This window comes from Telmatherina bonti, assembly GCF_933228915.1.
Source record: "Telmatherina bonti genome assembly, chromosome: 13".
NCBI lineage: Eukaryota > Metazoa > Chordata > Actinopteri > Atheriniformes > Telmatherinidae > Telmatherina > Telmatherina bonti.
Window position 1 is genome coordinate 24127970 of NC_136611.1, and position 113715 is coordinate 24241684.

General features: G+C 38.5%; 8 protein-coding genes across 13 annotated transcripts in view; 2 read left to right on the forward strand and 6 right to left on the reverse strand.

Moving 5' to 3' along the window:
* bmp1a (bone morphogenetic protein 1a) overlaps positions 1 to 13361 on the reverse strand; it is a 29583-nt gene extending 16222 nt beyond the window's left edge. The window contains exons 1-4 of the mRNA XM_079251764.1: positions 13202 to 13361; positions 5723 to 5836; positions 2776 to 2901; positions 1094 to 1211 (exon numbers count right to left, since the gene is read on the reverse strand). Coding sequence (XP_079107890.1) covers positions 1094 to 1211; positions 2776 to 2901; positions 5723 to 5836; positions 13202 to 13346 — 503 coding nt within the window. The 5' untranslated portion in view covers positions 13347 to 13361. The remainder of the gene's footprint in view (positions 1 to 1093; positions 1212 to 2775; positions 2902 to 5722; positions 5837 to 13201) is intronic.
* A 4292-nt stretch (positions 13362 to 17653) lies between these two features.
* On the reverse strand, positions 17654 to 32021 carry kansl3 (KAT8 regulatory NSL complex subunit 3). Of its 4 annotated transcripts, none has more exons than XM_079252153.1 (20): positions 31869 to 32021; positions 30834 to 31103; positions 30524 to 30694; positions 30345 to 30435; positions 29348 to 29533; positions 29109 to 29237; positions 28860 to 28976; positions 28676 to 28774; positions 28400 to 28471; positions 28210 to 28284; positions 27920 to 28077; positions 27777 to 27840; positions 27496 to 27684; positions 26811 to 26967; positions 26372 to 26449; positions 25870 to 26043; positions 20173 to 20260; positions 19822 to 19949; positions 19302 to 19408; positions 17654 to 18476 (listed from the first exon to the last, which is right to left on the reverse strand). In XM_079252153.1, exons 2-20 carry the CDS (start codon positions 31049 to 31051, stop codon positions 18240 to 18242), a joined length of 2538 nt encoding a protein of 845 aa, XP_079108279.1. In that variant the 5' UTR covers positions 31052 to 31103; positions 31869 to 32021; the 3' UTR covers positions 17654 to 18239. The 4 variants fall into 4 exon arrangements, with proteins under 4 accessions (XP_079108279.1, XP_079108280.1, XP_079108281.1 ...); XM_079252155.1 differs by having other exon boundaries at positions 18342 to 18476; positions 19822 to 19908; XM_079252154.1 differs by lacking the exon at positions 26372 to 26449.
* Positions 32022 to 37469: 5448 nt separating this feature from the next.
* Positions 37470 to 59515, forward strand: antxr1a (ANTXR cell adhesion molecule 1a). Its single transcript, XM_079251471.1, has 18 exons — positions 37470 to 37948; positions 41478 to 41549; positions 41637 to 41708; positions 42194 to 42275; positions 42459 to 42492; positions 43955 to 44034; positions 44615 to 44683; positions 45047 to 45127; positions 45627 to 45687; positions 46013 to 46111; positions 49828 to 49897; positions 50025 to 50103; positions 50446 to 50541; positions 52284 to 52325; positions 53255 to 53350; positions 53458 to 53625; positions 54421 to 54501; positions 57213 to 59515. The coding sequence occupies exons 1-18, from the start codon at positions 37791 to 37793 to the stop codon at positions 57627 to 57629; spliced, it is 1857 nt and encodes a 618-aa protein (XP_079107597.1). The 5' UTR covers positions 37470 to 37790; the 3' UTR covers positions 57630 to 59515.
* A 2199-nt stretch (positions 59516 to 61714) lies between these two features.
* On the reverse strand, positions 61715 to 73710 carry LOC306764674 (glutamine--fructose-6-phosphate aminotransferase [isomerizing] 1). Its single transcript, XM_079251874.1, has 19 exons — positions 73662 to 73710; positions 71913 to 72020; positions 71409 to 71516; positions 71142 to 71267; positions 70987 to 71045; positions 70770 to 70904; positions 70619 to 70680; positions 70354 to 70433; positions 70152 to 70260; positions 69862 to 70025; positions 68374 to 68469; positions 67962 to 68059; positions 67670 to 67790; positions 67395 to 67552; positions 65358 to 65472; positions 64978 to 65105; positions 64530 to 64697; positions 63972 to 64133; positions 61715 to 63407 (listed from the first exon to the last, which is right to left on the reverse strand). Exons 1-19 carry the CDS (start codon positions 73666 to 73668, stop codon positions 63363 to 63365), a joined length of 2049 nt encoding a protein of 682 aa, XP_079108000.1. The 5' UTR covers positions 73669 to 73710; the 3' UTR covers positions 61715 to 63362.
* A 456-nt stretch (positions 73711 to 74166) lies between these two features.
* Positions 74167 to 78186, reverse strand: nfu1 (NFU1 iron-sulfur cluster scaffold homolog). Its single transcript, XM_079252018.1, has 8 exons — positions 78088 to 78186; positions 76689 to 76777; positions 75992 to 76127; positions 75599 to 75665; positions 75390 to 75507; positions 75240 to 75303; positions 74694 to 74868; positions 74167 to 74517 (listed from the first exon to the last, which is right to left on the reverse strand). The coding sequence occupies exons 1-8, from the start codon at positions 78144 to 78146 to the stop codon at positions 74479 to 74481; spliced, it is 747 nt and encodes a 248-aa protein (XP_079108144.1). The 5' UTR covers positions 78147 to 78186; the 3' UTR covers positions 74167 to 74478.
* Positions 78187 to 78250: 64 nt separating this feature from the next.
* Positions 78251 to 81949, forward strand: cUnh9orf78 (chromosome Un C9orf78 homolog). The gene is made up of 9 exons (XM_079252075.1): positions 78251 to 78396; positions 78509 to 78568; positions 78662 to 78713; positions 78797 to 78867; positions 78976 to 79053; positions 80111 to 80308; positions 80431 to 80567; positions 80665 to 80769; positions 80985 to 81949. Exons 1-9 carry the CDS (start codon positions 78317 to 78319, stop codon positions 81080 to 81082), a joined length of 879 nt encoding a protein of 292 aa, XP_079108201.1. The 5' UTR covers positions 78251 to 78316; the 3' UTR covers positions 81083 to 81949.
* An 84-nt stretch (positions 81950 to 82033) lies between these two features.
* Positions 82034 to 85050, reverse strand: med22 (mediator complex subunit 22). Of its 2 annotated transcripts, XM_079252076.1 has the most exons (5): positions 84943 to 85050; positions 84590 to 84752; positions 84344 to 84424; positions 83978 to 84186; positions 82034 to 82514 (listed from the first exon to the last, which is right to left on the reverse strand). In XM_079252076.1, exons 2-5 carry the CDS (start codon positions 84710 to 84712, stop codon positions 82322 to 82324), a joined length of 606 nt encoding a protein of 201 aa, XP_079108202.1. In that variant the 5' UTR covers positions 84713 to 84752; positions 84943 to 85050; the 3' UTR covers positions 82034 to 82321. The 2 variants fall into 2 exon arrangements, with proteins under 2 accessions (XP_079108202.1, XP_079108203.1); XM_079252077.1 differs by lacking the exon at positions 82034 to 82514 and having other exon boundaries at positions 82881 to 84186.
* Positions 85051 to 86229: 1179 nt separating this feature from the next.
* aak1a (AP2 associated kinase 1a) lies at positions 86230 to 105131 on the reverse strand. 2 transcript variants are annotated; one of them, XM_079251109.1, is made up of 18 exons: positions 104373 to 105131; positions 101085 to 101203; positions 100620 to 100728; positions 100193 to 100335; positions 99947 to 100068; positions 99796 to 99877; positions 99547 to 99679; positions 99319 to 99422; positions 98930 to 99009; positions 98690 to 98847; positions 98206 to 98360; positions 96844 to 97031; positions 96334 to 96527; positions 96179 to 96247; positions 93328 to 93429; positions 92667 to 92837; positions 92254 to 92343; positions 86230 to 88533 (listed from the first exon to the last, which is right to left on the reverse strand). In XM_079251109.1, exons 1-18 carry the CDS (start codon positions 104530 to 104532, stop codon positions 87701 to 87703), a joined length of 3012 nt encoding a protein of 1003 aa, XP_079107235.1. In that variant the 5' UTR covers positions 104533 to 105131; the 3' UTR covers positions 86230 to 87700. The 2 variants fall into 2 exon arrangements, with proteins under 2 accessions (XP_079107235.1, XP_079107234.1); XM_079251108.1 differs by lacking the exons at positions 92254 to 92343; positions 92667 to 92837; positions 93328 to 93429.
* Between the last annotated feature and the right edge of the window lie 8584 nt (positions 105132 to 113715).

The following is a 113715-nucleotide window of genomic DNA, read 5'->3' on the forward strand; positions in this document are numbered from 1 at the left end:
TCTCTGCTCTGTTAAGCAAGGCAGCCAATCATCCACACAGGAGTGGCATTCATTCACATGTGTACCAATGAAAATTGTGTGATGCTAGGAGCTGGCTGCAGCAATCCACCTCAGTGTGACATGAAAGGTTTAGTGTGGGAGTCTGCAGGATGGGCACACACATAATGGCCCAGTGGGCCAGACAGCCTCTCTCTAATTACAGCGAGCCAAGCCAGGCTCTCTTGAGACACGCCTTGAACTTTGCACAGGACAGATGGGGGCCTACTGAATATGCAGCAGAGTCAAGCTTTCCCACTGCTAACCGCTGTTGCCTGTGGATAATGTCATCCTTGTTGCCCTAGAGGCCAGTCACCAGGCTAAAAATGGCTACTAACAGTCAACTGGTAAAACTTTAGTCTCAAAAGTTGCGTTCACTTTTTTGTTGGGCTGTTTGCAGTTAATGACACAACTCAGTCAAAAAGCGTAATGACACAATGACGTCTGGGTTGTGTGGTAAATTTGTCTGAAATTTGTGTGTTCAAGCAACAGTCTGGCCTATTTTTCTAAAAATCTCAAAGTAATGGGTTGCATTGGTTTGGTTTCCTGAGAGCACCAAATGTTTTAATTAAACAATGTTTCATATTAAATTTAAAAAAAAAAAAGCCTCACATCCACAAACTGATTGTCAATAGTCGCTTAGCAACAACATGCGCCTTAACCAGCACTTCCCCTGAGAATCTGTTTAAAAAGAGATGCTGAGTGGACATTTCAGCAAGAGTGCAGTAAACAGGGTTGTGGCGAGGCAAGGGAAATATCTCCCTTGTGTGTTGTCCTGTGCACCGTGTACGACACAGGAACTCAGTGACTGATGCAGTGTGACGATGAGAGACAGGAAATCACTGCTGCTTCCAGAACTAGTAGGGGGCTAAATAACACCTCACTGACTGCAGGGAGACTGCAAACAGAATGCATGAACAATAGTGAAGGGCTGCTGAGCAGGGGACAAGGAAGAGTACTCATACATAAAATAATCAACTCTGGGTAATGAGAGTCCAGCACAGTCTAACTATTGTTTAATCCTTAAATGTGGGAGCCAGAAACCCCACTGACTCACCCACATGGTCGGTAAGTGAAGACAATATAGCTCTCTTCCTGGGTCCTCTCTATAAAGGTCACACAGGTGTGCTTCTCCCAGTGCCGCATTGCTTGGCGGAATATAGCCCGCTGGCTGCCTGAATGGGATGTCAGAAAGGGCAGGAAAACACACTCAGACACAGAATTTATACAAAGGAGATGAGCAGGGAAGTTGACAAAAGCTCAATAATTTCCTTTTATAATAGGAGTTGTTGGAATTCAGATGTTTAAGAAAAACTTTTAAAAAAAATCAAGTGCACATTAACAGGTTTAAAGCTGGTAAACTAGGCTGCATTATCCTTAGTGTGAAAGCTGGTTGCTAACAGCTCTTATTCGGTAGAATTTGTGTTTATCCTCATCTGAAATCAGGGATGCACTGTGCAAAGAAAACGGGTGGTGTGCAACATTATTAAATACTGCAATGATGATAGGACTTGTGAAAAATAAACAAATACTTCTGCATGTCGTGTTCAGCTCAGGTGCGTTACAAAGGACCTGTGCAACCTGGTTAGCTGTACAACGTCTGCAAAGGCAAAACTTTCTTTAAGAAGAATGCAGCTTTCATTCTTCTATTTATTACCACTACTTTTACATTTTTACATGTTCATAATTTTATGTTTATATTTATTTTACCTCTGTTTTTTATACCTTGATACTTTTGATATTTTATACTTTTGTTGCACCTTATGACGGTTTGCACATTTTCAATTTTGTTGTAATCATGCAATAACAATAAAGACATTCAAGTTCAGCTCTCGATAAACCTTTGTTTGTCCTATCATTCCAGTGACTGTCGACAGAAAGGTCTATAACAGGGGGTAAGACTTCCGACCTTAAGGGCTGCTGTCCTGTGTGTTCTAGATGTTTTCCAGGTTCAACATGCTGGATACAAATGAACGAACCACTATCAAACTTGGGCAGACTTGTTCTGTGCAAGTTTGGACTGGAGTTTGGCGTCCCGTGTCTGTAGTTTCCGTTTACTGCAGTAAAGCACTTTTTGGGAATACTGATATTTGTCATGTTACTGTAATGATGAGCGTTACATTTTTATTTTTTTGTGCAGCCAAACATAATGCAAACCTCAGGGAGGAAGAATAACTGCAGTTAACATGCAAAAAAGAAACATGGAGGGGAGCTACTCTTCAGGAATGAGTTTCATATGTGTTCAAATGTGGGATATTATATCACATCTGGGAAGAAGCAGGTCAGTCACATTCATTGTTTGCCAGCTTAGACAGGAAACAGCTGGTGAGCTGCACCATTGCAACCATTACCAGGTCACAAAATACCTATCCCACTGCTGTTCATCAAGTCCTCTTCAAAAGACACAAAACCCAGCTCAAACACAATTAATACACAATTTATACTTTATTATACTGATTGGTGGAAGGTTACTAGTTCCTACTATCTCAACTATATCTTCTGGATGTGAATTTAAAACATGGCATCAGGAACAAATTAACTGGAGCCATTTATTTCAAACAAAAAAAAAAAAAAAAGTCTTTTCATTTTAATGACTGTGACTCTCAGAAATGGGACATCATCAGGACACCATGGTCCTAATTTCTAAGTTTACTGGTAGGAATTTGTGACTTTTTATTTGATTAAGCATGCTATGTTATATTGAATACAGTAGATTGGGAGTAAATTTGTGTTACCTACCACTGAAGTTACCGCTGATGACATAGGGGATTACACCTTCAGGCCAAACACGCTCAGGTCTGGAGGTGGCAGCCCTTTTCCTGCGCTGTGAACCTTGCCTACTTTGACTTCTGCCATTGGCAGTAGCTGAGGAATTGAACAAAAAACAGACAACAAAGATGATTCAGCTTATTTTGTAAAAACAACAGAACTGTTTCTCCTACATTTGCTACAGGAGAAAATATCTGTCAGTTAGAATTTAGTAGAAAATATCTGTAGCTACCTAAGTGACAAATGAACACTTAGTTTAAAACCAGCTGACTGTCTTTAAAGTTTGACACCTTTCAAACATCATCATTATTATTTCTCATTAAATAAATGGCATTTGCTCTTTCAGAGAGACATTTCTTCAAAAGCTATTTTCATTCCAATTATGCATTGAAGGGATTTTGTAGAAGATGAAACCTTTCTTCTTTCAAATTAATTTCAGCATTTCATTGTCACTGAACCATGCATAAATGTTGCCATGGAGACTAAGCCCCCCACCTAAACCTGGTGATAAAAATAACATCCATAAGTGAGCCACACAATGCACGATCACCTGACTGCACTTAATTATTCTGCAGAACAGTAGATACCATAGGTGCATATGAAATGTCAGCGTTCCAATAATTTTAAATAGAAAAATGTGTCACTGCTTTTCTGATATTTTAGTTAATTTAATAAACTTTTCATCCGTGACAGGGGTGACAGGGGTGTAGTGCTCTGATTTTCTGAACACTACCCTGCAGGTTTTCAGTATGTCCCTGTTTCGACACACACAAGCTAATAAGTCATTGAACTTCAGAGAGTGTTGGATCCATTTATATTTTGAGTCAGGTGTGTTGGAGCAGTGACACATTGAAAATCTGCAGGACAGTGGTCAGAGGACCAGAGCTGGACATCCCTGACGTAGATCTAGGTGAAAAACAAGCATACCAAATATAGTTATGAACATAGCTGTGTACAATATTTCTGTAGTGCAGAGGAACTGTGGAATTAAAGTAGTACAGTATATCGTCTTTGATGTCTCTGGATAAAAAACAGACATTTTTGAGACAGCAGAAGTAAATTACTTCTTTATCATGAGCATCAGTAAGTCTTTGTAGGTGGAAAGAAACTTCCACAGTCTGGTGAATAAGACTAAGAAACTGTGGAGAAAGACTGACACCTCTGCTGTGTGTGAATCCAGTGGTGGGAAGAAGTTTTATAAATTTTGTCTGTAGAGATTTTTCTCCATTCAGCCCAATAATATAATACAGTGATTGTTTGTTTTATGGTATTATAGAGGGCTTCGACATGACCACTGACTTTATTCTGTTTTTAATATCTGAAGATGTGCAAGGAAGGCTGTCAGTCTTTCACTCTCTTTAATTAAAACCTGTATAATCACCATAATATACTGATGCACATCCAGTTTCAGGACTTCCTCCCACAACATTACTTTATTACCAATGATTATGTTTGCTGTAGGAACAGTAAAGTGGGGATTTCTGGCACCACTTCAACTAGGTGTCAAGCATGAACTAAACTAAAAAACCAAAAAAGAAAAGACTTGAAGCAATGACTGCAAGTTTTTTAGATTCTTTTTAATTACATTTCATTAACATGCAGTTTGCAGAGAGGGGCTGAATTTTGCTGTGTGAAGTGTTCTGTTGAAGATCAGTCTGCAGGAGTAAATGTTAGCAGCCTGGTGAGAACAATTTGCATGTGCATTTGTGGATGTGTTGTGAAAAAAATGCGGATAACCGTCAAATCTGCCGAGTCAACCGATAAAAAGTGCCGGAGAGACAAATCTCAAAGAATATGTGTTAATTACAAGACTACGATTAAATCTACCATATTCACTCATAGACAGAGAATTTTCTTTTTTAAGTAAAAAGATTTTAAATCACTCGTCACTATTTACTCTGGTTGCAGTACATTTTAACCAACCAAACGTCCCTACCTTTTCCTGTCTGTGAGGTTATGGAGAGCATATGAACCTTACCTGCAACTGCAGCGATTAGCTTTGTGGTAAGTGTGCAAGTTTAACTCTCACAAAGACGATGCGACATGCTGAAGTTGAGCTGAAATGTTTGGATCAGATCTTTAACCAAATTTCTTCCTACACTGTGAAATAGTTTTACAAATAAAGACCCTCTGAGGCACAAAGCATTACTGGGAATTAATTCTGCCCTCAGGCTGAATGTGTTTTACAAAGCAGTCTTGTGCAATATCACTGTTAACAGGGATACTTGTTTTTTATGCTAAGAGTAGCGTTCCCACAACATAATTAAATGTGCTGTGACTAACTTGTTCAAGTGGATGAACAGACATTCAAAGGTGTGTGTCTCTGTTGCAATCACATACCTAAGAGATCCCATTTAGTCTGAAAAATGCACATTTTAAGCAGCTCCAATGTTTTTTTAATCCTCCGCAAAGTGTCTTTTATGCTATGCGCTTATTAACTAAATCAAAAAGAGCTGCTAACTGGCACTGTTCACAGACAGCTACAAGCACATACTTGTTGGTTACTGCTCACCTATAGTTTCCAGGATTGTGAGGCCATTTGTCCCTGCTGACTCACAGCTGCTGGTTAAACAGGGCTTTTCAATTTCAGAGCAACATTAAGCCTGATAAAGCCCAGCAATTATTCTGAAACACGGCATTACAGGTGTAGCAAAGTGTACTGATAACAGTCATAGAAATGCATTTAAAGAGGGGCCATGAAAATCACAAAGCTGTCATTTAATTCCCAGGTGGAGAGGAAGTGAGTAGTTTCACATTTGTAGAGTATATAATGTCCTTGTATTTACCAGCCAAAAAAACAGTTATATGCAAATCATTAGATGTCATTTTATCTTATACAACAACCTAAACACTTTGGGTTTGGTAAATAGTTACCTCAACTCGGTACTTTTGGAGTGTTGGTTGCTGTTGCTGTTACCTGTATCAGTGTGATTAATGATCTGGACGGTTCTTTGAGCCAAATCTATTATTCTGTCCACTTTAAACGCTCGAAGGTCCTCCTCATCCAGAGCAATGTCTCCCAGAAAGGCAGCTGAGAGAGACAGAAACAGAAAGAGCACATCAGACGGCATGTATAGCAGTTTCACAGTTTGAAGCATCAGTTTGGTCCAAACTAGCCTCAAGCTTTTCCTGGTGCTCAGACAGAGTGAGCCGCCCAGGGGCCCGTTAAAGCACTTGAGGTAGGTCTTAAGTGTGGAACACATATACGAAAGTGTATACTTTCCTTTATTTGGCTCTGCTCTGTTTATCCTTTCTGTGCAGTCAAATAAAAATAGAGCTGCGGAGCACAAGTATGTCGGCTGGGTTTTACATGCCAGCCATGTCTTAATTCAGTTACATGATAGAAAAGACAGAAACACATTACATCTGGCCTCTGAAGGTCCGGGCAATGCTGATACTGGATCAACTTAACAAACTGTTGCCATAATCAATTAATGCTTAACAGACATTAAACAAAATAGAAAAGTATCAACAATAAAACACAGGTGATGTGTTTTAACACATAAATGAGAACTATCAGATATGATGCAGTAAGATGCTGACACAGACTCCGAGGAGTAATATGGGGCACCTTGAACAAGTAATAGCCCTTTAATGAGGCCAAGGAGATGGAAAATAACCAAACAGTCCCACTTTATGAGGAATGTGCTTTATTAGATTTCTGACTAAATGCCCCTTTGCTCGAAGTCTCCTCTACAGAGACAGGGAGCTCAGTTTTACAGGCTTTTAACACTAACATGTTTCCAGAATTTATTGCCCAGCTTGCATGCAGGAGTTTGAGGGGGTGGGGGTGATTATGAAGAGGCAAAGGGGTGATACGGCAATGTATCCATGAACAGTAGATTACAACAAGAAAGGAAGGACACATAACCCTTCTGCACACACTGCAGTTCAGAAAAGGGAAGGCAGATGTGCAGCAGAGAAAACGACAGCAAACTCTCCACGTGTGTTTTTGTAGGTTGCTGTGGTGGACATGGGGCAGGCCAAGAAGCCAGGGGAGCTATTAAAGTGTGAGATAATGAGCTGCTTTACAGAAGCTGCGTTCATCATTTTCAGTGTGTCACCCTGCCTGAAGCTGTCTTTACCGCAAATCATGCACAGAACTGATTTTGTTTAATTAATTTTGAAAGCATCTCATATACTAAGCTTCCTTTTAAGCTGCAACAAAAACACCCACAGCAACGTTCCTTTATCTTCTGCAATGGCATAAAAGTTTCACAGAGGTCTATGATGGAAATGAAAGGGATTAGAACAATAGAAACAAAGGAAAAAAAATTGGCTCAGGCTCCTGTTCTCCAGAGAAGTATGATTAAAACATTCTGGAGCTGGCTTTGGTAAATGCAGGCTAGTTTTCCACCCAGCAAGCCGAAGAGGATCCACAGCAGAGTGGCCAGATTAGAGGCTAATGACAGCAATAAGGAAAGGTAGAGATCAGTGCTGGCAGGACAGGGCATGCACTGAGGACAGGTTTAAATTCCAGAGGTCATACAGATCCTCTAATTTGTGCTTGCATAAATGCTGACTGACCAAACCTGAGACACAAAACAGATTTCTTGCAGCCAGAACACATACTGACAGCAATTGGCAAAAACATTACTGACAGGGAGAAGCTACCAGATGTTGTTCTGTATGGGATGGACAGACTCACTACGGAATGACATTCTTTGCTTTTATCTTCTCATTTTTATTTGATTCCTAGAAGTGCTAAAAAAACAAAAAAAACAAAACAGACAGCATTTGAACCGTGTGTGCCAAGGAAAAATCCTAAATACAAAACACTTCTTTGAAAACTTCCCTGCATGTTAACTGATGAAAATTAAACAACTGGAGGCTCTCATCCCCATGAGGTCCACCAAGGGCTGTGCTTTCCACACCACTGTTCTGGAGAAAGGCTGCTTAATCCAGTGTCATTGTTCTCAGCACAACAGTGGAGGCTGAAGCGAGCAAATGCACAGCCCCTATAGCATTCGGGCCCATTTCCCCCAGGCGCAGCAGTCGTCCCGGAGACGCTGTTTGCAGGTTTATGGAAAGAAAAAAAAAAACTCAGGGATTTTGAATTAATCCCCTTGTCTCCTGGCTTTAATTATCCACAGACACAGTTTTAAGCATCTTTTGTATACAACACAGGGCTGGGATTGAGGCCAGGCTACGGAGAGCAGTGATAAACTACACACAGAGTGCTGTAATAAGGTGAAGTGCATACATAGTGACACTGGTGTGTTACACAGTAGATTATAGCCTGGTAAATGTGGCAGATGGCAAGCGATCACCACAGAGTGCACTGCTGTATCTCTTCCCAAACACTATTCATCACCTAGATGACAACAGCTGCAGCTATAATAATAATGTCTGTGAAGAATATTTAGGCAACAGCACAAAGGTTTAAGTTCAAGTTTGTTTGTCTCTTTTTAGATATAAAAATGATCTAAATGTAGGCATTAACCCCACTCTATTAAAAAAATTCCAATGACTGTGACTTCTGTTAAAAATGTTGGATTGAACACATTTCACACTTGGTTCCTGATTTTATATACATATAAATGCATTTTTTTTCCAAATTTAACCTAAGGCATCATAATCCTTTTCATCTCAATCTGACCCCTGTCAACCATATCCAGTCAGATTAAATATGAGACCTCAATGATATTAATCCCATTGATTTGTGTAATGCCCTAGTCTCAACCTCTGCGGTCTCAAATACCCCTGGACCATTCCCATAAATCTCCTTTTGTGATTCCTAGGCTGTGACATCTGCCACTGAAACCTGCACCAACATCAATACTAAGCCCATGAAGACACTAACATCAGGCTATATTTAGACCCACCAGCTCTGCAGGGAGGCCACAGTTTACTCCTCACTGTGCTTACAGATTAAACAGCCTTTCCTTCTATGTGACCTAATGATGAGGGACGACAGCACCTGGCTGCTAAGGAAGCCTTGTATGCATCACAATAGAGGCATCTTTGGCACCGCCTTTCACATCCTATGTTTGGTAACAAATGCTGCAATTTGAATTCCTATAGAGGCCAATATTGTATTGCATTAATGTGATTACCATTTGATGATAGCGAGAGCATCACTTTTTATGTTTTCATGGGGTACCAGTGATTTCTGCCAAATTAAAGCATCTCTTTTATATACAGTGCATAGCTCTACTGAGCTGATTTGCAGTTCCAATACAAACTATCCAAGAAGCAAAACCATCATAATTCTAACTTGGGAATGATGGATTGCATTTTACATGGACACTGTGGTGTTAATATGCTACCTTGCTCCTTTGTAAAAAAAAAAAAACAACACCAGCTGTTATTTATTCAACAAACGCTTACCTTGACATTTCATAGTACTGCGACTTGTGCCTAAGGCTCGAGAGAGAGAGGGGGGGGGAGTCTGCATATCGGATCATTTTAAAAAGGTAAGAATGGTATAATAAGAAGGAAAGTTCTGGCGAAGTCACAAACAACAGCTGGGGAGTGAAGCAATTATTCTCCAATAAAAGCCTGACATCTCATCACCCAAAGCTGTTTTTGTCACTACAGCACAGCTTCCATTTTTATTGACAAAATGAGAGTGACTTTAGCTGCAAAGGGCACACAGCAAGAGACTGCATCACCTTTAACATTTCACACTCCATCAAGCTCAATAGCTGATTGGATTTCCTAGCTCATCCGTGGCACTGATTACTGATATATCCCCACTGCCAGTCAAACTAACTCTAATGATTCATCAGCTCACCAACCATTTATCTTTTCTTTTAAATAAAATAAAGATAAAGAAAAATCTGCACAGAAGATTTTCACATTTTCAAACTTATTGGGACCATTTCTTGTTGAGAAAGTAGGCTCACACAAATTTTGGCAGTCTGATGTAAGTGAAGGGCAAGTTTTCTTCAAGCAGATGTCCAGTGTAAAATATAAATCTGCAAGTAATCTTCAACTCTAGAAACCATTCCACAAATAGTTGAAAAAAAACTTTTAATATCAACTACAGGTGGAGAAAAGAAAAACTAATCTTCAACATAAGCAGCAGCACAGCATGGATGATGCAGTTTAAAAAAAACTGTTGTTAATCAGATCATTTTTGTAATTCAGCATCCTTCGACCCATTTCAACCAGCGCTCGCAAAGTATTTTGTTATCCCTTCGTCCCCATGCCCACGCTTGTATTTATATAATGCAAGATCAGGTATTACTTAGCTCTGACAACAAACATATTGTCCCCACTAATGCACCAAGATCATGCCAATACATCAGCTCCCTAATCAGCTGAACCCTGCAGAGAGAGCAGTGGCAGGGGTCCTGTAATGTAAAAAAAACACTCAGTGTGGGCTCGGCTACACAGTCTGCATTCCATGATAAAAGAAAAGCATCTGCTTAAGTGCTGCTTAAAGGTCCAATCCTGAATACACAGCCCAATCAGACTGCCAGAGCGGGATTGAAGGATGGAGCTGGATAATGAGCGGCAATTGTTTTGAACTACAGATATCTAAACCTACGATCTGGAAGCAGGAGCTCAGCTTAATCCACAGATCTGAAGGTTATACTTGAGTCAAGCTGGGAAAAACTTTGAGTCCTCGGTTTTATTTTCCATCTTAATATTAGATGTCCCAATGAAACAATATCCTAAATAAATACTTGTGCAGCTCCGGAATCAGGCTAGTAATTATAACATCATAGACTAGCTATTTAACAATATAAAGATAGTTTTAGAATGACATAGGTCCCTGTTGACAGTGAAGCTGTCCAATCCGTGGCTTAACCTACCACTCTCCCTCATGAATGGCCAGCACTCACCTCACCTGAGCTGGCATGAGAGTATGGGTGACTGGCCTGGCCCAGATCCTCCAGTCGTGCATTCCCTTGGCACAAGGTGAATGACTGAGTCTGTGTGAAATGTTTGAACTTCATACAGAAGCCGGTTGCATAAGAGAGGATCATAGAAGAGACGGGTCCACAGACTGACCTGTCTGCTGAGGCCACAGAAGCTCAAGCATATATTCAAAGCTTCAAAGTGCACAATAGACGGCGCAGTCAGGCAGCATCGTCTTAAGTAGATTATGATGTCTGCGCTTTGAAAGGAGGCACAAGTCAAACTGGTGACAACTTTTGTGATTATCATTTGAGCAGAGAAGACAGCGAGCATGTCTGATTCTCATTCATTTTTCATTGTGAAAATGAGTGGGTTTAATCTTCGAGGCTTGTCCGATTCCTAACGAACATTTCTGGGATGCTGCCAAGCTTGGAGTTGTGCAAGCAGAGGAATTTTCCACCAGTTAACTCCCAAATAAGATTCAATCAGTTCAGTCTTGTTGCACCACTTGCTGCAAACCTCGATCACATCTGGCATAGCGAACAATTATTTATTTCAATCTTTTTAAATACAAATATTCATTTCTTCTGGTTTTAACAGTGGGGACTGACCCATGTGTGGAATTTACCAAGTGAAAGTAAAACATATGAGAAAATTAAGAGCATTTACTGAAGCTAGGTGATATAGCTTTTGCTATCAACTAAATGGGAGCCATTATGCTCACTTTTCAGAGGACAACAGCTATACAATTTCACCCACAGAATCAATAAGTATGATTTCAGTACAATAAGCAGAATTCCAGATACCGGAGAAGTGTGTTAAATCAGGGCACACCCACAGAGGACAACCATAAAATGCTCTCCTTACAGGACATCAGTGGATTTGCCTCCACTAGGCTGTAATCATTTTTCCTGAGGGGAAGCGGTGCGATATAAAAGTGCTGACCTCCAGGCACAGAAAGCGATCAAATACACTCAGTGCAGTGATACACTTGACAAATGAGGAAAAAAGGAGCGAAAAATCAATAATTCAAGAATCATCTATCCCACAGCAGCTCCTGCAGAGACTGGTCTGAAGGTGACTACATTAAAAAAAAGTGTCTCATTATGAAGGGACAGCTGGGACATACTGGACATTGCATAACAGGAAGGACAAAAACAGGTGAGTATTAGAAAAGATGGATGTTGGAAGTTCATGCTTAGTGTCCATCTTCCAGCACCACGTCTGCACACTCCCTCAGAGGAAGCCATAAACAAAATTGCACTCTGCTGAAATGACCGTTTGAAAAAACTTGCCTACTAATAATGATAACATTCTGGCCAAGATAAACACTGCTTATGCCTTGTGATCATAAAGCGGGAATGTCCCTGTTGAGATGTAACTGTTGAATATCAACAATTTCTTGAAAACCACGTCAGAAAAACCACTTGGTGTCATCATTTATTAGTCAGCCCTGGTGTAATGGTAGTTGTCCAATATAAAAGATGTGCGGTGACCATTTAAATGACTCAACATACACAGTCAAGAATAAACAGGAAGGAACATCTGAGGGCCTTGCATGGAGCAAGTTGCTCATTGGCTGCTTGACCTCTGTCATGTTTACACATAGTCACAACATTCTGAAAGCTTTTTGTTTTCAGGAATCACTGAGGAAAAAGAGGCAGTGGGGTAAAAGAGCTGGTGGACTGAAACATGATCTGGAACAGCCTGACGCATCAGAAAATGTCAAACTGGGAAGCACTTCCAGGACTTTAGAGGTCATTCTGACTAAAGCCAGCTCCCTGTATCTGTAACCTGAATACTTTTACCAGATGGAAAACGCAATCTGTTCAAATTCCCCCAAAGGGATTTGGCAAGACAGTGAGTTCAGATTAAAGCTTACAATGACAACTCAGTCTTTGGCCAAATAACTGGAAACAATGCAGCAAAACACGAAAAAATACACACTTTGACCCATATCAGCCAACACAATTATGTGTGCATAATTTTAAAGCTCCACTGTACTCTTTTCTCTCCCCTCCTCCACTTTGTTTTAGTGGCTGTGTGAGCAGCCGGTGAAGAAAAAAATGTGCAGTGACTTAATAAAAAAAATAAATAAAAAGGAGAAATCTTAATGCAAACCTACAGAAACCCCAAACTTTCCCCAAAGAGGTTTTAATAATAAACAGTAAAAACCCCGCAGGATCTACAAATCTTTAAAAATTTGTATTACAAAAACAAACAAACAAAAAAGAAAGCAAACAGGAACTTCTCAACTAGCACCGAAGTCCAAACTTTTCATGTCAGGGGAATTGTATTCTGAATCCTCTTCATCCCATTTACATCCTTGCAGCCTGATCCCAGTGCTAGGTTGTCCAAAGCGACTGTGTGTTTCAGATGTTTCAAACTGCAGAAACTATGTCACTTACAAAACAATTGCACATAATGTTCTCTAAAGCCTTTTAAAAACTACATCCAGCGCTGTCATCCCTCTAAAAGCGCCTCTGTGCTCTCTGCGAGGGCTGCACGGATTCGTGGCATGTTCCTACCTCCACAGAAATGAAGTAAATCACGCAGCGTACTACAAAAACAAGCGGAAAAATCTCACCAGCTTTACAGGGATCCTTGTAGTCGATCGCCTCTGATGTGGCACTGGGCTCTACATAGTAGCCTGGATCAGTTGCATCCAAATATATCGCCAATATCACGCCAAGACATGATAGAAGAAACAAACACCTCGCCGAGAAATCCATGTTTGTGGTGGGGGGAGACGGCGAAAGGCGAGGGATAAAGGTAAAGGAAGAGAGAGGGACGAGAGAGGGACAGAGGGAAAGACAGAGAGAGAGAGAAGAGTGAGTGAGAAAGAGAAACAGTGAGAGAGAAAATGGGAGGTTTTTTTTTTCTTTCTTCCTTTTTCTTTCTTTTTAGTGGGGGAACGAGATCCCGCCGGAGGGCGGGTTTTAAATCCAGCCTCTCTCCGGTGTCTTCTTGGCTCTGGGGGCAGTGGTTTCTCTCCTCCAGCTGAAGCTCGAGGCTTGTGCAGAGTAGCTTACTGCCTGACAAACTTTGATGATACGGCAGCTCCAGTGGGGCGGTGAAAATGCCTTTTCAGCCGCGGATGCCAGCGTGCATTTCTATATTGCTCCCATGTTGGACCATCAGTTATCCTTGTGGGGCGCATAGGAGACTGGGATTCGGGTGACTGGATTTCATAACTTGGCAAAGAATTAATATTAAAATAGCATCTCTCTGCTGTCTGCGGAGAGCTTCAGTTGTAGACACAGGCCTTGATTCAATATAAATCAGCCCAAATAAAGCTGGAATCATATTTAGCAACCGGGAAGGAGCGCCGTGACTCCAGTTTTGGTTCCTAATGTCTGTAAAAGTCCGTAAAATCCACAAGTCCTGCTGCTCTCAGACGACACTTTCATTTCCGTCTCTTTTCTGCACCTGGACTGAAGTTGGGAGGGAATTTTACGCTTTGCTTTCTTTGTTTACTTCTGCGCACGAGCTCACAACACGGCTTAGAAAAGACGCGCACGCCTCGCGCACACGTACAATTATTCCCACGTGCGCACTGGTCTCCGGCAGCCCCTTTGGCTTGCCATAGCCCACTGTCACGCACGCGCGCAGACTGCCCGAAACACATCTTTACGTTGAAATCTTTTTAGTGAAGAATCACGAGCACACTGACGCGATTTGCGCGACACCTGTTGGTGTTTGGTGGAACATACCGCTTTCTTTCAAATGAAGCCAATTTATTTCTGAATTCTGGTTCAGGTGATCATGTTTTAAACGTTTATTGCATAGTTAGGTGTTTTTTTTGTTGTTTTTTGTTTTTTTAAAAATATTTAACTTATTGAGCATCCATGCAAATAGTAAAGGCCTTGTATTATTAAAAAAGAAATTAAATTAAATATAAAGATATTACATCTGAGACAACAGGCCTTATGATGACACTGACGTCACATTTTCAAAAGAAAAGTTTTTTGTTTTTTTTTATTTAAAGCTCCTAAATTATATATTTAATTAATTCTAGGGGTAGTTTTGTTGAAAATACATTTGTTATAATGTATCTAATGAATATTTTCAACTTAATCTAGAAACAAATCTAGTGAAATGTGACTGCTTCAAAGTTACCCGTTGTAGTTCAGAATATCATATGGAAGAAAATAAACCGATTTGCAATTGTTATTTTATATCTACAGTGGTTAATAATGCAAATGTGTGTGCGTGCAGGTGCCTGACCAGGATTGGTACATAGTGTTGCTGCTTTTCAGGGACAAAGGAGTAGTTCATCTCTCTATCCTCCTAACTAACCACAGTTTAAGTTTTCAGTGGTTCACTTGTTTGGTTTCGAGGACTTTGTAGGGATGGGCTGCCATTTTCTTGTCATTCCTGTTTTGTCATGTGTTGTTAGTTTAGGGATATATATATATATATATATATATATATATATATATATATATATATATATATATATATATGTGTGTGTGTGTGTATATACATACACCAGGGCTGTGGCGATATGCTTTTGTCCTGATTCGATTCAGATTCTTTGGGTGCTGATTCGATTGCAATTCTTACAATTCTTCAATATTGCAAATTTTTGTAGATTAAAATAAATTTTAAAAAAAGTATAAAACTTTTTTTTTGCTCGTTTTTTTAAAAATTTTTTTATTTAAATTAGCAAAAAACATTTTGATTTCAAAATTGTGAAGCAAAAAGTTGCAATATTCAATTTTTCAATCCGATTTCCCCACCCCTAATATTTACAGATAAAGATGTACATACAGACAGACATTTGATATGCCATCAGTCTTGGGAACCAATTAATAGTAACTCCTTTATTGCAAATTATTAAAAGAAAAGCTAACATCAGTGACAGAACATAAATGGTCAATGTCTTAGAACATCTCATGTATTTGGTGTATTTATGGTCATGTTGTTCAAAATATGAATATGATGGAAATGACTGTTTAAACACATCTGACATTGAACCAGCACATAGATTTATCAATTCATGGTTCGGATTCTTGGGGTTTTTGTTTGTATTTTTTGCAGTCTATCACCTTGTTATGCAATAAGTAGTTAAACATTAAACATGTCACATGAAGTTAATCTGTACAGGTTATAGTGCTTTCAGGTACATTCTGATGTCATACAAAAAGCCAAATATTTCTATAAGTATGTAACATTAAAAAAATGGAAAAAGTAGCTGAAAGTCAAACTAAATTTAGAACTTTATTACAGGATCTCTGAGGATGATATAATTTCTCTCTGGATTTTTTTTGAGGACAACAAAAGCTGAGGTGTTGAAGAGATTAGGTGGAGATGTCTCAAAGTGGTTGATTAGTTGATGCACATGATGGAAATAAATGCTGGCAGTTATTCTACCATTGTTTATTACATTACTTGGCTTATATAATAAGGATATGCTTTTATCTTTTCTGACTGCTGCTGCTGTGTGGAATTTCAGACAGGAAGTCTGCTGCATTGAGTGGGCTGTTTTCATACTACTGCTGTAAACATTGCAATGCAACAATCCCGCGAGAGGAAGCCAGCTCTTAAGGTTTCCAAGAAGTAGTTTTTCAGCTTGCTTCCAGTGTTGGACAAACAAAAACAACTGTTTAGATCAGCGAAGCAGCTCGCTACTGGCAGATCAGTGAACTCAAATAAAAACCTGTATAAAACATATACAATGGCAGAGGACAGAATAGTTTGTTCTCATCTCCTATCTTGGAGTTTTATGACATAGCAATGCACGCTATTCAATCTGAGCATTATACAAGTGCATCTTTTGTAATAAATTACAGCTTCAGCTGTCACAAGATTATAATCAATGAAATAACTTTAAAAAAAAAACACATTTAGGAAAAGACAAAATTGCAACACAAACTGACAACTTTGAAGACTTACACTCAGGCTGAAATTTAGCTATAAGACATCTGAAAATGGTTCCACATAGAAGCTGATATTCTCATTTATTCATATGTAGCCTCATTAAAATGTGATATGACACATAACATGCATATGTTAATATAAACTCAAAGTTTTTTTTTTTAGATTCAGAACAGCTGTAAATGGTGCGCAGGCTTTTCCAGAGCCATTTTCAGTTCAGTCCAGGAAGTCTGTGGTCTCATCATCACATGGTAAAATTCTCCATCGCTGCAGCTCAGTCCTAGCTATCAACAACTACCTGGATTTGCCATCACGTCAACAAGGGAGCCCTCGGGAGGACACGTGCCTGCTTTTCTGTAAGCTTTGTAGTTGCGTCTATTGCTGCAGGGAGGGGACCGTCTCATCAGCAGGCTGTTGCTGCAAGCTTCTTCACACAGCATCATGTCACAATAGGTGTATTCTCCACATGGGAGGTGAGCCAAGACTTTCACTGCTGCAAAAAGGTACAGTGAAATTAGACCACAAACCTATTGATATTACCTCTTTAAGAGCAATAAACATTTGACATTTTTCTAGGTTGACTATACGAGTTTTCGAGAGTGCATGTTGGAATATTTTAGGACTACTTTAATCAGTGGTAACCATGACAACATAGTCTGTGCCACCTCAGCGATTTCTAATTGTTAATAACAATAAACAAAACAAGAGTCGATACAAGAGCCAGGTAGAAGTTATAATGTTCCATCAGGTTGGATATAACAGGAAATTAAAAGTTTCTAGTAAAACATGACTGTAGGTGCTGACGCGACACACCTTTGGCTCAAGCATACGAGTATCCGCCGGAATTTCACCAGCTTGGCTGACAGCTCCTGCTCTATTCGGCTGTGCTCCTCGAAGGGTCACCGTTATAGAAGTTGGGGCTTTTTGCCCTCCTGCCAAAAAAATATAAAATGCAAAAAAATAAGCTAATCATGCAAAATACTCAAATGGACCATTCTTTTCCAAACTTGTGATAAAAAGTGTTCTGTTTCTTTTGCTAAGTCTGACATTAAATAAAAGCAGGGTGTAAAATGGTAAATGAGTATCTGAAAGTTCAAGGAGGCAAAAAAGAAACAAACAACAAAACAGGAACAATGAAAACATGAGTTTGATTCCAGTCTTTATTGTAACAACAGAAACGGAGCTGGAGCAATGCCATGAGTCAATCATCACTTTCCAACTCTTTCAGCATTCATATTCATGGATATTAGAAGCAGGCAAATTAATGGAAGTGTTTACAACATGTTAAAAATGAAAAGGCAAAACTAAATAAACACGTAATGACTGTTATTGAAACAAACAACACAAAAAACAGGCTGGATCAAACATCTGAATCTTATTAAATTTGGTCATTGCTATCAAAATCCATTGAAACGTCACAATTGTGTAGGAGTAATTCCGTTTCTGCTCTGATGTGTCCCGCTAAAAACAGCTCAAGTAGAAACTCGACATGAACGTACATTTTCTCTATGGCTCTTTATGAACATGAACGCAAACATGCAAAAACCACCGATCTGGCTTCAAATGGAACACAGCTGCTCATTTGACTATAAATCTTGCACACCAATCACATTTTCCAACCAAACCATCTTCACAAACGTCCTCAGAGCTGTCCACTATGCTTCCTCTAACATGGCAATCTTCCATGGCTTACAGACGTCCTGAACTACTAACGCCAAAACAAAGGATGAATGAACCCTGGGTGTTCAACGTGGTCGTCGTGTTTTGGCAGTTCGACACATACCAGTGGTCTGATTTGTGATGTGTGCCAAACCAGGCAAGCTGCTAGCCAGTTTAGCAAGCCCACCATTGGTAAGCAGCTGATGGATGGCAGTGGTTTTAGCAACCCCTCCTGTGGTTACCACTGGGACTGCCCGGAGCAGAGTACTGCCGCTGCTACCAACAGAGCTCAGGACTGTACCCTGGGACTTGCTGCAAAGTACCTAGGGGGGAAGGAACACAGACACACAAATAGATTTCTTAATAAAGCTCTACAACAGTACAGAACATACAGAATGAATATATATACAGGACTTGTCTTTTTATACCAGTAAATATGTTCACATTAGACATTCGTGTTTTTGTAAAACCAATTTTTACTTTTAGCAAATCCAAGCACTGACACAGATACAACCAATTTGTGCAAAATTAAGCTTTGAAAAATCTTTGGAGCATATGAAGCAGTGGGTGATGCCTCCTCAGGCAGTTGAGACAACCTATGAGAGGAGAACAGGCTTCACCAGACCAGAAAGACAAGCCCCCACTTCTGTCTTTACAGGAAACACGTACCGGTTACTTGCTGAAGCTAGGAGTACTCTATGAGCTGTTTCACAGGAATCTTTCCAACTCTGGAATCCCCATTAAATCTGTCTACTGTCACAATGTGTTTATATAACTAGACACATCGCTTACAGGTTCGTACTGGTGACTTTCCATGGTCTAGATCAGGGGTGCCCAAAGTCAGTCCTAGAAGGCTGCTGTCCTGCAGGTTTTCGATGTATCCCTATTCCAACACACCTGGCTTCCATTAAATGGATCCAACAACCCATGAAGTGCTGTACAATGACCGATTAGTTTGAGTCATGTGTGTTGGAACTGGGATACATGGAAAACCTGCAGGATTGTGACGCTTGAGGACTGGAGCTGGGTACCCCTGGTCTAGATAAGCAATTACAAATATGAGAATATGAATTATTAAACACTGAGGAATTATCTGTTAGTGTCAAAAACATGAGCTGTCAAACTAGGAAAAACCTAATCCTGGGTACCTGTGTGCTGCCTGTGTTTGCTGCTGTAGAGGGCAGGTTAGGAGCTTTGGTGACGATCTCCTGTAGACTGAAACTTAGGCCTTGTAGAAGACTGCTGGCGGAAGGCGCTGCACAGAAGCAAAAAAGATGAGGATTCAGTGAATCTAAAACCTGGGGGAAATCAATATCAGACAAATATTAGCACAAACTTGGACTTTTACAAACTGTCCCTTCATCCAAGGCCCCTACAGGTCTCTACTAGATGGACACACACACCAACACACAAACACATTACGACACTAATGTCCAAAGGGTAAAGTTTGGCTCAGTGGCAAGCAGCGATGGCGCAAGAGGTGATCAATGATGATGTTTGCAAATAAATGTTTTTCTCACACACTGTTCCCAGCATCCAGTGTTCAGAACTTGAAAACCATTCAAATCAGGCTGACAGGACTGCTTTGTGTGTTGAGCTTACAGTACTGAGATTATTTGCACAGCTGAGTGCAAAAAAAGCGTGCGAAGCAGGACAAGACAGTGATACCTTGGGCAGCAGCTGGAGCTTGCACCTGGGTTGGTGTGGAGGACCCTGACACCATGCAAGGCTGCACGCTGTTGAATGAGCTGGAGCCTGGGGACAGGGCACCAGACACCTCTGAGAGACTACCAGACCTGCAGTGACACACATAACCACCAATCTACTCAGGAGCTACCCCAGTAAGTGCTGTCTGGCCATCACTCAGCTGCCAAACTCCAATCACCACTCCTCATCACCTCTGCACCACACATTGTTGTCCATTAGGGTGGAAGTGGACGTGGGTATAGGCGTGTACAGGGTTGAGAACGCTCCATACTCAAAGAGCCTGGATGTGTTTAGGATCATCAGCAAGCTTACCGCTGGCCCGTTAGAAGTCCAGAGAGCTCCTTTGCACCAGCCACAGTCTGACCCACTGCCACAGTTAAGGGTTTCCCAGAGACACCCACTGCATAAGAGAGCAGGATATTAATATAGTCATTTATTTAGCATTGGGGCTAAAAAAAAAAAAAGAAAGAAAAAGAAAAAAATAATTAAAATAAATTTTAAAAAAAAGAAAAAAAGAAAATCATATCTGAAAGAGACAGATCCCCTAACAGCTCTCCTGCATAGCCAAAAAACAAAAAAACAACAAAAAAACCCCCCAAAGAGTTGTCACCTGAATTTTATTAAGCTAATAGGTACGATCCTTGCATTGGGTAATCACTGCATGGGTGATCATCTTTCAGCCAGCAACAAGTTATTTACTTCAGCTGAACTTGTCATTTCTTAAACCACCATGTTGAAAGACACACCCCATGGTAGTGAAAAAGATTTTAGTCTGTAACATCATTGGCAGCCATCAAGCGAAGAAAACATCAAAGGAGTGCAAAGACTACTAAAGTTGGGTTGACAACTGTCCAACGCATCATTAAGACTGGAAGATAGTGGGGAATCATCGTCTTCCATCAAAGAAATGGGATGGGTTCTGAATGATGGTGATCTGTGATCTACAAACTGTGTGGTGAAATCAGATTAAATAAATAAAACCAGTAGAACCCATGGCTATGTTTAATAGTGAAAGTAAGAGCATTTCCACATGAACAATCTGAAAGGAACTTAAGGGATTGGGACTGAACAGCTGTGTAGCCATAAGAAAACCAATAATCAATGATGTTAATTGGAAACAAAGGTTTCAATTTGCAAGGGGGCATGACAATTGGAATCAGGGGCAATGAAAGATCATGTAGCCTGATGAGTCCAGAATCACCCCGTTCCAGCATTATGGTTGCATCAGGGTAGGAACAGAGGAGGATGAAATGATGTAGCCAATATGCCGTTAGCCTACCATATAGCATGGCGGAGCAGTGTTATGAAATGGGGCTGCTGCAGTTGGTCCGGTCGAGGTTCAGCAACATTATGTGCCCAAATAATGAAGTCAGCTGACCACCTGAACATACTGAATGAGAAGGCTATTCCATCATTGGGGGTTTTTTTTCATCCCTGATGGGACAGGCATATTCCAAGACAGCAATTCCAGGACTCACTAGGATCAAATTGTGAAAGAGTGGCTCACAGAGAAAGAGACACTATTTTCACATATGGAGTGGCCACCATGGAGTCCAGACCTGAACCTCATTGAGCATGTTTGGGATGAGCAGCAGAAGGCTCTCGCATCATCAACACAAGGTCTTGGTGAAAATTGATGACCAACACTGGGTGGAAGCCTTGTGATATTGCATAACAAAATATTAGAGGGTGGACCTTTCTTATTTTTTGGTGGCTTCTTTTTTTGGTCTAATTTAACTTTTGCAACATTAGATTAAAACTTTTATTTCAACAAGTTATTATTAATTGATTCTCAAGACAATAAGATTCCTGCCTGCTCAGTGCTGATCAGTATACAAAAAATATCCATTTACTACTAACCAAGACATCTTAGAAATTCATAGTAAATCCTGTCAGGACTGGAATAAATAAATCATAAATAAATGACTTTTTTCCCGCTTATTGTTCTGGCCAAACAAATAACACCCACAGTTGTAACAAAGACTGACATAACATTTGTTGTTGACATAACACTTGTTATTGACCCCAAGTCAATGCAAGTTTTGAAACTCCAATTAAGAACTTTGAATGAAATCACACTTTCATATTTTAGAAAACCACGGTTATGCCTTTCACAGCAATGCATAAGTCAAACAAACAAATAAAAGGCTTAAAATCAAACTTCTCACATCCCACGGTGCCTGATTAACAAACAAGAGCAAAGACTAGTTTAAATGGTGTCAGAGAAATATTCTTTCACAGTTGCCGTGGTTACAAGAATGTGCCTACATGATAGTCTTCTCCGCATGAAGGGTCATTGGAGGCAGGGCGGAAGTGTAGCAAGCCACGTCCACTTTCTTCTAAAAGGTTACAACGTTTGGTGTGAAATATATAAACAGTTATAACATGCAGCACAGCTGCAGTAGCCAAAGCCAGAAAAGTGTTCAAATTCAGGCCATTATCTCCATGACATCATTAAGTCACAAGTAGATCTGACTAGGTTAATAAATGTGTGTTCCATCAGTTGTGTTGCAAACAAGCAGATTTGGCTTGTAAGACAGTGTCTACTGGCAGCAGTTTCTGGCAGTAATAAATATTTCTAGGAGCAAGTAAATAGTCATCATCTAAACATCCTTCAGTATTAAAACCGGCTGACGGAGTATACACGGTTTCAAATTCAGGTTCATCAGGCTTCAAAATTTTGATTCAATTAAATAAATGTTTCATCATTAAGTGTTATTTCTATTTAATCAAATATTTAAACTTTTTTTTTTAATATTCCAAATACAAAACAGAATGATTATAAAGTGACTACTCATTACAGATAATGATTAGTCTCTCTCTGTCCATCACTCCGGATTGCTGAATTTCAAGAGCATTGAAGCCTGATAATAGGACAGTATCACAAAGTGACTCAGGTCGGAGTGTCAGACTGCCACCACATGGCCAACTGGTGTATTGGATTATGATGGAGAATATCATGAGCATCTACTTCTGGGGTGTCCAAAGTTGGTCCTCGAGGGCCGCTATGCTGCAGGTTTTCAATGTATTCCTGCTTGAACACATGGACAGCCTATGAACTTCTGCACAATGAGTCACTAATTTGAGTCAGGTGTGTTTGAGAAAGGATACTTTGAAAACCTGCAGGATTGTGGCCCTTGAGGACCGGAGCTTGACACCCCTGATCTTCTTTGACTTGTGGCAAATGTTGCACGTATGTTTGCTACCAACCTACACTATCTGTCAAAAAATAAATGAATAAAAACCTGTCTTTAACCACAGAAATACGTTATGATTGGATGGGTGGATGGTGTCATTTAGCAACAAGTTATTTATCTACTTGCAATTAGTTGCTTCTCATTTCTGTAACAACCACAAGGGAAGACACATCCTGTGGTTGTGGAAAAGATGTTAAATTGCTTCAAGTCAAATTATTTTCAAGCATCAAGCAAAGAAAATATTTCAAAAGATTGCAGGAAGGAAGAAATGTGGTTGGAAAAATTTCTTCAATAATTGTGACTGACACTTTGTAAAAAAAAAAAAAATCATAAAACATCAGTAAAAATTATACTTAGTAGTAAACTAAGACCATTTGAACATGCAACATGTGAAGGAAACCTAATGGACTGGGACCTAACAGCTGTGTAACCTTAGGAAAACCACAAATCAGTGAGGCTGATCAGAAAAAAGGGTTCAGTTTGCTAGGTAGCATAAAGATTGGACTGTGGAGCAATGGAAGGTCGTGGTCTGATGAGTCCTCTTTTTGCCTGTTCTAGGGTGATGGGTGAATTAGGGTGAGAAGAAAAACAGACAGTGAAGCACCCATCACTATCTGGGATTGCTGCACTTGGTCAGTTCTAGGTTCAGCAACATTATGTACTCAAAGAATGACAACAGGTGACAATGGTATATGACCAGGTTATTCCATCTGCCCTGATGGCACAGTCATATTTCAGTAAGACAATGCCAGGATTTATTAAGCCCAGACTGTGAAAGAGTGGTTGAGAAAGCATGGATTGACTACCACAGTCCAGACCTAAACTCCATTGACAATCTTTGGGGTGAGATTGAGAAGGATTTGTGACGTAGCATGGATCTCCCACCATCACTACTGACTAGGGCTGGGCGAGATATTGAATATACTCGAGATAATGTGGCTAGTCCCCTGTGCGATATAGAAAATGCCTATATTCGTCATATTCGAGTATCCTGTTGTCACGCAGTTGTTTTTAGCTGTGGGCGGGGTTTTCTCACTCCTCAACTCTGCACCGCTTTGCACAGAGAGTTAAAGCAAGCGCACCTCGTTACGTACATAACGTGAGCTACATGCTACGTCATGAGAGGCACTCTCAAGTGTGGCCACTTTCTCGCTAAATTTGGTGACGTTTTGTGAAAAGCGACTAGCGACAAATCCAGCAACTTTTACTGGAGTTATTGGAGACTTTCCTGGTATTTTGGCGACTGACTTTAAAGCACATATTGTAAAGTTATTGTCAGAACGAGAGTCTCTCCCCGTCCTAAAGCACTCAGTTGCTCCGGCTGCAGCTGCAGCCAGTCAGAGGAGCAGAGAGGACACCTACAGTCACAATGAACAGCCAAATCCGCCACTGATCCCACTCTGGATTACAGAGTGGGATGTAAATTGCAAAGTTTTTCACGTCACGCAAAAATAATTAATTATATTTGATTACATTCACAGCCTCTGTCACTTACTCACCTCATCCACTGTGTGTGTGAGACAAGCATAGTTATCTAGCTCGTCATGTCTCTAGAAAGTACAGAAAGCAGTGGGAATCAAATCCTGAATTAAAAACTGTCTGAAGCCGTTTATTGGAGACGATACAAGGACATTCTACCTGTATTATAAGACTGATTTCTACGCTAAACTCTGCAATTAAAAAAAATACACGACAATTCAAAAACGTATCCATAAAGCAAAATAGTTCATCATTTGAAAAGTTCCCCCCAAGAGCACCTATTTTCATACGTTGCATTTATTACATCATGCAAAGGCACTTTATTTTGTTTTAAAATGACATGTTTCTGCCACTGCTTTAACTGTCCAATAAATACGGTTTTGATCAGTTTGCTTCGTTACAATTTCATCCTTTTGGCATGAATGTTTAAAATCAGCATATCTTAATGCAGTATGAGCAATTATGTTTTAATGGAGACACAAAATCATCTTACTGATGTGATTGTATGCACCAAAGCATTAATTCAAGGCTAAGGTAAATATCGAGATATATATCGTATATCGTGACAGGGCATAAAAATATCGGGATATTACTAAAAGGTCACATCGCCCAGCCCTACTACTGACTGAAAAATGAATGCAACTCAGGACAGAAAAATTCTGTTACACTGCAGATGCTCATTGAAAAAGTCACAGCAAATAAGTGCCATAACATTGTTAAAGTTGTTCAATGAAATATTATAGTATGTGACTTTCTTGATGAAAGAATTTAAAAACAATTTTTTTTTTTGTAAATTATGAAATGATATAAACCTTGTTCTAACTGCATCAAGCTTGAATGAAAGAATCATAAATGTAGCTCCTATTCTACAAGAGATATAGCCTATTTGATATACATTTTAAACCAGTCTTTATGGGTTTCAGTTTCATGCTAGGACTTCTCTAAAGGACAAGATAAATAAATGCTTATAAATAATAATATTCAGGCAAATCCAAAGGGTTGAGACAGCCTCTTACTCTTCCACACTTAGGGATAGTGAAAGACTTGCTCTTTACTCTGAGCACAACAGCTAAATTTATCAAAGATTCTCTAGTTCATAATGTGAGGAGGAGGCTGCTGCTTTGTTAATCGCAAACTGTTCACTCCATCTATTTTAACTGCAAAAAAACCCGTCAAAATTATTTTAAAATGTTCTTTTTAATCGAATCCTGGAATTTCAATGGTGTTGGTACTAGCTACAAAATGCATGGTGCTGTGACATCCAGATTTAAATCTTTGATTTAAAACATTTTTATGTATCATTATGTAAAACTATCATGTTTTTACTGTTTACCTTCAGCAGGGTTGATGGTACCTCCAGGTGACTCGCTTTGGGAAACAATAGTAACTTTAATCTTGGCCCTCTTGGATGCTTTGGTTAGTGTTGGACTTGGTGTCTGTCTCCTCTTGCCATGAGATCGCAGTTCATCCCTGTCCAGGCTTTCCATCTGATCACTGGTCACTGGCACTGCATCACATAAAGACATATATGCATACACTGAAAAAGAGCACTGATATTACTTAACATTCTAGTCATTTTAATCCCACATAGACTACAATTATTAATAAATAAAAACAACCCAAACTTTCTATAGTCACTAAAGTAACCTGGTGTATCCTGTAATATAGCCTGGAACTGTGACCAAAAACACATTTTGAGTTCAAAAGCATGACAATGGGAGTGTTAGTGCAGGACAGTTGTTTAAAATGCAACACTCACATGAAATTAAATCAGTGAAGAAATGAGAGTGGAAAAGATAGAGCAAAGAAAGAAAGGAAGAGGGATAGACACTTACCAAAAATACAAGGAGGGGTGCCAGGAGGAAGATTTTTCCTCACAAGCATGTTTTGTTTCATAAAAGCAGCAAACTGAGCTGGAATGAATTGGAAAAAAGCCAGAAAGGAAAGTTGTAGAAGAAGAGACAAGAGGATGAGAGGAAAGTATTTCAGTCACGTTCCATCTCATCAGATGTCGTGACGTGATAAACTCTTTAAAGAAAACATGTACAATCATTTTCACATCTCACAAACCACCACGTCTGCTCAGCTTGCACAGCTTAAGCAAAATTCAGAACTTGAGGTGAATGACTCATTGCAATATGTTCAACAAACAAATGGGACAAATATGGGAGCCGTTTACCCACAGATACCGAGAATCAAAGCACACGAGTGACTGAGCAGAAATGCTTGTAGAGCGTTTGACACATTTCGAGTTGAGCAATGTTTTGAACTAACCTTGAGCCTGCTTGTGAGTGAGCATTGTGCCAGAGCGCTGCATATGAGTCTTGAGGATCTGTGTGGCTGTGATCAGGGTGGACTTCTGTGCTGGAGACAAACCAGATGTCTTGGGTTTGGGACTTGATGTGGGACTGCTACAGACACTGGACAGATCCTGATGATGCAAAGAAGCAGAGTGCCTGATAAGCTGATATTCATTATTGTTGATGAAAAGAGCCTCTAAACCAGGGGTGTCTAACTCCAGTCCTTGAGTGCAACAATCCTTCAGGTTTTTGTTGTGTCTTCATTTGGCAGAACTTCATGGGTTTTGGATTAATTTCATTTGAGTCAGGTGGTGGAGCAGGGATACGCTGACAACCTGCAAGACAACATCCCTCAAGGACCAACTTTGGACCCCCCTGCTCTAAACAGTTTCAGTGATAGAGAGATGGATCAGCAGATATGTATGCCAAGTATCTGCAAATTTCTGTCCGTGACAGCACTGACTCTCTGAGTGGCTGTTCAGTGCAGTGACTGAGTAGACAAGAACACAGCCAGGAGGGATGACAAAAAAGTTTGTGGCTGACTTTAATGTGTCATGTACCAACTTCTCTCTATTGATATTTTCATTCCCCAAAGACCTTTCACAGCAACATTACCATAAATCAATATGACTGGTAGCACAGAAGTAAAATTTTCAAACCTCAGAACCTGACGGTGAGATGGGGACTCTAAGCGCAGGGGAGGAAGGTCGTCCTCTCTCCATGTCAAAGGGAAGTTCCCGTCGAGGCCTTTTTTTCTTCTCTGTGTCCAAATCCCTCATCTCGCCAGAGCCATGACCGTGGCCCTCTGCTCGCGCAAGGACACCCGACAAAAAGTCAGCTATCTCGTCCTGAACACAAGAAAGGGAGGACCATTAAAAAAAAGTACTTTGGTTCTGTAGAGAAAAGTGGAAACTTAATATTTCTAGTTTTAAACATCAACCTGAATGCAGCGGTCCACCATGGTCTGCGTCAGTCCTTCCGATTTCATCTTTACTGAATTGATTCTGTGGAGGTATTTAATGTTACAACTCTAAAAGGAAAAATACTATATTTATTTATTTTTAGGCTCTGAATGAGACAAACCTGAGGTTGTCATCTGCCCCTCCTACCACCACCATGCTGTTATCTGCCCTCAGCTTCTCTCTAAACTCCTCCATGCCTTCGATGCTGCACTGTAGGGCATTGTGCCCTACCACAAACAACACTGGGGTCTTCATGTCCAGCAGTGGGTCATCCACATCCTGAAAACCAATTACACATCAACACTCATCACTGAAACAAACCAGACATGCAAGTTCCTTAAAAAGAGTTAAACAACATTAGTCTTATCAAACTGACAGCAGTATTAAGAGAAAAAGTCCTTCAGGTCTTACCCCTCTTGGCCCATTGACTGTTAGTAGCGGGAAGCCAAGACACACCACAGCTGTCAGATATTCCATCAGTGAAACCTAAAATCAAACATTGTCCAATTAACATCTCTGGCAACCATTGTCATCTTCCAGTGGCCCAAAACATGAAACCTCAGATTAGATGACTATGAAATGTAAAATAAAAAAAACTTACATGGCAAGCGATAAGGGCACCAGCATTCCACCCAACCAGGATAATGGGCTTGTGGGGGAAATGACTATGAACCTGTTGGCAGAATTCATAACATGTTATTAATATGCCTGCAGGCCACATAACATCAATCATAATATGATGAAGGATAAAAAATCTATGCTTTTATGTAGTTGACTCACATCTTACAAAAACATACACAAAAAAGATGCAGCTGATTGCAAGCACACAAATATAAGAACCAATGCAACAATTACGGAAATAAGCACAACATCCTACCTCCATGACTTTTGCCCTGACCGTCCCCAACATATGCTCCAAACACTGTGTGATGCCAATATTGGCTCCACTGTTCACATGAGTGTGCACTGGGATGACCTGACAACAAAACAGCTGTTATAGACTTATCTGATTGGAAAACTAAAACTGGACACAAAGATTTAATCGGCTGAGACTTCAAGACCTTTCCCAAACAGGAGAGCTGCGACTGCCAGAATCTCATTCGCCGCGAGGTGGAGAGGGTAGGATTAGTTGGGCTTGAGGGTGCAATCAGGATGAGAGGAGATCCAGGAAGTTTGCTCTGAAACATGCAGGAAAACAGACAATGATTTGATGTTTGAAAATGACACCCGTTTCTTTTAGATCTGAATACAAAAAAATATCTGATGAGTTTTTTTAATCCTTAATAATAACTACAAGATAAAACTTTTACCGGCTTATTTTGAGACAAAACTCCAACAGCTGGATCCCAAGGGCGTTTCAAAAGCAGCGAAAGGGCCTCTGCGCTTGGAGCTGCTGTCTTTGCAGATGGAAGTAACATTCTGTCGATAAGCGAGGGCAGCTTGCCAGACACAGAGAGAGAATGAATTAAGAATCTAAGCCTGAAGACATTAAGGTTTGTGACAGAAAAATATGGACTTATTGCTGTTCATTGAATCACTGAGCTCATACCTTGCTTTTGAGAGTCTGTAATACATCCAGGTAAGCAGCAAGCATGGCGAGACTCAAAGATTCAATCATGGTGGCGTGTAACCACTGTGTCAGTTTGGTGTCCCAGTTCACACTGGCAAGTGCATGTCGGACTTTCCTGGCACACTTGTCCACGGCTATCCTCCTCAAAATTGGTTCATTGGAAGCCTGAGGGGAAAAAATATCAGTATACACAATATGTATTTTTAATTAATAAATAATCACACTTTGCTGTATTTTCATTTCAAAATTTGCCAAAAGATTACTACTTTGTCTTTGTAGTTTTAAAAAGGACCAGAGGAAGATACATCCAGACTTATTAATACCCTACCAATGTTATTTCTTCAAAAAGTCAAACATGACTGGAGGAAGAATTTAACATAGAAATCTGAAACAAAATGCACAGAAATTGCTCGGTATTTAAAATACCACCACTGTTGCATGTTAAGATTAACATTTATTTGTGAGTAACAAACAGTAACATACGTTGTGTATTAAACAGCGGACAGGCAGCTTTTTGTTATTTTTGCCAATACATAAGGTGCCATCGAATTATAAAAATCCCCATTTGTTTCTTACTTTCCTTTATTTCTATCTTCTTACCTATCACTGATCAGAAAGGTTAGTAGAGCATGAAATAGATCTAAATTAATCTGATCTACAAGGCAGGATGAGCTCATTCAGTGCTTTTACATTGAAATAAGTCAGAGGTTTTTTTTTGTTTTTTTTGTTCAAAAACATTCTTCAGTTAAATAACACACCACACCTCCTATGTCATTACTGAGCTGTCACAGTTAAGGTCTTTTTAAAAAGACCTATCTCAAACACATCTTGTACAAAGATGCATATTGATTTTTTATATGGGCTGACATTCAACAGTGTAAATCTACACTGGAAGTTCAAAGCAACTCGAGGTTTCACAGTCAATACAAAACCTACAAAATGCATATTAAAACAATATTAAAAAAACATGCATTACATTTTCATTGGCTAGCCGAGCTAATCTTTCAGCCTGTAGAGCTTTAAGGACTTTGTTGAACAATTTGTTCTGAGCCACGGACCATCCCGTCCTGTAACAGAATTAAAATAGTTTAAAAATAATCCATTGCAACCAGGATGCATTGTTTTATGAGTACATTAGTCCATGTATTTAGTTACTTGTTTATATGTTCCTCCCAGTCATCAGGGGGTGGGGGACTCTCAGTAACTGTTCGAGCAAGCAGGACATGTCGCTCGCACTCCCTCATCACACTAAGAGCTTTCTGGTTATCATATAAAGGGATTGGAGTTGGTGTGACTGTTTCCACATCTATTAGGGAATCAGAGTCTCTGTAAAAAACAAATAACATAAAATTATTGTGAGACATAAAAAATAAATACATTTGGTGATCAAAATGCCTTAAATGTAAACTGATTAAACCTGAAGAAAGTGAGAAGCAGAAGATACTTGAAAAGGTTTAAGACTCACGACAAAGCTTCAGGCTGGCGACGAGGGTTAACAAACAGTGTCCTGGTTGGCCGAGCACTGCTGGCATCAGGGTGAGCATTCCACGGTTTGGCATAGCTGTGGTCCAGAAATACCAAATCTAGCTCTCTTTCATGAGCTGACAGCTGGAAAAGTAAGGATGTACCCATCTTGCGTTGTGAAGACTGCAAGTCCTTATCCCCACGATGCATCCTCTTCATGGGCCCCCAAGGGCCCCAAGGAAGGCACTTGTGCAGATTCACAGCAAAATTACTGGGAAGAGAGGGAGAACTTTTAAATAGATATTCACAAGAAAAAGAGAACAACAAACCAAAATGTTTTTTCTCCTCTTCCAATAAACATTATGTTAAAATGCCCAACCATACTATACTCATAAATACAAATCTTCTGGATAAAATCATTCATAATCATCAGAAAACATTTTCCAGGCTGAAATTACATGAAAATTCCAGCATGTTAGAAGTGTCATCTACTTATTTTATTGCTAATTTAACATTTCTTATTTCTGGGCATCTGTCATCAACTTGAAAAAGATGATAGGATACAGTTTGTGTTACGTTAACTCTCTGCAGTGGGCTGATCTACCAAAACCATAATGAGAGTAGTAATATCTTAAAATGTGCATAGTTTTAGTTCTTAAAACGTTCTCTCTATACATTGCTGGCATTTAAACCATTAAAAACCAAAAGCCACCAGTCATGTGGGCACTGAAGTCAAACTTACGTCTAAAAACGCAGATGCTTTTTACTTAATGAGTACAAAGCATCACACACAACAACTGTATTGACAATATTACACAAACCAATCATCTGTTTTTTGGTTGCGTGTTACACTGAACCAAATATTAACACATTGACTGATATCTATGATATACCCACGCCCAACATTTGCAATGATATGAACGCTTGGTCCTAAATGTAACGCAACTGTAGGCGGCGGGCTGGCCTAGCACGCTAATGTTAGCATTGCAAGCTAAAAGCTAAAAGAATGGCGTTTTAGCAGCTTTCTGAAAATTACCTCTGTGCGTTCACTCCATGTCCACCGTGACGATCTCAGCCTTCCTACCGAGCCAATAAATACCCCAATAAACACTTTGTTCTTGATAACTTCCAGAGGTTATGTAAAAAACATAGATAATTTGTGCATTAAGCCTCACTTCCTTTTGTTGTGTGGTTTGTTGCCACGTCAATCTGCACATCCCCTATTTAAGAGTCAACAACAAGTAATGTAGCAAAGGGCGGATTTCCACTTAACTGGCAACCCTTTTTGTGGCGCGTCAGTGAGTGACGCAAAACACGGACTGGATCGCCGCAGTCTCCATTACTATTTTGTTTCTTATAGTATAAGACAAGAATAGAATAAGTTAAAAAAAATAATAATAATAATAATTTCACGTTAAAATATTTTTCTTTTATACAGTTTGGGAGTGAAAAGGTTTTTAAGCATGATGCAAAGGTTTGGCAATACAGAGGACTTTAAACTCATACAATTTCAAATATTTACAACCCTTTGATCTTTTGATTTTTATATAACTTGTTCACTATCAGCTGGGAAAGAATAGGTGATGGGATATGTCATATATCAATACACTGCCTCTTTGAGCCTTGTCCAGCAGCAGCCAGTGGTTGCTCTACGCTGCTCGTAGCTCTTTTATTTAATGTCAGCATTCCCTTCACAAAATTCTTTCTCGCCTCTTTGAGCATTTTTAAACAAATTCCTGTGGTCTGATAAAGATTAATTTATCTTCCCAACTGTTAAGTCCAGTTGATCAACCTTGGTTTTAGCATGTGGCACTTATGGAATATTTCACTGGTTGAGGAAAAAACAAATCAAACTCTCTTCAATACCTGCGGCTTATGAAAGCAAACTTTGTCTGTAAAGCCACAAATGGAAACAAAATAGTTACATTTAAAGTACAATGCCTTTTAAGGACCACATAGACAGAGTCAGGTTAAGTTTTTGCATGGTCATTCAATTTAAACATCATCAAACACTTGCAGATATGTCTCAAAACAGTAGTATGTGCAAATGAACAAAGTTTCCCAGAACTGGACGTCTTGTAGAAATTATACTTCAAACAAGAACCAAGTTACTTCAAACTGCAAAATAGCTCTTTAGCACTGCATATTTCTCAGAAGGGTGCTAATCAAGTTATAACTGAACAAGATCCAACTTTTGCATGCATGCATGCATGCATTTTTAGGGTTGCAGGAAAGCTGGAGCCTGTCCCAGCAATCATATAAAGAAATCTAAACAAATAAATGAAAAACCTTCATTGAAAGAACAAAAAATCTTCTAATGAATGCTGAGTATAGTGAGTGGTCATGACAACATGGATAAAAAAAGAATAAATTAAGCAAAGGGAGTTGATGTTACAGACACTTTCTGGGACAACCTAAACTTACTGAATAGAGGGATTATTATAGTTAGGAGGTAATAATCATTGGGAAATTCAAGCTAGATAGACTGTTGTATCAAAAAAAAAAAAAAAAAAAAAATTCCCTGTTAAACCTGTTACATTTGCAGATGGCTGGTACGATAACAAGAGATCCTGTTTAAATGATTGGCTCTATCTCGCTTTGCTTGGGTCATCAGAGCTCTGACGTCCCACAAAAATGGAATAGTATGTAGAGAATGTTAAGACTGTCAAAAAATAAAAAGATAAAGAAAAACAACAAAAAGTCTCCTGAAAGTGCCAACCTCAATAAAAGTAGTAAAATGAATGAATAATTAAATGAAGTCTTATTGTTAATTTTTCTTTAAAAAAAATCTGTTTTAAACATTGGCCTCTGGCCACTTTCAGTAAGTGTGTTGACTCTCCTGATGTTTGACTCCAAAGGTTTCCTGCGCACTCACACTATTTAAGAGAAAGAGCACCCAAATGTAAACACAACTTTACTTACACTCTTACCTGGACCCAGATAAATATCTGACTGCCACAATGGTAAGTTTAAATATTGTTCAATTGAGACAACAGGTTAACAGTAGTTTGTCTTTTTTTAAGTTTGCAACAGAAAATAGGCATTAAGGATACTTTTATAAAGTGATTTTATTTGGGATTTGAAATGACAATAATATTTGTCCAATTTTCCTCTGACAGAAATATTTGGCTTTGACTTTGCTGATCTACAGTTTGGTGTCGCTGTCAAATGCTCAATGCTTTGTTAAGCCTGTAACATCTGGTAAAATTAACTCAGTGCATGCACACCTGCATACACACATATCTAGATGCAAAAACAATTCATTTATGGACTTCAAACGTACAGTTTTCCTTGTCATGAATATCTGTTGATCTGATTCAGGAATTTTTGTTGTAGCTTCAGAAAAGATGACACATTGTCAGGACCATATGGATGGGACATGGCATGAAGTAGGGTCAACATGGAGAAACAGTGCATGTCAGAAATGCACTTGCACCAGTTGCTGTAATGCGTGAGTACCCATATTACTGCCTTACTACTTTAATGTGGAAAAAAAGACATATATGCTTTGTTTGGACATATTCTAAGGTAAAAAATCAACAATGGGGTTTTATGTGTCACTACAGGTATGCTACGCCAACGAACTTTCCTGGTGACTGTGTGAAAGTGTTTGACCAAGACCAATGTAGATACATTGTTCACAAACGAGACAATCCATCTGAGCTCTGTCACATTTCTGGTGCAGTAGGAAAGTAATGGCATTATCATCAAATTCCATTACTCCATTATCATCAGAGCCTAGAGTTAGAGCTGAGTGCTATGGAGAAAACATATATGCAATGGTTTCTCATTTTTTCCCATGTTATTTTATATCAGTAACAATGTTCATTTAATGGACAGAGGAAAAAGTAAATTCAGTCTTTGGTTAGACTGAAGGCCACTGTCACTTGTTTTTTTTTGCTTCTTAACTTAAATTAAGGAGATGTCTTCTCTTTTTGCTTCAGTTATATCTTAAATAAAATATACATATATAAAAAAAAAGATGGTTGGTTCAGTCTCATTTATTTCAGAATATATTGTTTTCTTGTTCTTCACATCTACAATGAAAATTGAATGACTATGGGTTTCAGGGAAGAACACAAGTCTATAGAAAATCCAAAAAAAGTATGTCAAAGATAACATTACAAAACATTCTTTATATTTCCTTTGGTTAGATGGGTGACTTTTTCAGTCCATAGAACTGCAATCCGTTGAAACCAGGGTACATTGTTCTACAATTGAATTAGAGCTAGCGCATGCATTGAGTTTGTTGTTTATATGTTCATCTCAGTCATTAGAGGTTGGGGACTCTCTACTCGTTTGAGCAAGCAGGACCATCACACAAAAAGCTGTCTGATTGTCCTATAAAGGGATGGTTGTTGGTGTGACTGTTTCTTCATATTTGGATATGAGTGTCTGCAAAAAGGAAAGAATATTGAATTAATGTGAAACATAAGAAAAGTTTGATGATCAAACTAACATAAATGCACCTTTTTCAGATTATACTCAGAAGATTTAAGTCATTACAAAACCTTGAACTGGTGGCGAGGTTTAACTTGAATATATTTACCTTTTGTGGACATTTCTAGGAAGTTACCACATAATTACTAGAATATTACCATACAACTACCAGATAGTTTTTGCTAGATTTTTACCTCCCATTGTTATAGCTTCCAAGTCTTTTTTTTACTCTTTAACTTGAGTTGTAGTCCATTGCTGCCATGATGTACCCAGTTAATACCAAGATTATTACTGGGTATCACCCTGTTATTAATTCTGTATTATCATACGATTGCCATAATATTACCATCTTATCACCGAGCTGAAATGGCCGGGTCCTTTTCGATAACAGAGATTCAATTAACTGAGTCTCCAAGAAACACTGGATTAACTAAAATCATCTCATGATCAAGGTACATCAGGATCATGACCGGGGAATCCTCGTAACTGCAAGATGTTTGATGAGATGTAAATCAGGAAACAATAACAGGTCTGTTTGAGTTCTGAAAAATTTTCTCTTTACATTAGACATTATTAGTGATTATTGGCAATCAATTTAAATTCAAAACTCAGCTTAAAAATGTTTGGAATCACGTGCAGACAACCCAGTGTTTGACAGCTGCTCTAGGCCGGAGCAGATGGGTAGAAAGTCAGGGTTTCTTTACGGTGAACCAGCTAGTTAGAAAGTTCACTTTATTGAGTCAGTTACCATGGTAACAGTTTTGGGGTAAGACTTACCTCGCTTTCTGGAACGGAAAACCCAGTTTACCTCTACCTGGAGTTCACAAACTCAGAATATTTGCCTGTGATTTCATTTTGACTATTTAACTTCTTTCCAGCTAATTCAAATGACTATTTAAGTTCATATACATATTATCATAATGTCTTTTAATTAATAAATTCTGGTCCTTTTTGCTGTTAAGACACATTTTTGCATTCCGACATTTAACAAATCCACTAAGTGAATTCACTAATGCCGTGCACAGATATATCACGCATATCACTATGCATGATATATATTATGATATATGCATGACATATTACTTATCAGCACTGCAGCTCCAAAGGTTTTACAGTAAAGGTACATGACATATCTGGATGATTTTCTAATGACTGTGCTTGACTCAAACATTGCTGATATAATGCACATAAAAAGGACTATTGCTCTGTAATGTGCTCAGTTTTAGTGAAAGCGAAGGAGACAGTCACACAGAACATACCCTGCCATTGTTTAGACTAGTACCAAAAATAACTTGCATTGCACAGATTGCACTGATGGTCGCATACTTATTTTGTGTGATCATTTTCGGGAAACAGGAATTTATTGGACACATAGCCAGGAACAAATTCAAATCTTTATTTGAAAGTCAATGTTGATGCACATACAGGCCTTCTTTGTGACAACACAGCAGGCACAAGGTTGGCATATATACAACCATATGACAAAGGTAAATATATGAGGAACAACTTAAAGACCCAACAAGAACACAACAGGAAAACAAATCTGAGAATGAGAAACTAGCATCCAATTAATGTATATATATCTAGAAACTGACTGAAGAAACAGAAAGTGTATTTATGTTGTTGGCTGACTTGATGATCGAGTGAATGGTTATACACAAAACTAGAGATATATACAGAGAAATGGATCAAAAACAATATTGTTTTACTGAATACAAAACAAAACAAAACAAAACAAAAAACCTTAACCAGAAAAACTGTTGGAAAAAAAGAAAAAAAGAAATGGAACAAAAGGCTGTACTGTACATTTACCTGCCAGCCTTCTAAAGTACAAAGGATCATTTGCACAAGATCTGTTACATCATATGTCTGAAAGCTGAGAAGAATGAGGTTTTTTTTTTTTTTCAATTTCATTGCAATCTTTTATATAAGCTCCTGAAAAGTGAGTCAAATGAGTCTCAGATCTTGTATTTGTTCTAAAAATCCTCGGTATATCATAGTTCCTGACAGTTCAAAAGCAGTCTTTTTTTTTTTTTTTTTTTTAAATTACCACTAGATGGCAGGAGGAATCAGAACATTGTTTTGTCTCATCACTCATCACATACAGAGAGAGAGAGAGAGAGAGAGAAAGAGAGAGAGAGAAAGAATTTATAACACTAGGAAAGTTTTGCTTTGGCATCCAGAAATGAGGGATTTTTGTGTTGCATGGCCTTGACATAAACAAAAGCAGCATCAGAGGAAAGCTGCGGGTCTCCTCTCATCTTTGTGCATGCTGTGTTGGACCCAGAGATGTGAGGGTGCCTTCAACACTCCTGCTTTGTCTCACTCCTCCTTGTCCAAGCCAGCGTTCCACTCACAGCTCTACCAAGGACTAATGCTTTTTCTTTGTCAGCTGAAAACACCTGATGAAGATTGAAATAAGAACCTCCAAGGAAGACTAACTTATTTTCAAACTTTTTTATTTCAAATTGACCATTTTCATTGTGTGGTTGATCTGAGACCTGCTATAACTGGAGTAATGCCTTTGTACTGGTGTAAAAGCTTCTGGTTTCCATTGGTGGTTGGTGCCATGCTGGTTGTTCTCACTGCTGTTTACGCTGGACCAAACCAGGGCAAGAGGTCGGCTCAGTCGTCCTCATGCTTTGGGGGATTTGATCTCTATTTTGTTTTGGACAAGTAAGTTATTTAACACAAATATTGAGAAAATCTAGCAGTGAATGGATGGCTATGAAGGATGTTGTTGACGTGTCAAAGCCATTCATTCTCAGTAAATGTTAATTTTATTTATGCTACTTACATGTTATCCTGGATTTATCTCTGACTGAGCATTACTTGTACATTCCTGTAACCTGGCGATGGCATTGTATTCAGTTTATATTGAGGCCATTAAAACTGTGCATCACAACAAAATGCTTCATCATAATAGCATGTTTACATTATGATAAATATACATCATCAAGCATCAGGACCTGCTTTAATGTTTTAATGATGCCATCACCTATGCTGTTATCATGACCCCCTTTGCATTAAGTAATGCAAGAAAAAAAAGGACTGATGATGGAAAACTTTAACACGCTTATTTTAAATATCATTATGACATAGGTTTGCATATGGTAACAATTAGCGACTTTTTGGCACACCTCCCATTCATCAGTCAGCTGCAGGCTGCACAGACTGTAAGCTCTGCTGTCTGCTATTACTGTAGATTCACATGCGATGGACACTTTAGTTTTGTCATGAAGAAATTACAATATTTGCTCATCTTCTTTGATCTTTAACATGGCCTGTGCATCTTGAGGAGGAGTAATGATAAGTTCTGTGGTTTTCATAAATCCAACTTGGAGTTTTGTCATGTTTTTGTTTTCTTTTGACAATGAAGCGTCAACATTTGCTCAAATGTTGGCTGCTGGTTTGTTTTTCGAGTTTACTTGACCAAGTTAAGATGGTATTTTCTGTGTGGATGGGATATGATATGGGGTTTTCTTTCTTTTGTAAATCTGAGCAGGGTACATGAAATACACTTACAATAAGAATTAAATCTTTATCCTCTACAAAAGAAGAAGTGAGCAATCTCTTTTGACATACAGCTTCATGTAGCACTGAAGAGCTAAGCCAGGTGTTTGTTTTTGGATTTAGCACTTTTTGACATTTTTGTGAAAGTCCTCTTGAGCTGCAGTCTGTGGGTCAGTGGTTCAATCCCTGGCTTCCTCAGACCGCTAATAAAAGTATCTTTGGCCAGGTTGGTGAACAGTATGACGAGCTCATCAGTAAGAATTGCTGTGTGAGTTTGTGTGTGATTCTGGTAAATGAGGCTTCAAATCTTTGAGTGGGCCACAAGACAATATAAGGGTCTGTATAAATACAGTCCAACAACATTTGTCATTTTTTATTTAACCTGAAATATATGCCAAGGAGTTCATGAAAATAAGTATTTTTCTCATTAAATTCCTAATTTTGCTGGGATTTAAAGGATGTGACTGGCCAAACTGTTTAGAGAGCTTGTATGTCTAGAAATGGAGGTAAATTTTCCAGTTGTCTTGCAGCACATGTCAATGCCAACTGCAACCACATTGCTGTTTCTGGAAGGAATAATGAAACACATCTGTGTAACAGAGAAACTGTTTGTAATAGCTGTGTTTGACACAGATTTATGTGTCCTGACAGCCTTTATTAACAAGCATCTTTTTACTGCTTTACTTGCTCCTTTTATTTTAATGTAGTGCTTTTTCTTTCTGCCTTTTAACTAACATCCTTCACCTGTCCATGCTGTCCCCGCTGTCCTCTTGCAGTATCAGCCTGATCTCTCCTTGCCTCTGTACGTCTGCACTGCCTCTCTCCATTTGGTCCAGATGTTCCAGTGTTTCAATGTTTCTTGGCTGAGCCGTTTGTGCTGGGACGTGTGTCATGGTAACGATGGAAAATATGTGTTTGAGAAATGAGAGACTTATAAAAACAGTGAAAATGAAAGGCGGTTTGATAAGAATCAGCAGTGACACACAAAAGGCATGCAAGCTTGCAGGAAACAGTGAACTTTGTCACTATTGCGATGAAGCTGAGTGAATTGTTTTCATTTTAAAAGCAAAAAGTGATGCAGAGAAGCGGTCAGGTAATGTCCACTCTGACAGAAGGGTGATTACACAGCTGGCTGCTTGAAATTTTAATGAGAGTACAGGCTGATTACAATAATTGTGAAATATTTCAGGGGCTTTAAGAAAATATTAACAGTAATATGAGGAGTGTGACATCACTGCTACACCTAGGAGAAAACCAACTGTGAAGCATTTAACCATACAACACCATGTGATTTCTGTGCAGCTGCTTTCTTTATAGGTAATATTTTTTTCAACAAATCTCTGAATATCCAACTGGAAACAGCTGCAGATGCCAAAAGTAAAGGGAAATTGACAACATAAAGAAACAAAATAAGTAGGTGATGGATGAATAATAATTCAATAATCAATAGCGAGCAATAGTTTCTGATTACTGTATCTGCTTCTAAGCTGATAAAGTGATTTACTTTTTGAATGAAGTGTTTATTTTGTATGGGTATGGATGTTTTTAATGTTTTATGATTACTTTTTGTTGTTTTTATTCTTGTCAGTGAGTTTGTCATTGCAAATAGTGGAGAACCATTTCTCATTTGCAACGAACACCAGTCCAAGAAGGAGTTGTAAACAGCTGACTTACATGGTTAAACAAAGATGTAAAAAAAAAAAAAAAAAAGAAAAAGAAACAAAAATTCTGCAAAATGCTGTAACCCAACACGGCTTCCCACAATGCATACAAAACAGGGGTACAATAGTAGCACATTTCTGTCCCCCAGGGTGAAATCTGGATTTACGTACCCACTATGGCTCATAACTGGACCTTAAGGTTATTATGTTTAACCTTTTTCCGGCCTAAAAACTACATTTATGTTCCTAAGTAGTAAATAGTATGTATTTGTACTTTTTCTTCTGAATGTAGGGTAGGAGATAGTCTGTTCTGGGACAAAGAAAGAAAAAAAGAGTTACCAGAACTCTTATATTAAACTTATTTATTTGTATATAAAGTCTTTAGAGGCCCCTCATACATTTGAGGCTAAATTCAACAGCTCTTCATATGGCTGTTCTCAGAAAACAACATGATTACATGTAAATTTAAATTTGTGAATTTTATTTCCATGTTTTACCCATTTCTGAACTTGTTTCACATCATCATTTTTATCATCAGCTTGCCTGCAGCTCAGAAAGAAGTGCAGTCATCTGCCTGTTAGCATGTCAGCTGTTTGAGTCCAGATTTCCCCAAACCCCTTATGCTGAGGTTTCTTTGAGCAAGACACTGAACCTCACATTACCTCTGATATGTTCACTTGCATGTGATAGAGTAAAAGCATTATCTTTCTTTTGTGCTGTGATGGGAAACATGTCCTGCTTATAAATTTGCAGAAAAACAAAAGGGTCATCAGAGACACACCACTGATCATTATTTTATTTTATTTGTATATTTTTTTGATCATTATAAGGTACAAACTATAAAGTTACCCAGGTTTTGTAAGGTATAAATTAGATTTTTTTTTCTGAGCATGTGCTCTGTTTTGTTTCAGGTTGTTCCCATACAAAAGGGGTGGAGACTACATTCCCTGTGCTCCTCTGTCCCTGAACCTGCTCCTGTAGCAATGGTTGAAACAGTCATCCTTACCTTGATTTGTCCTTTCACTTCTCAGATCTGGGAGTGTACAAAACCACTGGAATGAAATCTACCACTTTGTTGAACATCTAGCACATAAATTCATAAGGTAAACACCAGATGCCAGTGGGAAAATTTGTATCAAATGGTGATTACTGTTCTAACAAACGGCATCTTTCTCCTCTCTTTTCCCCAGTCCACAGTTGCGAATGTCCTTCATTGTATTCTCCACTGGGGGACAGACCTTGATGAGCTTGACAGAAGACAGGTGGATGCAGATCCTTTCAAAATGCATTTAATCCTTTGCTTCTCAGTCATACAGCTGAGAGGAATGAGTGTAATAGCAGATTTGGACAGAGGTCACACGCAGTTATGATCTATGATTTCTGTGGCCAAGAAGAGAATCCAGACAGATACTTTCCCTTGCTGTGATCTGTCTATGGTGTCATTGAGCTGGACGGTTAATCATGAGGTTTTTGACATATCGTGGGCAGTTTATGGAGCAGTCTTTCCTGAGAAAATTCTTCTCACAGTTTTAGTGTTTCCTTCATATGTTTTTCTACAAATGGCTCATTTCCTATCTGTGTTGCATTCTTGCAAGCCAGTGCACTTTAAAACTGTTACACATTACCTCCATTTTCTTATGTAAACTATTAGTCTGTTTCTCAGAAGGTTTGGCTTTTATACAAAAGCATGTTCACAAATGCATCTGACAGAATACATATTTAACCAGATATTTTTATACCTGCACAGGGAGCGTATTCGTAAAGGTCTAGAGGAGCTCTATGCAGTTCGCCCAGGAGGAGACACTTTCATGCATGAGGGCATCCAGAGGGTAAGCTAAGAGCAACAAACTCTGAGCTGGTACTTGCTTTATCTGCTTTGGCTGCAGAACATGCACCACACAATCCAGAGCATTACATGCTTGTAGTGTTGGAGGAAAAAGGAATGTATTCATTCACTGCATGCCTTTGGGCTGTTGGACAACTGTTTCAGTCCAGCTCTTCTCTCTTTACAGGCTAGTGAGCAGATTTACTATGGAAACACAGAAGGTCTGTATTAACTGCATCTACCATTACCTGCATTTTGTCTACCTGGGTGTTTGCATTAAAGATATAATGCGTACCTAAATCAAAGGTCAATAAGAGAAAACTGTAATATATCAATTAAAACAATTAAAACTATTAAACTGCCATCTATTGGTATCTTATTACTTTACCAAAATAACTATTATGCTTTGATTATCTGAGAATGAGTCAAACATATCTACCTGCTGTGGGTCCACAAACGTGGCAGTTACCATATTTGTGCCACCATTTTTACTATTCTGTATTTGAATGGACAAACAACTGCGCATGAGAAATGATAACCCTCTGAGTTATAAAACTGCAATACTGAATTTGTCTGATAGGTACAGTACCATCTTGAATTGGTAACACCTTAAAAGCAACATAGAAGAAAGGATCATTGCACATTTGAATCGGCACACCGGATGCCCTTCCTGATGCAACCCTTTGCATTTATCTGTGCTTGGGACTGGCCCTCAGAGGACAATCGCGTCCCCCTCAGGTCTGAAGCAGTGTAGGGGTGCAGGTGTTGAACAGCAGACTGTCAGGTCACAAAACAAGCAGCTCTACCACCTAAGCCAAAAAGATGAGCTGGTCTGCATATGAAAAACTCAAGATCTCTCAGGATAAGATTTTTCTTTAACATTTAAAGCATGATTGTATTAGTTTTGTGTAATAATGTCAAATTTTGAAATGCATACGCGAGCCTCTGGTTTTAATTAGCTTATTTGTGCCAATGTGAATTTGAAAATACCATGTGATGCAAATGTCGAAATCTTGTAAAATATCTGACTCATGAAACTTTATCCCAACAACGAACATCCACAGGCTCTTCCAAGCGTCTGTTAATTTGCCAACAAAGCAGGAGATGATTATATAAGGATGACTAAGTATTTTTAAGTGACCTGTATTCTAAAATGTTCATGTTATTAACAAACAACAATGAGCAGAAGCTGTGGAGGTAAAGTTGAGCTCTGAAAGACCCAAGAAAACTTCCCTTTAAAAGAAACTGGTTGTTAATCAAACCTCTAAGATTGTTAGAAGATCCAATTAAAAGCCATCAAGTGCACTAGTGGTCCACTGTTTTACTGTGCAGCCATACCTCCATAAATATACCGCTCATAGATAAATCATCAGAAAGGAACAAGCTTAACACAATATGAAAGCAATATATGTGGACTGATATGTGGAAAGGAAACTTTTTGTCCACAATCAGTTGTCATATACTCAAAGGAAAACGTAGAATCTTCTAATCTTTCACTGTCGAACACAGTGGTGGGCTTATCACGCAGCTATGTCGCAGACATACTGGGAAGATAGGAATGGGAACCTTTTCATCATGTAACACAAAATCTCAAAATTATTGGTTATGTTGAGATAAGTGAGTAAAAATGCAGATAGGTGTGTAAAGATGCAGCTGTTTTAACCCAATTGCTTTTCTCTGTAGGGTATCGCACAGCTAGTGTTATCATAGCTCTGACAGATGGAGAGCTGCATGAGGATCTCTTCTACTATGCTGAGCGGGAGGTGAGTGGAAAAAAAAACCACACCATCACCAGGTGAAACACATGACTGAACATCGGATGGACCAGATGAAACACTGTCACGCATCATCACATCATCACATCATCACTTTGATCTTAAAGGAAGAATGTCTCCAGATGGACTCTATTCATTTATCTGCCCTCCTGACTGTCTAAGCAGTGGATGTGAAGGAGTGACTGCTCAGCTCTAAATGCACTCAGTTACTTGACAGCAGAGATAATATGAGGTTCCCAGTAGCTTTAAATGCTCTTAGGAAATGTGTGCGATCTTATACCATTCAGCATGAACAACATTCTCGACGGGCATTGTTGACTTGGAAATGAAGATCTCGTGTATTCTGTTTAGCACTCAGACATCTGTGTGACATTCTGCTGTTATATGACATCTGAGTAACATTATTCCGTTAAAACACATTGTTGTCCAGCTGCTTATGTAACCTCATCAGAGGTCAGACAAACATGCTGCTTTTTTAGTTTTGGACGATGTTTGTGGACGTATAATTGGACCAAGGTGCTGAGCTTCTTCCTGCTTTTTGCTTTGAATGTGTGTGCATACCTGACAGGCCAACCGCTCCAGAAGTCTGGGTGCCTCGGTTTACTGCGTCGGGGTGAAGGACTTCAATGAGACACAGGTGGGTGTTTGTGTAGTTTTATTTTCATGTTACCTAAGCTTGAGAGCAAAAATAGTGTTATAGTTAGCCTGGGAAATGAAAACTAATTGAATTGAACAGCAGATTAAGGTGTGTTGGTGTGAAATAAAGTTTCCAAACAAGGACTTGAAATGTTTTGTTGTTCTTTTGGTTTGTCTTTTAACTGATTTTTTATGCATCATAACATGTTCATGTTGCATTAAGAAGCTGCTGTGCTTGTTTGGTGTTATAACTATAACCTTTCCCTCTAAAACATCATTTATTCATTTGATTTATACTAACTCATCAACTTTTAGTGGCAATTGTCACTTGTAATTGTAATGTTTTGTTTCCTTTCCTTTCTAGCTGGCAAAAATAGCTGATAGCAAAGACCATGTCTTTCCTGTGAATGACGGATTTGAGGCTTTGCAAGGAGTCATCGATTCAGTGAGCATTCATTTACATATTTGCACAGCATATGGAATCATTTTCTTTATGATCTCCTGCCTGTCTATTTTTCATTAATCTGGTGAAATGCGTAACAAAAACCATGCAAGAAATTTGGGCAAAACGGGGCTCAGAGATGTGAAGCCTGTTGAAAAGAAGTAAAGGTTGACATCTGGTGCTGATTAAACGACAAACTGAAAGCTGTTGCTTCTCACTCACGTGAGAGTGGTTGTGGGTCATGAATCAGTCTTCCTCTTCTCTAGGGGTTACAAAAAGTGTGTTCCTAGACAGCAACTTATACTGGGAGCAGAACATTTGCAGAGTGCAAATAGAAGTAAATCTTTATGTAACTGAACATTAAATAACATGTAAATGTGTCTCATTGCTGATTAAAGTGGAGTGTAAAGGTCAAAAGCTTATAGGCTACTATAATGTGAAAACAGGCTAAAGTTATTTCCATTATTACACCAACCATGCTGTTTTTCCACTGTCTCCTCAGATCCTGAAGAAGTCCTGCATTGAGATCCTTGCAGCAGAGCCCTCCAGCATCTGTGCAGGAGGTACCACGAGAAAGATCTCCCTTTTATTAAGCTTCTTCTCAATGAACACAATTAAACACATCTTAATTGATACAACCACCTATATGGATGTATTTGTCTGTCATATTTAGACTTTATTTTTCATTTTAAAGTTATCAAATTTCAGCATCTTAAAGCTGTTTCTCATCATCTGTCGTTCAGATTGTCAAAGCTCCACAATGATTTTCATTCCTGCGAGATCAAGAAACAAAATAATTAATGTTTCTCTGGTCAAAAAGAGACCTAAAAATAACCATACATGTAGATATTAAGGTGACATAAAGTGTGTTTGTTTTTCTCCAACCAGAGGCCTTCCAGGTTGTGGTGAGGGGAAATGGGTTCCTCCATGCCCGAAATGTTGACAAAGTCTTGTGCAGCTACCGAATCAATGACACCTTAACTAAGAGTAAGTGAACACTAAAGAGAGAAAATATTTCTAAAGGCATCATTGTCTTAGCTCAGTACACGTGGACTGATTCTAAATATCAAAGACAACTCAGTCATTTCTGAATAAAATGAGCTGGAATAATCAGTTGAGTTTATGGCATCAGCTGCACAGCAGGAATCTTCTTTCATCAAACATGGTGCTGATATTGTGGCTTTTTTAAAACCACACATTGTGTCCTTTTATAGCCTGAAAAAAGGGCAAAAGGAAGAGATAAAAGAGAGGCAGCACCACACACACAAGGCAACAAGAGATCAAACTTCTTCAGAACACCGCCAGATTCCCTTTGCTCTTTATAAGCATCTCACTGTAAAAGGAAAAAAAATCTTCCCACTATGCAGCTTGAGAGACTGCAGAAGGTAAGAAGATACTTAGCAGCAACAAGGCACAATGAATGTCTCCTTTTCTGAACTAAAATTAAAAGGGATGCTTCTTTTTTAACCATATTTTGTCTCAAAGACACAAATAAGGAATATATATATATATATATATATGTATGTATATATATATATATATATATATATATATATATATATATATATATATATATATATATATATATATATATATATATATATATATGTATATATATATATATATACATATATATATATATATATATATATATATATATGTATATATATATATATATATATATATATATATATATATATATATATATATATATATATATATATATATATATATATATATATGTATATATATATATATATATATATATATATATATATATATATATATATATATATATATACATACATATATATATATACATACATATATATATATATATATATATATATATATATATATATATATATATATATATATATATATATATATATACATATACATACATATATACATATATATACATATATACATATATATATACATATATACATACATAAAGATATATATATATATATATATATATATATATATATATATATATATATATATATATATATATATATATATATATATATATATATATATATATATATATATGCTGATTTATAAACAATATGGCTACAAAACAAACAAAAAAGATCTCTTGAAAGGTTGTCTTATCATCCAGAATTTAAGTCCTCAAGCAGGTGAGACTGAATCAGGCCAGGAGAAATTCCTTTAATGTCTACATAATGCTCCAATCAACAGACTCGGATGCCATGATCCATCATCTTGAATGTAGCAATAAATCTCCTGAGACTGCAGTTTACAGAACATCATTTAGAAATTTTTAATATGTGGATTCTGTGCTATGATGTGCTTCATAAACCAGACTGAAATATAACAATTTATGTTCAAGAAACCCCAGAGCTTGTGAGAAACACCTATTTCCAGCACCTCGAAGAGAAAAGGTAGTCTAAAATTAGGTCTTATATCAGGTATAACATATAGATCAAGGCTGTTAGATGAATTATGGCATATTTAAAATCAGCTGGAACAGCAGCCAGAAGACTGATGTTAATGATGGACAGCATATGGGGCGAAACTGTATCAAAACTCACTTCAAAGACACAGGTAGGAATGATGTTCCAAGGGGCGCATGCTGGGCTTCAGATGGCTGGCCCCTTCTGCAAAAACCGAAAATGAAACCTGATCTGAGAAACAGAAATCAGTGGGATATGAAGAGCGTTGTTAGACCTGTGTAACAACAATCTTATCAACAAAGAACTGTTCGCACTTTTTTAACCCCATTCGTGTATATGCATAAATATGTGTTTATTTGATGTTCAGGGAGGTGATTTCCTTCATTTTTCTCATATAGTCATCCGGACGTGCTGTTAAGCTACACAAAATCTAATTCTTAAAACAAGTTCCTCCTCAGTTGTGATCAGCTTCTTTGTTTCTTAATTGCTTCTTTTCAACACAACTTCCGGTTTCCTGCAGAGTGGACATGGAAGCAATTTTAGTAAAACTGCCTCTTCATGTCAGACTCACTTCATGCATCCTCCTCCAGATTTGGTCCCTTCTCCACATTGTTTACACACAATCCTCTGGAAGCTGTTTACTTCACATTGATGGTCTGCTTTAGCTGAAAATAACTGGGCCATGTTGATGTTGAGGTTGTCTGGAGATGAACACATGATTGTCTATAACAGGGTTATTCCCACTCGGCTCCACCACGGCTCCAATCCTGCAGGTTTTCAGTGTATTCCTGCTTCAACACAACAGACTCAAATGAAAAGGATCCAACAGCCTCAAGCTCTGCTAAATGACTCATTAACTTGAGTCAGGTGTGCAGAAGCAGGGATACATTGAAAGCCTGCAGGACTGCGGCCATCATGCTAGTCGAATAGCCCTGATCTATAGAGAAAAACATCTTTTTAATTATGTGTTTTTATTTGCCAACTCTTCTGCTAGAGCCCGGAGAGCAGCCTGATGCATGTACATGTGTTAAGCAGATGAATCAATGTTTGAGTTTGTGCCTCCAGGAAAAAGTAGCTGCAAATACATTCAGGCGCACAGGGATTTGGCAGGTTTTGTCCTTGGCTATTTGCTGTTATGTGACAGATGTTGCAGTGGACAACTGTGTTATTGCTGCAAGGCAAGCCTTAAGGTCCGTACAATAACAATACTGGGACTCTTGACGAAATAATGAATATGAACGCCTAGACCTTCATAGCTTAGGTAATTATTATGTTATATCACATTTGCTTTTAGTGTGAAATGTAAAGTTTGTTAGTCAATATGCTAAATTTTCTCTAGAATTTAAGTTTACTTGGAACTTGCTGTTGTAGTCTCTCAAAGTTTGTATATTTGGCTTCTTTTGTAGCAATAATTCCAATGTAGTCACTGGTTGAAGCAGACCTCTGGGCACTTGTCTGCTGCTTAAAGTAAAACTAAACCTCTTTTGTTAGTTAAAGGGTAAACAGTTCCATAAACATGATGGACCTAGAATATTTGCCAAAATCTTTATCCTCAGGGGATCTTGTGGAAATATGCAAACTGCTACAGTTCAGGTCCTTCCCTCTCTTAACTGAGCATTTGTCCTGCTTGTCCTTTTCTTTGATTGGGTGTTTTGGGAGAATGGTGGGGGCAGAGACACTCTGATATTTGGCATTGTTTGTTGTGACGTGTTGGTGTTTTTTTGGCAGCATTGGCCACCTCCACCCCTTCCCCGTTCATTTTATTTCTCCAGTAAAGAGCAGCAGCTTGTGCTGATTTCCTCAGTTCTGGGGTATGCGTTCCTCCTGCCAGGATAAGCACTGGCCTTAAGTGACAACGCTTGTTAGAGCCACTTTTCCAACAGCCAGCTGGACTCGGAGAAGACCTACATTTTGCCTGAAAAACAAAAACTGTGTTGAAATGGTTTCGTACTACTATTCCCAACAGGGATACAGATGTCTTCAAATGGGAGACAGCAACGCTCCTTCCTCTCAGACAGTTTGTTGGTGTAGTTAGAGAGAACAATGGGGACTTAACTTCAGGCATCTTGTGCTTTTCTTCCCCTCATCTATTATTCAGCATCTGTGAATTAAAATTAAATCATAAAGGAACCAGAGTCTTAAAAAAATACTATCTGTAAACCATGACATACATTATTACTGACATATTATTATGACAAAGGATTACTCTGATTATGAGCTACTGACTGTGATTTAAAGGCATATTAGGACATTTTAACCCATTTCATTCTGCTTCTTTAGTGATGAAGCCTTTGATCGTGGAGGATACTTACCTTCTCTGCCCTGCACCAGTACTTCAGGATGAGGGGATGTAAGTCCTTATATTTATCTAAGTATCTGGAGGTTTCACCATTTTTCTTACTGTCATTGCTTTTATAAAGAATCGTTTACTATAAGTGAAAACCGGGACTTTTTTCTTTTCTTCTCTTTTTTTCCAGGGCAGCAAACCTCTTTGTTAGTATGAATGAAGGTCTCAGTTTCATCTCTAGTTCGGTCACCATCACCACTGTGAGCTGTGTGAGTACAATGTGTTGAAGCAGCATGACGGGTTGGGGAGGCGTTACTGTGGTGTGTTAAAAACCTAAAACGGCAACTAACAACAGAATCTAAGACAAAAAGGAAAAGGAGGGACAAAACAACAAGAATCTCTAATCCAAACAGTGCAATCAATACTGAAGATGTTTAAGTGATAGTTGCAAATTAACTAAGTATTTCAGCAGAATCGCAGCTTTGAAGTTTGAACTCTAAGGAAGATACAACTTAAAAAGCTTCTTCTAAGTAAAAGCATTAAACCAGATGGTTTATATTTACATTCCTACATATGCAGACTCTGTGTTGATCAATCTGTCTTTGTTAAAGTCGGACGGGACCATCCTGGCCATAGCACTGCTCATCCTCATGCTGCTCCTGGTCTTAGCTCTGCTCTGGTGGTTCTGGCCACTTTGCTGCACCGTGGTAAGCTCTCTAAAAGAACTCTTTATTTTTTGTGGGGTTTACATAAATTTCATGAACTGAAAATCTGACAATGGGTTAAAAACAGCTCAGAATGTGTGACGGTATTTTGTTTGTTTTTAATAATTCTATAAATCGCGTACAAGATCTGAAATATAACACCGCTCAGGCATGACTTAGAAAAGGATAAGAAGAGTCATGAGGTGGAAAAAATATGAAAAAAATTAAGATTAAACTGCTTAGTTACATACAGTTGGACGACCATTTATTCCATTAAGGTCTTCATAAAAGCAAGTAAGCAGTGATCACATTAAATGAACTGTAAGGCAATCTGAACTAATGTCCAATAAACTAGAAGCAGTACAACAAACACCTAAACATCTGTTCATCTACCATGTCTCCAAGCCATTTTACAGATTGCTTCAAGTCCACTCTTTTCAGGATTTAGATGCTTCACACACTTTTAGAATGCAGCGATGTTGCTTCACACTGGCATGATGCCTCCTTTTAGGCATTTAATGGACTTGAACAGCTCTCCTGTGGTTAAAAGGTGTGGGTCTATGACTCCATAAGGGTCCCAGAAACTGAATTTAGTCGTCAACCAGAGGAGGTCAAGGTCAACAGGTGAACAGGTGTTTAAGTAATTATGCTGCTGTTGAAGTAATTTGGGTCTCAAAGGTCACAGTGGGTGACCTCTGAGTTTTACCTCCTTCATTCACTGGAGGAGCAAAGATGAATTCTTCCATTGGCTCCACTAAATTATTTAATTTACCGGCTATGAAAACACGAACCAATAGTAACAGCTTTTTGGTTTTGTTATTTTACAGGGATAGATTTGTTTTTCTGTAATAAAAAAAAGAAAGAAAGAAAAAACTAATCAAATGTTTTAGGAATTTTTTATGACTGCAATGTGCTCTAGATATACTGTAAAAAATGCTTTTGTAAAAACTTGTCTTTCATTATTTAACTGTGTAAGACAGTTCCAAACAGTGTAAGAATTATGCTAATAAAGAAAAAAAAACCTCCTTTAGTACCCTGAAACTGACTGTCAAAATCTGCATTCCTCTTCTTTAAATAAAGAGCATGATTCCTCCTCAAAAGTCAGTCTAATGTTTCCAGTGCTGCAACAGGAACATCCAGCATTGCCAGTGAAAACACTCAGCTTTCACAACGTGGCTTTCACTGCTCTTGTTCTTGCCCATTTAGCTGCGAATGCGGGTCCGTGCAACAAGTTTATTTGGGAAAATGATGCTAGGTTACCGAAGAGAATTACCATGTGATCCAGGGATTGGGAAAGGGGGTGGGGGGAGTGGGAGGGTGGACACTTCATGTTTACAAAGTTACTGCTTCATGAAAACTGTTTGTTTGTAGAAAATAATTAGAAGAAGCAGAAAGTTAAGATTTGATCAAGTTTTATTGTTAACATTTTTCCATAGTAGACATAAAGGCAGATAATACTGTATTTAAGAACCTGCAAGTCTTCTCTCCTCCTCATCAACAACTTTGGGCCAAAAAAATCTGGATAGCAGGTTTCTAGGTCAGTGCATTGCTCTTGTAAGTGGTTGAGATTAAGAGGGAAAAAAAACAATTCCTCAGCCATGTATTGTTTTGTAAGCATCTTGCTACACCAACAGCTCTGACGTGCATTTTGTATAGAAAAATCCTTTGAGAGAAACGCTTATCAGCCTTGTCTTCTTTTGTTACAACTCTTCCCTTCTCTGAGCTGTGATTTTTACTTTCCGCAGATCATCCACGAGCCTCCACCCCCAGCTGAAGAGGAAAGTTCGGTAGGAGCAGCACGTGCTTTCTGTTTGTTTTTAAAAAACAAGAAAAGAGCGCTCATGATTTAGGATTTCAGCAGCTGCTAGAGTTTAGCTTATGTAATTGCTGAGTTTGCTTTGACAGATTAACCCTTTATCGGGCACTCAATGAAATACCTTGAAATCAGAAATTTTAACCTAAAATTGTCCTTCTGGTAGGCACCAAGACCTCCATTCTGTTACATTTTTTTAATGCTGAAAATGAAAGAAAACAAAGTGATCAAAAATAGTCACTTGCCTGATGAGGGGTTAAACCAAAATTATCATCCGGCATCATTCACTCAAACACTAGCTTAAAACTCTCTTCACTGATTTGGTAATTCACCAAAATGTGGCCTGAGTTAACGCCTTTTTACAGTATTTTACCCCTCATTTCTCAGTTAAAGATTTATTATGATTTTCAAGTTGTGGATCTTTTGGATGTTAATTGTAATATAAAAATGATGTGGATCCGTGAGATTTATGAAATCTTCTGACAAAATTAAAACAACTTAGGTCTTTTTTTTTATTTCTCCCAAACACACAAAGCATCAAGTCCAACCAAGGCTGTGACGCATCATGCTGTGCGTATTTGCACAAAATTAAACAGAAAATCAGGTTACAAGGTCTCAAAGACAACATCCAGACTTCATTACATTTTCTGCCATTTGACATCCTGGTGGATTAGGAGTCAGACAGTCTGTATTAGAGATTTGAAACATTTCAAGTCTGGCCGGTGGGTTTAGTAATTTCCTCTGATAGGACAGCATCAGGAGAGGGGACCAAAGCAGAGTCAAGAGATATTTTCTTCAAATCAATTGCCAGAATTCCTTTTTGAGAGTTTTACATTACTTGACAGAAATATGTAAATGATGTATAAATAAAGTGTGTAAAATCTGCTTTCTTATTTCTGTAAGGATGATGAAGAATTTGAAGTCCCGAAGAAGAAATGGCCAACTGTTGATGCCTCCTACTATGGAGGGAGAGGAGTGGGTGGAATCAAAAGGATGGAGGTGAGTTACTGCTAAGATGGAAGACATTTACCACTGGCATTGTTAAAAAGGTCTCACTAAAGGCCCTGTTTTCCAGTCATGTTAAACTGGATAAAATATGTTACTAGGTCCGCTGGGGTGAGAAAGGCTCTACAGAAGAAGGAGCAAAGCTGGAGAAGGCTAAAAATGCCAAAGTGAAGATGCCTGAGCAGGAATTTGTGCCACTTCCGACTCGGGTTCTCAACAATGGCATGCACAAACCCCCAGAGCCACGCAAGTGGTACTCTCCCATCAAGGTACGAGAGCGAGCAACCAGGAGCAAACTGTCTGGAGAATGGGATTTCTCTCTGCTCATGCTCTGATGACTGCAAATAAAAACAGCATAAGGAGTGATTTGCTTTGGAAATTTGTGAATATGCCTCAGTTATTGTTTAATTACCAAAAGTGTTCATGACTGTGAAATAGCTCTGCAAGAGCAAAGACTTCTTCAGTTGTTTGCATGTGTGCTGCCTAATGTGCAACATCTGCTGTAAGCTACCTTATACAGACCTGACTAAGGACATGAAGGCTAATGCTTTAGCATGTTGCACTGAAAGTGGCAGTAGACATCTTAAGGCAATAATGTTTAGGTGATAAGGTAATAATGCATACTGCGCCTTCCTCTAAGGCCAGCATGGGGTTAAAGTCAAGAAGCCTTTCCAGTCAGTGGGGGATTTTTAATGGAAGCCAGACTCCTGTTAGACTGACCTCCTGGGAGTCAGGCTGCACAGCCAGCAGTTTGTGAGGAAAAACAGCTGTTTTTTCCTGCACTTATCCTCAAAGAATTTACTGTTAGTAAAAACTAGGATGAGTCAATTTACAATGAACTTGAGGCATTTCTATGATTGGAAATGACTGGTAATAAGATGAAACTGTTCATTATATTTGTAGTTAAAGAGCTGCATTTTAAAACGGCAAGGAAGAAAATTGACATTTGAAAGCTGTTTTGTTGTTTGTTTTTTTCTGCTTCTTACCTTTGAAGGTCAAAATGACCTCTTTTTAGCATTCAATATGTTTTGTTTGAGTAATGTTTTTAATTTCCATTTCCACAGAGTAAGCTGGAAGCATTATGGGTGCTTTTAAGAAGAGGCTATGACCGTGTATCTGTAATGAGACCTCATCCAGGTGACAAGGTAAGACCATGAACGCTAAAAATGAATTATTAATGAGCCTGTGTGTTAATCAACCGACTGTGCATTTGACAATGACAATTGGCATTTGGAGCTTCTTTTCTCACCAAAATTTGTTGAGAAAAGGGACCAGCTGTAAGCAATGGAGTGTGAACAGAGAGACTCATGGGAACACCTGCTGTCAGACAGGATTTAGAGCAGAGTGTCTGGCCATGGAGCAGAGCAATGTGAAGACGGCTGGTGAGGTCTTGTGAAGAGGCCAGTGGTAATTCCCTAAAGACCAGCTGTCGGTGAAAGCACACTGAACTCTGTAGTTAGTAGGTGATTTGTTGTCCAGGTCTGTCAGACCCACAAAAGAAAAAAAAAAAAAAAGTTTTGTTTAATTAATGATTCACATTTTAGTTTAAGACAAATAACTGTGTGGATCTCAGACTAAACTATTAGACTGCTGTAAATTCCTTCCTTCACTCTGCTATTTCCACATTTAGACTATTTAAGATCATTTCTAAGCAGTTACTCTACTGTTTTTGCATAATTTGTAAGACAGTCATTTAAATTAAGCTGTTAATGTTGAAACAACTAAGACTGTCTGCTACTTAAACACAAGCTATGACAGTCTAAGGAAAAGATACTCCCATCATTTTACCGAGCTGCATAGGGGTGGCAGACAGCTGTGTTGACAGTTAAGTCTTTGAAGAATATACAGCTGACTTTACAGAAGCAATGATGCCCATGTGACCATGACTTAGGGGTGAGATCATCTCAAGTACTTCTTCTGTTAGAAAAGAAATACAAGGAGCCCAGTTTCCAGGTGTGATTTATTTAAAACTGGTTTTAAAGACAGCAGTTGCACTATGTCTAGCTGACATTTTATTATATTATGCAAAAATGTCAGTAAATTGTTTCCATCTGATGTGACACTACAACCATAAGCATCACATTGCTTCAAACTTTTTAAGTTTAATTGTCAGACTAGTTGAGAATGCATCTCATTATAATTTAAGTAGGAAAAACAGCTGTTAGATTAAATACACACACAAAGAATATATATTTAAACTGTAGCTAACTACAACAAAACTCATTTAAAAAAATCTATTAGTCTGTAAATGAGGATTCCATGTTGGTGTTAAACAGTGGTGAATCCATATCCTGACACCACTTCAGGTGCCATTGGGAAAACATGGTGCAGGTACTTTAAATGCTTGTGTCTGATTAGAAAGAATGTGCATATGTGCATTAAATCTTGAGCCACTTTGTCTTACCAACAGGTAACATGCGGTATAGTTATATAGCATCCATCACAGGGACTCCAACACATTATGGAGAATTAGGAGAGGGCTATTGCATATGAGGCCTGCAAGAAAATGATCAACCTTGAATGCAAAATATGGCAATCTTAAGGAGAAAAGTTGCAAGTCCCTTCTGTTCCCCATCTACTGTGTGGAGCTCTGCTCTTCCTTGCAAGAGAGTTATTATGCATGCACACAAGCTAGTAACCATGCTAACTAAAGACGTGCACAGGTCATGAATTGCGGCTACATTTATAAGAAGCAAGAGGATGACCCCAGAGGATAATGGACAGGAGAAAACATCTGCTTCATGTATTTAAAATGGCCGAGTCCTCCGTCATGTTGATCGCCAAGATCGCTTGTATACTGCACATGCAGTAACAAGTTCCCTGCTGTTTCCTTTACAGTCAACCCACAATCTTAATTAGAAGTGTATAAGTGAGTCTTCCTCCCTATAAATGCTGTTCATTGGTGCACTTACAAAAAACCCACTTGCTTCTCGTTTCCTGAAACTGTAAATGAGCTAGTTCTTGTTGCAATTAGGAGTCTCCTGTCAAAGCCTCTCTTTTGTAACCAGCTGTAAACAAATGTATCAGTGGGAGGGAGGATACCAGTTTTTCCCATGAGCCTGCCAAATAAAGGCCCAAACCGGGACTTTGTAAGATGTTCTATATTTCTGAGGACTAAAAGAGCATTGTATTTTAGGGTTCGGTTCGAATTAAACATAAAGCATTAGAACTGAATGCATTGTAATGTACTGTGCATACATTAACTTTAGCACTGAATCTGAATTTAGTGACAATTGTGGTGCAAAATTCCAAGAATCTGTGACATCTGTGTCCCTTGATAATTAAAAAGAACCAAATACAGATTTAGCAACATATAAGACCTCATCTTATTTTAATTTCAGAATGAATTTTACCCTGTAGCATACTGCAGTCATTCTTTAGCCCAAACTCCCAGGTTCATTTCAGGGGTGTAGCTTTTAACTTATAATCTGGTCTTGTTTGTCCTTGTTTGATTAGTGCGGAGGTTGGGAAGCTGTGTAAAACTTGTGCAGCTATGTGGCTGTATAGTGGCTCGCAATAAAGAATTTTGTGTTGCTTACTTACAAGAGTTTGCAACATTTCATCCAGTTTCAAGCAATAAGAGAAGCATAGACTAGGAGTCACAGTATCATCTGCTGCAGATATACATTTTTGGAATTTGTGTCAGAAAGCAGCGCAGGGCCTTTTATGTTGTACTAATTCAGTTATCAGATCAGATTTAGCTTTTTAAAGAAGTTGAGAAAACAAAGTGTTTATTTCTTCCCAGACAGATTCATTTCGAATTTGCATTTCACTGAAATGTCTCAATTGTTTACCCAGAGTACTAAAAATGCAACACTGTGATCATAAACTGATCGAATCCGTTTTTCATTTTCAGGGCAGATGTATGAACTTCACCCGCATCAAATCGCCCCCTCCTCGCTACCCACACTTCAACCATCAATCACCTCCCATCTATAACCCCCCCACAGGGAGTCCTCCTCCACCACAGGGTACCCTTCCCCCTACTCCCAGCAGCCCACTATCGTTTACCTTTTCCACGCTTCCATCGCTGCCTCCAACACCTCCTCCCATTTCTATCATGCTTTCCCCTCCCATCACTCCTCCTCCTTACACACCACCTCCTAACCGGGCTCTTCCTCCAACCACCCTGCACATACCTGCTCCACCAGCACTACCCCCAACCCCACCACTTTGTTCCTCTCCAGTTGGCCCTCTGCCTCCTCCACCACTGGGACCTCCCCCTGGGAGAGCCCCTCCACCTGCCCGCCCACCACCTCGCCCTGGCCTGTAGAGCTTGGGAAGGAAACATTTGTGTCACACACAACTGATAAAGGCAGCACAGAATGTCAGCAGCGTTCAGCTTGTAGCTTTTGTTGACTGACTGTCATTGAGGAACCGATAGTGCCTTATACCCAGCTCAGCGATCTGTGGGCTTTCATATTGTGAAGAGGAGTAATGAGAACTTCTTTTGCTATTTGTCTACAGTGACTTTTGTACACATCTAGCCAAACAGTGCAATTACGCAGATGCTTGAACTACACTCCAGACTTTGCATGTAAAGAGGCCTGCAGACCAGCTAAAAAAAAAAATTTGCGACCATGTTCTACAGTGCTGCTTTTGATCCGTTCATGGCACTCAAGATTGGATGTGTCCGAACCAAAGCAAAGGGATCAACAGTTTGTAAAATGCACAGAAACACAGCTGTTCTCAAAATGGTGAAAAAATACATGCACTTCAAATGTAACAACCCTGATGAGGGATGGGACTCATGCTGCAAATGTTCCACATACATTAGATTTAGAAGAATATGAAAATCCCTGTTTTTTTGTTTTTTTTGTTTGTTTGTTTGTTTTTGGATGTTAACCAACTGCATGCAAAAATGCTTGAAAAAGCTTTTTTAATTTTTCTTTATATCAAATATTTGTACTGTTTCATACAATGTAAATACACTTTTTATTTGTCATTTTTATTTTTGGGTAGACTCCTTACTTAAAAAAGATGAGACTGTTTGAAACAGCAATGATAAAAAAACAAAAAAACAAACAAAACATTTTAAACATCTATGTAGCTGAAAGTGGCACAAATGCAATATGCAATATGCAACTCCTGTTCTCACACCAATAATATGGAATGTTTACCTGCACAAAGGGCTACTTCAACATCCTGTCCAATGCTCCTTCCACCCAGCTTCCTAAATGTACTCTTTTTGGGTTCTAAGGCATCAAACTACATACTTCTATACTTCCTTTATTTAGGACTTTAGTTACTTGACAGCTGAGGATAATTTGGTGCATGTTGGAGCTGTACTGTTGTGCAGAATGTGGTTTTGCATTGCATTCCTAAAAAAAAGCAAATAACACACACACACGTATGCATGTATGTATGTATGTATATATATATATATATATATGTGTGTGTGTGTGTGTGTATGTACATTCACAGATGGGAAAGCTACAGTCCAGCTATGTGCACGAATGTGTGCAGGCTTTTGAACTGTGCACATACAAGTAGATGCTTCCTCTTATCTTCAGCCAAGTGTACGCAAAAGCCATGTTTTTTTACTTTACATTTTCCTTTTGCAGATAGACTTTTAACTTACATTTAAATGGCAATGAGTTGTGCTATGAGTCTGTTCTTGACAAGCTGATTGAATTAAAAGTTTTACCAAGTGTTTTTTTAAATATAAGAATTATACACTCCATGTGTCAAAATTGAAATGTATTTTCAATCACACATATATTGATTTGCACGCCACTGCAGTTAATTTTTATTATTATTATTATTATTATTATTATTATTTACAATGTTTTAACTTTTTAAAATGAAATTGTAGATTTGAAGTTTTAAACAGACTTGCTGATGGAGATACATGTTCTAGGTCTAACGAGAAAAGTGGAAAATATTTGACCTAAGTACCATTATTCACCGGCCTGAAGAAAGTCATAACCTCCCTTTTCTCAGAGTAAACAATTAATTGACATGTGTTAGGCTTCTATACAGATGCAGATTAACATCTCAGATATCAGGGTAATGCTTTGCACACTATTTGTCTCACCTGTCCACAACTTCTAGCAAAGTTTTATGGAAATAATGTAACCATGTGTGTTTGGGTATGCAAGTGTTTGTGTGTCAGAAAATAAAAGAGAATCTACTGTCATAACAGTAGATCTTACAGCTCCCAGCTAAATGCAATCAATTGTTAATTTTTTCAAAGCATAAAAACTGGTTTGATATTAGCCGAGATCAAAGTGCCAGAAGAGTCTTCAAGCAGATTTCAGGTTCAAACGCAGGAGTTTCATTAGGAAAGCATATACAACATTAACATCAACTTTATTCAAAATACATGTAAAGAATTGAAGTAAATAATATTGGACTCTTTTTAAATAAGCATTTTTTATCTTTCATCATAGTGGGAATTTACTTCTTTGCAAAGTAAACGTCACTAAGCCTGTATGCCATTTGTTTGTTACCTAAGCAGCATATCAGTTGGAGTAATTCTGGTTGCTGGAGGTTAAAACCCAAAAACTTGTATTGTTGGCAAAAAAGTCCAGAGATTTGAAATGATGCTTAAGAAACATATGTCATGGTAACACTTCAGACAGGAGCTCTACTTCAGTCACTCTAAATTCTCTGATTCTCTTCAAGAACTTATTAAAATGAATATTCCTTAAGGGTGCTCCTCCCGCGTGCATTTTTTCATTATGTTAGAATATCCAGGGTGTATCCTGACTATCACTTGAAGGCAGCTGGGGTATAGGCTCCAGCGACCATGACTCTTAATAGGATAAAAGAGGGTATAGAAAATTAGGTGGGTGGATGTATGGATTTAAAAGGAATCTCTATCAACCTAATTAAATACAAACAATCCTATTTTATTTTATTCAGCTTTATTTTATATAAAACTGACATAGCCAGAGAGAGAGAGAGAGAGAGAGAGAGAGAGAGAGAGAGAGAGAGAGAGAGAGATTATGAAGTGCATGGTTAACCAACTCCAGATGTCAATATGTTGCATTATGTCACATCCAAGAATGGAGTGATCTATGTTGGAAAATATTAGACGCTATCTAATCCTCAGGAAATGTGGACAAGCTGAAAAAGGCGCGCTGATGCTGATTATTATTGACATAATTCAGGGACAGCTGAGAGATAATACACTGTTGTTTTGCGAGAGATGCGAGAGGAGAGATGTTTAACATACAAATACTCCACTGCATATTGATATTATGCAGAAATTTTTATGGCAACCGAATAGTCCTTAATTGTTTTTGTCTGAATTTATCATAAACTATCATTGCATGAACTCAAAGCCTATGAGGACTATATGTTACTGGATCATCATATTGTTTAATTGTGGTTTATTTCAACACAAATTGAGGTCTGTTACACATCTAAATGAACATTTACAGACTGGGTGAAATAATTGGAAACAGGTTGGTTCATTTAGTTAAACTTTACACTGATTCCAACTCAAGACACCTTGATTAAAGCTGATGCATCTCTATTGCTGGCAGCTGCGCGTGAGAGGTGTGACAACTGCAGAAAGGATAATACCTGAAATGCTTGATGCTCTTTTTGCATAAAAAAGCAGACACAGTGCTCCACATACTTAGCAAATGGCAGCCGTGTTCCGCAATTACTGTGCAGCTGCATATAAGGTCATAATTGCAGTGAGTACATTCAATGAAATCCTGCTGAAAACTGCACTTTTTCTCACCAACAACTTAGCTGCTTACCTTTCAGTCATGCTGAAGCTGAATGCATTCTTCAGGCTGATACTGGCGGGTGTGCTCTCCTCAAAGGAGCTGTTGGACCAACAAGTTTTCTCAAGCTGCTCCATCTGGCCTCCATCACAAACTTCCAGAAACAACAGCTGCTTGTGTCTTTGCTGTGGACGAAGAAGAGCTGTGCAGGGGTTGAAGTCGGTCCAAGCAGTGCTGCGCATCTTGCCTGCAACCTTCCAGTATTCGCTGTCGTGTTGTGTGACCATCCTGGCCATCATCCACTTTGCGCTGTCAACCCTGACAACTCTTCATAGCAACATCAAGCCCATCGTCTCCATGTTAAGAGTTTTAGAGGTCTGCGCCAGACCATCGATGTCAATCTTCCAGAAACTTGGCATTGCTTCCAGTCTTTGGACAATTTAATCACCCTGTATGTGTGTACCTGGTCTCTTCAGGATACACTTTACCAAAACAAAATGACTTTTAAATGTAGCTCATGTCGGATTTACATTTTAAACTGTTTCTCTAAATAAAATGATCAGATGTTTGAGTGTCATCAACCAACTTCTTGTGTATTTGTTTCCATTGATGATGCGTGTGGATAATAACAGACACTTCAAGAGAGAAGCATTTCACACTTTATTGCATCGGTTGAACTCCTAGTATACTCCCACTAACTTAACAGCTTCTAATATGTATAGTACAAGTATTTGGTGCCCTGTTCTTTCTCAATGCATCCAGTTAAAAAGGAAAAACAGAGCTGAAGAATATGGGTAACATAAGTACCTGTGATAACTTTTTTTTTTTTTTTTTAAATCCCTTTCACTGGCTCAGAAGCTTAAGTGTTTAAAAAAAAAAAGAAAATCCAGGTTAAGGCTTAATTGTAAAAGCAAGAAACCTCTTCAAACCAAAAACAGGCTGTGAACTCATTCTAAGGTAAAGACTCCTACTTCATTTATTGTGTGCACATTTTCCCTGGCTTTTGAAAACACCTGGGATTGCAGACCCACAGATTGCATCTAAAAAGATTTCCCCCTGTAAACACAAGTATTCAGTATGCTGTCCCCCCCGGGCCTCAACATGCCTTCATACATCCCAATTTAGCCTGAATTTATACAAGTTGCCAACAAAAACTATGGAAGTAACATGTACATAAAATGTATGTGTGCAGCATACAGTTTACAACTGTCAAAGCCATTGGACAGATTTTTTTGGTTTGACAAAATGACAGTAACATTCAATTTTGAAAAGAAATAAGTAACTTATATAAAATTCATTAAAAAAAATCTGAACAAGAGATTATGACAAAATATAATGGTCCCAGTCACGTAATATAATGGCAGCAGTCATGGCCGTAGGGTGAGGGCTGGCAACTGAGATGCTACTTCATGTTAGTAACTTTTACTGTACCAGACGTGCTTTAGTTAGTAGTTTAAAGTTAGAAATCAGGAAAAAAGACAAGAACGTCACTCAGTAACCAGTTAAAATGAGATTATACTCAGAAAATGCAGTAAAGACTAAAGAACAAAGATTGGAAGGAACATTCTACACAGCAACACAATTGCAAAAGTTTTTTTTTATGACCTGACTTGTGATGCTTTTTCTGCGGTACACTGTGTGACCTCAGAACAAAGTTTAAGATGGGAACAGTCAAAACTGGCAAATTGATCTGCAGTTATAAGGAAGTAATGATCTGTGGCTTGGAATGATTCAAGACGGTGGTTTTCTTCAAAAGTGGAGTAAAATATTTCAATTATTAGCTGCCAGAAAAAAAAAAAGATCCCAACTAACCTACAAAAGAGGTTGGAACCTAACTAAAAGAGAAAATGAGCTAATAGGGTTTTCAAAGTGTAACTTCTCTCAGTCAGCAGCTTTTACTTTGACTCCCTCAGAAATCAAATGGCATAAACAAACATGGACAGTTTGCTCACATGCTACATGTGTTGAGCAAGACTGTCAATAAGCCTAAATGGGATCACAAGCCCCAGGAAACATCTTAAATAGAAAAAAAAGGCAATAAAGATGCCAGCCCAGTCCCTGCCACCACAGATAAACTACACTAATAATTATAACAATAATAATGACAATGATGCAAAATGTTTGAGAAATGACACAGTGAGAAGCAGATATTATGCAACAGTGACATACGTACATTTAGACAAAAAGATTGCATTAAAAAGAGCAACAGCACAGGACACCCAAACAGAACATTGTCTTCTCTTTTTCATACAGATGCTCCTTCGATGTCAGTGTTTGACTGAGTGTCTGCCAGGCTTTTTATGTCAGGCGATGAGTAGTGACGTTTACTCAACTGTCACAGACTTGGCCAGGTTTCTCGGACAGTCCACCTGAATTTAAACAAAAAGATATCATTCAGCCATGAAAAAAATACACATCAAGCAAAATAGTCAATAGTTGACTATACGCTGCCATTAAATTATGTATAATTAAATAAAATCCCACAAAAACACACTTCAATGTGACAGCCACAAATCCAACGGCTTGTGAGCTTGTGTGGGTGCTGTGTCACATAAATGTTTGCTTCAAAGGGAATGTGTGGCTCGGACATCCCTCTTGAATCATTCTAGCAATGTTAACAGAGTATATTTATGCTCTGCTTGTTTACTACAGCTCATCCCACCATAAGAATTTCACCTTTTTCATAACTTTTCCTCCTTCTACAACTGGATAAAATAGTAGCTCTCCAAAAACTGTATGTTTACTTCCAATGGTGAATCTTAAGTACGCTTGCTCGTACAGAGGTAGACTGCTACGGCTTGGTAGCAAATAAAGTTATTAGCTTGGATAATAACTCCATATAAAAAGTTTTTTGTGTCTGCAGAGAGATGAAAGAGGTAACAAGTCTCATCCAGCAAACACTTTGCTGATGAGCCTGAAGAAGCAACACTTACGTCGTAACCTCTGAGAACGGCGAGGTGGAAGGAGAGCAGCTGCAGAGGGATGACGCTCAGGATGCCCTGCAGGCAGTCCACGCAGTGAGGCACTTTGATGGTGCGGCAGGAGTTTTTGATAGTCTCATGGTCATCTCTGTCGCAAATCACAATGGGACGGCCCTGTAAATCAAACGGTCTTTAAATGTCATCTAAATATGTGTCCCAACAAGCTGAAAAATGTTTGGCTTTTCCCCAGTTTATTTCACATCTGCAACAGATTACTGAGCCTGCTGATGTCATGCTGAAGCAACCTTTCCCTTGTATTTACTGAGGTGAGGGAGCAGAGGTGCAGTGCAGACAAGGCTGTGAAAATAACTTAACACAAAAATGTGCTGTGGTTGAAAATGCTCAGCATACTTTAAATTTAACCTTTACATAATAAGTTGTAGGTTTGAACTTCATGTCCAGTAGTTTTTAAATAAAAAGAGGATGGAGAGTGCGTTTCTCATTCTGAAATGTTTTGCCTTTAGAGTTCGAACAAAGGTAACAAAGGCGTGTGTGCGTGTGTGCTTATACCTGGCGGGAAACAACTTGCTGCAGGGCGTTCTGACATTTAATGTAGGTGTGGTCTCTCATGATGATCATGATAACCGGCATGAGTTTATCCACCAGAGCCAGTGGACCGTGTTTCAGCTCTCCTGCTAGGATGCCTTCTGAGTGCATGTATGTGATCTCCTTGATTTTCTAGAGGATGAAAATCAGATACAGATTTAGAAAATAAGAGCTCACATTGTTATATTTTCCTAACATAAAACCTTGATCTAGCTCTGCGGAAACAATGCCTTTTCTTTTCTTAATAGCTTAATTTAAGTGTTTTATTAAAAAGGAAATAAAATGTAAGTAACATGTTTCAGGTACTCCTGCCGTTGAAAAAGACAAACAGAAATGGAAAATGCCAGCGTTAGGAAGAAAAAAGAGCAACAAGCTGATAAATCAGCTTGTAAATAAGATGGTATTTGCTCACCAGTGCTCCTTCCAAGCACGTTGCATAATGGTAGCCTCTGCCCATGATCAGTACACTCTTCTGCTGATACAACTCTGTTGCCAACTTCTGGATTTCATCATCCAAACTGAGAACCTCCTTGATGAGATCTTATATGTAACAGAAAAACAATTTGTTATTGGTTTTTTTTTTTTTTGGTGGGGGAGGGGGCACACAGCCCAAAAAACTGACAGTTGGATCCCTCTCTCATTACTTAACTTTTTCATTGAATAATAATAATAATAATAATAGTAAAATACAAAACTTAGCATATTCTTGTTTTTTCTCTGAAAGCTGACTTTCTATCTTTTTGCATTTCAGTTCCACATGAGCTCAACCAGATTACTTGTTGCTTGACTTGCCTGGAAGCACTCTTAGACCCTGGATAATCTCCCGTCGTCTGGGCTGCATGGAAATTCTGTCATCGCACATCAAGAGTGCAAACATAATCAGGGCCACAAACTGACTGGTGTAGGCCTGCAGAGGAAAAAAAAAAGACAAGGATTAAGTAGTGATGTAAACAGATGGTTAAAAAATATAACTACCTACCTAATGAACTAACTAAATAAAGAAATACATTTAGACCACCACTGGACAATGACATATTTCTTGCAGGGCTCTAATTACAAAACATGTATGACAGCTTTAGCGCACAGTGAACCCAAAGAGCATCAAATATATCATGACGTAGGCCTTTGGCACATCTGGTGTGGCTTTATGCTCTGTGTTTGGATAGTGTGTTTTCTAAAAGTCTGGACTGGGTGAGAAATAGGAGAGGTGGATTTCAGATCCACTGAGCAGGTTTCACATAAACACAGCTGAGCCCAGTTAGGCCAAAGTTGCTATTCCAGGAACCCTCTGTGAGCACATAAGATCACATTTAAGAGAGATCTGATCGATCTGGAAATGCCAACACTAAAATCCTCCCACAACTTTAAGACTCTATGTCTGTCATCATCACCACTGACTCTCTTTGCTCCTTTTGAAGGCTTTCCGTTCTCATTTGGGTAATTTAATCTGTTCACGGTCCCCTCCAGACTAAGAAATATCAACATGCAGGGCCAAGAAAATAGCAGTAAAAAACCTTTACACTATTTTCCTCTCCAGACAACATTGTATCCACACGCTTTCATAACTCTGACAGTCCCGAGTGCTTGCTCAGATGTAATTCTACATCCACGTTGTAAACTGTGGTCTTCTTCAACATTAGTGTCAGTAGCTTTTCTGTGTTTATCTAATGCAAAATATGCCGACCGCTACCCTGCAGATATGAATCCTTACACACAACTGTCAACCAATACAGCTTAGACACAGAAATGTCTTGCAAATTGTTAGTTAGGAACTGAAAAGCAAACTCTATAACCCTACAAATTCCCAATGGATCCTGTTATGTAATCTGTAAAGCAGTTTTTTTTTTCCAAACACTGTCATCTGATCTGCCAGTAGGATATGCCTTGTAACAACATCAAAGTATGCTGTGTTTACGACTCAACTTATTTCAATATATTCTGATGAAGAAAGTTTGCAAAAACTTAAATTAGAACAAAAGAAGGAAAATAGATTTGGCAGATGCTTTTAGGATCATGCAGCAGTTCAGAAGTGACACATGTTCTCCAGTGATCTGAAGAGGATGACTGTAAGTGTGCAGTGTTTGGTGGAGGTGGGTGTGGGTGTGTGGCCCTCTCAGCCAAGTTATAAATGATGGCGTCTCTGAGATGTGCTTTTGGGATTTGGAGCAGCGCAAGAGTCACTGAGCCAAGCCCAAATCCTGGAGCTGGGAAGGACCTGCTCTATGCGGCTCTCTCTCTCTGTGTGTGCGTGCACACAGGCTGAGCCTTCTACTTCTCTGCTCCAAGTCCCAGCTGGAAAATCCTTTTGGTTATTAGGGTGAGAAGGGGGAGAGGCATTAAAACCTAGAGTTCCAGCTTTTACATGAGTCAAGATGACAAAATCAGGCTTCTTCAGCTCCCTGTAGGATTACAGTGGAGGACAATTTCAGTTTCCAAAAGGCGGAACCAGACTCGCAATCTGAGTTTCATTCAGTGTCTGTGGGCATTGAGTTCATCTGTGAGATGATGCTACACATGGGTGTACAGTTTCTTCAAGTCAAGAAGAAAAGTGTCAGTTCAGTCAAAATGATGAAATCATGTTTCCTCCATGCGAACATTTTTTGGTGTGGTTCAAAATGGGGCATATGTCATAAGATGTAGAGAAGAGTTGAAGCTCTAAAGAACATATGAAAAGAAATGAACATACTCCCACTCCCAAATAGTCAATGGCTTCCAAACACAACTGTAACTAAATGACCATCTGGTCCTTTACTGGTAAATATTCTCTAATGATACAAGCAATTGCTACCGATTTAGAAAATAAAATTGTCAACTAGAAAGGTGGATTACTTTGGTGCTGGCAACTCCAACCTCTGGCCCAGCATTGATATGGACCCCACAGTCAGTCTCCCTGGAGATGGAGCTGCCCACTGTGTTGGTGATACCCACGGTCAGAGCCCCTCTCTCCTTGCAGTAGCGCAGGGCCATGAGGCTGTCAGCAGTCTCTCCTGCAGGATTGGCACAAAACTTAGCAATTTAACAGGATAGCTAATTTACACTAAATGAGAGTCTGATTTAATTTGACCAGAAAAATATCTTGCATGAAAAGGGAGAAAACCACACACCTGACTGGCTGATAAAGAAGCAGACATCGTCTCGGAAGACTGGGGTGTTCCTGTCCAGGAAGTCGCTGGCCAACTCCACCATGACAGGTAGCTCAGTTAGTTCTTCCAGGACCTGGCGGGTCTGGGAAGTGACAGAGGACAGCTTAGCACTAGATCTACCAAGCCCAGAGCAGAAAATGTGCCAGGAAAAAAACCTCTTACCTACAGAGCTCAAATTTTGCATTAGTCTGACAGGTTCAATGTGTGCATGACATCAACTGACAGCAAACAAGAGGTAGTAAGAGCTACTTACTGCTACTCCAGCATGGTAACTGGTGCCACAGGCAATAAGGATAAGTCTCCGACACCTCTGGATTTCCTTAATGTGATCCTTTAGTCCGCCAAGTGTCACTGAAAAGCAAAACAAGTAGCTAATAAGCCATCAATCCATCAAAAAACCACCAAGATGCTGATGATGATCAAATAGGTGCAGATTTAGCTGGATACTACTCCCTCCTGGTAGGTGGAAGATCTATACTCTCCCAAGTCGCTCTTTGGATTCGTTTTAGAAATTTCACTTTGAAATGAAAATTAAATGACATGCAGCTTTCCTTTTGTGAAATCTGAACATATCTGAATGATCCTAGTTTTATTATTTATTAATATTGCTATCCCAGCAGAATGATGCAGGTACACAAAGAAAAATGATAAAATGCTTCTATAACCTGTGTTGTTGTCGAAGTTGACTCTCCCTCTCATGGTGTTCACCACAGACTCAGGCTGCTCGAAGATCTCCTTCTGCATGAAGGAGCTGTAGTTTCCTGAGACACAAGGGTCAGATATCAGGATAACATTGCCAGCACTAGTAAAATACGCAAAAGCCTCACAAACACATGGTAAGGGACGTTTTTATGAAGTGTGAGCCAACATGAGGTCACTTGAGAGAGGTCTTGTTGACACACATTAAGCTTCTGAAAAACCACAATCCTCCAAGAGAAGCAGGAAAACATTTCACCTAGTTTAACTAATAATCTGGCTTTACTGGGAAATGTAGGGAGTTTGGTCTTATTGTTGCTTCCTGCACATATTTGGAGCCACAGAACAACTTGAACAACCAAACTGAATAAAACAAACACAAGGCATCAGGGGAGATAAAGTTGTGCTATCAATAACTGTAGCAGTCAAAAAATTTGTTTTTCAGTCTTCCTCTGACAGCAATTTGGGTCAAACAAATTAGGTTAGTCAGCATATAGGCTCCAGAAAATGAGACGTGGAGAGAGGCTGAATAATGACAGGACCACAAAGGAATGTCAGGCAAAGGCAGCATTAGTTTCCCTCTGCCCTCTGCTGGACTACAGGGGAAAGGAGTTTAAAAGTAATGTTAATTTTACATTATATTTGGCTCCTTTCAAGCTGGTCATGGTGATATTTAGTAAAGCAAAGGAACAAGTTACTTAATCTTGTGAACTGAAAAAATAGTTATATTTTTCTTTAAAATAGGAAATAAAAGGCCATAGATCTGCTGGTTACAGCTTCTTTTTTTCCTCTTAAAAAAAGGATTTAATGCAAGATTGCAGTAACAAAATTAACCATCAGTCTGTCTTGAAAACTCTCTCTTAGAGCATAGGGAGGGCAAATAATGTCAACTGAGAAACAGAGGTGGAATGTGGGGGTGATAAGGTCCAGAAACTCAGGGCTCGTTTTAACAACAGGGACAACTTTCCTGGGGGGTGCAGGGGGGGTGAAGCTGATCCAGAAGGTTTATAGCCTCTTGGATGATAACAAAGATTGTCTCAGGGAAAGCTGTAAAAAGCTAACTGACCTCCATTAGCAGTTAGTCTCTCATTACTACTTACATGGGATAATAGGTGGGTTTGAGGCTAAATTAGAAGGTTGCTTACACATTATTTATAACCTCCATTAAAAAGGTTATGCTTTTGTTTGAGACTGTCTGTCTGTTCGTTATTTTTTAGCAACTTTACTCAAAAAATACTAGCTGGATTATTGTGATTTTATTCTGAGAATGGGTCTTGGTCTAACTTAGATTCTGTTAAATTTTGGGAGTGATCTGGAAGGAATTGTGGACACAGGAATTTTTAAAAGGATTCTTCACAAAATAAGCTGCTTGGCGTAGGTCTGCGCTGTCCAAGTTCTAGTTTACAAATGAGAACTGTAGCAATAACTCTAAGCACAAAGGATGAAGCTTCGCTCACCCTTCATGATCTGCTGCAACTCCATCTGCAGGGTCTGGATGGCACGAGCTGGATAGTCTCCTGCCCTGCGCCTTATCCTGTGGATGGACAGCCGACCATCCATCACAGCAGCCACATCGTCATCCTCCAGAAATATCACCCGGTTTGTATGTTCTATCACAGCACTGTCATGACATAAGACATCTGTCAGAATCCACACTGACAATTTGACTTGCTGTATGTCTCAAAGATAGAGCAGAGATAACTGGAGCAGGGGAGCAATGTTCATGAGGCACACAACAACTACTTACCTAGCATCAGAGGCAAAGTAGTACTCCACACCTTTCTCATCAACTGGGAACAAGCAGGTGTCCTGGTCGTTTCTAGGAAGAGCGCTGCAGCTCTTTTTGTCTTTTCCAGCTTGGAAATAAAGAAAACAAAGACTCAATCACACTCATTCAATGGAAATGGAAACATGGATAAATTAGAATAGATACATAAACATTCAATTACAGGAGCGGTAGAGAACAGGAATGTGATCCGTGGACAGCTTGTGATCACTGCGCACTCCAATAAGCAGAGGACTACCCCTCCTTCAAAATCACAAAAGAAAACATTGTACATTACATCTCTTAATTGGCACAGAACGGAAGTAATAATTCAGTATATATACTGATCTGTGTGTTTTAAAAAACATTTTAATAAACTAAAGATATAACTCAACAGAAATGATTTCAGAAGTTACGTAAAGATGTTGACTACATCAGCATGAGCATACCTTGTGCCGACTGCCTCTCCAGGATAGTGGACACTCTTGAAGACCAGAGCAAATGCTCCCTCCTGGTATGTGGGATGAACAAACAAGTTAGACCTTCTTTTCCACACTCTTTTTACCTCTATAGCACTGGTGGTCATTAGCATGCCCTTACCAGCTGCTGAGTAACACGCTCAACCAGCGTGGCAAAACTGATGTCATCATTCTCCCGGTTGTCGTACATGTACTTGACCAGCTTGGCAATGGTCTCTGTATCAGTCTCTGATTCAAAGTCATAGCCTTTGCTCTCCTGTGAACACAAAGTTGATCAGTCCTGACTATATACAAGAGGGATGAATGAACGGTACAATTCAAAAAGAACATTTCCTGACCAAGAATTTCCTCAGGTCTTTGTAGTTGGTGATGATTCCGTTGTGAATTACAATGAACTCTGCAAACCAAAAGGATTATAGTAAACCTTCAAACGTGGATGGATGGATGCACACAGGTTAAAATGAATTGTTTTAGCATCTTTACCACAACTGACCATTGTTCTTATCTGATCTGTGTGGGTGACTATTGAGTGGACTGGGAACACCGTGAGTAGCCCAGCGGGTGTGAGCAATGCCAAGGTGAACATCAAACTCTACATCCAAGTCAATATCCTGCTGTTCTAAAAGACAAAACAAACAAAGCACATTGTATTTAGTTTCCAAACTCTACCAGAACACAAAAGATAACTAATCATACTAGACCTTTAAAAAAAAAAAAAAATCGAATTGTTTTGAAAGCGATGAACTTAATTTCTACTTACTGCTGATTTCTTCATCCAGCGCCTTCACTTTTCCACGCTGCTTGATCAGTTGGATAGTCTTAGCATTTGACTCCCACTCCTTGCCATTGCCTCCATCAATTCCCACACCTAAAACGAGCATAAAACTGAGTAAATAAAGGAGAATATACACAGAGCATCAGGTGTAACTGTGAAGAAAATGTCATGGTAAATGGATAGATCATAGGACTTTTCAAAAAAGTATTGAGCACATGTCTTTATCACTGGTCCTCATACATTGAAGAGGGCATCAGTGACATCTGTAGGTTTCTTGACACTTTGAAAATTAAAATGGAGAAGGTGGGGACCAAACCACTGACAGGTACAGGACTGTTCTCAGTCCTGAACTGCATCCAACCAAAACATTTCAATGCTATATCATAGAACACCAACAAATCACTTCCTACTGAGTAGCATTCAGCCAATAAATGGGAGAATTTGTGGAAAGAAAAGGTGGGGGTGATGGTCTTATTCCTTCTCTCTCACCAGCTGAGTCGTAGCCCCTGTATTCTAGACGTCTCAGACCTTTGAGTAGAATCTCAAGGATATCACGGCGAGTCCTTGGTACATGGTAGTTGAGATAGGCAAAGATTCCTGGGGAATAAATAACACAAAAACATCCATTTGAAAAACGTAAGCTAAATCCAAAGACAGCCTATGTTTCACCGAATAGAAAATCTCCTGGTAATATAAAATTAATATAGACCAAGAATTTTATCAAAGAAAAACTACAATATCTTGTGTAGATTTTGTAAAAAAAATATGACCATATGAATATTTAAACAAGGTCTAGTTGTGACAATAACCATGTTAAGTTTACTGCTAAAGGAAAGAAAGTAATTCTGAAGCAATTCCACTGATTTGGGACACGCATTATTTGTTGATGTCACCCTATTCTATTTATACCCCATTGTCAAAAAGTGGGCGAGTACTATATGAAAAACCTGTCATACAAGGGTGGTTATTTCAAAACAAGCCCTTACAAACAACTGACAGCCTATGTTGGCCAGAGGTGTGATTGCAACAGTAACAAAAGACCAACATCCAAAACGTCTGAGTTTATTATTCGTAAATATTTTTTAAGTTACTCACTTATTTTCAAACATACTGACAGTTATTTGTGTAACGTTACCAGATTAAGTGAGAACAAGTCTGCTTATATCATGAAACAGGACATTCGGCTTTACTTTTCAACTTGTCATAAACAATTAATACTGGTACACTGTTCCACACACATCAGACACACTTCAGGAAGAATCAACATAAATGACGAGAAGCAACCGTGAAATAAGGCCTGGTAAACATTCAAGCACTCCCAGATAAATGCAAATAAAGAACCAAATAAATAAGGCATTAAGACAGAGAAGCAAATAATGGAGAGAGGCAGAGAGGGCAAAGGAAAATTACTGAGTAGGGAGGGTAAATGTATCACAAGAGCAGGCTTTCATTCATATGAAAGTTCAATAGGAGTGAGTATTAGCTGCATCCACTTAAAGTGGCAGTAGATATTCATAGAAAATAATATAAACAAGTTTTTATCTCGTCTGATTGCAGTAATTACATTATGGACTGTTATGGTAGACAGATACGTCACTTATCAGTCACAAGAGTTGCTGAGGACAGTGACATACGAAGGATTATTTCCAAGGAAGAGAAATTAATCATATTTGAGATTAAAGCTTAAGGAAGCATTACACGAGTGTTACAACCTTAAAGGACTTCCATTTTTTCTTTCTTTCTTGTCAATATTGTTGTTTAGGCATAAGTAACACATGGAGTTATGTATGCTCCAAATCATACGTTAAAATAAAATAAAATAATAAATTAAAAAAAAAAAAAAGATTTAGCAAGTGGAAAGTTCAGTAATGAGCGTGCAGTAACAGCAGGTTGCATTAGCTCCCTGACGTTAGCATAGAAATGAGGTTTTCTCTCCCTTTTCATATACTGATTTATTCTCTGAAACACACAAAAGTAACTCACAGGTCTTATAACAGATCAAGTAATAAAAATACTGTTTTAAATTTTGCTAACAAGGAGCATCTGCAACACAAGCTCGTATTCGCTAACCAGATTCAGGTTAGCCATCCTAGCTGGCCTTTAGCCTAATACAACTGTACACCAGCAATATTACGTTTTAATTTATCATTTTTTTCTACCTGAAAGGGAGCAACCTAGGTTTCTCATTTAATAATTAAAAAAAAACACGAAAAGTAAAGTAAAGACTACATCACTCACCACACATGTCTACAGCTCGGTTGCCAGATTCAGCTACTCAGATCTCGGGAAACCGGGGACGCCTGTCAATAAGCCTCGCCCCCTCAGATCACTGAACCAACTGCGTTCCTCAAAGTCGCCACCTGATTGGTCGAGCGGTGTGTCAGTCAGGTTGCACCCAAACCCAACACTTCTGACGTGGCATAAGGATGCAGTCCATGGGCAGGGCAGTAAGTACATCCTGCTGCTGCCATTCAGTATGCCGTGAAATAACATCGTCACACAATCACAGGCCTGTACTCCCTCCAATCCACCAGGAAATGGGAAATATGATAGAGAACTGAAGGACTGACTCATGGTGAAACAACAGTACGATTTTACTTATTTACACATTCATTCCAAATTTAAAGTGGTGGGGTTGTTTCTGGGAAATTAGATGAAACCTTACACATGCATACACAGCAAAAGTGCAAAGATACACATACTAGGACAATATTTTGAAAATATTTGAACAATCTTTATTCATACAGTATTTGTAACCTAAAGGTAGTTTTGCTGACTGATTCAGAAATGTGTAAATACAATATGAAAGAATAAATACAATTTATTTCCACTGCACAATCGGTTTCTGGAGCCGAGCCATTTTGACTTACATGTTGTAAAATAGTTATTTCACAGAACACAAATGCCAAAGTCAATGATAACATCTGCATGAGCAATGATGCAAAGTTCTTTCACACAGCTGTAAAATACAACTAGTTATTTTATTGCATATCTGATTGAAAAGATGGTTGGAGGGAGGAAGGAATGTATATGTGGTTCTGCTGGTTTCAGTAGTTCACACTTGAGCTGCCTCCTCTTCCTCCTCATCCTTCACCTGTAAAAAAAAATATGTAAAAAAATGTTTTTACTCTGTAAAAATGTTTTATTCTGCTATTTAACTGTGTTCTCGTGAATGCACATAATGATACATTTATCAATTAATCCGGCAGTAAATGCTCACATGACAGACTCCCCTCAAAATCATAGGTGAACAAGAAAAAGTGAACAAACCTGCTCCACTGATTCGACCTCAGGTACATAAAACTGCAGCATGTTTTGAATTCCATTCTTCAAGGTAACAATTGAACTGGGGCAACTAGTGCAGGAGCCTTGCAGTTTCAGTTTAACAATGCCATCTTCAAATCCCCGATATAGAACATCTCCTCCGTCCTCCTGCACTGTTGGCCTGGGAAAACAACAATATTCGCAAAAAGCAAGGCAAGTTTATTTGAATTGCATAAAACATTACAAGCATGACAGCTAAATTATCCGCTAAACAGCCGAGAAAGAGAAAATCGTAGGTGGAAAAAGCTGCGAATAAAAAAGCCTTGAATCACACAAGGAGCAAAACCAGAGGGGGAGGAGCGAAGACAGCACACTTTCAAATCTTCCTAGCTCCACAACATTACCTATCCCAGCTGTAAATTAAATTGGTTAAATTTTGTGAAAGTTAAATCTCCACTAGCAAACACTCTCCACTTACATAACTAACAAGAGGACAGAAAGCCACAATTAATTGCCACAGCCAGTGGCAATTAATAGTCAGTGTCAGTTTACCTTATTCGAGTATCCAGCAGCTCTTTGATCATAGCCACTACTTCATCATCATCATCTGATGGGGCTAAAAAGAGAAGTGGAGATTGGAGATGTTTGGTCTATAAGGACTATTTACAATTTCTGTCCGGCTCGTCAAACTAAAGTATTCACCTGTATCTGCATTTGGCTTGCTGTCTTCATTTACAATGGGAAGTCCAGAAGTAAAGAAGTCCATGATAGCAGCAAATACATCAGGTTTAATTACTTTCCATTCCAGAGTTGCATCAGACTAATTTAGAAAAAGCGTTGAAAGTTATTCCAAGCAACAACGTCACACAGTGCTAAAGTATGAGACATGAGTATGCTGGATCTTATTTTACCTTGGTGATGGTGATAAAATCGGGGCCGAGGAAGACACTTTTGACTCCATCAATCCTAAACAACTGTCTGGAGACAACACACAACATAATATGCTTTAAAATAAAGTTTTTCAAAAATACACTACAATGATGTTAAATGGGTATTTTGTACATCTGAATGATTTCACAGTATTGCTGTGGCATTTATTTTTTACCTTCCTTTAAACATGGAAACCTGACAACTATATACTTACTTACATTTTACAGTGTAATTGTTAGAGTATAGACTGCAGTCCTCAGACAGAAAATAGGGAAACAAGGTCAGAAAATGTAAAATACTATTAATAAGCTGTGCTTTCAAACAACCCTGTGACATCCTGAGATAAGTTAAATAGTAAATAAGAAGTCACAAACCTGGCTAAGGGTGAGCAGTGAGCATCACGTGGGCCCGCAAAATTCATGGTTCCCTCTTCGAGAACAGTCCGACCAGGCAGAAACTTCAGACTGTTTGGATTCGGCGTGTCCTGTGTCTGCACAAACATGCTCCTTCCTGAACAGAGACAAAACACAAAGAATAAAATAGTAACATTAGCTGTGAGGGAACATCAAGGATATGCTTTGTTATTGTACAAGTATAGATAAAAGATTTTCTCACAACACTGTGTTCTTTATTTGTGTGATAATCAGCACATTGTATGATACAGTGATGGAACCAGACATTCAATATCATGTAATTTCTCAGCATTACCATACCACATCTGAGAGCCTATGCATTATATGGTACATAAATACTATACAATGTAAATATTTAGCCATATTTCTATACCCTATATATCTTTTGATGTTGTTTTAACTACTTTCCTCTCTTTGCACTGTTTAAAGAGCCACTCAAATGGAATTTTATTTTTATTGTTCATGTCAAGTCTAAGTCTTTGATTTACTGTAACAATGTGGCCTGCACTAGAAAAACCAATTCAACACACTGTAAAAACACCTGCATATATAATATACTGAGCACCTGGTACTGTTGTATTGCCATTTGAGAAAATCCCTTTTGTATGAATTCAGTGTTGAACATATGAATAGTACAGGATGGTACTAGAATACGAACCAGGAACATCCCAGAGGGGGCTTTTTGGTGATCTGTTGGAGACCCCAGTAGAATTTGAAAGTATGTGGAGTCCAGTGCTCTGACACCCCCTGCCAGCAAGACAAAAACAGTACATATAAGAAACTAAATGCTTTACTACATAAAGAAATGTAGTCAGTTAAAAGCAACCACATCATCCTTTCTTGTTTACATTCCCAACTTAAGGATATGGCAGCAATGAGGTAAAAACTTGTAGACTGTCATTGATCTATAACATATATTTTGTGAATGTTATTAGCATCCCTCTGTGATCCCTCTGTATCAGAATAGTTAGGGGTTAAGGTTAAGTTGTTGCACAAGGTTATAAGAAAATCAAGTATAGTATAGTTTTAATACATCGGAAGGTAATACACTGTTAATGAACAGTTTTTATCTCATAAAATGTAGATATTTTTAGGTACTATATTATGATCAGTTAAAGAAATAAAAATGAAATATACATGCAAATGTAAAGGGTAGCAAAAATTAACCAAAAGCATTCTTAGGTGTAATACCCCAAAACAGTTGATACATTTTCTAAAATGTGATAAAGCTTTAACATGTGATTTGTCTGTTATTTTAAACTTATTTGCAACATTTCTTTTGGTGTGATCTCTTTACTATAACACAGCAAGGACAGTTCATACTAAACTTTTATCTCCACTGTCATTTACAGATGCTCAAATAAACATTTGCAAACTGGAAACTACAATTATACTAAAAAAACAACGAAAAAAAAACCGAAAAAAAAAAAAAAAAACAACAACAACAACAACAAAGACTGCAAATAATTACTTGGTAACATATAAAACAACACACCTGGATGGAAACAGTATAAGATCATAAATCTCCAAGAAAGAAAGGTTGTAATTCACCAGAGGATTGGTTGACCTACAAAGACGTATTTCAGATATATAACCACTGTAAGTCATAATCAAAGGTTAATCAAATCGGGAATTTTGAGCAGGACATCTATTGAGGTTCCAGTCCTGTAAAAACTTATGAAGTTATGCAGAACATTAAAAAAACTGACTTCACACAATGTCAACAAATGGCTTCAAAACCTAAATGGTGTGTGTTTATCTGCTTATTTAACTTGTTTAAGCTTCTACAAATTTGCTCTGTATGGCACCTGAAAACCATTATACTGATACATTAATATATGTCAGAAACTGATAAGTGATAATAAGGTCATCCCTTACGACATCTGGTTTATAAGATAGTTTGCGTCATTTCACAGTTTAGCACACAAGCTAATGCGCCAGTTCGCCACATGCATGCCCCGTTCTACAGAAAGTAGTGCATTCATAATTAGTAAAACAAAAAAAAGGCTGAAAAGTGGGACAGCATTTCTTCAAATACGGCAAAAGATTTAACTTACGGACGTGAAAGTCTTGCTGAAATACCCAACAACCTGCCGAACAGTGCGTAAGTCGCCATGATTGTTATGATTACTTAAAGAGAACGGAAGTATATTTTGCACATGCGGAAGTGACGAACTATTATTGTGCGCTCCTTAAAGTGTTCTCCTCCAATACGACCAAAGTCAGCTAACGAAAAGACCAATATTTACGAAAGCTCTGAAATATTAATTGAACTCCAAAAAAAAAATGCCGTGTGGTAAGCACTTCAGGCGGAGAAGGGACTCGTCAGATGACGAGGAAGAAGACGAAACAACCCAAGAAGTCAGGTAATTTCACAACAAGAACAAAGAACTGTTAAGTGTTAGCTAGCGAGCTGACGGCGTGCGTAAAAATGATTTCACCACGATTTAATCAGGGGTTTCTGTTTTTGTTGTTTAGATCGAAAGTAGAGGAGGCGAAAGAGCTTCAAAGTCTGAGGAAACGACAGAGCGGCGTGAGGTATGCCAAAATGCATCCTTTATCTTAACACTTTGTAGCACTGTATGGTCACACAGATGAGATGCGCCTAAATATCCAGTTATTTTCTCCCAGTGTTACCGCTTTATTGGTTGGAGAAAAGCTGCCGCCAGAAGTAGAAATTGACGTAAGTAACGGTTTTGGACTAGCATACGTGTGTTAGCGTGACGTATTTAAACTTTGTTTTATTAAAATGTAAAATATTTCCAGAATGATCCCTTCAAACTGAAGACCGGAGGTGTTGTCGACATGAAGAAGGTGAAAGACAGAAATAGAGACATGTGAGTCCGCAACTTATCCTGATGCATTATAATAATGAGATTGTGTCTTAGTAGGTTATTACAAAATGTTATTAAAACTACTCATGTGTATAATTAATATCCAAACAGGACAGAAGATGACACAGACCTCAACCTTGGCACATCATTTTCAGCTGAGACCAACAGAAGGGATGAGGATGCAGACATGTATGTATGTTTTTTTGTTTTTTTTTATTTTATTTTGCACTTAAGTTTCATACATATATTCTCACAAAAACATGCCCTTGCATTGTTTGCCATTCTCAGTGTCCTGACGCATGTGAAGGAACAGATATTGATCAGATTGAAATTCTCAATTTACAGATTCATCATTTTATTCTGGTTTAATAAGATTACATGTTTTGGTTATCACGAGACTCAGTTATGCATTGCTTAGCTGTTTGACCCAATGTGGCATAACAGAAGTTTATTAAGTTATGTTAGAATCAAACTTCATTGGAGCAAAGCAGCACACAGGTAAAACTGGCACAGAACTTACTCTCTTTCATGTTCACTACTGTGACATTTCGTCTTTGACACAACAACCTTCTTATCTGAAAGTTATAGCGAGTAACTCCCAAGAATTTAAGAGCTGACTTCTCTTTAGTTACAATATACAGAATACGTCCTGTTAAAAATAGGAACATCTCAACCCAAAACCTCAACCAGCAGACTTCTGTCCCTTGCATTCATAGTTGTATCTAAATATACACACTACCAGTCAAAAGTTTGGATTCACTTTCCCATTAAACTCAGTGGAAAGTGTGTCCAAACTTTTGACTGGTACTGTGTATGTAAATGACAAAATGTAACACCCGTATAGTCAGTATGATAAGGCATCATACTTCGTTTGAATTTGCCATTTTAGTTCTAATATTTACCTCTACCAAGGAGGTTATGTTTTTGCCGACGTATATCTGTTTGTTTGTGTTCAAGATAACTCAAAAAGTTATGAACAGATTTTCATAAAATTTTCAGGAGTTGTTGGAAATGTGAAAAGGAAGAACTGATTTAATTTTGGAGGTGTTCCGGATCACCATTTGGATCCAGAATTCTTTTAAAGTATCCTTTAACATTGTGCTTTGTGGAGGTTTGCACTCTGCGAGTGTTTTTCTAGTATTAATTTCTTATAGGACATTTAAATAAAACAATAAAAACACTATGCTGCATTTTGTAGTCTCTGCATGAATTGCTACTGTAATAATTTCTTTTCTCCTCTGTACAGGATGAAATATATTGAAACAGAGTTAAAAAAGAAAAAGGGCATGGTGGAGGCTGAGGAACAAAAAGTTAAGGTGAAGAATGCAGAGGACCACCTGTATGAGCTGCCTGAGAGCATCCGAGTCAACTCTGCCAAGAAGACAGAGGAAATGTTGTCCAATCAGATGCTGAGTGGGATTCCTGAAGTGGATCTCGGCATCGAGTATGTCTAGAAAAATGAATCGTCCTTTTTATTTCATATTAAAGGTGCCTTTTTTTAGAAGAATGACATTTAGCATTGAAACATGGTTGTAATACAGATATTTTGTCATGATTTCTTTCCAGTGCTAAGATAAAAAATATTATTCAGACAGAGGAGGCTAAAGCCAAGCTTATAGCAGAGCAAAGAAACAAGAAAAAAGACCATGGAACTTCATTTGTTCCCACAAATATTGCTGTGAATTATGTCCAGCACAACCGCTGTGAGTTCATACTGGGGTGTAAAAATTCATTTACTTAAGAAATTTATCATTAGATATGGATATTTTTCAAATTGTGTCATTTTCTTTTTTTCTTCAGTCTATCATGAGGATGTAAATGCACCTCAGAGGCACCACAGACACAGAGAAGAACCCAAAGCAAGACCCCTACGTGTGGGTGATACAGAGAAACCAGGACCAGAAGGTAGGAGTCTTACCACTCTGTTCTGTGTTTTCAACAATGGAAATCATTGTTTAAGTCATTTAGTTTGAAATGCAACTAAATATTTTTGCTATTGATTCTTTTTGGGCTAATTAAATATGCAAAAAAAATTATTTTAAACATTGAACTTAAATATTATCTGAAATAATCTGAAAAGCACATTTGACTTTTTCTAATAATACATTTTTTATCCACAGCACCTTCACCACCAAACTACCGCAAACGTCCAAACAACGAAAAGGCCACAGACGACTACCACTACGAGAAGTTCAAGAAAATGAATCGAAGATATTAATCTTTTATTTTTTCCTTAGATTTTCTTTTCTTGACATGTCATCTTTGTAAAGAGCCTTGTTTCCAAAAATGTAAAAACGCCATCTCCCTTGACATTGATGTAACTTGTAATTGTTTTATAAAGCTGCAGTGGTTGTACTCAGTGCATTTGCTGTGTAATGGTTGTGTTAGACAATCTGACATGACTGATGGTTTCATGTAGTTTCAAACATGGGACAAAAATGTGGGAAGGCTGCAGGGAGTAGATGAAAATTAATGAGGTTGATGATAGCTTATATTTGCCAGAGATGCTCTTCTGTGATTGGTTGTTATAATTATGTCTGAATTAACTGTTGTGAGAATAATTACATTTCAAGCAAAAGACCCCAAAAAACAAAATCTGCTTTTGATTACTGAAAGTCACTCCATTTCCAGGTAAATGCTGATTCTTTGACGGCTGAATGTTTTTAACATATGAAGACTTGAAAGATGGAATTGTATTAAAAACTGATGCAAAATTGTAGATTCCAGCTTTTCCAAAGTGCAAATTGAAAGGAATGGCAGAAAATTCTAATAAAAGGATAGGCAGCAAGGACAATACAAGTCCAAAACTCTTAGTTACTGTGCATCATTTTAATGCTCAGAACATCATAACCTTCCTTGCAGCAAATTAACCAATCACAACAGAGATTGTCCCACAGACTAACACCAACTTTGGTCTTTGGCTTCTACTCCTCTGTTAAAACTGGGCATTTGTCTTTACATATTTTAAGTTTTCAGAAATACATTTAATTGAAAACAAAACTTAAGAGACTGTTTAATATGACCATGGTGGTGTAAATACAAAGGCAGAAATTAAATTTACAGGAGCAAAGTTTCACAATTTAACGAAAATCAAACAGTTTTTAATACTTATGCAAAGTATAAAAAAAAAAAAAAAGTACAAATGTTTATATTTCAGTGCTTCAAAAATAAACTGAAAACATTAAGTTGTGTGCAATAAATTTCTTAATACTAATGCAGTCTTTGTAATTTTAAAAGTCGAACGGAAGGGAATGTCACTTGGCGTTAGTCATCAGGCTGCTAGTCTGATGATTTTGTTCACTGGAGTGGATTAAAATTTTCCCTTATGAGTATAAATATAAAACAAATCCTAAATTTTCCTAAATTAAAGTTTTTTTTTTTTAAACAGTTTCTAGTCCACTAAACCAAATTAAATCTAGTCTAACACTACTTCACAAACTAATGACCCCATAGAAACTCATGGCTTCTCGAGGTTGCCAGTGCCGTGTCCATTGGGGGGGTGTTGGGTGATTGTCTCCTGTGAAGGCGGTCCGTCGGTGTCCTCTCGGTCATCCTGGTTTGAACTGCAGCTGCTGTCAGGAGAGGCCCAGCTGTCTCGCCGTCGGTAGGCCTCACACAGAGGCAGGTCAGTGCTGTCCCACTGACTGTAGCTTTGTGGAGCAGAAACCAGTAGGAGGCAAAGAATCAGTGCAGCACAGAAAGAGAGGAGCAGACAACAGCGGTAGGTCAGAATAAACACGCTCATACATATAGAAGAGCACATGAGAGCACAGATTTAATAGTAGCATGGAGGTTATGTAGAAGCACTGGAAGCGATCAACAGATAAAAAATGGCTTTGTTACTTTCTAAAGCTATGACCAACAAACTAAGATCAGCAAAAGAATGCGATTAGTCGCTGATGGAGGAAAGCAGAGCGAGTGAAGCGAGGAAGACAAGTCCACAGTTGTTAGCTCCAAGTATGGCTCAGAGACGCTCCTTCACGCTTTCTTAAAAGAAAACAAGACAAACTACAGCAGCATTTTGTCTCTGCTTTATTTCTCAATCATTCTGAGTCTACTGAAACAGCTGACATAAATGTACAACTGCACCGTGCGCGACTGACTCCACTCATGGTTACAGTGTTTTTTCGGACGGAAAGAACAAAATTAAGTCACTTTTACAGAAAACTACTTTCAAAACTCTTAGTAGCTTTAGATTTGTTACATCAAATAAATAACAGCAAAAAGTTGGATTTAATTATACAATCTTTGCCTAAAATCTTTTATAAAGGTCATTATATTTCAGATTTAAATATTATACTGTTGATAAAAATTATACAAGAAAAAATATTCTATTATTGTTTTAATCTATTTTTAAATTGAACCTTTTGTGTTGCAATTCTTATAAATCTTCTAAACAATTTAGCTATAGTTAAAACAGCCAATTAAGTAGTTAAAATTAATTTCAATTTATTATTTACATGCAAAATCTTCCTGTTATAAACAGACAAGGTCCCATTTCTAATATTTTATTAAAACATGAATCTCTGCCATGGACCTATAATATTATTTAAACAATGTAATGTTCATTGGTTGCTGCTGAGCTGAAAAAAAAACTCCTGATCACCTTTTAGATAAAAAAAAACCCTGCAGTAAATACACATCAACGCCTCTGGTTCAGCTGCGAATTTGTTCCTAGTCAACACAAAAAAACTTAGATACTGCAACAGTCAACTGTATTTTAATAAACTGCCCAAATGGTATGTTTACTTGTGTTTAAAGAGCTGCATGTACTGACATTGCAGATATCAGTGGCATTGCCCTTATAATATCCCAACTTTGACTCATTGTAAGAATACAGCAAGAATTAAGTCAAGGCACTTGTAAAACTCTAATGATGCTAAGGCACTTAGTAAACAGAGTCATCACAGTTAGCTTATGCAGCACTTTGTGCTGATGCACGGTTTTGTTTGGATGAGACAATGAAATACAGAAGAATTGTCTGGTTTAGTTGTGGTAGTTAAACCCTTCCTCGTCTTAGTAGTGAAAAATAAAAGGTGGTACAGTACACGGGTGGTGGGCATGGGAGAACAGAACAGTGGTGGGATGGGGGCAGGTATGAGCCTACTTGTACCTGGAGGAGTAATATTCTTCCTCAAGCTCATACAAGTCGACGGCGATCTCGTCCCGGAGCGACGTGAGCTTTTTGTCACACTCCTCTTGCAATGCCCGGAGCTGCTGATTCTGGAGACTAATGGCATCGTTCACAGATGGAAAGTCATTCAGAATCAGGAACTGTTTCAAATCTGAGACCAGTTTCATGAGGGACTCGCCAGCACGAACCTAAAACAACAACACAGACAAAGAAAGATGCTTTAAATCCTATTAGCTTTTGTTCTTTGTTTTCTGGAATTAAGAGACTTTCAGAGTCCCAAAGAGAAAGCAGTATGCAAATTTCACTAACCACACACACCCACAAGAAGTTTTGTGTCTCACTTACAATGTTGGCAGCTCTTACGTGCATCTCATAATGGTCCTGCTCTGCCTGGGCTGTTCTGGACACCTGAGTCTCATCCTCTATCTGGACAAAGAAAAAAATTAAGAATACAACAAATATTCTTACCGTGACAAGTTTTTTTTTATTAAACTTTTTCCAAAGGCAAAATACCGCAATGCTGTTTTGACATGAAAATAACAATGTTTGCGTATCTTATAGACTTTAGTAAAGTGAACTTAGCTGCATTACCTTTGCTGTTTTTATAATTTCTGTGAAGTTGTCCATGATGGACTTGATGTCGTCTTTTAGCCTCTTGTTATAGTTCTGCAGCAGAGTCTCTTTGCTCTGAGGGAGAGCTCTCTGAGCAGCCATGATGCTCAGAAATACAAACAACTTGCGCTACTTGTTCAACCTAATTCAGACACAGAAGACTTTTCAGATGACGATGTTCATGTAAATAAAACATTTAGGCATGAGCAAAGCGCAGCTAGCATGAAAAGGCGCGTGGTGTCTGAACAAAAACGGGCAATAAAATTTCAACCTAATGCATATAAAAAAAAACACCACTTTTAATTAACCTTATACAATACTTATTTACTTACCTATTATAACACATTTAAGAAGAATATGGTGATCATGTGAAAAAGAAAACCCCAGAAGTTAACCTCCTCCTTCTTCTTCTCGTTGTTGGTCTGCTGTTTCTTGGCCTTTGGCAACAATACATAACACAATACCGCCACCAGCTGGTAAGGAGGTTTACAAGCTCCTACTTCTTGAATATTAAATGTGATTCAAGTGGTTCCATTGTGTTTTACCGCCATCTAGCGCTGAAATCCTTTGTATAAAAAAGCTGACTATGGTTTGAATCCAGTGTGGCTGATTTAAAAAAAAAAAAAAAAAAAAAAAGAAGTTGTGATTTAGTGTGGATCACATTTAATATGTCTGCTAGTTATAACAGCCTCACTAAATATGGACTTTTTCAGAGAAACATCTTCAAATTGTTTAATAAATAAATTTATTTAATATCAACAGAATTTCAAAAGAGGTCATATCTTGCCAAATATATGACTGGAGAACCACGTCCACTAGCAGAGCAGGTTCATGATTCACAATTTAGATTTGTTTTTCTTCTCAATTTAAACATTTCATATAGACTCTGATCTATGTGATGACTACTATATTTTCTTTTCCTGATATCTGACAGACATTTCCAGCTTTAGTGAATTTGGATAACATGTGGACCCAGACAGGTTCAAATAAACTCAACCTCCTGCAACAACAGTACACAGATCATATCCTACAACATCAAACATTGACCATTTCTGCAGTTAATACATCTGTTTTAAACTGATCTAGTTAAAAATAAACTATTTACAATTTGTCAGAACGATTGAAAAAATATTCCTATACTTAATATTTTTTTTAGTAAACCTTTACATAAGTATAAATGTAATATAAAGATAATGAACTATTTTTCTTAGTCTAAATATATTTTTAACCACTGATTTTATTTCTCCAACCATATTTTTTGGGTAACACATTTATGTTCAATGAATTTAACTGCTTCTAGACATTATATAGTCACAATTAGTTGATAAACTTTTAACTTTTACAATTTTCTCAAGACTCAAACTTCCATGTGGAGTTGGAGAATGAAAATGGAATATAAAACAAAATGTTAAAGTAGTGTGTCAGACTCATTAATATTAATTGTATTACTACTTACACAGTGCTGGACTGTTCAGTGCCTACATACAGACAAGGATTTCTCCTTGAAAAGCAGTGGACAAAAAAAAAAACAAAAAAAAACAAACAAAAAAAAAACGTTGCAAAACTTGATTCATTTAATAGTTTTATTCATTTTAAAATTACATACTTTTACAAGGCAGGCTGTGCAGCATAACAAGTATTTTGAGTGCTTTTTTGTCCAACAGTGTCATATGCTGCTTTTCCTCTGAACATTTGCTGTACTACAGCGCCTGAAATACACTTTATAGCCAGCAAAACACATTCTTAGGAGAACCCTGACTCTGTCAGTCTATGTGCAATCTTCATGTTTGCAGACCGGATGAGAAAATATATTTTAAAAGATTGTACACTTCAAAAGAAAGAAAAATGCAAGTTTTACCACTGTAGTAGAGAAATACAAAGTTTAAACTTTGGATTGAAACAGACTGCATCCCCCTTCCTAAAAGTGCAATGGTGGGAACCGATTAGTGTTCCATGATTTAAAGTACAAAGAATAAAATGGCAAATGGAAATAAATTAAAAAGATATGCCATCCATCAGACATGATTTATATGACAATCCCTGACTGGAACTGCTAATTGTATGAACTGTAGACGTATGATTCAATATATTTCCACTTCAGTTATTCTCACAGTTGGAATTCACAGAGATGTTTGCAACTGAGATGCAGCATGGTGATAGGTGTGCACTACAGAAACATATTTAGTGCTGAATGCAAGTGCACTTAAAGTATTTAAATGCAGCAGTTCTGTCAGGAGGGCACAAAAGGCAAAAGTTTTTTTTACATGTAGAAAGGAAGTACTCGATGAGTGTAAGGCTTTTTAGAAAACTCCATCTTCTACTTTTAAATAACTTAAGAACTACTTCAATGAATTTTCTGTGCTTATACAAGATTCGTACAAGACATGTAACAAACACTGAAATTCCATTTTTATCAGAGAACAGTGACCACAAACATGATACACAAACATTTTAGATGGAAACAAAGACTACATTTCATGTTAAAATTCTTATCCTTGAAATGTCTAGAAATATTATCCAGCTTCACAACAATCTATCAAACATAACGACCAAATGACCCAAAATTATTGAATTATGTGCTTCAAACACTTTTTCTTTTGTTTTGCAAAAAACCAAATAACCAGAACATTTCACTCTCCGACTGTGCTATTCAGTCTTCCCATGATTCAAGCTTCACCGAGCTTATGAGGCTGACTGTCTTCTCTGAAAACTGTCACGGTGGAGGAGTGAGGCATCACCAGATTACAGTTTCACAGTTAAGCTTATATGAAGAGGAAATTATTCTACTAAAGCTTCTGCCAACCTACTATATGAACTCCCTCACAAAGAAAAGCTGAGGTAGGCAGGAGAAATGACCACCACGTTGTCTTTATGTCAATGTATGCTAGAAGTATTAGGGACAATTGATTGGTTGAAAACTATGGTAAAATATGTGGAAAGAGTGGGAATTATGACCTAGGACTACAAGATCTAATCTGAACCAGAATGAGATCCATGCAGGTCTGCAGTCCAGCTGCAGCGCTGGTGACAGCATGCAGTATGCCTGTTGCAGTTTGCATAATCAAGTGGTGTTGTCTTCTGAGTGGGTGTTTAGGGTTTGTCCTGTGGGGCCTTCAAGTGAAAGGGCGCAGAGACAAAGGGGTCTACAGCATTCATGTCTAAGGTCCATGAAGGAAGAGGTCCAACAGGGAGTGATGCCTCACCAGCTTGCATGCTTACACTGGACGGCACTCTGTGAGCGGCTACAGGCGGCTGGGGTACTGGTCCCTCAAAGTGTCGGGAATATTTGGCCAAAGCTTGAGGGCGGAATGGTTGTTGGGCAACTTGTCCCAGCACTCCTTGATCCGAGGTTAGAGCCTGAGCTCCTCCTGCGGGAGTGTACGAGGTCTTTGGATGAGCTGCTGTGGGCTCCTTCTTTTTCCCAAAGGGAGCCTGCGAGAACACGTCAAAGTGCGGCTGAGCTACGAGGGGGCCATGTGGAAACGGAGCATTAGCAAACACGTCAGCTGCGTCCTCCTGTGTAATTAGAAAGGGGGCTTTAGAGAAAACATCTGGGGTAACGTCCTCTCCCCTGGCTGGCTCGGATGGATGTGAGGAATTAGTTTGAGGCAATGTGCTTGGTGTGGGCTGATGGAAGATGGCAGAGGGTGGTATAGGTACTGTGGTGGCGTGGAGAGACAGCTGAGATCCATGCTCTTCTTCATCCTCAGAGTCCAAAAGCAGAGGTCTAGAACCACTGCAATCAAGGGCTGCTACATTGCCCTCATCTGCTCCCACCTCCTGCTGCTCATCCTGATGGACTTTGTTCTCATCTTCATCACTGGAGTGTTCACAGCCTTCATTACTCAGAGACTTTTCCTCAACAGTTTCAGTCTCTTGTCCCTCTTCAATCACAGAGTAGCCATTCGTCTCCCCTCGCAGATCTGTACAAGAGAGCAGAGACAAATGTATAAACAAAACCCCTGGACGCTACAAATTTCATCAGTCAGAAGATTCTCGGTCATCTGTGGGTCCATTTGCCCATTTATCTACCAGACCAACAGTTGTGAAGTCTCACATGTGACATACGGACGACCAATAGATCATCTTTAAAAATCTTTACACTGCAGATCTATGAGAACGACCAAACGATGAAAAAACCAGAACAGGACTGCAGCAATACAAACATTAACTTTAAAAAAAAGAAAAAAAACTCAATCACACAGGACAAACAAGACTATCAGTTCTACAACCACAACATCAAACAGCCTTGTTTCCACAACTTAGCTGAAGCTGCAGTGTCCACAACTCAACCTACAACAGCATTGCCTGGTGTTAGGAGAAACGGTGACAGCAGTGTAACATTCTGTTAGAATAGGAGTCAGTGCTTCTGTGGAAACAAGGGGAAGTTTTTCACGGCGTTAAGTGAAAATAAAGGGACAGGTTTGCACAGATAAGCAGACAGATCAGTCTTACCTCAGCGGTGTCGGCAGCAGCTGTTAGCTGGCTGGCAGTTCTTGCGGGGATGTTAGTTGAAGCCATTAAAGTAAAACACCATTTTTTATGGTGCTTTTTGTTTTGTTTTACTTCTCAGGGGAGTTTTAACAAAATCATTCATCCATTTCATATTGCTTAGAGTTCATTTCTAATAAAATACACCCCCATGTGATTTACAGCCTGTTAATCAAATTAAAAGATAGCTACAGAGCTGCTGTTCAGAGAGGATTACCAAAACACAATACAATATGACCACTTTTGTAATTGCAATAACTGGAATAGCAGCAATCCATTTCTTAGTAAATTAAAAGTGTCAGGCCTACTGGTGCTTACTGACATGCAGGAAGCATAAAATCAGAAGACTAGAGCCTGACAACTGGAAGGACTGAACAAAAACATAATTTAAGTGTTAAAGTTTCTGGGGGGACAAAGGTAATGATTGCTTGATAAAACTTGCACGGTGTTGTAAAACTTGTGAGTTATAAGTAATTTAAAAAGTGCAGTCTGAGAAGGAAATACCAGAGTGGTTTAGTTTTGCATTTTAATTCCTTGTGTGGTCAGCTAATGAAGTTAGTCAAAATGAAATGAGCCAAAGACAATTTACATTCACATCACTGAGTTTCTTTCCAACCGTTTAAATGATTAAAAATAAAAGTACACACATTCAGGGTCCTGCTCTGAGACAAAAACATCTGCTGCCATGTCCAACATTTGGACTTTACCAGAGTTATTATTTCACTTGCCTCCATTTCAATCCAGTCAGCATGAAATATTTCAGTTCCACAAAGCAACACAAGTAAACTTTACTGCAAAGGCTACAAGTCTAGAGCATTCAGCACTGCAGTGTCTAATAAGAACATGACACTAAGATGAGATTGCATAGATAAATGCAAAGTTATTCATTGAATATTATTGTGGATAGAGAGGAAAAGAGGTACAATTTACCCATGCCACTTCTTAACAACATTTACACTTTTAAATACAGCTTTTTATACATGATCAACTATAGGTCCTTATAAATTTTATACATATTCCATTATGGTACTCTGCTTATACATTCACTGCTTATTACTGTCAGTAGCAGTAATCTTTAGTAACACCATGAGAAATAAAATACCTCTAAATATTACACATAAAAAAAATCTAAATTTACCAGTGTTGACGTGTTCAAAACTGAAAAAAAAAAAAAAGATTTTATGTACATTACCTGAGGCCCCCTTCCTTTCTTTCTTTTGCTGAAATGAATATAACTGGCTGGCTGATATGAAGGTGTGTAACAAGAAGGGATTGGTGAGATAAGCCTGATCTGAAAATCTGTCTTATCATTTCCAACCTGAACTAACTTAATGACCTAGACTGCACCTCCTTTAGGGTAATGGTGTACTGTGAATAATCTGCTCATTTGTACTGACCCTGAGAGCTGAACAACACATGGAAAATAGCATGATTACAAGAGCTCTCTTAGCTTTGGCATTGCTTCAGGTGAGATAATCAACTTTCCCTGCGCTCATCTAGACAGCGGGTAAAGAAATGAGAAATTTCACGCGTGCTTGAAAGATCTGAAAAGTCCCCATTCTCTTAATAATTTTATGAAGGAACATTGATAATGCTGACAGAAAATTTTTCACCATTGAGTCAAATTAGCCCGTAAGAACAGTGATTTCACTTGTTTCAGCATTTCAGAAAAGGATCATTACTGAGTTACAGGTCCAGTTTCTCAGATGAACGCTTGCTTCAGAAAGATGTATGAAGAAGTCATAAAGCTATAATAATACTCACTGATCTATATGGCAAAGCCAACACAGACTTGAACAGATGGTACTTCTAGACTATGTGCATCAAAATTATATTGACATTTTTAAGACAGCTCTCCTACAACAGTAAACCATCCCATGTAAGGAAATCTGCCATGCTGGCCAGAGCTGACATTTTGTCTTCAATGGTCCACAAACTGCTTCCATCAGTGCAGCAGTACAGCTCAGTGCTTCATTCAGGCTGCATCTGTGTTTGGTCAGTAGTTTAGTTCAAAGCTTTTTGGATCCAATCCCCCAAAAGTCCTACATTATTTTCAGTCTCCACTCTTTTATCAGACCCCTGACACACGTGACCATGCTGAGGGTGGCATGTTTTTTCATTGTTTCAACAAGTACACAGAGTGAACATGATGTAGCTGTGATCAAGCAGTGCATACGATGAGGGATGATCACCATGTACGTAATGATAGATATTAATGCAAGTATGAGGAAAGCATAAGGAGAACCATGGTGTAGCCAGGACAGAAGCAGACGATATGCTCAGGCATAAAACAAAAAGATCTTTTTACAGCGTGGAAATATCAACAGCCAGCATAGATGCATGAAACCAGCTTATCAGGCTACTAGAGATGGAGTTGAGGCCAAGGAGGCACACAAAGTGAAAGGTTCCACTGAACCGATCCATAGTGGCCCATTGTCTTTTCATAAGGTGCTACATTAAGTGCCTCTGCTTGAACATCTCTATCTTTTCACCCCACCCTATGCTCAGATTGCACACTGCCCCTTCGACCTCTCCCACCCCCTCTAGAGGTCGATGAGCTGATCCACCAGCAGAAGGGAGCGGGCCAAGTTGGGGATGCTGGACTCTGAACTGCCACTGTTGCTGCGCGAGTGACCATCTGAAACGTGGCAGAAAGAAAGAGAGAAAGAGATAGAGATGGACATGGAGGAGCCGAGGGAGATGGTGAAAGACAAGCAAAAAAAAAGGGTCATATTAACAGAGATTGTACGGAGAAATTAAGAGTGAAGAGATAATGAGGATGAAGGAAGATGATGGCAGAGCAGAAAGATGCATGAATAGGGGCAGAAAGACAAAGAGGCAGAGAGTGAGCTGGGATAGATTTTGTACAGCTGCATCATCATAGGGAGAGCAAGGGAATGTGCCTTTCTAACACGAGAAGATTTCCAAGAAAAAGACTAATCAAATCCTTAAAAGTGGAGAAGCACGGGCGGTCTAACATAAGGCTCGAAGGAAGGAAGGATGACTAATGTGAGAACAAGATGGGCCTTGATGTGACAAGCACACCCATTCAAGACTTCTCACATCAGCAATCGCAGGAACATGGCGTGGTGGCTAAACTGTCTGGGCTTCAGCAGGTGTGAATGCTCATCCCAGAATTTTCCCAGCCTTACCTTGGTTTGAGTTTTTGGAGATGAGCACAGGAATAGGATCAAACTCGTCATCATTGCCCTTCTCCCCACAGGACAAGAGGAAAGCAGAGTCTGTGGTGAAGGAAGAGGAAGTGAAGTAACGATGGAAGGGGGGAAGAAGTTAACTCAGTCAAAGAAGAGAGCAAATAAAGAAAGGAGGATGTAAGCAGATTAAGAACAAGTGGAGCCCGGGCAGCCGCAGAACTGAAAAGCCATTAATGTTACATGGCTTTTGCAAATGCGTCAAGGGTCTGTTTACACTTGCGTTTGATTACCTTATCACATGTGTGAGTTACTGTTTTCCCTCGTCAAACAGGCCCTCTAGTGTTGAGATTGGTCTTTGGTCTGTAATCGTGTGGCAAAACGCTCAGCACACATTACAGGGGAGGTCTTACCAGTAGAGGCTTGAACAGGTGGCAGCTCCTCCAGACAGGATCCAGAGCCACAGCCAGGGGGAGCAGAGGTGTAGGAAGAAGAGGAAGGGAGAGCAGAAACACACTGGTTTCCAGGAGAAGTGTGACAAAGCAGATCGCAACCCAGCAGAGAGTCCTCGCCAATGAGAGCGTCTGAGACAGAATGGAGCATAGCCAGGGGACAAGTGGTCACAGTAAAAAAAAAAAAAAAAAAAACCCAAAAAAAACTGTTAGTGCAAGAAGCATAGTTAGAAACACTGTTAGTAGAAAAACAGCTCATAGTATTACACGTACAAGCTCATCATAACCTCTATAAGTAGCGACAGACTTACACGATGGCCTTGGGTAAAATCAGATAGCATTGAAGAATGAAAAGTGAGGGAGAATTTAGGGAATGATTTGAGGCTTTGAAAGTGATACAAGTCCCAAGTGTTCACTGAACAGATAACCTTACACACTAATAAACCTTGGAAGATTATCTAATGTTCCAGTCAGAGCTAAAGGCCAAAATGACTTGTAACTACGATCTTATCTTTTAGTACAGCAGCATGATCAGTGGAAAAGACCATGACTTGATCTATAATCAATCAAATCCTGGAAGGACGTGTGATTAAATGCCCATTCTGTGGACCAGGATGCTAACCTGGCATGCTGGCAGGGAGGAGCTCTGGCTGGCCTGAATGTCGCTGGGCCTGAAGAGCTTCAAGACCAGGAATCAATGAATCCACACACACTTCTGCTTTTGCTACACAGAGACAGAGAGCAGAACAGCAAAGCGGTTGTTAGTAGTACATGAGAAAATGTCCTTTTGGTGGGACTAAAAGTGATGAAGGACATCTTTGCCTCTCAACAATACAGTCTGGCTTCCTGACCAGTTGAGAGGGAAAAGGAGGAAAAAGATGCCAACAAGTAGAGGAAGAATTTCTTGGTAAGTCAGAGGAACAGGAATAGATCATTACTGGAGCTCTCCAGACAACCAGAAGTTAGCAGAGGTTAAGGGGGTCAGGAAGTTGCAAAAGGATTTTAGGAGACATTAGTCCCTCAATGAGGGAAACAGAAAGAAAATGGAGAATGGGAATGGATTTCAAGCAGATGACAACAGATGGAGTGAAAAGACAAATGAGAAATCATTCTTCCAATCCAAGGCAAACCATAGCTAAAGCAATATGACATTCTCAGTATATGTTTTGGCAAAATCAACAAACCTAACTCCAAATAACACCTGTGTGAAAGTACTATGCTTTTTCATGACCAACATAGAGCCAATATACTACCAGCCAACATTATCTATGACAACATGACAGATACTTTGGCATATCCAGAAACATGAAGTTGTTTTCTTTTTCTCATTTTTTAATTCTTTGACAGTAGTAGTTACAAAGCAGAAAGACTCATCTCATGTTATTCAGACATTACAATACAATAAAGTTTTCCATTAGAGCTGTCATTTATTACAGTACTTTCAGTATTGTCGGCTGCGTATAGCAGAGGATTTGCCTCATTTGAGCAAATACTCATGTAGATGTCAGAAGTGTCTTCACTTGATGTTATTAATTACTTTCAGAGTAAATTAATATTCACATTTTTTAATGAAATCCTGAAATACTGTACTTTTACAAAAAAAAACCTACTTTCTAAGAATAGACATTGTCGTAAAATTGTTGAATCAGCTCTATTGAAAATATTCATAATCCAGAACAAATCATTTACATGAACATGTGCTGTATATATAGATGGATGGATGGATGGCTAGCTAGATAGTGTGGAAGGAAAAATAATGTCATTTTTGCAAGATTTGCTATTTAATCCATTTTTGTCCAACACACTCACACACTCTGAAACCGACCAGTGAAACCGCACCTCGTGCATTAAAACTACGACACCTGGCCTTTACCAGCAGAACTGTGGCACAAAACCATCCCTCAAGCTCAGTGAGTACAAACATCAACACTGACCATTTAGTTTCACAAATATCACTTCATTGCAACCAGTGCAACTCTTCACACCAGTCTCTGCAAACAATCTTTGTTAATCTGTCTTTACTGTCAATCATAAAACCATTTTATAAAATGCAGCACTGCCGTTATAACCAAGAAAAACAATATTGACTTTAAAATTCACTCCATGCACAAAATTAAGCAATGACTGCTGCTCATACTTACAAGAAAAATGCGTTGGGGCAAAATGGGAGGTGGAGGGAATCTTATGCAAGGAATGTGCTGGCTCAAAAAATGGCACAGCAGATGTGACCTCTTGAACTCTTCTCTACGGGAAAGAGGCCAAAACTGAGGAAACGTTTTCGAAGCTTTAGATTTAAAAAAAACAAAAACAAAAAAAACAAAAAATTATTTCTATCAGTCAATATCCAACATATGGAAGATTAAAATGCGTCACAGATTATATGTTTCTTGTTAATTAGGATAAGGCATCCCTTGTGCCGATCAGAGGGGAGTCCTCCTCCAGGAACAAAGGTCAAGACTTTAGATTCCTTTGTGTATCCTATTTGAGAGAGTGACACAGGGTGAGTCTAACAGAGCTTAGGCAGGACAAGAGAAGATTAACCACACCTTTATCCCAAAATAACCTCAAGATTTTTTATTCTTTCAGGAATATGCCAAACATTAGCAACACAAAGTAAGTAGCAATGCTAAAAGCATACACCTTCAGCAAATGCTACAATGCAATCCAATTCATACAAGGCGGGTCATCATTTTAACAAGACAGTGAGCTTAACTTTCTTTCATTCTTAGTGGCACTGGTGATCAGGCTCTCCCCGCAGTAATGCAATCCAATTAACAAAGGAGAATTTGTCCGCTGTGTTACCAGGCAACAGCGAAAGCACTGATCTGCAAATGAGATGCCATCTATCTGAAGCTAAGGTGTTTATTCATGGATGCTGACAGGAAGGCACTGTGAGGCTGCTTTCTATGTCAACAAGATAGGACGGTGTACAAACTCAAACCACAAAACTGGCACTCATAAAAGAATATATAGGTAGTGTGATATCCAGGACAGTACCTCAGCAAATACTGAACAGACTCGTTGGTTTTAAGGATATGTTTAGTGTGCATTTGTGAGCCCCAGGCCTGGGCCAATCAGACACTTGGTTTATTCTGAATTTTGATATCACAAGAAATTTACCTGGTGCATTAGAAAGCGAGAGGGCATTAAAAGTGTCCGGGACGGTCAACAATGCTGAACCTGTGCTCAAGATGTCTGCAGATCTTTCTGTTTAACATCGTACAGTGAATAGAAATGGAAAAGAATAAATGAAGCGATGTGAGGGTACGAGTTACAAGAAAAAGAAAGTGGATAGCAAACACAAAATGGAGGAAAATGACTAAACTTCATCTCTCCCATTATGGAAATTTTAAACCCAACTGAGACACACATTTACTTGAACACTCGCTGCATAGTGTCATTCAAGTTGCACAGAATTATAATATGCACAGAAATAAAAACAGCTCACTGAGAAGAATGAAACAATGCCTTACCTGGAAAAGGACTAAGCTCTGGAATGAGACTTTCACTGGATCCTGCGACTTTTTCTCCTGCTGCACCAGCTGTGCATAAAACATTGTTTGTTTTAGATCATACGGCCACAGTTTTTACTGATTCTGTATGTGTAAATATGCGGTGGACAACTTACTCTCAGCTAGCTTGGCAAAGTCTTTGTTGAGTAGCTCCTCTGCTGTTAGTTTAGAGAAGTTATCATCTCCGAATGGATTCCAGCTGGGCTGAGTGTTGGATGCAATAAATCCACATGAGGTGTCAGTGCCACCTTGATGATACACACTCTGCTGGGATGAGCAGGGGGAGCCAGAAGGAGTGGTACTTGCTGATCTGCAGTACAAAAATAGTTATGCTAAGAATGAACAGAGTGGAAAGCACGAAGCTCCTTTTATTTGCATACATTGGTAGGCCAATCTTTCTGCATTGGTCTACAAACATATGCAAATGAAAGCGAGTAAGCAGTTATTTAAAGACTGAACTGACTTATTTTTCTTAAGCTGCTGGTCCTTTGGGATGTAAAAGGGACGTTTGTCCTCTTTCCCCATTCTATCATATGAATGGACCATCTATTGGCCTTCCGGCTTCACTCTGTGCGATGAAAGGACAGTTCATTCTCAGCTAGCTGAAAGGAGTTAATTCTGCTCACTTGGACTTGTTGAGGCTGGCTTCAGCTGCGGCTGCCTGTAATAGCTGAGTGGACTTGCTGACTGGAACGCCAAACACGGCACTGTGGGTGATATCGCTCAGGATTCGTCTGTGGCCAGTCTTTGGGGCAATCTTTGGCGATGAGGGGGGTGTCAAGGAGCCAGCTTTGTGAATCACCCTGCCAGCAGTCTGTAATGAGAAAACGAAAGAAAGAGACTGAAGAAATGCAAGGCTCGTGACAGAAAGCATGCCATATACTAAACAAATCTTCTATACTAATAGAAAATAAGATATAGAAGACCACATGAAATCAAATGGAAAAGAAAATATTCAATAGACTATTGTGTGAAAGCATTTAAATCACTCATGGAAAAAGAAAGGGAGTAGACTGAAAACACATGCAGCAGAAAGAGAGAAGTAAATTCAATGACAATGTTGAAATAAAGACTGATATAGATAATTTCTAGAAGGTTTTAACATGCATATCCATGGACCACTCCTGTTTTTCCACTGCCCTATAAGAAGAAAGGAATATAAAAAAAAAAAATCTGGGTGTGATTCGTTAGACACAAGGTAATAATCAGCCTCAATCCTAAGAGCCGCAGACAGCAACAGGAGTACGATGTTACCACAACCTCTAGGTCAGCTGCTGGACCAGTGACTGTGGATTCAGGGATGGGAGTGAGATGAGATGGTGCTGTTTCATGGAGTATATGTTGCTGTTGTTGTTGCAGGGTAGTAACTGGATGAACAGGTTTAGCTCTGGACAGCAGCAGAGAAGACCCTTGAGAAGCTGTTTGTTGGTGGACGTTCTGTAGTTGATGCTACATTAAAATACCATACAGCCATATAAGAGCAAGTTCCAGTGACAAAACTGTGCCCCAAGAAAAATAACATTTTGCCAAGATTTTCTGCTCATGAACAGGTGGACATCACATGTGGAAGCTGCACACGAACCTCACAAACCTAAAAAATGGTTTGTAATACTGAATTTGACTTAAAAAAAAACAAATAACATTTAACTGAATCTCAATGCATTTTGACAAAAAAAACCTTAAAGATTAGACTTGGACCAGCCGAGCTCAGGATAAATCACAGGATTAATTTTTAATGAATAAATTCATGGAGTTAAACTACTGACTGATACTGTATGATAACACCTGCTATGTGGTACTGTACTTTCTATAACCCAAGCAGATAAATTGGACAATGTTATGGATGTAATATCTATGAAAAGAAACAAATTGCTTAAAATGACATGTTGAGAGAGAACTATGAATGAAAAATATGATATATGAGATTAAACAACGAGTAATTCAGCTTAACAGTATGTCAGTGGTTAAGTCAGTGGTGGGATTCCTACCTGCTGGCCACTCTGTGGGCTTAAGAAGGGTGAGACTTGTTGCTGCTTAAAGAGCTGCTGATGCTGAGGTGTATGCTGTGGCTGGGTGTTGGCCATCTGTGCTGGCTGTGGAGCAGCCTGTGCAGAGGGAACCTGGTGAGCAGGTTGGACGGCAGCTGAAGGTGGGGGAGAGGGGAGAAAACACATGATGGACACCGCATGGAGGTTTTAAAGAAATTTTTATGTAGCGAACACATAGTTGTCACGATGTGTCACATAGAGACATGTTGTAGCTTTTTCATACTTAATTTTCACAGGGGAAAGGGTATAAGATTAAAAACAAAAAGTATGAGGCTGAGCTGCTATGAGTTATGCAGCATTTGGCCACAATCTATTCAGGCTTTACTAAATAACAAGAGAAGGGTAGGTGTGTCAGAAGCTGGATAGCAAGTAAGGTTTTTGAGTAAAGTACGGTGGGCATAAATGTCAGTTTTACAAGTTATACCTATGGTCAGTGGTGTGCCAGTGGTCACATTGGGCCTTTTGCGTGGGGTAAGAGCTGGCTGGATGGGGAGAATGCCTGATATTGGCTGTGGTTGGCCAGCTTTAGGCCGTTGTCGAGGTGCAATTGAAGTTTCAGTAGTTGGTACTGGATCTGTGAGTCTGAAGGGGACAAAAAAGAACAACAAAGTAGAGGCAACGTTTGTTATAACTACAACTCTCAGCTAATTTACCTCCTACTTACCTAGCTTTGGTTTGACTCTTTTTGGCTACTGCTTCACTGGCTCTGATAGGTTCAGGAAGTTTTGCAGGAATGGGTGAATTCTACAACAACAGACAATTTAGCTGTTTTTTTTTTGTTTTTTTTAGATTTCTTAAAATGAACAAGAAACAAGTGTCACATCTGCACTCCATCATCAATGTGCATCTTCCATTAGCACATAAAGCATGAAAACATCACAAAAGTAAGACAGCGCAACTGATTTCTAGTTTAAAAATGTCCTGGATTACAGTTTCTCTGAAAAACAAAGTGACAACTGAAACCACCAAAGGAAAACTATACTTTCCTATTTTTTCTAAAAGATCTTTTCTTTTATAACTAAACGACTTATAACTTGTGAAAACATTTCTTACATGGACATTTAGGACGGGACACTCTCTTCGAGCCAGTTTAAAGGCAAAGTAGGATACTTGGTAAATGTCTGGTCTGTTATCTGGGTCAGGTTCCAGCATGTATCCTGAGACACAATTAAAAAAACAGGAAATATAAAATTATAGTCATACATATGGAAATCTACAGGCAAACATAAATTCAAACATGCATAATGGTTATATAAGACAGAGACAAACAAGGTTACTCACTAATCAGACAGTGCATTTCCTTGGAGTAGCGGGAATTGTCTGGGATGGTAAAGCTGCCATCACAAATAGCTACTTGACTCTCACCGAAAGGAAGTGTGAAGAAGCACAGCTTATAGAGTAGACAACCTAAGGCCTTTACAAACATAAAAACAGGGTAATTATTTATTTCTGAATCATTGTGATTGTGAATTAATTCAGTCCTGAAGTTAAAATTCTGTTAACTAAGATTAAATGTCTCCTAAATCTCACCCAAATATCTGCTTTTGTTGTGATGACTTGCCCACCATACAGGTTGACCATCTCTGGAGCTCGGTATGACAGGGTGGTGTATCTGAAGAAGCACACACATGAGCCTCTGAACATTACAAGGGAGAGAGGAGACAGTTAATTTTAAACTCACTTTTTTATCTCCTCCTCCACAACTGCAACCCCGTCAGTCTGAGGGTTTTGGAAGCGGTTTGTGGCACTTCCAAAGTCACAAAGTACGTAGTGTCCTCGATCGTGCAAAAGAATATTTTCTACCTAAATAAGGTACACAAAAGAAGAATAATTAGAGAGAGTGTCACAATAAATGACAACAAGGGAAATTATTTACTTATTTGCACTGAGTAAGATGAAGCACATAAAGAAAATAAGCCAAACTCACCTTAAGATCTCGATGGATGATGGGAGTCTTGCACTGATGGAGGCGACTGACAGCTTCACACGTGTCACAAAAGATCTGCAAAACCTCGGCTTCAGTGAAGCCGGTCTGTAACCGTTGATTCATTAAGTTTACAACCTGTCCACCTACGTACACAATTAGGGAATAAAAAGTCAGTGCAGAGTACAGAACCAATAAACACACATCATCCCTACTTGACGAAGTTATCAAGAAAAATGTTCATCTAAAAACCCCACCTACTCTTTTTAAGTATTTGCCTGAATCTCTGAAGTACAGAAAAACTTCCTGTTTAAACAAACAGGCAACATGGTCTATTGAACATGACTACTGTCACATTTACTTTAAACAGGAATCAGGATAATGTAAGCAGCTGAGGGTAATGATGCTCTAAACTTAGAGAAGGAATTACCTCGACAGAAGTCCATTAAGATTAAGACTTCCCACACATCTCCATTTCCAACTGGATTTATGCTGGAATCCAGGAAACCAACTATGTTTTTGTTGCCCACTAGGTCTCTCTGTGTAAACAAGGAAAAAGAAAGCAAAAAAAAAAAAAAATCAAAGTGGTGGCAAAAATATTTAAAGCGTACAGCTTGCAAAGCATAAAATACATTTACAGTTCTAACTGTTCAGTTTCTTTTTGTTTTATTAAAATCTTGAAATAATAGAAACAAACATCCACCATTAGTCATGCAGGGTGTGGCTCCAGGAACTGGACATTTTCAGAGTTAAGGCCTGCCGTTAAGAAATGTACAGGGCTCAGCCGTTAGCTACAAATGCCACAAATCTGACTCACAAAATAAGAAATAATCCTCTTTTAAAATGCAGTTTCCAAGCAGTTTTAAGTAGTCTGCAGTTATCAGTTCTTACTCACCATAATCTGTATCTCAAGTTCGCAGATCTGCAGGTCGTGTTCATTGTTGACGTACATTCTTTTCAGTGCACAACGTTGACCTTGATGAGTGCGCACCAGAAAAACTATAGCAAAACCTCCTGCAAATACAGAGAAAGACACAAAAATACCAAAATCAATTAAATAAAATAATCTTAAAAAGTAATTATGATCTTAAAGCATCTTACCTCAATTAAATTTTCAAAAATCGAGTCAGATGATTCAATTCAGGAACTTGCCTCTTTTTCACATATTTATGTCATATTATTGTTGAAAAATATGTAAAGCTTTAAGTGAATACTGTATGTGACCGGTGAATATTTGACTTGCACGTGCACTTTTAATAAAAGCTTTGAACAACACTGCATGAGTCAGCTGTTGCAAGAAGGAGGGAAAAAAACTAACACAGGAAAGTCAGAATTAATCATCCCACCTTAGTTTACAGTGATGCTGACACAAACGAAAACTACAAGATGACTGGACATTTCCACAGTAACCAAAACAACCACACAAAAAATAAAACAAACACATGATAAACTTCTTCTACAGAAATGGACAGCATAAAAAGTTTTGATATTATAAAGTTAAACTATGGACTTCATTGTCTCCTGCCTGTAATGAGTTGGATATAAAAAGACCTCTCCGAGTTCAGTTTAGTTTCCCTACTTTGATGAGAAGTAGAGGGCATGAAACAGCTTTTGTAGTATAAATCTCATTTCTACGTCAGCTCCTCTGCTAGCTGTTTTTCTCACACTGTTCGTGATAATGCCATGCACCACACTGACTCATCCAGCTGGCATCACTAAGCCAAGGACACTTCCATGTGAACAGACTGGCCGATGGTTGTCAACAACTACACAGGGTTACCTTACAGAAATGTGTACAATTAAAAAACTGACATAATGCAAGGCAAAAGCAATAAATATTTTAATTATTCAACTTATTGTGATCTATATGAGACAGAGAGGAAGTGATTCACAATGAATAATACACTCCAAACCAACGCTTGCAATCACAAATACTCACCACAAAAAAATAAATAAATATAATAAAGAATGGCTGAGCAGTGAACTGAGTAAATGGTGTTGTCATACTAGTAAGGGAATCACCTAAGACTTGAGTTATGAAGTTCAGTTAAAACACAAATAGCTAATGCCAAATAATTCAGAATACAGAGCATAGGGTAACCTCATGCATGTGTGCATGTGTGTGTGTTTGTGTGTGTGTATGAGCCATCAGAGTTAGGACAGCTGAGCCACTGCTGTCTTGCACAATCTAATCTGACATGCATGTGAGAAATTAGAGGGATTAACAGACTTCTTAAGGAACTTTTAGCAAAGGTCTTCAATCTGAGTAGACGGTGTGGCCAAATGACTTAGCCACATCTACAAATAGCCACTGCCTATTGACGTAACTGGTTGTCGGGACTGTACCAGTCCCACTCATGTACACACTTAAGCAAATGCTTATAAAATGGAATTAGATCCTGCGTTAAACTCCAGGCTTTTATAACTTATCTCTGACATTTTGCACCAGAATTTGTCTCCATCATATTAGTTCTTACATAATTACAATAGTGACTTTGGACTAATACACATCACATGTCTTTACAACTACTATGATGTTTACAAACAAGTCCACGGTGCTGAAATGACAGCCACAAATAGCACCACAGATTTACTGTGCTCAAAATAAATCTAACATGAACTGTCCAGTCTTAGGATGGGTTTTTGCCCCTTCCCACAAGGACAATTATTGCTTAAGAAAGAGAAAATGATGACAAACACGCATGTGGCAGCAGAAACTGCATACTAATGTCACCAGCTGTAACTTAATACTGACCATGAAAGAGATACCATTGATAGAAAATGAAGAAAGCAGTGTCAAGGAAATTCCTGGGACAACTGGCTGACAATTGTGACAGAACTCTGCACAAGACCCGAAATAGAAACCTTAAAAAAAATGGTGTGGTTCAAAGCATGGTTCTTTAGATTTAAGCTACAAAAGCCAGTAAAGAATGTCCCTCGGGCTGATTTTGTCAGTTTTTCATTAAATATCTCTGTACTACAGCCAACAATTGTACTAGACATTATGATTCACACCCTGTAATTAAATTATCTAAATATTCAAAATAGATCTTATTACACCAAAGACACTGACATGGTCCAAGCAATAAAACATTATTTGTGGGGGATTTATGACATGCACCTTCTGAAAAATGTAAATGTATATTATTACTTCATGCCAATCACGGAAACTCTTCTTTATAGGTTTGTGTTTACATGTAAAATTAGCTCATTTTACACATAGTTTTAATTGACGTGTCAATATAATATATTTCTCATTCATAAAGGTAGTGTATGGCCCAACAGGTGAGGCCCATCCACAGGATAGTACTGATAAATTAATCAGTCTTTTTTCATTTATTATTTAGTCACAGGCGCTGTTAGCTTACAGAGCACAGAAGACTCATTGCACAGACAAATGACCATGGGAAGTGTCCTCCTGCTTTAGTATCGCCTGGTTAACAGTGTTTTAAACTAGACAACCTTTGAAATTACACAGCCACAGCATATAAACAACTTCTATGCAATGAATTGTGTAAATAAATAATTTGTTTAAAAGGAATAACTTATTATGTTTAGGAAAAACAGAGCAATATTGTTTGCAATATTGTCTCTGTATGAGACCATGTCATCTGGCCATTTTTGGTAGCAGCATATTCATATGCCAATTCCTAAATCGTCAGCACCTCTGAAAACCACACCGGCTTTGTCTCTCTGTACATATCAAGACATATGACTCAGCACAGCTCCTGTCCTGTGGAAAATCAAGTTATGCCATGCTCTGCCCAGCCCTCGGGCAAACAGAGTAATGTATAGAGGGAATAATCTGAACATATGATAACTGTCTGAAACACCTACTTGTAAGTGTTCAGACTAATTTGACTTTATCCCACAGTCATAATTATTGCAGAGCATGTCATGACAAACAACTAAGCAGACAAAGAGTTGTGACTAGCTAGCTAGTGAAAGCTGAAACTTGTTCTTATTCTTGTGACAGAAACTCTGATCAATGTCGCCTCAAAACCAACAGATGAGCCTATAGTGTAATACAGTACAGTGTGGCGTTACAAGAGCTGGGCCAAAAGCAAAATAAAAGCAGGCCCAACCAGTAAACTAATGATACTCGACTATTTATCTTTCTGGAGCACTTCAGGAGACGTGTGAAGAGTGTGCAATCCACTGGAAGGAGAGCCAAGTAGTTCACCTTCTGCAACAATTTCCTCGACGGTCACTTGATGTCGTCCAATACTGAAGACCCGTCCGATGAAACTGCCACCGCAGCCGGAACCCGCAGTTCCTCCCCCGGCACCAGAACCAGGCCCAGAGCCCGCGAACTCACGACGAGAATCAAAAAATTTCTTCATTTCCCCAGATGTTATCCAAAGTAGGCCGATGTCCAAAATCTTTTAGTGCCAAACGATTGTAGTGGGTTATAATTAGTCCCCAATCACCAGTAGTCTGTGTGACTTCAACAGCTATTATCACATAAGTATATCTTTTTTTTTTAATTATTATTTAATTTAACTATTTAAGCACTGGGGTAGCTTTAAGCTCAAGTCTAGCTAAACTACTTGGACCTCAAAATATCACAAATACTACTGCCTGACGCTTCTAGACTAACTCATAATTTAAACAGGCGGAGTCAAATGCTACCGAGAAGTCGCCGTTTTCCTCTCTAAACCGGGATAACATTGGCTGACTAAGTTATCCAGGCTGTGAGCTTAAAAATCTTCTATTAGCACTTAGCTTACGCGGCTAGCTAGCAAGCTAAGCAGCAAAGTGACAGCTGTCAGTCGACAGACTGCCAGTCAGGTAGGTCCTTGGTGTCCAGTGCAGCTTATTACTCATCTCCACTGTTTTTCTTCTGCTCGAAATGATATTTTTCTTTTACGTCCCAGGCCGGTTTGTATCATAGAGATCTCCACTGTTTGTGCGTCCAGCGGCAGAAAGCTGGTCCACTCCACTCTAGGTTAACTTAACGACAGGGCTAATGTGGCTACAGGCTAGGTAGACGCTAATGTGAGGAGAGTCACCCCCCCCCCCCCAGCTCCCCTCAGAGGCTTCCGTCCGGCTCAACAACGTTTCATTTCATTGGTCAAATAAACAATAACAAATTAATATTCACTCACTTGGTTTGTACCAGATTCATTTTTGCAAAATTACACAGATGTGTGTCTGTATGCAAAATTTGTTTTATTTTCCTTTATATAGATTTAGGACAGAATAGAAAAATAATTGTTGTTATGCTTAAAGAAAATGATAAAAACTTGTTGATTTCCAAGTTTGTGACAAAGATCTGCACTTATAATTTTTTTAAAGCTCTATTTGCATCTGTTTTTAATTGGTAAACAAAGCCCCTAACTAACAAACCAAACAAACTAACAAACAAAATCTAAAACACATGTCAATGTAACAGATGGCACACTAGGCTTTGTATTCAGATATTTTGAAAAAAATGTTTAAAGAAGTGGGAAATTGCATTATTTATTTATTCATTCATTCATTTACTTTTAATGTCTCACAGTTCACCTAACATTGAATGGAAATAAATTCCTGTACCTCAGGTTTTTAATCTTTTGAAGATTTCAGATGACTCCTTTCCCAAGACAAAGTCCACCCAACAGTGGTTAGTCTTTGGTGGATTCTTGCCATGTTTGTGGCCAAAATGAGCAAATGGTTCTGTTCTGTTCCTATTTTATTAAGATTTTTCCCCACATCCTGCTGTCACCATTTGCATAATTGTGAAAGAAATATGCATGTTTAGCCATGGAAAATGTTGGCACTTAAGCACGATAGCTATGTTAGGGCTTGTCATCAAAACTACTGATATCAACAGAATTAGGGGGAAAAAGAAAAAACAAACAAAACATGGATGACTTAATGTGAAAATGTTGTAACCTATGATTGCCAAAGTCTTATTTTAAGGTGTTGTAGGCAATGATGACTTAGATAATTATGCTAAGATGGTCGAGACTTGCAGGATAAACCTTTACTGGATTACCACTTTGTAATACTAGATCACTCCACTTACTGTCGCTTCTAAAATCAATAACAGAAAAAAAGAAGTAAGAGCTAGACTTGGTTTCCTTCAAACAGGTTGAATAGTTTTTTTTTCCTGAGAAGTCCAGAGTTAATATGTATTGTTTACAGAGCAGAGGGGATGTTGTTTGAATGAGAGTGGGAGTTTTGTTTAATTGTCATAATAATATTTAGTTCTGTTGGCATCAAAAGATAGATCAGATTTGAGTCTAATTAAACAGCTTGTGTGCAAAATTAGATGCTGTTTTATTTTCATTTGATGTTACTTTTTCTGTTTTCTTTCTTCATATTTGTTCACATTATCAGTTTCTGCATTCTAACATAAACTAGTTGTGTTTGAGCAGATATGCTTTATTTGGTGAACTTTTGTGACATGCAATTTTGACCTGTTTTTCATTTTGCTGTATTTATTTCCTCTTATTTTCCTTTGCATTGTTAGATATGATTAGGAAGCTTAATAAAATATAAAAAATCAAGTAATTTTCATTTTATTGCATGAGTTGTAATTTACAGACATCCCTGGTGATTTGCAGTTGCCGGTTTGTCCGTAAAGTTAAACCATATTTGCCAACTGAGGGGTATTTGTTGTTCAGTCAAAATAGAATTTTTGTTTTTAATGTCTGAATTTTTCAAATAAAAGTTAGGATGTGGGAATTTTTCCTCCAGGGGTCACTGTTTCATCAGAAATAAACGAACCCTGTAGCCTTGCGGTTTCTAAACTTTGAGGACCCTTCATGGGAACACTAAAAACCCATGGTAAAACCATGGTTGGTTTTACTCTTTAAACCAAAAGCAAAGCAAAATTCTCACAGTAAATAATGTAGTCTGCCCTGTTCTTTGATAAAGCCAAACAGAAATTAACCAAAATCAGCATTACTTTTTCTCTTAAATTATGGACAATGTCTGGACAGTAATAATAATTGGTCTGGATGTTAAAAGCCTCAGGAACCCCCTGCACTCTTAGTTACTCCTATTGGGGGGTCCCAGACCCCAGATTGTATTTTTTTTCATCTTACACCTTTTCATAAACTTGACAAAGGTTGATACAAGTCCAATATTTAGTGTTCATTCTTCATTGCAGTAGAGGATGTGATGACATTCTTCCAATAACAAATTTGGCACAAACCATCATATGCCAGTTGTTTCGTTCTTACCAACAAGTTGTTTTTGTCATTTCTGCTGTCAAGAGCAACATCTCTTTTTGTTGTTATGTGCCAATATTACCCATTGACAGTGGAGGTGCAAGTATGCATACTTTTTGTTTGCATAATCCAATAAATTATGTCCAGCACAGTTAACACATTGGAAATAACGTAGCTATTTAGCCATCAAACCATTTCTGTTGCTGCTCATAGTGCTGTGGTGACAAATGACAATGCTCTGGCCAATTGTCTGTTTTATGCCAGATCTCTGCTGATCTAAGGGCTAAAAGTAAACACACTCTTTTCTCATACTACATAGTCCCCTTAGAGCCAAAGCATCCTTGCAGTTGATTGTGTGGATTTAGAGCAATCATAACATGTATATACCAGCAACAGAGTCTAATGGTGTCCATGAGCTGAGCAGAGCAGTGTTAGAAATGGATTTGCCTCTGTGAACTTTGACATCCAACGGTTTGTGTGGTTTGCTGGATCTAATGTATTATTAATGTGGCGAGTGTAGAGGGGAGGACTGAGTCCAACAACGCCAACTAGGGGATTTTACCCTAGTAATTTACCAACCACACAGCTTCGATAAAGCCCTAGACAGCAATTGTGGGTTGCAAAATAAAATACAATATTTCACAAAAAAAATCTCTAAGTCCATAACTAAAAACAGACACCTATAAAAGCCTAATATTGTGCAGCCTGGAGATTAAGGGAGAGCAACCTGCCAACTCAAAACAGAATTAAACATGCGACTGGATCCAGAGACAGACTGAGGAGCAGGCACATCTGCCCAACTATAAGGCCCTCTGATTAGCCTTAATGGCTTACACGTGGTGGATACAGATTGGTGTGGAAAGGTGAAGCCTTCCTCACCACATTAGGAAATGTCAAACACTTCAGTCTTATTGTTCTGAAGTGAAAAAAACAATGCTTACTACATATTTACAATCCCCTCCTGTAAAATCTCAATTTGTTAATGATTGGAAGCTGTGTGTGGTTTTGATAATCTTTAAGAAAAATTAATTAATAAATTTCAACACCATTATCTTTACATATAAAAACCACTTTTTTGATGTGTAAAGTTTCCCCTTTGCTTACTCCTTATCAGCTCCAGCAGTTTTTCAATAAATAGATTTACATTTACACTTTGAGCCCATCTTCACTTAAACCAAGTCCTCTCTGATTAAATTTATTGAATTGGTTTAGTCTCATTACACCGCAAGCTTTAGCCTGAAATGCTCTTCAGCAAAATGAACACCCACACACACACACACACACACACACACACACACACTCACACACACAAAATGAAACCACTTACCATTAATGACATGGTCTGACCTTTATTGTTCCTTGATACCAGGTAGCTATTTTCATCTAGATGGCCTTTCTCTGAGCTTGAAATGACCTTTCATTATCATTCTTACAGTAATATCTAATTGGACGTATGTTCATTGTGTATTGTCTGACTGCCAAAACTTTAAGTCACAGCTAAGTGTTAGAAATGCATTAACTGTTTCCTTTTATTCCCATTATAACACCAGCTCTGACAGAATATGAAAAGCATCACATGGCCTTGATCTAACACTTCATGCATATGTGTTGTTGGATTTAATGGGCATGTGTCATGCCGATGTAATCTAGAGGATGTGTCCAAACCTTTGACTGACGTGTATATATGTAAGACCTACACAGGAAAACATAGCATGACCATTCTCACAACAGTTGATCAGTAACACTCCAACCAGCATCCAAGTTTCATGAAGCTTGATAAAAACAGAACATAGTATTCACGAGAGAAGTCTGCAAATGAAATCCTAACCAAACAGCTGGATTCCAGTTCCTGATATGCAGTAGTTTGTTTTCAAAAAACAAATCTCAAATGATTGCAAGAAGAGGTGCTGTCAGATTCCCTCCTGTCTGCGGGCTTGTTTTGGCTTGAACTGCTGTTATGGAGGGCTGATTATTAGGCTTTTGGGGTGTGTGAGACAGAATGTAACCACACATGAGAGCAGGACTACCCTCTTCCACTCGAGCAGCAGAAACACCACACATCTGGATCTCATCCCCCTGTTAACGAAAGCCAATCATCACATACCTGAGCAAACACTCTTGACTTTTTGGGGCGCAACAATGGTGAGATTCAAGCCTTAATTATTGCACCCATTTGTCAGAGGTGTAAAGATTTCCATAGACATTATCCAAATATGGATGTTATAAGGACTTTAGACCGTGAAAGTCGTCCAGGTATATTTTGAAAGAAATCTGACTCCATTATAAATACTGAGGCTGTGCGGAAAAGTGCACCTTGAATGTCACAGGAAAAATGTCTAAAAAGAACAAATGGATCATATTCTTTCTCCTGTTGCCAGGTCTAGGTCATGGTTCGGTTCATATAACAATGCATTTACTCACTGTCATCACACTTCATCTTTCAGACTTCTCCCCCAACCTTCCCAAAAGCTGCATGTTTGCTTCAACTCCTGACTGGTATCATAGGAACTTTGAATGCTTCAAATATTTTAGCAGCATGGATGTTAGGTTTTAGCGCTATAGATGTGGGTGTTATAACACTTTTATTATAATCCTCCCAACCTTTTGTTCATTCTGCTTCTTTCTTATATTTACTTATTTTCTCCCAAATTGGTTATTTAAAAAAAAGAGTGAGAGAAAACAGCTTTTCTTCTGGTATTTTGTCTTTGGCTGGGATTCATACAAGCCTCCTGCCTTAAACTTCTTTAATTGAAGTATCTAATAAAAGATGAAATCCATGACTAAACACAGACATCCATTCAATTGTCAGGAACAAAATATGCGGATTAATACAAAGCCGTTGTCATGACCCACGTGGTCGGTCATGACAGAAATAAAGGAAGGACACACTGTCTATGACAAATATGTATTTAATGAAGATAATTAAACTCTGAAAAAGAAAATAAGTGTGTGCAGTGTGTAAAAATGGAAGTCAGTGGTGTCAAATGGCTGTGAGAAGTGTCTGAAAAACAAACCAAACTGTGGGAAAGAGAGAGAGAGAGAGAAGGAAGCCCGGAGCCTTTATAGCAGATGCACTATGGCCTGGTGCTCTGATGAACAGGAGCCACCCATAGTAGACCCACCTACCTATAGACGGAAAAAAAAAGAAAAAAGAGTTAAGGCAAGTCCATTACACCGAAGACATGACAACAAGAGATGCCTCAAATATAAAGCCAGCTGTTTGAAAAGCAACAAATTCTAAAATCTGAATCTTCACACTAGCTGGACAGAAGATTTTCCACAAGAATTATGTATACTGGTCACAGCTACAGACGGACACAAATTCAGCAAACCAATGGCAAACACAGTTGTCATTTTTCCTGTCTGTTTTGAGCTCACAGAAATACTTTAGACTAGGCTGGGAAACTCTGTGAAACTCTCAACTTTCTCAAAAGACCTTGGAGCCAAGTCCTCTGATTGAAAATTTAAAGTGTGTATTGCAGAGTTGCACCTCTACCTGGAAAAAAATAATAAATTCTGGTTAAAAATAAATTCTGTTCCTCTCAAGGAAAACAAGTTTATAGGAAACTTGATCTTTTCAACTTTCTCCGAATCCTAGAAGAAGCCTTTCTATATGCTTGAAGCTGGACAACTTGGTGAAAAATCCACAATAAGACTACTCTGCCTTTCCCCTCTCTCCTCTCTGTCAGATTAAAACATGGCCTTGGGCAATGCTGGACCCTCTAACTTGGTTGTCCTTTCTGATTTAATACCCAATATAATATCCTCTTCATTCCAAACATTTTTACATACTTGCAATATTAGTACAGCAGGTAAAGCATTCATGTTGTCGTCTCACAACCTATTTTTCACAACCAAAACAAGAGAAGGGGGTGATCAAATATGTCAGTCAAATATGTTCTGGAAAACAGAGGAAACTGGAAAGGCTATTTGAAGATGCTGAATTAAAATCTGCATGTCACCTGCTGTCTAGGAAAATACTGATTGGCTGTGTGGTGTGTGTGGCACATGCTCCTTCCCAAAGGATGTGATGACAAGCCACCACCATGTCAATGACAGACAATGCATTGTTCTCAAATTGGAGTGGCGGCAGGTGTGCTAACTTTGAGAGCACGATGTTGATGGCCATGGTGACAAACAGTCGACCTGCCTGGAACAATCATGCTATCTGATGGAACTTGTTGCAGCTGGTACAACAGTGCAAAAAAAAAGATAAATCTAATCTCTGACTCTCTGATGGAGTTTAAAGTTGTAGTATCAGTGAATGTTTGTTTGCTAAGAGCTAGGCTTGAAGTCCAGCTGTACTTTTCACCCATGCAGTTTTAAATTTTGACAATATGAAATGTCATTTTCTTTAAAAGATAACTCATGTTTGTTAAAATGTTTTGCATCACTTAATGGCTATGGATCTCCTCTTCTCATTAGCATCTCTTATCAGCCCACCCAGCCAACAGTAATCAGTAAAGATCAGTGGAGGCAGGAAGAGAGAGGGATGAAGGGAAGAGGCGATGGGTAAACTTCCTGTGGAATGCGGCTCATTCTCCTGCAAAGGGTGGAGTGCGTCTTACCGACAGAAGAGGGGAGCATTTAACCCTGTTTCTTCTTTTTAATTATTTGTAGTCACAGAACACTAAGTGAGAATGCTTCCTTGTGTTAGTAAACAGAGACAGTGGTTTTGGAAGATAAGAGTTTTGTTCAGGAATGAGGAAATGACTGAGTGAATCAGTAGGTATGTAACTCTTTTGTAACTACAGCAACAAAAAGTGTAATGACTTGTATGTCGTGTCAGACGATTGGATCTTGTTTATGTAATGCAAATGTTTTATGTCATATTCAAAAAGGAGAGTGGACTATAGCTAAAGCAGCAGTAAATGTTTCAATTACATATGATTTTCAGTATATATTTATCCTTTTATAAATATATATATATATATATATATATATATATATATATATATATATATATATATATATATATATATATATATATATATATATATATATATATATATATATATATATATATTTGTGTGTGTGAGTGCTTGTGTATATATATATATATATATATATATATATATATATATATATATGTGTGTATATAATATAATCTGTTTGTGTGAAACTTTGTATTTTCTAGAAGTGAAGGAGGATTATTTGCTATTCTGTTCTTTCAATTGTGCTCCAAAAAAGTTTTCTTTTTTTTATTTTTAATTTTGCATTCCTTAAAGTTTAAAGCACTCCTTACATGATTGATGTGCAGTTAAACAAAGGCAAGTTTTACATGTTCAGAGTTGTTTGTATGTCCAAAGAAAATAAGGCTTTCTTTTAGATCTAAAGATCTGTTTATGATCAAATGTGTCACATGGTGATGTAATTTAGGAAAGGAGGAAAAGTCTGTACTTCAAATGAGGCGTCTCAGACAGTTCCGGAGCAGTGCCTTTGGCGCTGACTTTGGACCTTGGACTTTGCAAAGGTACAGATTTCCTGTATGAACTAAAGGGTGTCTAACAAACCAAAGGTAAAGGAAAACCTGAAAAAAAAAATGTTTCTTTTACTTAATTATAGTTACAGTGCAAATCTCTTTCACTTTTCAGAAATTTGCTTCCATATCCTGTGTACATAATTTAAATGTTTACTTAAATCCAATGTCATTACAGATATTATCTATTTGTTAAATGCACATCTCATCAGAGATACACATTTGCTTTTATCATCTCATCCGAGAGCTGGTCAAAAACAGCTCACAAGCAGATTATTTCTCATTTCATAATCACAAGCTTCAGATTTCCATCTCTGAGAACAAACAGTCATTATTGAAAAAAATCTTTCACACATGTTTGAATCTGTATCAAATAAAAGTCTTAGAAGCAAATCAACCAAAAAAAAAAAAACAAACTCTTAGTAATAAGAAATTTATGTCTATGTGTGGAGTATAAAAAAGAAGAGGCAACATGTAGCATTTAATATGGTTCCAGTATTGTGGTTATTTAGTTGTGATAACAAAAAGAAGACACATGAACTCTTGGCACTGACTATAACAGAAACTTTCAATAGTTTTGATTGCACTGGTTGGCTTTTTCACCATTTCAAAACTACTTTCTGAAGAGGGAAATAAAGCCGCTTGTTCCCCGGAGTGAAGAAAATAGAAATCCTTACCACTTTCATCCTCCCTTCTGGCACAACAGGCTACATTCATCACATGCACAACAAAACCCTGGCGGACTGTTATTTCACACTGAAGAGAGTGAGGTCCTGTGATTTTAAACCCTCGACATTGAGTCGAGCAGTAAAAATGGACATGTTGATGGTGACACACAGTTCATGAGTGATATGCGCCATAGCAGGTTTGGACAACCAGCTGTCTGC

What these genes read in the sequence shown, in the direction of transcription:
- kansl3 (XM_079252153.1), bottom strand. Translation starts at nt 31,051, where the DNA reads ATGAAGAGGATGCATCGTGGGGATAAGGACTTGCAGTCTTCACAACGC. An exon ending in TGGGAGGAACATATAAACAA is followed by an intron (nt 30,436 to 30,523) that starts GTAACTAAATAC and finishes ATTCTGTTACAG; the next exon opens with GACGGGATGGTCCGTGGCTC. An exon ending in CACTCACAAGCAGGCTCAAG is followed by an intron (nt 26,450 to 26,810) that starts GTTAGTTCAAAA and finishes AATTCATTCCAG; the next exon opens with CTCAGTTTGCTGCTTTTATG.
- antxr1a (XM_079251471.1), top strand. Translation starts at nt 37,791, where the DNA reads ATGCCTTTGTACTGGTGTAAAAGCTTCTGGTTTCCATTGGTGGTTGGT. An exon ending in GTACTTCAGGATGAGGGGAT is followed by an intron (nt 49,898 to 50,024) that starts GTAAGTCCTTAT and finishes CTTTTTTTCCAG; the next exon opens with GGCAGCAAACCTCTTTGTTA. An exon ending in CAGCTGAAGAGGAAAGTTCG is followed by an intron (nt 52,326 to 53,254) that starts GTAGGAGCAGCA and finishes TATTTCTGTAAG; the next exon opens with GATGATGAAGAATTTGAAGT.
- LOC306764674 (XM_079251874.1), bottom strand. An exon ending in GTTGCAGCAGATCATGAAGG is followed by an intron (nt 68,470 to 69,861) that starts GTGAGCGAAGCT and finishes CTTGTGTCTCAG; the next exon opens with GAAACTACAGCTCCTTCATG. An exon ending in GTTACCATGCTGGAGTAGCA is followed by an intron (nt 67,791 to 67,961) that starts GTAAGTAGCTCT and finishes GTCACTTCCCAG; the next exon opens with ACCCGCCAGGTCCTGGAAGA.
- nfu1 (XM_079252018.1), bottom strand. Translation starts at nt 78,146, where the DNA reads ATGGCGACTTACGCACTGTTCGGCAGGTTGTTGGGTATTTCAGCAAGA. An exon ending in ATTTTATCACCATCACCAAG is followed by an intron (nt 75,508 to 75,598) that starts GTAAAATAAGAT and finishes TTTCTAAATTAG; the next exon opens with TCTGATGCAACTCTGGAATG. An exon ending in CTGCTGGATACTCGAATAAG is followed by an intron (nt 74,869 to 75,239) that starts GTAAACTGACAC and finishes TTGTTTTCCCAG; the next exon opens with GCCAACAGTGCAGGAGGACG.
- cUnh9orf78 (XM_079252075.1), top strand. Translation starts at nt 78,317, where the DNA reads ATGCCGTGTGGTAAGCACTTCAGGCGGAGAAGGGACTCGTCAGATGAC. An exon ending in CGCCAGAAGTAGAAATTGAC is followed by an intron (nt 78,714 to 78,796) that starts GTAAGTAACGGT and finishes AAATATTTCCAG; the next exon opens with AATGATCCCTTCAAACTGAA. An exon ending in AGGGATGAGGATGCAGACAT is followed by an intron (nt 79,054 to 80,110) that starts GTATGTATGTTT and finishes TCCTCTGTACAG; the next exon opens with GATGAAATATATTGAAACAG.
- med22 (XM_079252076.1), bottom strand. Translation starts at nt 84,712, where the DNA reads ATGGCTGCTCAGAGAGCTCTCCCTCAGAGCAAAGAGACTCTGCTGCAG. An exon ending in AAATTATAAAAACAGCAAAG is followed by an intron (nt 84,425 to 84,589) that starts GTAATGCAGCTA and finishes TTCTTTGTCCAG; the next exon opens with ATAGAGGATGAGACTCAGGT. An exon ending in GAAGAATATTACTCCTCCAG is followed by an intron (nt 82,515 to 83,977) that starts GTACAAGTAGGC and finishes TGCTCCACAAAG; the next exon opens with CTACAGTCAGTGGGACAGCA.
- aak1a (XM_079251109.1), bottom strand. Translation starts at nt 104,532, where the DNA reads ATGAAGAAATTTTTTGATTCTCGTCGTGAGTTCGCGGGCTCTGGGCCT. An exon ending in CTTTGCCAAGCTAGCTGAGA is followed by an intron (nt 96,248 to 96,333) that starts GTAAGTTGTCCA and finishes TTTTATGCACAG; the next exon opens with CTGGTGCAGCAGGAGAAAAA. An exon ending in CCTCCCTGCCAGCATGCCAG is followed by an intron (nt 92,838 to 93,327) that starts GTTAGCATCCTG and finishes ATTCTGTCTCAG; the next exon opens with ACGCTCTCATTGGCGAGGAC.